This window comes from Megalops cyprinoides, chromosome 15, assembly GCF_013368585.1.
Source record: "Megalops cyprinoides isolate fMegCyp1 chromosome 15, fMegCyp1.pri, whole genome shotgun sequence".
NCBI classification, from domain to species: domain Eukaryota; kingdom Metazoa; phylum Chordata; class Actinopteri; order Elopiformes; family Megalopidae; genus Megalops; species Megalops cyprinoides.
Genome location: NC_050597.1, coordinates 33,844,121 through 33,988,299, shown reverse-complemented (window position 1 = coordinate 33,988,299; position 144,179 = coordinate 33,844,121). Strand labels below are relative to the sequence as shown.

The 144,179-nt window shown below is 42.5% G+C and overlaps 3 protein-coding genes across 5 annotated transcripts; 2 read left to right on the top strand and 1 right to left on the bottom strand.

Annotated features, from left to right (window-relative positions):
- Nucleotides 1-10,394: 10,394 nt before the first annotated feature.
- On the top strand, nucleotides 10,395-26,451 carry csgalnact2 (chondroitin sulfate N-acetylgalactosaminyltransferase 2). Of its 3 annotated transcripts, XM_036547097.1 has the most exons (9): nucleotides 10,395-10,479; nucleotides 11,068-11,150; nucleotides 14,307-15,456; nucleotides 22,312-22,528; nucleotides 22,868-22,969; nucleotides 24,314-24,492; nucleotides 25,060-25,154; nucleotides 25,347-25,428; nucleotides 26,138-26,451. In XM_036547097.1, the coding sequence occupies exons 3-9, from the start codon at nucleotides 14,805-14,807 to the stop codon at nucleotides 26,428-26,430; spliced, it is 1,620 nt and encodes a 539-aa protein (XP_036402990.1). In that variant the 5' UTR covers nucleotides 10,395-10,479; nucleotides 11,068-11,150; nucleotides 14,307-14,804; the 3' UTR covers nucleotides 26,431-26,451. The 3 variants fall into 3 exon arrangements, with proteins under 3 accessions (XP_036402990.1, XP_036402988.1, XP_036402989.1); XM_036547095.1 differs by lacking the exon at nucleotides 11,068-11,150; XM_036547096.1 differs by lacking the exon at nucleotides 10,395-10,479 and having other exon boundaries at nucleotides 10,664-11,150.
- Nucleotides 26,452-32,239: 5,788 nt separating this feature from the next.
- On the bottom strand, nucleotides 32,240-50,139 carry LOC118790210 (SEC23 interacting protein). Its single transcript, XM_036547091.1, is given in 22 exon segments — nucleotides 32,240-32,914; nucleotides 35,855-36,017; nucleotides 36,090-36,275; nucleotides 36,634-36,736; nucleotides 38,298-38,453; nucleotides 39,406-39,573; nucleotides 41,061-41,159; nucleotides 41,379-41,540; nucleotides 41,628-41,728; nucleotides 41,902-42,110; nucleotides 43,779-43,920; nucleotides 44,178-44,267; nucleotides 45,848-45,968; nucleotides 46,167-46,256; nucleotides 46,611-46,667; nucleotides 46,670-46,717; nucleotides 46,720-46,773; nucleotides 46,776-46,810; nucleotides 47,167-47,359; nucleotides 47,675-47,965; nucleotides 47,967-48,193; nucleotides 49,939-50,139. Coding segments are annotated over 22 exon segments (2,904 nt in total). The 5' UTR covers nucleotides 50,066-50,139; the 3' UTR covers nucleotides 32,240-32,832.
- Nucleotides 50,140-52,762: 2,623 nt separating this feature from the next.
- On the top strand, nucleotides 52,763-113,775 carry LOC118789752 (poly(ADP-ribose) glycohydrolase-like). The gene is given in 16 exon segments (XM_036546339.1): nucleotides 52,763-53,144; nucleotides 53,257-53,320; nucleotides 54,814-54,946; nucleotides 56,146-56,268; nucleotides 56,447-56,527; nucleotides 57,045-57,119; nucleotides 82,884-82,976; nucleotides 84,722-84,876; nucleotides 92,741-92,820; nucleotides 93,425-93,488; nucleotides 93,956-94,031; nucleotides 94,408-94,555; nucleotides 104,340-104,418; nucleotides 105,061-105,169; nucleotides 106,927-107,032; nucleotides 113,290-113,775. Coding segments are annotated over 16 exon segments (1,779 nt in total). The 3' UTR covers nucleotides 113,301-113,775.
- Nucleotides 113,776-144,179: the final 30,404 nt, after the last annotated feature.

The following is a 144,179-nucleotide window of genomic DNA, read 5'->3' as shown; positions in this document are numbered from 1 at the left end:
AAAACACGTGAAAAATGACACAGGGAATGACACGATACCATGCACGAGACAGGGATTTTTTTCTTCCAAAAATGGCTACTGTAGACAGAAGATAATATGCTCTGTAAGCAATATGGCCAAAATATCATCTCACAATATTTCTATCTTGACGGGGTACTGCTTTTAAAACATCAAAAAGGCATTGGTGCTCCTGTCAAAGTTCAACCAAAATTTCCTCCATTTCTTGGGTCCAATTAGACCGCGGAACTTTTGTTGTAGCTTGTTGATGTTGTACAACTCCTCCGGGTTTCCCCTCACCCCATGTCTTGCGCTCTCATTGGCTGTAGCTCGTTGCCGCACTCACTGCCAGTCACAACACCTTTCACACTACAGGATTTGGACTCCCCAACAGGTCCAGATATTTAGCATGCTAGATATCTGTCGGGCGTCTGCGAGGCATCGGTGAGTCTCTCGGATGGTGTCTTTGAACAATTCACACATAGCGATTGAGAGCCGATTTGCATTTCCCTGAGTAAATGTCAATTTGCCTCTGACCTGGGGCTTTTCTCGGCGATCTCCAAAAACTGTCCGCGAGTGGAAAATCAGGGCTAAAATCATGTAGTGTGAACATGGCCTTATCTAATTATTGTTACGTGCTGGGGGTAAGTGGGCGTTGCTTCCTAGCATGCCTTGAGGTGATGGACTGTTGCTTATCCCACCATCAATGTAACTGTGTTTGTCAATGATGTACTTCCCTCTTACCGTGTTAGTGTTAAGTGTTCCTTTTTGGTTTGCTTTATTGCAAAATAAAAGGTTTGTTGCTATAAGAGCAATAGCAGCTCAGCTTGCTCCATTAGCCCATTATTATTATGATTATTATCATAACTCATTCATTAAGGAGCTTATTTTATGTCAGAAGTGAAATAACTGTATAGATTTACTGCTTTTTTAAGTTAAGTTGTATGCAGCGACAAGGTCTTGGACCAAACTGAAGTAGCACCTGCTCACTCGGGGTTCAGGTATAAGGCCGAGTGTGTAGCAAAGGGTGTTTTATTGTCTGGATTGGCCCAATTCCTAAGGATGCGGTATACCACACTCATGCCGCATTCAAGCTGATTGTTCGGGCCGGACCTGGACCTCATTCAATGTCAGAGTTCGCCAAGTCGGATGGCCATAATTGAGCCGCATTTGGCCCGCATATTTTTTGCTACTTGGGGGGGGGGGGTTTCCAAGACCCCTTGATTGACACTCGAGACCCCCTGAAAGCCTCAACAGCAAACTTTTCGGGGGTCTCTGGTAAAATTTTTAAAAAATTGTTTGTCACTTGCAATTGTCACTAAAAATGTCAACCCTTAAAGCCCGATAGAAGCAGCCTGCATCCAAAGTTGGCATCCCAAGTATTTAAAAAGTTCGAAATGGTATTACTGTTCGTTTGTGCCGGTTTGTGCCGTAAAAATTTTCGTTTGTGCTGCTCTGGATTTGTAGATATAAACATTATATTTTTAGGCGATGACGTCACCCAGCACCCCAACCTTCTCCGAATTTCTCTAAAATGGTCCCATTCGTTTGTGCTGGTTTGTGCCGTAAAAAAAAAAAAAAAATGATGGAGCAATTCGGAGCAGGTTGGGGTGCTGGGTGATGTCACAGCACATACAATAAAATTTGTTGTATCTAAAAACCATAGCATCACAAATGAAATTTTCTACAGCACAAACCAGCACAAACGTGGCACAAATGAATGAGACCATTTTGGAGCAATTCTGAGAAGGTTGGGGTACTGGGTGACGTCATCGCCCAAAAATACAATGTTTATATCCAGAAACCCATAGGAGCACAAATAAAATTTTTTACGGCACAAACCAGCACAAACATTGCACAAACAAATGGGACCAGGCCCGGTTCTAGATTTCCCCAATTGGGAGGGCAATCATAGTTTTGGGGTGGGCAATTTTTATTCACCAATGCATAATTTTCTTTTTACAGCATATCAAAAAATGCATAGTACAGCCTATAGGCTACCAACAGCCTATAACTTGACAGAAATGTAAGATATAAGGGGTGGAAGTATCTCAGATAGGGAATTGAATGGTTTCTGGTTCAAATCCCGCTTCATGTTGCGTCCTACTGAGGGTGTTTAAACATGGCTTGTCTGCCAATGTTTGTTGATGATAGGTCATCTGCTACATCCGATCATTTAGATAGAAAAAATGTTGGAATGTCGATGTGTTATTATAGTTTTTCTCAATTACTTTGGCTTAACGTTCAAAAAGTGAGTTTTGCACTTGTTGTTTTGAAAATATTAAATATCATTAGCCAAAGCAATTGAGAAAAACTGTGAATACCAGGCTACCTGAAGTAATTATGAACTAACTATTTATACAAGAACTATGAACATCATGTGTCAATGCGGAGTGGGCACGGAAAATGCACTACTTGAACTTGGCACTTCATGCGAAGGCGCCGGACCCAGTGCCTTTGATTCTGGAGCAGCTGCCGCTGCATTAGCAGAAAGTTATTTAATAGGAACCAGAAATCGCTGCTTGGCTGTTCGACTGTAACTATGCAGGATACAGAAGTCCTCCATGTAATTTAGCCAGGTAAGAAATGATTTAAATCAGATTTATAAAGCTTCTGATTCCTAAAGCTACCACTCTTTCAAGACAGCAGTAGCTAACTAGCTAGGGGAACTGGCTAGCTAGCTAAGTAGCCTATCCTAAATCAGGATCAAGATCAAACCTTTAGGGGGGCTCAGCCCCTAATGAGAATGTGACATGCATACAGTGCCTTGCAAAAGTGTTCAACCCCCCTGCTAAATCACTCATTTCACTGGATAACTATTAATACATTAATATTTTTCTATATATGATATTTTAATTTACAACAATAATACATTTAATGAATTACTAGTAGCCTAAATAACATGAGTTTTACACCACAAAATATTTTTTTAAGAAAATGAAAAATGGAATATGCTGTTTGCAAAAGTATTCAACCCCTTCCACTTTGGCAACCCTCAATTCAATTAGGTACACAATGTTACCTTCAGAAGCAACCCAATTAGTTGGGTGCTCTATTGTAGTGTATAATAATAATGGTTCAAATGTACTGTAAATATACCATAAAGCCCAATTCTATCAGAATAAGAAACATGTGACTACTTTAACTAAAATAATAAAGTGCATCGGTTAGCTCCTTAGCTGGTAACTGTGAAAGCAGACTAGCTCAGAAAGCAAACATTAGGCAATATTCTCTAGTGAACTATGTCAGATAATGTTCTTTGACACTATTCACACCTTGGAATTATAACCAGACACTTTCTAAGTTAGGAATAAAGCACAACTGGTGGTGCAGTTCTATGGAAATAAACCACGACAGGGTGGTGTGATGCGGCCCCATGGCGAGGGCCAAGGGGCTGTTAACCACCCTGAAGTGAAATTATGGGGAAGGGAATAATGCACACCCCTCCACCCAATCAGCAACAAGCATTTAACCAAGCCGTGGTATAAATCTGTTTAAATAAAGCCATTTGAACCTGCAACTGTGTGTCCCGTCTCTACAGACAAGTTCACAAAATCTAACGTTAGAGGGCTAAAAATGATTTCAGTAAATAATAATAAGTTATTATTATTATCATTGTTGTTATTTAGGGGTGCTGTGATGAAATTTAGGTGTCCTAAATTAGGTGTCGCCAATGTCCTAAACCCCACCAGAAAAAAGTGATTCGTCTGCAGGATTCCAAATGAGCGTAACAACTCTGACAGATATAGCCTACACATGCTTCTGGCCAGAAAGTTTGGGTGGGCAATGCTAAAATTTGGGTGGGCAATGCCCACCTCTAGATCCGGCCATGAATTATGGGACCACTTTAGAGAAATTCGGAGAAGGGTGACGTCATCGCCTAAAAATATAATGTTTATATCTACAAATCCATATCAGCACAAACGAAATTTTTTATGGCACAAACCGGCACAAACGTAGCACAAACGAATGAGACAATTTTGAAGCAATTCGGAGGAGGTTGGGGTGCTGGGTGACGTCACAGCACATACAATATAATTTGTTATATCTAAAAAACCATAGCAGCATAAACGAAGATTTTTACAGCACAAACGTAGCACAAACGAACAGTAATACCATTTCGAACTTTTTAATTTTGAATTTACATCAAATTTAATCATAGTTACAATCTGCATACAGCTCTGCATCCATCTCCACACCCATTTTTTCCAGAGACCCACCCATCGGGCGTCTCTGGAAAAATCTTTAAAAAAATTATTTGTCACTTGCAATTGTCACTAAAAATTTCAACCCATAAAGCCCGATAGATGCAGCCTGCGTCCTAATTCACATCGCTTCTTCTCGGTTGAATTGCTCACGAAGCAGCCTATTCATCACTAACAATGCTAGTTGTTTTACCATGCGACGAAGTGTTGGCGAGAAAAATAATTTTGAATCTACATCAAATTTAATCATAGTTACAATCTGCATACAGCTCTGCGTCCATCTCCACACCCATTATTACTCTTGTTTGAATTACTCATGAACTCGCATTGCAACCAAAGTAATCATGTTATGAAGACAAATCAAACTTCTGCAAAGTAATATCTTTACTAATTTCTTCACCCATTTTCACACTCCTGCTATTCAGTTGAATAAGTCACGAAGTCCCTGTCGCTTCACAACGTACCACATATCAAAATAAACAGCAGACCTTACCCAATGATACTAGATGTTTCTCTGTGCGACCAAGTGTTGTCAAGTAATCCGGTTTTGAAATCACAGCAAATTTCTGCATTGTCTCCAACATAGGGCTGACCTTACATCCCACTTTGTATGAAAAATAAATACAAAATAATGTAATTGCTTTTCATTGCAACGATTCAAAAGTTGTGGTCAAAAGACGTGCGCAGGTGTTTCTCCCGGAAAGCTCCCGTAATTTATTATGAATAATCTAGGGCTGCCCCCGACCCCGTCGCACGTTTATGATGTTAATTTTATTATCTAAATATGTATATTTTTGAGGCATCATAAAATGGTTTGAGTTCCAGGGCTGAGAAAAAATAAGTCACATTGTTAACACTGTGCTACATTGCAGAGAAATACAAAACCGTAATAATGAGCCTTTAAAATATAAATTTTACAAGCGCATGCACGAAGAAAACCCTTTTGTGCCTATGGTCACACCGGTATGATTAGCCGTTTAGCAGGTATGCTAAAACCAGTGCGATTAGAACACTAGATAATAGCTAATTTTAGCGTTGAGGAAACAGTGATTTAACGTTAGAAAATGTAGCAAATGCTGACTGAATGTCATGTAATGGTACTCGTATTGCCAGACCTAATGTCATTGTGTATTTGTGCTTTACAACGTTACCACCAAGAAACCACTGGGGGGTGGGGGGGATCAATATCTCTCTCGCTCTCTCTCTCCAGGGATCGAACCAGCAACCTTTTGGTTACGACTTTTGCTCCTTAACCACTATGCTACATTGTGTGTAGATTGTGTTTCATAGACGACCTGGCAACTTGGGTAATGTCAGACAAATATACAAAACTTATGGATCTGTGCATGATGATTATTCATAATAAAGTTTGCCATGCAAATTACGGGAGTTTCCCGGGAGAAACAGCAAAAGGGGAGGGCGCTGGGAGATGGCCTTGAAATACGGGAGAAACCCGGGAAAAATGGGATTGTTGGCAGGTATGCCCCTACCTAGCGCTCCAGTGTTATGCTGAAGTCTTACACAGTCTCAATACGCAACATACAAGATTTCATGGATGCAAGCTAAGGCAATCACCTAGGCTATACATGCTTTGCACACACATCACCAAGGCTTATATCGTTAACATGACTTAGTAATTTGAAAAATATGTACTTAGTGCCTAAGGGAAATAAATATCATTGTTTTATTCTTATCATTGTTTTAAGTCTTGTCACTGAATCATTGAATGAAGAATGTGCTTTATTTTATGAAAACCTGTGCACGTCTTTTGACCACAACTTTTGAATCATTGTAATGAAAAGCAAATACATTATTTTGTGTTTATTTTTCATATAAAGTGGGATGTAATGTAAGCCCTATGTTGGAGACAATGCAGAAATTGACTGTGATTCAAAACCAGATTACTCGACAACACTTTGTCGCATAGAGAAACAACTAGTATCATCAGAAATGGTAAGTTCTGCTGTTTATTTTGATATGTACGTTGTGAAGCGACAGGGACTTTGTGACTTATTCAACTGAATAGCAGGAGTGTGAAAATGGGTGAAGAAATTAGTAAAGATATTACTTTGCAGAAGTTTGATTTGTCTTCATTACATGATTACTTTGATTGCAATGCGAGTTCATGAGTAATTCAAACAAGAGTAATAATGGGTGTGGAGATGGACGCAGAGTTGTATGCAGATTGTAACTATGATTAAATTTGATGTAGATTCAAAATTATTTTTCTCGCCAACACTTCGTCGCATGGAAAAGCAACTAGCATTGTTAGTGATGAATAGGCTGCTTCGTGAGCAATTCAACCGAGAAGAAAGGATGTGAATTAGAACGCAGGCTGCATCTATCGGGCTTTAAGGGTTGACATTTTTAGTGACAATTGCAAGTGACAAATAATTTTTTAAAGATTTTTCCAGAGACCCCCGAAAAGTTTGCTGTTGAGGCTTTCAGGGGGACTCACGTGTCAATCAAGGGGTCTCAGACCCCCCGAATTTCGAACCCTGCGGAGGACAGTTTGTGTGAGACCATCTGGGGCCCGTTATCAGTCGTGATTTTCTTGAGCAAACCTCAACGTGAGAACAGGGAGTCTAAAATATCAATTAACACCTCGGCTGTAACCGAGCCCACGGGTGTCACCTACGGCCACTTAGAGTAGAGGTCATAGGTCACAACAAGAAACTGCTGGTGGTGTGGTACCCCGTGCAGCTGTCAATGCTCCCAGGGTTGGGACAGCCAGTCCAGGGGCTGCATGGGCAGGGGCGGGGCTGGAGCTCTGGTCTTGCCACTAAGGAGACAGGCAGTGCAGTCCTTGACCAGGGTCTGGATGTCTCTGTCAATCCCTGGCCACCCTATGCCCAAGTGGCCCTCGTGTGCCGTACAAAGGGCGCTCGATACCACAGTGCAGAGCCCTCTGGCAACACAAGTTTCGTGCCAGCATGCCAACTCCTCATGGATCCTGAAGAAGGGGGACAGCTCATCCGACACCTTCTTAGGCCAGCCCTGCCTGATGTATGTTGAAACTGAGGAGAGGACAGGGCCAGCTGCTGAGGCATCCTGGAGCTCACTGTCTCCCAAAGGGCTGTGTGGAGATGCTGGACAAGGTCATGCTCTGCCTGGTCGTGCTTAGAGGCCGGAACCAGGGGTGTGGGTGGGTTGGGGATCGAACATGATAGCAGGTCAGCCATCACGTTGTCCCGGCCTGGTGTAAACTGCAGGTGATAGTTGTACTGCTGTAAGTGGTCAGCCCAACGGTTAAGGCGGAATGGTTTGTGGCCAGTGAACTGGGCAGTGAGCTCCTCTGTCGTTGGCAAGGGGTATCTATCAGGTCGTATGGCTTTGTTTACCGCTCTCAGGTCCACACAGATGCGCAGCCCCCTGTTCTTCTTCTTAGCCAAATTGGATATCAACCAAATTGGATATCCTAGGTGAAGCGTTCACCTGCTCAATAATGCTGTCATTAAGCATGCACTGTAGCTCAGAGGAGATGTCATTGCGCAGGGCCAGAGGAGAGCGACGGAGTGGCTGCATGTTAGGTGTTATTGTTGGGTCTAACAGGGGCTGGTGGGTGAAGGCAGTGAGACAGCCCAGCCCCTCAAACAGTGCAGGCCACTGTTGATGCCAGGGGTTGGTGACGGTGTGAATCTCTGAGTCAGTAGTGTCTAACAGGGCAACACTTAGGCCGCTGAAGAGGTCAAAGCCAAGGAGACTGGCCCTGTGGTGAGACACATGGAACATGAACGTCAGCAGAGTCTTTTACCCATACCTCACGGACAGCTGAAGAGAGCCCACAATGTCAATTTCAGCACTACCGTAGCTGCATAGGGTTGTGGACGGTGGTCCCAGTGGCTTGTGGGAGAAGAATTGTTTCTAAGTTGCCAAGTTCAGCAGTGATACTGTGGCCCCCATGTCGAGGAGGAGGGGTAGCGTGATGTCAACGATCAATGAACATGTTTTAAATAACACTCGTCCTGAGCGAACATTATGGATTACTGTTGCAGGAGCAGGCACGGCTGGGTGTTGTCGGTGGGCTCTGACTGGGGCAGACCTACAGACTTTGTGGAAGTGGTTGAGCTTTCCACAGTTGGAGCAGGTTTACCCATGAGCAGGACAGGTTTGTGCACTTGAATTGTGTGTGGGAGAGCCACAGTTTCCACATGGCTCCTGTAAGCGATCCGGGGGTTGTGAGGCTACTTGTACACTGTCGGGGCTGCTAATAGCACCGGCGAGGGGAGTCCGTGACTGTGGCCGGGTTGTACCCACTGGCTGATCATTCAGGGACAGCGAGGTGGGAGAGGACAGACTGGCCGCGCATTCCAATGCAGTCTTGACCTGCAGTGCTATCTTAAGAGCCTGGGCTAGGGTCAGGTCATCATTTTCGAGCAACAGTTTGTTCCTAATTCTGTCACAGCTGAACAGTGCACGCTTTCTCCCGTCTGACATGTCATCCAAACCGGCAGCAAGGAGATATGTCTCAAACGAGGATATCCAGCGATTCCATGGCATGGATGGTTCTCCAGGTAAAGCCAGGAAGGGGGAGGGTGGAGGCAGAGAACAGTCAGTCATCTCCCGTCACCAATGTTATGTTGCAATAACGGACATGACAGGCGAAGCTCTAGTCGGAGCGTACTCCATTTAATCAACAACTCAACTAAAACAGCTCACTGACGTGACTCACGTAAAACAGGATCAGAACACAGCATTGTAGCAGCAATGCCAGACGTAACACATCTCTACAAATATCCAATACAATTGTTATTTCCCCCTGCTTCTGCCCCATAGCCCTGGAGAACCTGTTTCACCACAAGGTACAGGTCTCAGCAGCTGACTAGCATGGGCATGCCCTGTTCACTACATATACAACACTTAAAGTAGACAGCAGGCCTCGACACAACAAACATATTGCTCATGTTAAAAAACTTAGGCTGGACAAGCATATTGTGGTAGATGACACAACTGAGCTCAAACCCCATGCTGTAGGGCTCAGTCTACACTGGTCTACACTAATTAACTAACTTGAAATTATAACAGTACAAATAATACAAATAATAACATTATCTTGTAGTAATACCATTCCATATTAATATTATTGGCCCAGTTGTTCAGAAGTAATCTGATCGGATTTCGACTATCGGATTGGATCAAATCTTGAAAATGGGTTGTTCAAAAGAAAAAAAAAAAAGGATTCTGAAATTGGATTAGATCACGTAATCCAGTCTTGGTTTTGATCTGGATCAAACCTTCAGCATGTGTTGTTCAAAACTTTTTAGTAGGATTGGGATACCTTTGATCCAAAAAATCAGGATTATCCCAGCAGAAGGGTGGATTTCAGGAACAAAATGTAATAAAACTTAAAAATTGGTCAAATAATACAACATTTGTATCATGCAATATATATACATTTATTTATATTTTGCACTTGATTTGTTTAACTGTTACAGTGGTAAAGCAGACATTAGGCTACCTATTAAGCCTTTCAGTACAGTAAAGTTAAAAAAAGGATTTTGTCCCCATAAAATAATCCCCCAAACAGTTGTCAATATCAAACAAAAATATTTAATTTTAACTGTCATTTATCACTGTATGTTATTTACAATGACACATCAGAGATGAACCAGTCAAAAGTAGTTAATAACAATTGCATCCGTTATTGCACATCAAGTCAGTCCCTCATTCTGAGAAAACACCGTGGGTTGGTCTGGGTCTTCAACAGGCTCAGGTGCATCATAAACATCATCACAGAGAGGGACATTGCGCCTGGTAGTGATGTTGTGCAGGACAATACAGGTAAGTATTATGTTGCACGCTCCCTGTGCTGTTTTCTGTCTCTTCAAATAAAAACACTTAAAGTGACCCCACCCTGGCTATTCTACCTGTTGTTCTTTACATAGCTAGTAGCCTACATTGGGATATGTAGTCCCATTTAGAGCACTGGTAATCCGGCTTTGGTAATCTTGAAAAATTTGTATCTGGATCAGGGTGATCCAACCCAATGTACAAAAGTAAAATGGATTACCTGATCCTGGATAGCAAAACATAACATAGTGATCCAGATTAAACTTTTTGAACAACTGGGCCCAGCTGATAATGCTCCTGCTGTACTGATCACCACATTCCAGTACAGTGGCTAGGTGGCGGTAAACACCTTTAGTTTACTGACGCCCGCTTCCATTCCACCGAAGAAGAAGTAGTACAGCCCCCATTTCCCCTTTGAAAACGGACCGTGTTCTTTCCGTATAGGCAAAATGGGTTGCTAAAAGAAGTGTCCTTGTGTTCATCCTGGGTAAGTGGGTGTAAAATATGTTTGTAAATGCATGTTCATAGATTTGTACGTTTCGGATTGCAGCATTGTGGCTAACTAATATTTAATGTTCTCCTTTTTTCAAGATAGCTAGACTAACTAACTAGTCCTGTTTGTGATTTGGAGTCGCCGATTAGCTCATCCTGCTTGTTAGCGAGGTAGCAAACTAACGTCACTTTGAGAAATTAATGAAGACCTCTGCCACAAGTATACAGTTATTCAGTTAGGTAGTTACATTTACAGCTAACGTGCTCACTGTGGATGGTTTGGCTGACTATAACTGGCTAGTTGGATGCTGAGTGCCGTTTCCTTCCTATTTTTTGTTAAATAAATGGGGGACAACCGTTCTGCCAGCAACAATAAGCAACACCCGCGACATGCAGTCTTCAATGTATAGCTCTTGTGAGTGAAAGTTGGTGACGATCATTTTAAAAGCTGCTCCCTACCGATGGCTATACGAAATGTAAACTAAAATGTGCTACGCATCCCTTATGTGCGGTGGCAATAAGGAGAGCTACTGCGCATGCGTGCACGACCGCGACACAATAGTAGCAGACATTTGGCTTACAGGCATGCTACCCCGCGAAGCTGTGTTGACGAAAGGGTATTCCATCCTATCCAGTAGGGGACAGGCGTGCGGATCCCCACCTTCCGTAAGTTTCTCATTCATGTTTTCTTACAGCAACCACATTGACAACTGACCATCCATCATCACTGCTTGTACACGTCAAGACTCACATTGACAAGCGCTTCATGACAGTGCTAGGAAGTACTATTTGGTAGTAGTGTAAGGGACCGTAGTTGATCCGTGATTCGTACGGATAGGGATCGATGAATAGGGAGCGATTTCGGACACGGACAGCAGAATCATATTGTACTTAAATTTAACAATTGAGTATTGAATATTTTATTTTAAGATTTTATTTAAACATTGGACATCTTGAATGTTGTTTTCATTTAAGACCAAGGGCAAAAGTTCCTTGTTTTAGGTGTTCTTTAAGTTCTTTAAGTAATAAATGGAAAGCAAAGTTATATTCGTCTCTCTTTTTTGCTGATCCGAAAAATGATCCGATCCGTGACTCAAAAACCGTGATACCTTCTGAACCGTGAGTTTTGTGATCCGTTGCACCCCTACAACTTGCACAAAGGTAGCCTCCATGTAGCCTGTATGAAACCGGTGTTACACGGTGCTAATAGCTTGCTTTCCAGCAAGAGAGAGAATCGCATCTTTAGATCTTTAGATTTTGAAAGTACCTCCAGGAAATCATGTTTAGACTATGTCCAGTGTGTAAATTTAAACACATATACACACACTTTCTTGGAGGTGGGGGGGTTCATATCAAAAACACAGATTTATTGAATGTGTAGGGAAAGCATCCACACACAAATGCTTAAACACGTACAGTATATAATAATCTGTGTCTGGATGCCTTCCCTATATGTTCAATGAATCTGTGTTTTTGATATGAATCCCCGCCCCCAAGAAAGTGTTCTGGTGTTACAAACAGGTACCTAGTGGATTTATATGGCATCATACTACTCTATATGGCATCAAATACTACTCTTCATCTTAGTGCCACTCCCCCAAACAAACTGTTGAGCTCCTGTCATGCTGGCTCAGTGCAAGTATTGAGAAAATATGCCAGGAAGAAAATGGCAACCATGGCAACTGTTGTATTTCTTCATTAATGCTGTTTTGCAGGCTAAAGTGCTGATATTATGCCAGCCATTGATATTTCATGAAGGAATTTCTTGTCCCATGATAACAGTAGCCACTGTGCCAACTGCAGCTGCCGTAAGTGAGCCATTGCAGGCTGCTTGCTTTCTGAGCCCTGTTAAACATATTGTTACTCCCCAGCCTAGGGGAAACTGAGCATAACGTAAAGGGATTCCCCTCTTTCCTCGCTCCCAAGGATGACCCGTGCTACAACGAATACAGCTAGGCACAAGTGATTTATTTACACAAGTGCGGTAGTGTTAGCATCGGGGTGAGAATGGCCAAAACAATAAACAAAACAATCTACTATGAACACCACTAACTAACAGAGGTGGAAAACTCCGGCTTCAGAAAGTAAAAGTCCTGCCACGTATTTGTTCCACCCATGCACTACACCACCTGAATTTAATTAGCACAACTCTTCGGCCAGGTAGAGGAGCTAATTAGTGAAATCACCTTGTTTAGTGAATGGTTAGAACAAATACGTGGAAGGACTTTTACTCTCTGAAGCCGGGGTTTTCCACCTCTGCTAACTAACCTGTTTACGAAAGAAAAGAAAATACAAGCGACTTACCTAACTTCCTAACGCAAGACAGCAGAAAAAGAGTGATCAACAAAAAAGGCTTCTCACCCCCACATCTACCCAGACTGTTCTCTTTTACGATATATACATACAACGATATATACAATGAATTCATGGAACGATATGTACAACGACACAGAGAAGTATCGATCACACAGCAGCATGCACGATCGGGTTGGGAGCCAGGAAAAGCAGGAGCCAGCCGGCATCGGAGAGACGTCAGTTTAAAAACGGCGCCAGCAATCCCCAGACCAATCTCCAGCCGCCACCTGCAACTCGACTGACAGACAGATAGGGCGAACAGCCCCACCCTCAAACAAGGGGAGGGGGGATCAGCAGCACACAATGAGACACTCTTATGAATCAGGGTCATAACAATATAGAACATGCCTCTGGGAGGCTTTTACATAGGTCAGCCAATTCTCTTAACAGTGCAAAAACACACAACAGAAGTTCACAACAGTGCTAACAGTGAATTGTTCTTTTTTTAAAACTTGTTTTTATGGCTCATGACTGCATAAAGCTGCAGTTATGTTTTCTCTGAGTAGATAAATTGTTTACCATTTGGCTTTATTTTTTTCACTGAATTGGATGTTGTTAATGAACAGGTGTATGCCTCAATTGTATCATTTAACTACCTGTGTTAAGGAGTCTGACTGTCTCATCATACTACTAACTAATAATACTAATGTGGCACCCACTAAATGTATGGTCACAATTTTGTGATATACTGAATTAATTTACTTTGTGAAACCTGTTGCAAGGAAAAGCCAATGTAATTATTTTTCTACAGTTGAGACTTTGTAAAGATACCAAAGTCAAATAAGAGAAAAAAGGATTTATTATTTAAATAAAAGATGCCGACGAGCAGAACTGAAGAACACAACAAACACTCTCCCCCCTCGTTATTGCTTTCTTTTCCCCTGTTCCTAACAGGCTATCCACAATTATTAACTGTTCATGGGATCCCAGCCCCCTGGGACCTGTAACACTAACAACAGAAACGGAAATAACAGCCACTTAGACACCAGCACCAAATGATACAGACACTGAAACAAATGTCATTCCGAGTCATTTTATGATGCATAGCTATGAATATGTTATACCAGAGAAGCACAGAGAGACATGTATGGAAAGTTCATACTGTTACAAAGTGAATAGCTCATTGTAGCTCATTTTTTTACCGTTGGTATCTGGCCAGGGAATGGTGAAAATCAAACCCATATCATTTAGCTTTGCAGAATCTAGCTGTAAAAAAGTGATTGTGATATGTAGGAACTGGATCAAACACCTCAAATATGATATGATTTACAGCAGATTGTAGAGTTCTTACAGTTTGAGTATTGCTTGACTGATACAAGGTCATTGTTTGAGGATACAAAGTAAATGTTTTTCCAGTTTGCCAGTTCACTAGGGGATATTTTGCAATGTAAAAGAAAAGCTGATTATTTTGTAAAAAATAAATAATAATTTAAAAAATAATGTAATGTAACTACTTCTCTTTTTCAGGTTTAACCATCCTTTGTTGACAGACAGCAGTGGGTTTCAAGCACAGCTTTTACTGCTTCAGAAAGGCCAGCACAGAATCCATCAGGAATTCAACACCACTGGGACAAAATGGTCACTTCTGAACTTTCTGAATGAAAAGGGAATTTCAGGGAGCAGCAAACAGATATGAATCAAGGTATGAGGGTAAGACAATGTGATGAATGGCAAGGATCTCTAAAACTGTTTGGAGTGGAAAAAAAAAATTCGATTTGAAGATTTGAAGAAATGTTTTTTTTTCTTCAGTTGAATTTTGCACTGATTTTACATGTGTCCCGGTAATGCTGGTGTGGATTTATTTCACTTCTGTCACGATGTCATTCGACTGACCCCTGACAGCATGAAATGTTGCACTTGGGCGGCCATCAAATTTAAGGGCTGCATCAGGTGGGTTGCTAGGCTGGCTGGGGCTTGTCTTGAGAGGATGGCAGCGTTAGGCCCGTGAGCTGGGGTGCACGTGCAATGGCTAGACGGGGCCTGCTACTGCAGGGCCGTGTGCGCTGGCTGCTCCTGGGCAGCTTCCTCCTGCTGGTCTTCCTGCTCTTTGCCTACCTGCTTGAGTGCACACCCCCGGCTGACGCTGGGCTGGCCCCTGGCGGCCTGGGCTCTGAGCCCTACGGGAAGGAGTACTACCAGGCCCTGCTGCAGGAGCAGGAGGAGCGCCACCTGAGCCGGGCAGCAAGCCTCAAGCGGCAGATTGCCCAGCTGAAGCAGGAGCTGCAGGACATGAGTGAGAAACTGAAGGCCCTGCAGGAGAAGAAGGAGCTGGAGGCCCGGGGCCATGCGGAACCCAGGAATCCAGAGCCTGGCGACCTTCTGGAGTATTTGCACTCCCAGATTGACAAAGCCGAGGTCAGCACGGGCGCGCGCCTGCCCAGTGAGTACGCTCTTGTGCCCTTTGAGAGCTTCACAGCCACCAAAGTGTACCAGCTGGAGATGGGGCTGACACGGCACCCTGAGGAAAAGCCGGTGCGCAAGGACCGGCGGGACGAACTGAGCGAGGTCATCGAGGCTGGCCTGGACATCATCAACAACCCCAGTGAGGACGACGGGCAGGAGGAAGATGGCCTGACTGCGCACAAGCAGATGTACACCGAGAACGACTTCATTGAAGGTAGGAGTGCAACCCGCTTCCCTTGACTGTAGCTGCTTTTTGCGGGCATTTTTAGTCATGTGGTTGTAGTGTGAATTCTTTTGTCCACTTGGGTGACTTGTATTCATGCTGTGACTTCAGCAGGATCTGGTTAGGTTCATGCCAGAAGCTATAAAACCAAACTCTGAAGCACATCTCTTCTCCTGTTGTACTCCTGAGCACAGAAACAAGTCATAGTGACATGCATATCCATGGTACAGTATCTGTACCTTTGTTGTGTAGGTTACTGAGATGGCAGGTGGAACAGTAGAAGTTTGTCCTTGAGGTTATAGTTAGTTTTATATTTGGTAGGAGGAAGGCATCATGATCCCCGCATGAACTACAATATTCACAAAATGAAAAATGTATAGCCAGCTGTAATTTGAATTTCTGCACAATTGCATATAACATTCTGCTATCTACTAGCTGAAGGCTAAACTAGCTACGTGGTTAAACATGAATGCAAAATGTGTATTTTTAGGTAAAACCAAATGATACCTAAATGTAGAGTGAACTATTGTTTCACTTGACAGTCACTGAAGTAGTAGCCAAAAACAACATTCCTGAGAAAATGATTCCAAACCAAAAAATGTCTCTTAGAATGCAGCTTTGAGTATGTGTCAGTGATCTATTATTTTTGTCCTTTTAAATATAGAATTGAAACCTCTCTTACTCCAGTGCAGAACTTCTGTTGAGCGCAGTCACGTTGGTTGCTTTGTTTTCTGTGGTCTGAGTATTTGTATAGGTAATCTTGTTTGAATGCATTTTGTTAGGCATAATATGGACAAACTCACACCATATTGTACAACAGCAACATTCTCACACAGAATCTTTCCATCACTGAGGTGAAACCCTGTTTCAGTAATTTATGTTCATAAAATGAAAATGAACAAGGCAATGAATGTTGTAGTCTGTATTTCATGTGGTTCATGTGTGTTTGAAGTCATGCAAGATTTACATTCCTTACATCTGCATTTCCATTGCCGCTGCAAAATTATTCCCGCTGCTGCTTCAGAATTTTATGAAATGTCATGAAGTTGCAATTACGCGACTCTGCAGAGGGCTTTTAATTTGAATTATACAACAGTTAGTTCCAGTCGATTAATTTGATTGGACAAGAGCATTCCAAAGAGTGCTGATAATAGAGTATGACAGCATTTGGATGTTTTACTATTATGTATCCACTTCGCTTTACAGATGTTCCAATGCAATTGTTGCCTACACCAATGCGAACTTAATTCACATTTACAGACAGCGCAAATGTGGATATGTTTCCGTGTATGATAAAAAAAGAACCTAGCTAGCCTGCAGTTGGGTATGATAAACAATAGTTAGCTAGCAAGCCTACCGTATATCTAGCCCATCCATGTATGCTAAAAAGTAGTTCGCTAGCTTGTAGTGGGGTATGATTAAAAGTGGCTTGCTTGCCTACCGTACTATAGCTAGCAGCCTTTACATGTATGATAAAAAGTAGCTGGCGAGCCTGCTGTCCAGGGATGGAAATCAACTTTTTTGTCCATCTGCCACTGTGGCTGGTGGATTCTAAAATCTACAAGCCACTCAACTTTTTTACCAGCCACTTTTTATATGTAAGCATTAGTGTGTACAATACAATGCCTATAAAAATATATAAGAAAAGTATTTTTCTTGTACAAGACATGCACATGATTTTCCCAATCAGTACTTGTTGTCAGAACTGATTATACAGTAATTAGGTGCTACCAATGAATGATCATAGGAGAAAAAAATCTCTTTTGGACATAGAAAGTACCCTGTCCAAGGGTCATCTGCCAGGTTGTGAAATAACAGGAAATGAAGTGATTCAAAATGATGGTTAGCAATATCTACCTGCAACTATAGGAATTTAAAGTACTTCAAGTTATTTCCTATGTTCAACTGAGCACTGGACCCACACAAAGAAAGTGGAAACTGCATCACACCATCCAAGGTGCTTTATAGAAAAGGATGTCCCCCAAAAAAGTCAGAGAGAAAACAGTATTAACTAAGGAGAGAAGTTACTACTGTTCAGCTGTTAAACCCCAAGTCCACACCACAGTACAGAACAATTATCTATCAACTCAATGTCCCAGTTCCAAATGTTACACTCTAACTGCATATGAAAAACAATACACAAGTATCTACCATGTTAAGTCATATTTATTTAAGTAAACATTTTATCATTTAACTTCATAAATTGTATATTTTAGCCTCACGGAAAATATTAACACTTTCTTATGTACACATAGTCACAGCCATACACACTTGCACACCAAACAAAACTATTCGACTTCTGAGCATCCGAAGCATATTGACGACACACCGAGCAGAACATCGTCTGACTCGTCTCCTCATATACAAGCCAGTCACGGTGTTCTCCACTGTCAGATTTTCGCCATCTGTCATTGAAATGCTTATTGGCCCTTGTTTCGTTGGCACGGTCCTTTCGCTCCTGCATACTCTCCTCAGCGGTTCTTTTTACTCCGGTGATGTAACGCCACATTTTAGGCTAGCACTACCTCAGTAAATTCTATCCAGACAGTAACTTCTGACAGAAGTGATGCTTGACGTAGTTGCCTGCAACCTTTATTATTCATTCTCCACAACAAATAGTTCCAACTTAGAGTCGATAGTTGCCAAGTAACGGGGTAGCTACGTAGAGCAGTTGAGAGAACAAATCTCTCTATGGCTCTGAGCCTACCGTGTCACTGCAGCCACTTTGTGTCAGATAAGTTGTCAGAGAGTCTATTTATTTGCATGAATTTATACATTTACATGTTGGGTTAATTTGCACATTCTCCCTGTTCACTTTCCTCACTTGCTCAACGCTAGTCGCAATGCTGATTCAAACGCGGAGTAATAATTATTAGCAGTGAGGAGTCCGAGTGAATGGTCGTTCTCACTCACAGAGTAGCCACTTCGGCCCAAGCAGAAACATATCGTTTGACCGGATCTAACTGTAGGGTTGTGGAAAGCGCATTGTTGTGCTTCTGACCAAGGTATTAGATAATTCGATCGGATCTGACTGGAATGGACCCGTAGCCGCCACAGTGGCTGGTAAATTGACAAAATTCACCCGCCAGCACACAAATGTATCCGCATTTGGCGGGTGGCTGGTGCTAATTTCCATCCCTGCTGCTGTCGGGTATGAAAGAAAGTAGCTAGCTAGCCTTTTTGTGTGTGATAAAAGCATGTAGCTAGCTAGCTAACTAACCTGCAGTCAAGAAATTGTTTATGTGTTGCTTGACAACACGTGCAAATGTAATCCTGAAGGAACTATTTTTGTCGGCAGAGCCGAATAAACGACACAAAACACAATTTCTTGTCTCAAATAATCGTTACTTGATAAACAGCCTTGTTTGCAGAACTGCTGTATAAAAGCAATATCATCGTGCTGTTATACTGTATGTCAGCATGGCTGTGATTATCTTTGGCCTCACAGTCTTGTGTGATATTGCTTAAACGACGGATACAGGAAGCGGAGACCCGTGGCGACACCTGGCCGAGGCGAGAGTCCCCTGGCAGGTCACAATTAAAACTTCCACTCAGTGACAGAACAACATTAAGCAAGCTAGATAATCTACAATAATAGATCACACACACACACACACACACCCCTTGTCAGCACCATGAGTATGTTAAACAACTTAAAAACATAGATATTTGCGTACCAAGCAAACGAAAATAATACATAGTCAAGCAAAAGGCATAGAATATAGTCAGTGATTGCAAAGTTGAGAAGCTTTTAGCAGATTTTTCAGTTTGACTTTAAAGCTGTTAATAGAACTACAACTCTTTATGTCATCTGGTAGGGCGTTCCACTGGGCAGTGGTTTAAACAGAGAAAGCTTTTACAGTTTTCTGAGCAAAAGTAAACAAATTCACGTAAAGAACCGGACCAAAACCATTTAAAATTTTATACACTAGACACAAATTTGAGAAAAGTCTAAAATTGTCAAAGCTCAGAAGATGATGTTTCTCTAATATCCTGATGATACTGAAATGGCTGAAATGGCTTTTTATCCAGAATTTTTAAGGTTTGTTTATACAAAGATTCTAGTGGTCTAGTGGTCTAATAACTGTTTCTCTGGCCTGTCTCTAACATGTAATACAATAGGACATATGGGAAACGATCATGATATGCATAAATATCTTGGCTGCATCCACAGGAAGAGAGTGTCTAATCTGTCTAAAATTTGCCAAGTTGTATTTAATAGTTTTTACCATTTTCTTACCATGTTTCTTAAAATTAAGATTTGGATCCAATATTACACCAAGATATTTAAGTTCATAACTATATCGACTTTTTCACCCTTAATAAAAATGTCAACATTAGGAGGCTGTACTTTGGGTTTTGAGAAGAAAATACCTTTTGTTTTACTAATGTTCAAGCTAAGACAGAATTGATTAAGCCAATCAGCGCTCCTTTCCATGGCAGTAGTTAGCTTCCTAGCTGCTGTTTTTGCATATGTATATACAACAGTGTCATCAGCATACGTTTGCAATTCTCTCCCATGACACTGTTGTGGAAGATCATTAATATACATACTAAACAATAAGGGGCCTAACACCGATCCTTGAGGTACACCCATTGTGCTCTTCATGTTGCTAGACCATGTATCATTAACTTTAACACATTGCATCCTATTGTATAAATATGAGGACATCCACGCCAGTGCTTTAGATGAAAAATGAAACTTTGAAAGTTTAAAAATAAGAACACTGATTAACTGTTTGACATGCTTTATGCAAATCTAAAAATACAGCACCAACTACTCCTCCTTTATCAAGCCTAGATTACATTTGCTCTATTAGGTGTAAGGTAGCTGTTTTAGTAGTTTTTGCATATGGTGTAAACCAAAATTGCTTGTATTGAGATAAGTTGTCAGTTGTTCAATGACAACTTTCTTGGCTACCTTTGAAAGTACTGGCAGTATGCTTATGGGTCTATAGTTACTGGCTTCATGGCGGTCTCCAGATTTAAAAATAGGAATAACAATGGCATGTTTCCAGTCAGTGGGGAAAAATACTGTGTTTAATTGACAGGTTAATTAAATGAGCAATAGGGGGAGTTGAAGTATTTTTGTGTTTTTTAATAAGCATGGTATCAAGTTGAAAAGCATCTCTGCATTTAGAGCTTCTTAAGGAGCTGATGACATTATTCACTTGTTATTTCATCGATCGTAACCAGATCAAAACCCTGACCTATAGAATCTATAACAGAAACTGTTAAAAATAGCAGCAATGGAAATATTGTCTTCAATTAATTTTCCCTGAGCTTTAATCTGAAAATCTCCTTAAAAATGTTCCCGCCTTGTGAGATTATTAATATTTTTCCAAATTCATTTACTATTACCTTGTGCCTTGTTCATTACATGAAGATAAAAATGCAATTTGGCTAATCTCAGTTCTTGAATAACTTTGTTCCTCAAGCCTTTATAAATCAGCATATCTGTGTCTTAGACTTAATAGCTTTCCTTAATGCTTAATCTCTATTCTTCCATCAGGTTCCACAAATTTTCATTAAACCAGGGTAGATTACCTTTGTTCTTGATTTTTTTCTGAACCCTTACAGTTAATCTTTCCCTTACAGAATTAATGTTAGAAGTAAATGAGTTACAATCATACTCCAAATTATCAGAGGATAGTGCATCATCCCAGTTCAAACCAATCATTTCATTGTCAAATGCAGCTTGCTTGCCTTTAGGTATGCAATGAAAAACATTTGTGTAATTTACTGTAGTATTTTTGAATCCATTTTTAGTCAATTTCCTTAAAACCAGAGTTAAATTATGATTGGATAAGCCAGTAATCAAATTGTAACTTTTAATTATTCTTTTGGGTTTCTTAGTGAATATTAGATCTAATTGTGTACGTTTTTGCAATTTTGCAATCATTGTTGGGCCTTTTATCAACTGATCTAAATGATATTTGTCTGTAATTATTTTTAATTGTTTAAATAAACATTTGCAATGTATTCTCTATTGATGTTCATGGCCAGCTAATTATTATTAATATTAACAGCTCTTCTTTAAAAAACCAAGAAAAAATTAAGTGCTCTCAGCCAGGCCGCAAACTTTGCCACTGAGGCTAATATATAGTGCCCCCTGTAAGTAGTGGGTCAAAGAGGCATTATGTGTGAATAAATAGATGTCAATAAATATGTTCTAAAGTTTGTTTTGCAGTCAAGTGTCACTTTATTTCATATTTTTTAATTACCTATTGATGTTCACTCCGACTGCCGGCGTAATACGCGCGTGCACCACCCAGGTACAACAAAACCCTTTCCCCCCCCACCTTCTGAAAAAAAAAATTGTAGAGGAAACACTGTACATACATCAAGCATTCTGACAATGTTAAGTGTGTTGGTTAAGTTTAAGAGAAAGCAGAACTTGCGTAAATAATTTCAGAACTAGCCAGCTGAGTGAGCACGTAATATCTTTGAAATGAAATTCTTTGTGTACACATTTTGTGTGATTGTTTACAGTAAACCAAGGATAATTTTTGCAAATTCACCTGGTTTGTAGACAGTGATTTCTACTTGTCTGAAGTTTGCATGATGCATCATGATGTAAATGGACAGCTCTGAAAACAGCTTTGAATTATTGGGAGTGATCTGAAAGTGGTGTAACTGGGAATGTTGATGTCATTAACACAATTTCTATGCTATTTCATATACATTTATCTTAATTTTCTTTATCTAACCTTACATTGTTACCTTTTTACATATACAAACATTTTACAAATATTATGTGGGGTCCAATATCGTCTTCAGGATCCAGGTTTAAAATCAAAGATTGTACTCTGCATTTGGTTTTCACCCAGAAACCTCTGTCTTCAGGGCTGTACAGAACAGAGCGAGACAAAGGCACGCTGTACGAGCTCTTCTATGCTAAAGAGGATTCTGGAGACTTCCAGCAGGTCACCTTGTTCCGTCCTTTTGGACCTCTGATGAAGGTCAGGAGCACCTTGGTGGAGACGTCCAGCACCATTGTTAACATCATTGTGCCTCTGTCTGGCAGAACGGACACCTTCTCACAGTTTCTGCTCAACTTCAGGTTAGACATTTTTGCAGTCTCCACTTAGTATATGTTGCTGGATTTTTTAAAGTATTTAAAGTGTATTGTTTAAAATAGTGCATAAGAAATAAAATCTGGGTTAATATGGTCCTGGTAATGTCATTTTGACTGGAAAGTTTGGTACCCTATGAAATGTTGGCAATTGTCTGACATTAATTGTTTGTGTTTAAATTGCCCTGTTTGGAGTTAATTTGCTTATATTGTTGTGTGAGAATGGATTGGAGGTGTGTGGGTCCTTTTTGGAGGTTATTTACTGGTTGTGTATGAATAGGTGCATGGGTCCTGTTTTAGCTTAACTGTGTGTTTCTGTGCTCACAGGGAGATATGTATTCAGCATGACAGGCAGGTGCATCTCACCGTGGTCTACTTTGGCCAGGAAGGTTTGAACGAGGTCAGATCTGCACTGGAGAGAATGTCCAGGTTGGTATTTTTAATCTTGACTGATTTTGATATCATTCAAAAATGGAACTTAAAAAATGCTGTCTCATTGGAAAAACACATTACGAGGCACTAAAATGACTGACATGGTTAATTTCGATGTTACCTGCAAATTGTAATAGTCATCATTTCCATTTAAATTGCAAACATTTACACTTTTGTAATATTCAGTTTATTTCTAGATGCTTTGCTTTGGATAGTTAAGGTGATGTCAGAATTGGAAGGGGCTACTGGGGTCCAGAGAGGAGGTCATCATTTTTTTAAATATAACATGAACACAACATTTCTGTCAGGAGTGTATTTCTGGATTCACACTCTGCTGGGATACAAGGTGTTTAGAGACATCGGACAGCAGATGAATCAGAAGTGACATAAAGTTGAAGTGGTCAAGTTAAATCTTTGCAGATCAGATAATTTTTCAGATGGTCAGCTGGCAAATCAGGTTTGTACATCACCAACTAATTCAACTATAGAGCCATTGAATGCTCATGTACAGCTTCCTAATTACTGGGATTGTGTGCCTCCACAAACTGTGCACTAAGAACCCAGATTTAGATATATGTATAGGCAATTTTTGCAGCAGTGTTTGCCTCTAATTGCAGTGAGGGAATTTTGATCAGTGAGGGATCAGAAGTGCTGAAGCTAAAGCATGATTTTTTCCCTGATGCAGGTCTTTGTCTTTGTGTTGTGACTTATTTTTGAATGTTACTTTCAACTTGCAGACAGAGTACAGTCAGGGTTGCCATACTGCAAGGCATTAATTTTCCAAATGTGAGAAAGTAAACTTTTTTGCAAAGCTTCTAGGATGAAGAAAGACTGCTGTGATTTGTTTTGACATGAAATTCCAGAGAGATATCAGTCCAGCAGTGCACCAAGCTCTTGAGCCTTTGCATTTTGGAATTACAGGAAAGGATGGATCCTGACCTCCCTTCACATAGCTAGCTTGGATGTTGAAATTCTTAGCTTATCTGAAATTTATAGTCATTCAAATTGGTTTCATTAATAATGGTAATGGTAATGGTATATCATCTGTATAACAGTGGAAACTACCATCATGTTCCTGAACAATATGCATTCTGCACCAACATGCAGTTTTACCTGATACAATGATAGTAGCTCTGATGAAAGGAACCTGGTGTATAGTGTGGAAACTGGAAACTTATCTGGAAGTTTAGTAATTTCACATATCGAAGCTGAACTGCAGGATTTTAATATGACTGAAATGGCACATAGAGACTGAACTGTACGTTTTTAATATGACTGAAATGGCACATAGAGGTTGAACAGCAGCATTTTAACATGACTAAAATGACACGTGCCTCCCAGGGAGGACAATTTCTCCAACTACACCCTGATTCCAGTGGATGAGGAGTTCTCCAGAGGGCGAGGCTTGGACATAGGAGCCCATGCGTGGAAGAAGGGCGACGTGCTGATGTTCTTCTGCGATGTGGACATCTACTTCACACTAGAATTTCTCAACACCTGCCGGCTGAACAGCACTCCCAGTAAGTGGCAGGTCCATTACCGGTTGTTACACTGCAAGCATGCAGGAGTTTGTCATCTTTATGTAGCACAAGCCAGTATCTAAACTGGGGTATTTCTTTAAGCTCTCAGTGAATGAGCAATTGGGCAAAGCAAAAAAACAGAAGGGAATGTTAGCTCTTTTCTCTGCAGCTCTTTTCTCTTAACTGATATTAAAACAGCAGCTACAATTACATTTAGTCATTAAATTTAAAGAAGGAACTGTTGCCTGAACTCATATTACAACCTAGGAAGTGAAGCTGTTGTGATAGAAACTGATTAAATAAATATTTTCTGGAAGAACTGATTCGCAAACACAGGAGTGTCTGGGATTGTGGGGATATATGAAAGTGCTCATGACCATAATGTCAAAAGCTGATATTAACACTGAACACATCACTGAATCTGCCCCTAATGGCCATTCCTGGATTTATCTTAGTCACTCATATCTCTACTTATATATTTGACTGATGCATTTTAATCACTCTTTTGTTTTAATAAAATGCTTGGGTATATTATTCATTATTGCATTGATACATTGTTTTTTCCAGATAAGAGAGTATTTTATCCAGTGGTGTTTAGTCTGTATAATCCTGCCATTGTGTATGGAAACTTGGAGCTGTCTCCCCCTATCGAGCATCAGCTGGTGAGTTGCATGAAAATCATTCACATGATTTAAATGTTTTTCTTAATTCCCATTTCAAATGTAATTCCATTTATATTCCACCCCAGTTGAACGGTATAACTGACAATGTCAGTAAAACTGGAAGGTTGACAGCAGGGTGTTTTTGGAATGTTTAATGAATACATTGTGTCTGGATTGTGTGTTTTATTGTAGATTCACAAGAAAGATGCTGGTTTCTGGAGAGATTTTGGCTTTGGAATGACCTGTCAATATCGCTCGGACTTTCTCAGCATTGGTAAGTCTGCCATAATTCAAAGGTCATCACCCAGGTATTCATGACATCCAAGAACAGAGTACTCAGAAAATTTAGAAATGAATGATGTTTGAATGATAAAGTGTAGTTAAATAAGTTAATTTAATTTTTATTTGAAGCATTTTTGTTGTTATTACTGGCAAGTGATAATTAATGTGATTAGTTTCCTCACTTGGAAAAGACATCAACAATAAATAGAACAGTCTTCTACTTTACAACAAACACTACAGAAGTAGCTAACAAGCTGCCTACATTACAGCATCTACCCATTGCAGCCCTGTGCAAAATTGCTATTGTCAGTGTACAGCTTTGTTGACCTCCATGGCTCATAACCCACAGCCCGGTGCTGGTTACCCAGCTATCAATGCCAGCTAGCTACATAGCAGGCCAGTCACAGCAAACTTAACCACTAACAAATATGGCAGAGAGGATCTGTTGTGTGAAATGGGACCACAGCATTAGACTTTAGACAGGATCTGTTGTGTGATGGGGACAGCGGCATTAAACCTTACAGGTGATCTGTTGTGTGAAGGGGATGGTCTATGAGGGCTGTCTCACATCCATCCCTCATGGTTTCACTGTGGTGAAACTAAAAAATAGTGTTATGTGCTGCAACTTAGAACATGCCTGGTTCCTGTTTTATTTTAAATTTCCTGCTGTTAAATGTGTGTTCTCTATTTTCCCTTCCCAGGGGGATTTGACCTTGAAGTGAAAGGCTGGGGTGTGGAGGATGTACACCTGTACAGGAAGTACCTGCGGAGCGAGCTCATTGTGATCCGCACCCCTGTCTCAGGGCTCTTCCACCTGTGGCACGAGAAGCAGTGCGCGGACGAGCTGACCCCAGAACAGTACCGCATGTGCATCCAGTCCAAGGCCATGAACGAGGCCTCCCACTCCCATCTGGGCATGCTGGTGTTTCGTGACGAGATCGAGGCCCATCTACGCAAGCAGGCCTACAAGACTCACACCAAGATGGATGACTAAACTGCAGCCTACCCTTACTGCTCAGCGCATAGAGCAAAGAATGGGGTCTCCGCTGCTTCGAGTGCTGATTCTTGGCACTTGAAAAGTGCGATTTGCTGAAAGGCAAAGAGGAAAAACTAAGACCAGCCTTAATGATGGAGGGTGATTTTTTTCATGGTCCTTTGTGGCATGGAGTTCGCAGTGTCGATTGTGCTCAATAATCCTTCAGGACTACAGCATGATAAGGACCTCATAAAGAGCACAAACCTGCAAACAGGAATAGTTCCTCCCCGTGTCTGTCTGTTTCCAGGTAGCAGTGACCTATGGGACACCCAAGATGTGCTGGAATTCCCTGCCCTCCCTCCCTTCACTAGTAGGATGCATAACTGTCACTTCATGCATACAGAGTTCCTGCCATTTCACTAATAGGATGCATACCTATTATGTCATACATACGGAGTTCCTGCCATTTCGGTAATAGGATGCATACCTGTCACTTCATGCATACAGAGTTCCTGCCATTTCACTAATAGGATGCATACCTATTACTTCATACATACGGAGTTCCTGTCATTTCAGTAACAGGATGGATAACTTACTTCCTATGTGTAAAATTATACTTTGATACTCTTTGAGTTTTATCAGCTGTGATTTGTTGCTGTTGCTCTCACATACTACCTACTGTCCTCATTGCAGCTGGAAGAAATTTAAATGATCCAGAATGGATAACATGTGAATCATGTAGAAACGGTAAGCCCCGTCAAGGAGTATCTGATAAGCAAAATGAAATGTAGAAGGAAGATGCCTGATATGCCAAATGCATTGAGGGAGAGTGTACCAGATGGTAACTTTCAGCTCTGTATCTGTGTCCTGATGGTTTCACTTTGAGCCCCATTAAAGCAAGTACACTGCGCTCCACAAAATAGCCCCACCTGCCCCCCCCCCCCCAAATCAACACCTGTCAGTATTGCACTACATGTGCTGAGAACAGGCCATTATGCTGTTTTTATCAACCAAGAACAACAAGGAGTGGTGAATGTCTTCTCCAGAGGTGGTCACCACCTGCAACAACAGATCTACATGTAGTTGCCAGTTTGCCTTCCTTAGAACACATAATACTGTCAAAAGACGAGTACTGAGCATTTTCATATTAATTTTATTTTTATTAATTTCAAGCATTGTATATATAGACTTGCGGTTTGCTAATATTTAGTTATTTTAATTTTAGTACATGATATTCAATATCAGTGGCAAAAAGGGATCTTTTTTATGATGTCAGGGTTAGTCAGAAGGGACAGTTGATTTCATTAATTCAGGAACTCAAGTTTGAGTCCTACAATCTGTGAAGAGTGCTGTATGTTGAATTGTCAAAAAAATCATATCGTATTGGACATACTTCACATTACTGTTAGAATGTAAGATGAACAGCACAGGTGGGTTGTGGTACTTCTTTCCAATGTCAGTCAGACCCAAAAATACCCAGGGAAATAAACTCTTAAAATAAATCACCTGAAGCATCTTAAATGTGTTGTTACTGTTCACTGGCTGTTCTCACAGACACCCCTTTCAATTCCAGGCACATTTGGCAACCAACAAACATCATACTTTCCTTTAGAGAACGAGAAGGTCCAGGCGACCTCAAGGGACCCCTGCAGAATTTGCCTGATTTATTGTTTGGGCAGGATGTGGTAAGGAGAAGGAATAATGATCACAAGGTTGCTGGTTTGATTTCCAACTGGGGTACTGCTTTTGTACCCTCAAGCAAGGTACTTAGCCCACAATTGCCTCAACAAAATACCCAGCTGCATAAATGGATAAAATTGTAACCTATATAAGTCACTCTGGATAAGAGTGCCTGCTGACCATAATGTAATGATCTGAGGTACTGCAGAGTGGAAAACCATGCCAAAACCATGGTGGTACTGTAACAGCCTTAGTCCTCAGGGAAGAGCTCATTTTCATGACATGGCCTCCCTTATGTAAGTCAGTAAGTCAGGAAAATAAACATATCTGGTGGTGTGTGCCAGGTCCATATATTATCAGCCTCATTTGCCATCTTTTTAGCAGCAGTGACATCATATGCTAGACAGCGAGTCATTTCCAGGAGAGTCTGGTCTCTTTCTTTGAAACATACACCAGGTTGCTGGGTGTTGATAGAATAAGTGTTGTCCTGTGGAAGGCAACATTGCAGAAATTATGAAGTTAGATCATTAGAGACCACCTGCATCTCCTACTGATTTGGATGTTCTGGGACAGAAGGTAGTCATGTTCTTCTGCTCTCCTGTGTGGCTGTTCAGTCAGGTGCACCTTTCTTAGCCGAGGTGTGCTCTGCATTCGGGCAATGTGTATGAGGGTCACTGACCTTGAACACAGGGTCCTCTGGCATGCTTTGTGATTCCCACAAAAATGGTTAGTGAGAATGTTCCTACTATCCTACACTCTTCAGACTGTGGGTAAGAGCGTTCCCTTGTGGCTGAATGTAGTATGCTAAATGTCAACTACCATAGGCTGTGGAGTGACATCAGATTTGAGAAATGTAAGATACTTTAAACTGGCAGCTGATTAGGTCCTGAGAAAAAACAGGATTTCAGTGCCCATACAAGCAATACCTAAACTGAAGCAGTTTGGACTTTAGAATAAAAACAAGACAGATGTGATATTTGGGCAAGTGTAGTCACAGGTGTATAGCTCATGCCCTTTCAAAGTGTACCTACAACTAACACTACACCACACACCTTACTCATCTAAAACCGTGCCTGAATGATTAGAAATGCATACTGTAACTCTTCAATAATTTACCTAATCAAACTCTGTCATAATCCAGATATTGCCTGCAACGTCAAAATTTTCTGCTCCTGACCACTTCACCGCACTGCAGGATGTTCATACTGTGTAAGTATTTGTACATTTACATATACTTACACGAAATACATCATAAATATTCATGGAATGCTAATGCTGTATAAATATTTGCACATACATAAGAACATAAGAACATATGATGACGAGAACAGGCCATTTTGCCCAACTAAGCTCGCCATTTCTTAATTAAAGAGTATCCAAAACTGCATCAAGTCTTGACTTGAACACAGCAAGGGTCTCTGCCTCAACTGGCAGACCTGGCAACCTATTCCATGTATTGATAACTCTCTGTGTAAAATAATATTTCCTTATATCAGTGCGGAACTTACTCTTAACTAGTTTCCATTTATGTCCTCTTGTTTTACAGACTGAACTCACCCTAAAGAATCTATTATAGTTAACCTTATTGATTCCTTTTATAAATTTAAATACCTCAATTAAATCACCCCTAAGCCTCCTCTCGCTTAGTCTAAATAGGTTAAGTAACTTGAGTCTTTCCTCGTAGCTTTTATATTTCATGCCAGGAACTAATTTAGTTGCCCTTCTTTGAACCTTTTCTAGAGCTTCGGTATCTTTTTTATAGTGCGGTGCCCAGAACTGCACACAGTATTCCAGGTGCGGTCTGACTAAGGCATTGTATAATTTCAATATAACCTCTTTAGATTTATACTCAATACTTTTGCCTATATATCCCAGCATCCTGTTGGCCTTTTTACTGATACAGCACACTGCCTAGATCCTGTTAAGCTTGGGTCAACCATTACTCCCAAGTCCTTTTCAAATTGAGCACATTCTAGTTTTTTTCTACCCATGAAGTAGTCTTGTCTAAGGTTCATTCATCTAAATTGAATGTCATCTGCCAGGTATCTGCCCACTTTTGGATGCTGTTTAGGTCTTCCTGTATTACCTTAGTTGATTCTATACTGTTGGCTAGACCCCCTAGTTTTGTGTCATCTGCAAATTTTACTATTTTACTACTAACCTCTGCATCAAGATAATTTATGTATATAAGAAATAGCAAAGGCCCCAACACCGATCCCTGCGGGACTCCACTTCGTACAGGACCCTGCTCTGATACAATTCCTCCCACAGTTACAGTCTGCTTTCTATTAGACAACCAACTTCGAACCCACTCAGTGATAGCTCCTGTAATTCCTGCAGATGTCATTTTCAATATGAGTCCCTCGTGCGGAACTTTGTCAAATGCCTTTTGAAAGTCCAAATAGATAATATCATAAGCTTGGTTTGAGTCCAGACATGCTGTAGCTTTCTCAAAGAAGTCCAGGAGGTTTGTTAAGCACGACCTCCCTCTGCGAAAACCGTGTTGGCTATCATTTATCATTGGGCGGCAGTGTAGCATAGTGGTAAAGGAGCAGGACTCCAGGACTCGGAGTGCCAGTTCGATCCCCGCTGGGACACTGCTGCTGTACCCTTGGGCAAGGTACTTAACCCACAATTGCCTCAGTAAATATCCAGCTGTATAAATGGATAACATTGTAAAGAACTGTAACCTATGTAAGTCGCTTTGGATAAAAGCGTCTGCTAAATGAATAAATGTAAATTTAGAACACCATTTCGTTCCAGGAATAATTCTAAATTATCCCTAATGATGGATTCCAGTATTTTGCATGCGATACAGGTTAAGCTGACAGGCCTATAATTTCCTGGTTCAGTCCGGTCTCCTTTCTTGTAGATAGGTACTACACTGCCATGTTTCCAGTCATCTGGTATTTCTCCAGTTTTAAGGGATTGCTTAAAAATAACTGTCAGAGGCTTGTAAACCACCTCTGCTAGTTCTCTGAGAACTCTTGGATATATTCCATCAGGGCCTGCTGCCTTATTTGTTTTAAGTTTTTGAAGTTTATCTAGTACTTCTGCATCATTTAAATCAATTTCCTCTATAAGTCTGAGGACTGACTGCACCTGAAGGCATATGTGAAAACACTTCACTAGTGAAACTCTCCACAAAGTAACTGTTTAGTGTATCAGCAATAGCTTTGTTATCATAAACCATAACCCCATCCTTATTTTTTATACCTCTTATTTCATCCTTAACTATCCTTTTTTGACCATAATATTGAAAAAAACGTTTAGAGTTGCTCTTTGCATCTAGTGCAATCTGTCTTTCAAAACAGCTTCCCTTATTTTTTTCTTAACTTGAGCTCGCATATTACTGTATTCAATCTTATTACTATCCAAGCTCTCCAACTTGTATTTTCTAAATAATTTCCTTTTTTGTTTCAAACTGTTCCATAGCGACTTATTCATCCACTGTGGATGCTTCTTTTTAAGCTTTCCTTTTCTCACTTGCGGAATGAATTTACGCTGTACATCCAGAATAATCGTTTTAAATATGCACCACATTTCTTTCACAGTTTTACCACCTAGAAGAGGTACCCAGTTTATATTCCTTGTATAATCACACATCTTAATAAAGTCAGCTTGCCTAAAGTTGAATACTCTAGCACTGGAGAATGCAGACTTAACTTGCCAAAAAAATTTAATTGAACTATGGTCACTTGTACCGAGTGGTTCCCCTACCTCAATACTGCCATCACAAATATTAGAAATGTGATGTGAATGCCATTCAGGAATGACAAGAATTCTAACTCCCCATTATCTCTCCCATTATCTCATTATCCTGTTAAGTCAGGACTTTGTGCGATAAAACAATTTATGGCAGCATTTTTACAAACGTTGTGAACAGAGACAGTTGTGCACAAGAAAATCATGAAATGGACTACCTATGACCTGTAATGTAACTGAATGTAAAGTTTTAATATTTATATTTCAAAGTTAATAAATGTGGAAAAAAGTTGATACTGAGTATTACATGCATTTAAGGCAAAAAGCCCTCCTGCAGTATGTCAACACTGCACATTTGATGAGGGGTTGCTTAGTAACTGCACATTTGTGTGTGAAGTTGCTTAGTAACTGCAAATTTGGGTGCGAGGTTGCTTGGACCTGATATAACTGCATATTCGAGATGTCATGCCCTTGATTTTGGAGCCCTTGAGGGCCCGTGTTGCATTGTGCACTTAAACCTCTTAATTGATCACTTCCCTCATATGGTGGAAATGTGCAGAACTTTCAACCCTAAATGGATAAAATTCACCGATACAGCGCATATGAAATACGTCTTTATTGCGCGACTCTGCTAGCAACCAAGCCAATGATATCCAAGAAGGTAACAAGTCCAGTGCAATGATTGGTCTACAATGAAGGCTGCCATTTCAAATCCATGATTTCAATACAAACTGATGGGTCAAGTACAAAGCAACATCCCAAAACTACAATATTATGGTTTATTTTACATGATCAAAATTCTATATCAAATTTAGAGTCTCGAACACACTATCTTTATTTGCTTTCTTAATTTAAGATGTGGAAAAATTACAGGTATATTCATCTTATTACATAAATTTAACAAAAATACAAAAAGAAGAAAATGTGTTATCAAATGAATCAACCTGACTCCACAGTGTTGTGAGGGTTAATGAAGCTATAGAAGTCCTATGCCTCTGTGTGAAGAAAAATGCTCCGACTCCCAGCCATGCTGCATCAGTGTGCCGCCTGCTCTGGCTGGATTCCCATGTTCTTGTAGATCTCTTTCAGAATTAAAAGGGCTGTGTCTTCAGATTCCCTGGGAAAACGGGACAACAGCAGTCACTACAGCAAAAACAACTCATCTGTTTATTTACTTTTCTGAAAGATATTTTAAAAGATTTGACTTTTTTTTAACCCATCTGAAATACTCCAGGCAATACCATAATCTGGGGCACTTAACCTGGATTACTTGAAGGGTTCAACTTATTTGAATGTCTAGATGTCCATTTTGACAAAAGCATTTGTGCATACAAAGACTGCATTTACACAGCATCTGATTTCTAAAGTTTTGCAACTGCATCACTTTTGCATGCCTATTAGACTTTAGACTGAAATGCACTGTTTCAGTGCTGACCATATATTTTTTTCTACAGAACACAGACAAAGTGTAGGGGGTATGGACACATATCTACAACCAAAATCAAGTTATTTACAATGCTTACTCCTGGCATCTTCGGAATGTATATGGCCCTGGCTATCTGGTAAGGAGAGGATTGGGCTCTGCATGACCCCTCACCCTATCAGGCCACAGAAGAACACCAAGCCATTTATTGTTGAGTGTTACGACCATGGTCGTTACTGTTTGTGGTTGTGTTTGTTCGTTTTCCCCGATGTATGTGTTTTGCTCCGGCTGCGTGTGTGCGTCGTTTTACGTTTTCCCCAGGTCCGTCTCATCCCTTCCCCGAGGTGTGTCCTTCGCTGGGTGTCTCCTCCCCTCGCCCGTGATTGGAGCCTTCCCTCATTTCCTGGCCGGCCCGCTCCCTTCAAAGAGGCTCAGTCCGCGCAAGGGAACAGACCACTTGTCGTTTCTGCATTTTGTTATTATTGATCGTTCATCGTTGTGCGTATGCTTTGGTTCTCGTCCTTATGTTTCTGTGAATATTGTTTTTGGTCTTCGTGACACTGTGGTTGGGTGTGGGAAGTAGGGAGTCGATGCCATTTTCTTTTCCATCCCTTTTTCACGTTGGTTTCGTTAGGAAGGGAGAAAGGGAAGTTTTTACTGTATCTTTTGTTTTGAGATTTATTTTGTTAGGTCAGTTAGTTTCCCTCTCTCGTTAGTTAGATTGTGTTTTGTTTGTTATTTTGGCTTGTCGACTCCTGAGTTTGTGTTCCCGGTTACCCACTTGATTTATGTTATATGTTTTATTTGTCTTTAAATGTTAAGTGTAATAAATTCTGTTACACTTTCCCCAGTGTTCGCGACCGTGGTCTCCCCTCTTTTCCCCTGTTACGGTCTGACCCTAGACCAGGCCGTAACATTGACTTCATGACACTGCTCTTGGTTTAAGATAAACACAAACATCCTGGCACAGCCATGCGTGCAATACCTCTGAGACACTTGACACCTGAAACATGAGCCCCTATAGGATCACACATAGTTCACTGGAGATTCTCAGGTCTTTGTCACGTAGCATCTACATGGGCTCCTCTCGTCCAATTAGAGGGCAATTAGAGGTGCGAGTTTTCTACCAGTGACCGAAATGTGTGCCCACATGGGCTATAGCGTTTGAAGTGGCTCTATATAAGTGCGGCAGTGTCCCTTGGCTCCCTTGCTCCCTAGGGTCTCCCCTGGCTCCCTGTTGCTGATAGCATCACACTTTATGTAGTTCTGCTACAGGACGCCTCCCTGCTCTTGGGGAGGGGGGAGGGGTGGAGTCCTGTCCCCCCAAACAAATGCACTTAATTTTTTGAAATCAGCAAGCTCTGAAAGAGGAAGATTCCTCGATCACTGATGCCTCCTGAAATCAAACCGATGCATCCTGAGCTCACCGCCAGTGCTTCGTGAACTCATCCTCAACTCTGGACGGCCAGGCTCTTTGCAGTACGCCCTGTTATGAATCCACAACTGGAAGCAAGTCCCTCGACGCAACCTCAGAGACCAAAATGCCCCGATGCGAAGTTGGAGGCTGTTGGAAAAGATGGCTGTCTCACTGAATGCGAAGATGACCGGATCTCTTCGTCATTCCTGTGTCGACATTTGTACCTGGCGAGGATGCCAGAAGACCTAGCTGCGGTTAATATGTAGCGCTTCTTTTATGTGTGTCTGGCAAGGAAAGCCAGAATAAGTGGACCTCCAGTGATGGACCTGGATGCCGCGTTCGTTCCCCAATGATGGTCAGGCAATGGATCTCTCCAGCACGTGTCTCTGTCTTTGGCAACAAACCCAGAAGCCTCTGGTGGAAAACGGACTGTGGCCTACAAAGTAGGCCTGCCACAAATGAGCTTTCATCCCCTCAAGTCTGATGGACTGGCCCTCCTCAATAGCTCGATGAGTATTATTATTTAATAACTGGCATTGTTTGTTGCGTAGCTGATTTGATCTTGTATGAGATGTAATTAGACATATCTGTGACACGTACAATGATAATTTTTCCCCTTTACCATTACGAGACTGGTTAGACTTGTCAAGTAAGGTAACTTGCATGGTTAGACACACATCTAATAATGTTTGCCAGTGCATGTCAAACTATGGTTATCACTTCATGATCTCCTGTAGATTGACTTAGCTGCTGATAACCACTCCGAAACACACAAATCTTTATCATCACATTTCCCCTTTTCGTGTTGTCCTGTCTCACAGTAACCTTCTCATGACTGATTCATTAATCCATTTTCTGTTCTGTTTGTTTAGATATTCTAGTTTATCTCGTTTCATCAGTGTTTGTCTGTATTGCGTTAATAAATGTGTTTTATTAATTACATCGTCACCTCGTCCAAATTTTGTATTGACAAACCGGGCTCTAATAGGCTTAAAAGACCTTTTTATGGTCTTTATGGTCTTTTTTAAATTATCATGTTTGTTGAGGAATGTTACCTATCCTTGCTAAATGGCTGGTGCCTCTGTGGGGATAGGCATGTCCCCTACATAATTGGTACCCTGTGTGAGGAAGGCTAACATCCCCCTACAAAAGAAACACATGTGTTGATGTTATAGCTCAGCATCATTAGGACAAGGGAAGTGCCAGCTTCCTCTTACCAGTAGCACAGGTGGCTTTGCAGTGCGAACAGGTACTCATTGAAACTCTCGATGGGTTTCTCCTGCAGGACGTAGTCGATGCGGTTCCCCCCGTTCAGCATCCCTATCTTCACCTGAGTATCCTCCTCCTTCGCTGAGTCCGGGCTCTCCACCAGCTTATTAGCTGGGACACACAGAGGAAAAACTTTTAACACCATATGCATCCCAAAGATGCAGATCCCAGAACAGGACTCACCTTCATCATTCTGCTTCTCTTCTTCCTCCTTGATCTGATTGGCCACCTTCTCCAACTCCGCCTGCAGCTGGGCTGAAGATGTGTGTGCGCGGGCGAAGTCATTCAGCGTCTGCCAGGCTGTCTTCAGGGAGCTGATAAAGCCCTGCTTAAGGTCTGAGCCCATTCGCGTCAGACTCTCCTTAAGCTCTGCCAAGAAAGTTCCAAAAACAATTACCCTTCTAATGACACCTCTAATACTGCTCCATCCAAGCCTGAAAACATTACCATAATACCTTTAATACTACTGTCCCTGATAACTTGACATGCATTTAGGAAGCTGGAAACCATGTCACAAGAATTACAAAGCTTACAATGTTTTCCAAATAGAGTATATAAAGTATAAAAGTATAAAATATAATAACTTTCCATCTTAAGAACTTAGCATCTGTTCAAAAGCCCAAAGAGACTGGCAGTAACACTCAGTCAGGGTGGGGTGGGGCTCAGTGCTCAGCATGGATGCAAAGGTAGGGTGTGACAATGCATGGTGAGGGGCGGGGCTCAGTACCAAGGTGCAGCCTCTTCCTGCCCTTGTGGTGAGGAATGAGTACAGGCTTCAGGTCCAGGTCAGGGATGATCAGGGGCTCAATCCTGTAGGCCACTGGGTCCAGCTGAAACAGTGTTTCACACTCAGCTCAGAGACAGAAACTTAAATTAGTGTTTCCCAAAGACTGGGTTGCGACCTACAGGTGGGTCGCAGGAGATTTTATTTAGGTCGCCAAATAAATTTGCAGAATTTCTTCCATGGCCCACACCCTTTCGCGTGTACGATCACACTGGTGTGATTAGCCCTTTAGCACGTATGCTAAAACTGGTGCGATTAGAAAACTAGATTGGAAAAATTCTAGCTAATTTTAGCTTTGAGGAAACAGTGATTTAACATTAAAAAATATTGCAAATGCAGCGATGAAAACTATGAGAAGCTTAATAACGCTAATGAAAACATAACAAACCATGTAACATAACACTCGTGCTACACAGCATAAGATAAGTTACGTGAGAAAGGGTTAGCCAGGTAAATAGCACATAATGTGCCTAATGAGATTTAATGTGGAATAGACCTGATGTGGTTAACAAATTAATTGTTGACTGTTCAAATTGATTGATTGTTTGATAACAATAGCTACACTTAAACACAAGCCTGCTTGTTCTGATAACAGGCATGAGCATTTCAAAAAAACTTTCAACAAGAAGCATGTTTTGATAGTACTGAATGTTCGTATTTTTCTGATAATTGTACTTATAACATTGAATCTAGTATGAAAGGCTAGCATACATTCGGTTTCTTTTACTGATGAGGGGAAAAAACGAGAGCCTGTTAACTCTAAACGCCTAAATGCACTTATTTTGTCTCATTTATAAAGAATAAAACTGTGTATATTGTTTTACTGATGAGAGGAAATAAAAACAATGAGATAGCCTGTTGACTCTGCCTAAATGCATTTATTTGGCCTCATTTATAAAGTATTTAACATGTGTATATGTTTTCAATAAGATGTGCATAAAACAAAGTTGTGATTTATCAAACGTATATGTCTTCGAAATGGCTGGTTTACCTATTCAAGATAATATAAGGTCATGCAGAAATGGCAGTAAAAATAGTCGGGAACGTTCATTTATGCACAAATCTGCTCTTCTCATGATTTATAGATAAGGCCTATTATGAATTGGGTCACAATGGTTTGTGTGTCCCCAGAAAAAAAGTTTGGGAAACACTGACTTAAATAACACAGGCACAGAAACAGGCGCAAGTACACATACCTGAGACCGACACCTAAAAATTCAGCTTCCACAGAAAGCACAGCAACATACAGACATGTACAGCTACTGGAGCTGGATGGTAAAACAGAACAAAACTCCCTCTAAATGAACTTTCCTCCATTAGAAACAGAGACCTTAGGCTTCCATCAGAAACCAACATTATCTGGTGTGGTTAATCTTCAAAAGTTTGATCCAGCTGTGACAGACAGCATGAAGAAATACGTATTAAAACATATTCAGACTTCTGCACCATCCCAGTGATTTGTTCATTTCTGCACACTGGCTTTCCAGCTGACAGCTTTATTAGTACCAGCACATGTTGGATGCTGCCTGGCCAGGGTGTAATCCTGAAGCAGACCTCTGCTAGGCCTGCTTTGGATAATGCAGACAGTGCGGCAAGGCAACACTCACTGGGTGGTAGATATTGAAGAAGCCCCTGCAGGTGGGCAGCTGGTAGCTCTCCTCGATTCTCTCCAGTCCTCGGACAGTCAGGAACATGCCGATCGGAGAGCCCAGGGCAAAGAAATTCACTGGCTCAAAGTCCAGGGCGTGGTATATCACTGACACCTGGGACAACAGTGTTACAATGTTCTCCAGAGTAATTTAGAAACCTCTATCTGCATGCCTCACATTCAGACAGGAAAAACAGTCTGGACAAGCTAGCTCCAACAGAGCCTCATCAGTCAATACATGAGAAATAAACAGAATCTGTGAAATCTGACTGCAGATCAAACAGCCCATGGGAAATTTGGTTGCAGATCAGACAGCCCCCTGGGACATCTAAAATGGTCGACTGATTCACAACTGAATGCTGAAAGCTAACACAAAACCGACCACTAATGTTCACATCATCATTCCCAGAAATGACAAGCACGGAATGTAAAATTAAATTCAATGAAATGTCTTCCTTGTTACTTTGAATTTGTGAACGTAATAAACAGTCACGAATGGAAATGACTGTTTGTCATCTTCGCAACCAAGCAATGAGTATATCCCTATGTAGCACAGACATGGCAGTGTATGCTATGCTTCATGCAGATTTCCTGCTTGCAGAAGGGCAATCTGTTTAGTGGTGTGCAGACTAATCATTACAGCAGCCAATATGGATGAGCTAACCCCATCCATCTCACCTCTAATTCTCACAGGAGATAGCCTGTCCACACAGAGCAAAGCATGGATTCATAGTGGAGACAGAGCCCCTTACAGTGTTCTACACCGACATCAGGCAACAGCGCATATTAATGTGAGAGAAACAGCCAATTATGTTAGACTTACTGCACCTGCTCTGAACTGTAAATAAACAGGATATATTATGGTATGCAATGTAGTTCCTTGCATTACAGCATAACAAACAATTGGCTGAGATCCAGAAGTATCCATCTCATTGATCATGGTGAAGGAGCACCAGGTTCTTTCCTTTTTAAGTGTATGGTTTTAATCACAACATCATCAACTGCTATACATAATCAGTTACTACACTACCCTCACTGAAGTTATGTTGTGACATAAGTAACTGTACCTGTCCTGTGCCAACTTCAAAGTAGTTGTAGTCGACGTGCATGGAGGAAACAGTACCCCCTACTGGGAGACTCCGGGGAGTAGCGGGAACTGAGTGGGAGTCAGGTAGCTGGGTGGGTGTGGCTATGGCAGAGACTGCCTGCTTCGAAGTAGACCTCTCTGTTGCTGCCTAAGAGACAGGAAATCCACATACAGAAAAGGGTTCTAAAGTCCACACACGCACAGACACACAGACCACATTCACATACACACATACAAACACAGACGAGCCCAGAAGTCCATACTTGAGGAGGGGTTAGGATGTTATTTGGGAGTGCATCTTATCTTAGATGCACCTTGTCAGTTACTGGACAAGAGCGTCTGCTAAACGACAAAAATGTGATGTACAGTAAATGAGTCACACTCCGCTGTCATCATTCCAGTGCAATGATAGACAACATGAGTGACTCCAAAAAAAATTACACCATGGAAACGGCAGACGCTGTGACATCTGGAAACCAGGCAAAATCTTAGCTAACAATACTGAAAAACATTACTAACCTGAAAGTGGGATTTAACACAACACAATTTTGATTATTTACACCACAGATTTAGAAATTAAGGGACAACACAGAGGGGAAATTTAATAAATCTGCAAGAAGTAACATTAGATGTGAAATATCAACATGGACAAATGTGTAAAACTTTGGGCAACTTTAAGGTGAGTCCCACTTCCATAAATCTTCCATATTCACATTATCAAGGTAAAAATTTAAATGTTACATACTTACATGTTACATACTTAAATGCTACATAAATGTTAAATGTTGGCCACAGTGTGCTATCTACATTGTAGTAAAGGTCAGTCACTTGTAAATCCAATTTTATTACAAAAAAAAGGCCAGACCAAAAAAAGTGGTATGAAACTACTGACAATCGTTGCTTGATACATATTGTGTTGACTCAGACTCGTTTGAGCCTTGATATCCAGAAATCTCCAAAACTCTTAGCTGTTGGATAAGAGTGTCTGGCAAATGAATAAAGGTAAACTGGTGGGCGGCAGTGTAGCATAGTGGTTAAGGAGCAGGACTCGTAACCGAAAGGTTGCCGGTTCAATCCCCGCTGGGATACTGCTGCTGTACCCTTGGGCAAGGTACTTAACCCACAGTTGCCTCAGTAAATATCCAGCTGTATAAATGGATAACATTGTAAAGAATTGTAACCTATGTAAGTCGCTTTGGATAAAAGCGTCTGCCAAATGAATAAATGTAAACGTAAAGTTCTCACAGTTTCTGTACAATAACTAAAATGCACCGTAATAATTCGGTTCGATGTTGAAAAACTGTCATTCATACAGTAACATTCAGTATTACCTGCTGTGACTCTATAGTATTGCAAGATTTGTAAAGAGTGGCTTGTGCAAACATGCAACCTGGAATGGCACATGAAAAGATCCTAGGATGCCAAACTAAATGTGAAGGGTACAAGCTTGTACACTTACTCGAAAGTATTTTTTGTGGACTGGGATACCCTCGACCATGTGAGACATTTTGAGGTGCGGGGGATATGCTTAGGGTAAACAAGCAAAAATGCGGACTGAGACGCAGCCTTAGAGACCAGCTCTGAATCTACATGCAAACGGTTCACATGGAATGACAATTTTAAAAAGGCACACACCTGCTTGTTGTTTGCCATTTCTTTTACAAATTTGGTGATCTTCTTCCGTGGCCCAAGTGGGATCCCCATCTCCTTCAAATCGTCATCTGTACACATCAGCTTCGGGTATGAGAGACATGGGGTTATAAGAGGAGCAAATGCAGCAAGGACTAAAGTGTGATCCACATTGAAATGCCAACACTGAAAGACTAATCAGTTCAAAGGCTTTTATTTAACATGGTTTAGGTTACTTCATATCATTTAAATCTAGTGTATCACATGAAATGTATTTGTTGCCAACTAAACAAATAAATAACATCACTATCCTGCTGTTCTTACAAGGGACTCCATGTCGATCTTCTCTTTCTCAAAGGTGCTCAGGTATTCAGAGAGGCTGAGATGCTCTAGCACAGCAGCCAAGTGGGCGAACTCCTCCTCTTCCTCCTCTGGCACTGTGGGCTGGCTAACTGTTCCGTTAGCCTGTGAGACTGAGCTAGGAACCTGCACACAGAGAGGGAAACAAGACTGTACTGTGAAATGCCTCAGCTGTGAGGCACATGACAAACATGCGAGCAGAGTATGGAGTACCTGTTTGATTTCCTGCTGGTCTTTGCCATTAGAAGCTGCAGGGGCTTGTGCTGGGGAGCCACTCTTTTGATTAGACAGTAAATCAAACAGAATAAGAGAACCTACACACCAAGATAAAAGGAGAAAACTATTTGTATTTCAATTCAACTTGATAAAATCAATCACAGCAACAGAAACAGCTGAAAGAGCTCCCCGAGCGCTTTTAGAACAGCGTAATTCCAGCAGTGCTAACGAGGCTAATGTAAATGCTTGACTCAAGAGAGGACCGACGCACCCAGGCTGTGGCCAGCCACTGAGATGCCCCCTTTGAAGTCGGGGTTCCTCTCCATGAACAGGGCGTACAGACGGTTGATCTCCAGGGCAACCTTGTCCACGATGGTCTGGCAATAGGTGGGGCTGTTGTAGAAAAGCACATCCAGGAGTGTCTCGTTGGTGAAGTGGCGCAGGCGCCCTGTGCTGGGCAGGGTGATCTTCTTTATCCTTCTGCAGTGGGCAGGGAAGAGACTCTCCTTACAGGGGGGTCTTGGAACGCATTTTGCCCGGGGGCGCCAGAGAACTGCAAGACAACTGCGCTCAGGAGAACCCATCAAAAGTCGAAAAACTGTGACCAAAACTGGACACAACACTTTTTTGCGAAACATGTATTAGTGCATCACAGTTTAGGGGTAGGCAACCCGTTGTGCACGTGTCTGTGTGTGTTACTATGTGCACAAAATCTATCTTTTGTTACGGACAGGCCATTTCCTGTGAGATCTAAAATGACCCTTGAGAGTGCCAGGAGATCTTATTAATAACAGGCTCATCTGGGGACTATTATTGATACATGTTTTGTCAGATTTATTTAAGTAAATTTCATTGTTAGTATTAGTGGGTCCCTAAAACACTTCGGCTTGCTTGCTACAATATGAAAAGAGGGTTGGCGTTGCTTAAGTGGTTTGTGGTGCTTAGTGGTTTGACCCTGTTTGACCCTGTGACCCGGGGCGATACGTGGAATGAGGCTATTTCCGGTGGGGTTGCGCATGCACCGGTGTGGCTGCCACTGTGGATCGATGTGGACTGCTGAAGCTGGCCTCCCGCGGGAAAACTGAATACCCTACTGCAGTTTATGACCGACCACTCTACTGCGACGTTGTTTTGCGCGATTTCCTTTTCTTTGTGTTAAGTCCTGGGAAGGCGACCAACCAAAGAGCGTCAACAAGCATAGCACAACAGAAGTGAACGGGGACCTTTTAGATATTAAAACTGAACGACGCAAACACAAGAAAGCCAGCGAACGCTACTCTCTCTTCGCTACGCCAAGGCCGGGCTGTCCGTCGCGGGGCGACTGGTGCGGGCTGACCACGGAAAGGGCGAAGCTTTGGCGTCCGTGTCCCGAAACTGTAGGTAACGTCAATCTTTCATTTCTTTCTGTTGTATTTAAGCAAGCCGAATGTGTACTAGCTGCACGCCTCCCTGAGAGGTTTCGGGGATAGCGCGATAACCCCTTAAGACAACGACATTGCCTGGCGTATCTGTAGGAAGGTAGACCGCTAAGGCTGACAGGCTTGCAATATCCCTGCTCAGGGAGGGCGTGACACTTTATACATATTGCCTTAAGGTGCTCCTGATGAATTTCATAACTTGTGCTGGGAGACCACATGTGTAAACCTACAGAAAAGCTCTCTGGTTTATTCACTCAAGTTAACCAACATTTTTCACTGAAGCTCTTAGTTTCAGCACAAGAAAAGATGGGAGAATGTTGCCAGGTGTAATCCACTGATTACGCAGTTTCTCTGCCAATCCTCTAATTCGAGTAACAAGACCAAATAAATAAAGAGCTTTGACAGCTCCTTCCAGCTGGAAGTTAAGTGTGTGCGTCAAAACCTTCCAATGACTTCCTGAATGTCCTGCAATGTCCTACAGCTTACTGCACTGGGTGAACATCGGGAATCACAACGTCAGTGCTACATTACCATACCTGTCCGCTCCAGCAGTAAGGTACCACACCTGAGCCCATACCTGTCCACTCCAGATCTAACATCACACACAGTCTTATCAGTCCACTAGGTTACCCCACCTGGGCTCGTACCTGTCCACTACAGAGCTAAGGTACGAAACCTGGGCTCGTACCTGTCCACTGTAGAGCTAAGGTTACCCCACCTGGGGTCGTACCTGTCCACTCCTGTGGCGTCCCCGTGCAGTGCCATGTGCCACTGGACTGGGAGGAACTCCACACGGCTGATCACCCTCTCCTCCTGAACCTTCTGGAAGTGGCTGTGCAGCAGCTTCAGAGACACGCTGCGGAAATCATCCACTGCACACACACACACACAGTTGTTTAAATTATATGTTTGTCAGCACTTTGTACTATGATATTGATACTTCAGTTCCAACTTAATTCATTTCCTTATCCAATATCACTGACAACAGTCAGAAATAGTATGCAGTTCTACAAAATGATACCCATTGGATGTGGTGTGTTTTAGGTTTAAAATTGTGCGCTGCTGGTGCAATGAGGGTCAGAATGAGGGACATTATGACGCATAGAGAGAAGAAGACTGAGACACGTACCACACTCCACCATACTTCTGAATCTAAGGTCACACACTGGTCCAATACCATGCACCATGAACACCAGGTGGTCCACCTGAGGGAGCTCACCTGGAGAGTATTACCAGTGAGGAATTGCCACATGTGAATGACATTGGTAAGAGCATTAGTATTCAAACAGCTTCAGCTGCAGAAGTACAGAGAAGGGCAACAACAGTGGTCCCAGGTATGAAGCATACATGTTCTGAAGAGAGACTTAATACTAGGGCTGGGTCGATATAGTTATCGCGATATATCGAATAGCAATTTTAGTGCAATAACAGCTATCGCCAGTATGTGGCGTTAGGTCTCTTCCCGTATCGTTTTCCCTTTAGTCATACCTGATGCAGGAGCACACCTCCAGTTATCCGAGGCCATGTGAAATGCTTCTGGCGGAAAAAAACGCCGCTCGTACCTATTCAATGTTGATATCAGCAACAGCACTATGCTGCTTCCATGTGGTAGATAGAAACACATGGCTACAATATTAAAAAGTGAAAACATATGCTATGTACTAACAGATAGTTTAACCAACATATAGATACAAGCAGTGGTGGCTGGTGAGCTGGAAACTACCTTTTGGGACCTACAAAATGCATCCCAAAAAGAGGACATGTCAAGGAAAAAGAGGACGTATGGTCACCCTATTTAAATCCATCATTACTTTCAACCTGTTCCCCTTCATCCTTCTTGATTAACAATAAAACAAATAATGCACAGAATAATCCACACCAATCGCGTAATTAGAATAAATGATTATGCTCATGAAACACTGCAGATTGTCTGAAATTTGTGTGCTATTGCGAAAGATATAGCATGAGATTGTTTAATTAACAAGGATAGCAATTTGAATAATTAAGTGGCAAGTAATCCCAAATCTTTCTCTTAGATGTTTCACACTGAATTTTGTAATACAAGAAAGCTATTTACAAAATGGACCTGAATTTAGTTAAATCAATTTATATTACTGAGAATAAACTTTTAGGTTAGGTTGAGTGCAATGAACAATAACGTTTAGAACACAGACCTCACAAAAGCTGTGATGTGTCATGAGCATTTAATGTGATTTAAATCCATAAATGCCATCCTTGTTAATTAAACAATCTCATGCTGTAACTTTCGTAATAGCACACAAACTAGACAATCTGCGTGTTTTGCGAGGCATAATCATTTACTCTATTTACACGACTGGTGTCGATTATTCTGTGAATTATAAAGTAATGATAGATTTAAAGGTAGTGTTTCTGCTTCCCCTGTTTCCAGCTCACCAGCCGCCACTGGATACAAGTGATATTTTTCTGCACCGGAAGCATTTCACTGAACTTTTGAGGTGTGCTCCCGCATCAGGTATGACTAAAGGGGGGGGAGGGGGGGGGGGGGGGGGGGGCACGGAAGAAACCTAACACCACATACCAGGGATTGCTGTTATTGCGCTAAAAATAGCTATTTGATATATCGCAACGGCTACATCGCCCAGCCCTACTTATACACTTAAAGTCAATTCATACTGGATGCATAAGCAACAAGTGTTGCTTGTCTACCTATTCACACATCAATCATATTCCACGGCATTAATGAGATCAGCTCTACATCATGGGCTATTCGTATTCGTGTTTCATTTTTAACATTTGCTGGAAAACAGACTGTTGTACCGTCAGGAACTTCATCATGGTCATCGTCAATGCCCCTCTTGACCACCCTGGGCCTGGTCTGCCCGTCCTGGGTGGTGCCCCACTCATCCGGCACAGCAGAGGGCTGGAACTGAACGATCACCTGCACAAAGAGCAGCTCTTCAAGTATGTGACAGCACTGCAGCTCTGTTTGAGGAACAAGCCCTACCTCACGGAACACTACCTATGCACACATGATGCTCCTATTTTTCACATCAGGAAAACTGAACTTCTACATGCTGAAAACTATAGAAGAGTTCATTTATTATAAATGATAAACTTCCAGAACAGTTCGTCTCACCTTTGGGTTGTGCATTACAATCGTTTCCCCAGTAGGAAATTCTAGCCTTCGGTGCCATTGGTTGGTAAATACAGCTTTTTTATATTCTCCCTGAGAAAAAGAGGTTGACAATATTTGTCCTTTTCAATTGTGAGAGAGAAGTATACCCCACACACACATTCAGACTGCCAAACTTAGACAGGAATGGTCACACACTGGTTACTCCAAAGGGCTCCGTTTCATGCTATAGTCTCATGCTAATTAGCAATCAGTACATGCACTCAAAGACGGTAGTGGTAGTCAGCATTAAACATAAAAAGAAGCACAAGGCATGAATTGTAGCATGAGAATTGAACTGCAGCCATCATTACGAGGTAATCAGAGGTCAAGGTGCCTGATGTGAGCTCCTGCTGTGGTCACAGCAGTAATAGCCATGCCGCAGAGGAATGTGCTCCATTTCCAAACCTCCAGCTTGTCGCTGAACTCCTCAGAGTAGGGGATGAAGCGGCTGTCCGTTGTCCCCCCTTGTAGAACCATGTGCAGCGGCGCACCTCCGAGGGCTCCTCCTCCCAGTTACCACCGCCGTCCTCAGGCGGTCGTACAGCTGCACATCATAGCGCCCCCCAGTCCTGTGCACACCACAACACTCTCGGGGTCTGGCTGAACTGGTGTGGACAGGCAGAAGCAGTCAGGCGCCATCACACTTCACACAATGCAGAGAGCTACAGTGACACACTGACAGTTTTTAGTCAACTCAGACAGGAGCAGTCAAACATCTACAGCTTTCCCACAAGGCAGACCAAAACAGTCAAACACTGACAGCTTTCACACCCTGGAGATGGAGTCTCTTCTCTTCCTGATACAATGTGACATTCCTACTATAGTTGTGTAGCCCATTAAAACTCAGCAGGCTCCAGACTTCACAAGAAACACACTATGAATCTATTTTCAGAGCACAGGAAACTCGCCTGAACTGGCAAAAGACACTATTGTACTGTGGAAAGGTTTATTTTATGCTCACTAGAGTTAAATGTCTCCTCCAGCTGCACTGAGTCCAGGATGCTGAAGGGCAGCCAGATTATCTTAGACTCCACTTGTTTGCAGTAGAACCAGTGGGGCTGGACTGGCTCATACACATTATATGCATATGGCATCATGGTCGTGGCTGGGACGAGGGGGCCTGCAGTGCTGGATGAAGTGGGCAGGGCCTGTCCCTAAGTGGGAGGAGACAACAGTCATGTCAATTTGAGGAAAAACAAATCTTTAATATCTATTTAAGAAATGGATGGTGGAGATGAGTGTGGTTTAGGACTGGATGAAGTTATGCAGATTTGATTACAAAAACACAGTAAAACTGATAATGCAGCACACTCATTATAAATGTTCCATAACAGTAAAAATAACATAAGCAGTCCTTTTTGCCAACCTGAGAATATAGATGGCAGCTATGCTGGAGTTCAGAGAGCATGCAGTACTAACATTTACTGTAAACAGTGGACACATTGCTGACAGTGGGGCAGCAGCCATACCTGTGTGAAGGTGGAGGCCGTGGTGTGGTAGGTCTGTGGGGGTGAATCTGCAGCCTGGGGCGGGGCATGGGGCAGGCTCTGGGGAAAAGGAGCCTGCTGCTGGACATGGCTCTGCTGCAGCTCGGGTGGGGTAAGATAAGGGTTCACCCGGCTGCTCAGGGGTGTGTGGCGGTATGGGTTGTAACCTTGCTGGTGGACGTGAGGGGCAGCAGTGTTTGGGGGAGGGGTGCATCCCACTGCTGGGCTCTGATTGGCTGCGTTTTCGATCTGGGAAACCGGGGGGGGACTGAGGCACAGAGACAACGGGGGGCAGAACCGGCCTGGGGGGGGCGTAGGCCGGTTCTGATAGTGAGGGCCCTGATGGAGGCGTGGGAGAGGGGCAAAGCGCCCCCCCGATTGAAGCGAACGGGTCACTGCTGTTTGCTGGACTGGAGAAATAGCTAAATGTGGAAGGCTGTGGGATGCTTCCAGACACCTGGCCCAGAAAACTGTCCTCTTCTCCAACATCTGCTGAATCATCTACAGCAAATGAACACAAACATAAAAGAACCGTTCCGACACACCTCAGGCTATTTGCACACTTAAGGAACACTTATCAGCATTAACTTGTGCAATTTATGAGTGTGTTCCAAGGAAGCTGTTTAAATCACACACTTCTTCAACTTGAGTGGCATGACTTATCTCACATTGAACAGGGATGGTGGGGACGAACATTCAAAGGTATGTTATAAGTGTACATGAGTGGTTAGCAGATACACTCAAGCTCCTTCAGCACACTTCATAGCAATTCAGGAGTGCAGTTCACTTGCATTCTCTTGAAAGCAGCCAATGGCTATTCCACACTACAAGTCCCACAGTGCACCAGGAGAGATGTCCAGTGGGGGATAGGCACGCCTCCATAAATTTAGCTGAGTGACCCTACGCCCACAATTCTGCAGGGTTCTGCGAGTGGTGAGATGAAGAGACCTTGTCGACGTACCATCTCCCCATAGTGCACTGAGGTGAGGCTGCTGGTGGTATGTCAGTCACAGATTCCAAAACTGGCCAATTCCTTTTTCCTATAACCCTTTTGCATGTGATGCAGATTATCAACAATAAATGCTTACATATATAGAGGGAAACCCTGGTGTGCTTTTGATGAATTGAAACCCAAAGCCCAATACACTTGCTGTGACCACATAAATACAGTTGTCACTCAGTCAACTGAGTTTTTAAAAAATTTAAAATATTAGGAATATTACTTAAATATTTTAAATAGAGTTGATTTGTGAATGTTAACTGTTTTTCATGTGCTCTGCTTGAAACATTTACTGCTAAAACAATTAACTTCAAGTAACAGTTAGTTATAGTGTATAACCATAAGCACAGAAACATTAAATACATTCATGATTCAGTGAACAAAATTTAGCTATAAACCACCTACCTCACTAGTCGAAAGAAGCAAAGATATTCAAAAAAAGCTGTCGTCATAGAGCTAAAATGCCAGATCTGGACTTGTAACATAGCTTAGTATCTAACACAGAGCGCAACACCACCACAAAGTAAAAGCTCGGGATATTGTAAGTGCGACTCCAAAAAATTACGTCCAGCTCCACAAACGAAACAGGGCATCGTCAAAACGTTGCATCGTGACGTCATCACTACTACCAGATCTTTCATTTTACTTTGACATAGCGTAAATACGCAATCTTAGACACAACAGAACTACGTGGCTACAACATAATGTATTTACCTAGCTAACTGCGAGTAAAGACGACAATGAGGGTGAATGACAAGGCTCCGTCAGCGTGCTAACTGACGTTACAGGAGTGTTTTCACACAGATGACCAAAGGAAATCCGTGATGGGGGAAGGGTGGGTGTCTACTTCATACATGGACAATAATAACGTTATCCTAGCTGCTATAATGCTGGTTGTTATAAAACCTAATTGGCAATCATTACGGCCTACACAGGGCATTGTCACTCAGCAAACAAGGAGGCCTTTTGACAAATCAGGGCAAATAAACCCTAAACTTTAACTAGCTAAATCTAACTAGCTATTGGAGACGATTTAAAGGTATCAACACAACCAGCTAACTTACTAGTCACGCTGAATTTGTACAAAAAAGCACTTACTTTGTCAGAGAATGTTCAATTTAAGTAGCTAATACTATTACAACCCGATATTGTCGAATTATAAATGCCAAAAATAACCGATCTACAGTAACAACAGGTTAGCTAGCTAACTACCGATTACCATTAATTTTCATTTCCCCTAACTTACCTCCTGACAGTACCGCTGGACTGCTGGCTTGGCTTACAGGAATGAAAGGGAGATTGAAGTTGAATTGCGGTGTTGTAGAAAAAAGTAAATTTGTATTGGAACTGGAATTCGTTTTTCTCTCAGCCATTTTCAATCAATCCAGAAAAAAATCCCACGTAAGCAGTTAGCGCACTAGCTCCACATAACCGGTCTCTTTCGCAGAGCCGCCAGAAGAATTACACTTCCGGTGAGTTCCCTGCCAACTTTCACAATAAAAGTACCATATACAACGCCCATTATTCTCATATATAACGTTCGAAACCCACGCTGCAAATACTACGTTCAGCAACGCTGATCTGGTATGTAAACATGTGGATTGGTAAAATCCCAACTCAATTGTTACGAAGGACAAATGATTGAAAGACTATGTTTTTAAAAAAAGAACCTTTGGATCTCATGTTTTGTTTTTAATAAGCTTGAGATAAAAAGCAATCGTTTGTTCCATTCATTTCAGAATGTCTAAAGCATCAAAGCTAAGCGTGTCACATGTAAAACAATAAGAACACTCACTGAGGGACTAGCCAGACCAGAACGTGTATTGTTAATCGAATAATTAAAGTATATTAGCTTGTGGTATTGATTTGAATAATATTATTTTGGATTTATTTTATATCATAATTAGGATTTTATTTTGCTAAATATACTTCCTTTAGTAATAGCAAATTGTTCATTCTTAGTGGGTTGACATTAAATTGCATTTGCTAGCAAGGGGTGCTACTTCTTGCCCTACATTGGAAGCAATGTCACTCAGCAGCTGACTTGCGGCCAGTAGCTTCAGCATTAAGTAATTAACTATTTAGAATGTACCATTACGTCATTATTTAAATATATTGGTGCAAGAAGGGCCCCGCCTTGAGCTGTATATTGTATGCATTGTTATACATGTTGCAATTTAAATGGGTCTGGGTACCACTAACCAAGCCTAGCTTGCCAGTGACATTACCATATAATAGTTAACTAGATCTCCATATTTACATACAAACACACGCGCGCGCACACACACATTACTGAGACACTAAATAAGTCAATGATTTTACACACACTGCGAACATAGATGATACATTTTACTGGTGAAATGGTACATCTGATGAATCAGTTTCAAAAGTAAAACTGTCTCCGGACTTCTTTAAAGTCGGACTCATCTCACCAAATCACGTCAATGGTCTCGCCGTCGAGCGGTGCACGACAATAAATTACTTTTCGACACCGTTGCTAAGAGATTTGTTTCTGAGCTCGCTATGCGATTGGTGATTTATTTGCCGGCAAGTTCCTTGTCACAGCTGCGGTGTGCAGAGTAGTGCTGAAATGAGACTAGTTTGTACACCTTAAGAAATTAAGATTTTACTTGAAGTAACCCTGGGATGTCGTCTAATTAGTGCAGTTACAGCCAGCTACCTACTCAAGTATTGCCAGTTAGTCAAACAGCTTCAAAACGCCGTTGTTGGCTAGCTAACAGGTTAGCTAACCGGCCTCTGTTTTGCTAAAGTCAGGTAGTATTACTAGCTAGCTGTTCGGTCTAGCCTGCGAATGTGCTAGCTAGCTATTTGACGTTAGCCCTCTAGAGAGCTAGCTACCGACGTTTAAAATGTACCAATTTAATTCGCTAGGAAAGTAATTACTACTAGCTACTTTACGTAAACTTTATAGAAATAACCGATAAATTGTATTAACTAGTCAAGCTAGCTAGCTGTAGTTATTAACGAAAACTAGCTACTTGACTAGCTAGCTACTCACAAAGAAGGAGCAAAGCGTCTATGCGGTCTAGCTGGAAAGTAGTAGCTAGCGGTCATTGTTAGTCGTTATCGGACATCAGGATACCTAGCAACTTGCTAGCTTCTCATCCCACTAAAATTCTCATTCTCGCTAAGAATGCCAGATAGTTCGCTACCTCACCCCTGTGGAGCGGTTAGTGATCTATATAGGCACGCCAGGGAGGGAGTTTACTCGATTATTAGGTAGGTAATCCATCCGTAAGACGAACGCTCAATATTTTGTTAGAGGTCAGCTGAAGTCAACCAGAAAACGACTGAGAATGATACACTTCTCTATTGATTCTTGAAAATATGATTTCACGACTTGAATATGAGCTTTTAGAAAACAAAGTGCGGTTGGATGTTGACATCAGCTCACTTGCTAGTGCAGCGACAAAGGACGGGAGGAGTCTACTTGTAATCAAAGGTCTGATTTTTCACTGCTTGTTTTCATAATTGCTATAGAAGTGTAGGACGTTCAGTTGGTTCTCTTAAGATAGTTATTATTAGATAAGTTGTGTGGGTTGCGAAAACTTATTTTCAACGTATTTTTAAAAGAAATGAGGTCTGTTTCTTTACACCGGATAACAAAAGAAGCGCCCCACCCTCACCGCCTCTGTGAAATTCGAAGAGATAGGCACAGCACAATAACGTTTTCTCAGTTACAGTTCCCTGTGATTTACATTTTAGTTATGAAAGTCATGTGATATTACAGGAGGTCATTCCAGCAGAGGAAGTAGGATCATTTCCTGCGTTTAGCTATAAATTGATTCAGATTTAATCTCCCCTGCGTTCCATTTTATTAATTTGAATCTTTTTTTTTTTTATTCCCAGTTCTGTGAAATCTACAGAGGCCAGTCTTGAAGGCAGGCAGTGTAACAGGTCTTTGGCTGAAGTTGGAAACATGAGTGAACAGCTCGCTGCTAAACCAAAAGAAAGCTTGTCTGATGTAGGAAAAAATGATGCCCAGGACTGGCCAGGCAAGGGGAAGGTAGATCACCAAAGAAACATTGCCTCAGTGGAAGAGTGCGCACATGGACTATGAGAGTGCCACAGAACCACAGGCTGAGGCGATGTCTCTCGGAGAAGTTTCGGGTGTGAGACTGAAAGTCGCAAATCAGAGAGGCTGTGAGAATGGGCCAAGGCCCAAGCGGCCCAACACGCTGGACATGATACCAGTAAAGCCTGCGAACAAGCCCATGCAGGAGGTGCGTGCCAACCTCAGCATGGCTGCTCTGCTGGACAGCAAGATGCTGAGCCCAGAGATCCCTGCCCATTGTGCCTGTCCATCTCCCGGTGCTGAAGAAGGGCACCCTCCCCTGGTGGACACCAGCTCCCCAGTAAGGCAGGAGATGGACGCCATGCCCACAGCTGACAGCAATGCGCAGTCCAAAGACTGCAGGGGTTACCAGGGCAGTGTGTTGTGTGTGAATGTGTGGAAAAAACAAAGAACAAACAAACCCAAGAGTGGCATGAGGCAGATCTCACAGTCCAAGATAGCCAAGGTGAATTTGCTGACTCACCTGACTCTTGGTATCCCTTCACCGGCCAGCTGTCTTCTGGACTATACAGCCACCAGAGCCACAGCAGTGGTTTGTTCAGTTTAGATGTATTTTTTATTATAAAACAATGGCGCAAAGATGATCCATTGCTTGGCTTCAGCGAACTGATGGCAGATAGGTCATTCTGAAATCACATTATTAGTCCCAGCAGAACAAACAGCATATCAAAATGGCCTAGTGCTAGAGTTGATGTAGGCCCCAAACAAGTGTTGTCTACTGGTGTCCCTGTGAATACAATGTGACAAAACAAATGAAATCATAGGAAGCCTCAATCAAATGCTGTCATCTGGTGTCTCCCCATCCAGACTGCATCTAAAACAGTAGCCATCAATATCTCCATCCTGTTTGAAACTGCCACTATGCTTACCTAGTAGGAGGCTGCCTCTATCTGTGTGGTTTTGTGCCAAATAAAATCCAAAACAACAATCTAAAACTCACACCTGTATTTAATTAAACTTCAATCAGACAGGCAGGGCTTATTATCCAATGGCTGGCTAGCTGACACAACCACACACAGAAAATTACAACTATATATATATATAATATATAATATATATATATATATATTCCAGGCATCTCCACGATTTCGGACACCCTTCTCCACACATCATTTTTTATTTATATCTCTGTACGTATCGAGAGACAAATGATAAGGTATGGGGAAACCCGATACTGCCACGATAAGCTTCTCCATGTTTGACTGGAACCAAAATGTTGGATCATTTGTTTCAGCAACGTGTGTCACGCTACCTTCACGATGTCGCATCGCTGAGTATTTGCATAAAACAGACCTCGAGTCTAGTCTATTTTAGCCCCACCTAGTTGGCTTTGCAGGTCGCATCACAGTAAAAAAAATGATGTAACAGGTTTTCCTCTATGTGTTCGCAGGTCGTTAAATGTTAAAAGTTAAACGAGAGAGCGACATCTAATGGCGGATAAAATGCATATTAGCCTAAAAGATCGATCCATAAATTTTACCGATCGATATCGAATCGGACGAATTTTAAAAAAACGATTAATCGAAAAAAAACTATATTTTTTCACACCCCTCATATTTATGCAGACATTTAACAGTTTAAATTACAACACACACATTACTAACAAACATTTCATTTCAGAACTTTTTGAGGGTGGCTGAAGGCTCTCTCACACTGTGGATCATGTGACATTATTAAAACATTCTAGCTTGCAGTGCAGCAGCCTTCAGTGCAGTTTGATGGACAGCAGCCCCCCCCTTTAATGATGGTGATGAATGGTTGTTGGTAGATGGACATGCTAGTGCTTTTCCATTTCTTTGCTAAGTGTAGTGACCTGGAAAAATGGCACCTCCTTTTGGGCCTGAAGAATGGCAGTTTCTCGACGGTTAAAAAGCAAAAACGGGGAAGAATAACACCACATCAGTGAAATGGAGGCAGACCAAGAGTTTAATGAGAAGTTTGACTTGTTTTGGTCTGTGGTATGAGTCTTTGTTTTTTGACCTTTGACTCCTTAGCTGATGTGTTTTTCACATCTGTCTCATGCAGCACACTTGGTTTAGGAGGGTGGAGAGATGAGAAGTGGATGGGCACGCCGATTGGAGAGCTGAGAAAGATGCCTCAACGTAGCCAGCTCCTGCCATCCCTGAAGACTGCACACAACCACACCATCACCGTAAGGGTGAGATCCATTCCCACAGGGCCTGTCCCTGTTGTTCAATAGGGTTGGGACCCGAAACTCAGTTCCAAATAAGAACCAAATCCAAAATGCCAAGTACCGGGTACCTGTAAAAAAAATTGAATTTCGGTTCTGCTTATTGGTTCCTAAACGCAATAACCCTTTATTATTGCAAACAAAGGCTACATATCTGCAAGGACGTACGTAGCTATCTGCCAGGACTTGTCTATGTGACTACGTCATGCATCAACGCAACTGTGTGTCCATCTCTTTAGCCCTTTCGTGCTTACGGTCACACCGGTGTGATTAGCTGTTGAACACGTATGCTAAAACCGGTGTGATTAGAACACTAGATTGGAAAAAATTCTAGCTAATTTTAGCTTTGAGGAAACAGCGATTTAAAATAAGCAAATGCTAACTGAAAACTATGGGAAGCTTAATAACACTGATGAAAACATAACGAACCATGTAATGTAGCATGCGCGCTTCATAGCATAAAAATAAGTTACGCGCGAAAGGGTTAAATTGGAACTAGCATGCATGGCTAACATCACAACAGTGTGAAAGATGGACCGCGGTAAATGGTCAAAAGTGTGGCTTCACTTTAGAAAAGAAAACGACGACAAGGCAAAGTGCAATGCATGTGGGAAGCTAATTAGCTGCAAGTCAGGTTGCACATCAAATCTGACCAAACATTTAAGACAGCACGGCATCGATCTGAAAGACTGTACAGTATTGCAATAAGCAGAATCGGAATCCATAAAATTCAAACGATACCCAACCCTAAGTATAATCCCTTTTACATTTGCTTGTTTTGACGAGGTTGTGCTTGTTTTTACCTCTGGACGAGGTGTTTATTTGTTGATGGGGGGATAGTGTGTGATGTACTTGACTAGTAAAATATGGATCATGTGGATCATATGTTTTTATTGTATGTATTTAGTAAAATACTAGTAAATACTAGTAAATAGTGAATATTATTTACTTTTTGAATGTTCAGTTAACGCTTAAAAGAATAAACATATTTTTGTTATCTAAACTTGACCTCTTTTTTTATCATTTTGGAATCGTAAACAGTGAATTGATAAGCAGAATCGGAATAGGAATCGATAAAATTCAAGTGATACCCAACCCTATTGTTCACCACTCCAGCGAGTGGAGGGTATCCCTAACCCCTCTCCCACTGCCTTTTGCCTCCTCAGAACGACCTCCTAAGAGATGGGCAGGCTCCTGTTCCATATCCCACCACGTTCAGAGATGCATGGGACGATATAACTGTAAAGATGCCTTGTTCTGAAAAGAACCTTTTTCCAGTTGAAAACCAGGTAACAGTCTGAAGGTGCCACTGAAAAGCAATCTTAAGGTGCCAGTGAGATGGAATATGTGAAACAAACATAATAAACCTGAGCATAACAGTATAAAGTAGGTTATGAGTACAGTATACATTGTCACTGATTAGTTGTAACGGCTGAGATGTGACTGCAGGGGCCGCTGTTTCCCCAGGATGGCAGCATGGTGCAGAGCCGATGGGAGTTGATCCAGACTGCATTGGGAGAGGGGTTTGACAGCTCCCTGGATGTACAGGCAAGGAAGTGTTCTGTGATGTTATCCACTTGTTCTTATAGTAGTGTAGTTGTAGTTATAGTAATGTTGTAATGGCTGCAGGCTGAGAAATTTCAACTGATAGTTGTATGCTGTGAAATAGGACACTCAGGTCATGCTGGTGTGAGGAAAAGACTCACAAGAAGTGCTATTTAAAAAAACAACCACAGGGTGGCAGTCCAGTCTGCAAAACAATGATGATGTTAAATCCTGATAGAAGTGCAAGGTGATGACAAGTGAACATACAAAGATTGATCCCGCATTACTATATAACTGTGGTTAGTTTTCTTAACTAAATTCATTTACAAGTTCCCAAAGGGGTTTTTGTACATCTGTTTTTTGATATTGTTTCTGTCTTGTTTGAGCTTACGGTTAAGTATGGATCAATTGGATAGTAAGTAAGTTCAATTGGATAAGTGTGTGTTTTATTATAACTGAAGTTTATGTTGACTACGTTGTGTGGTTATTTAAAATAATTATACTAAATGTTCCCTTTTAGGATGCAATATTATGATACAGTGCTGCTCATGCAAAAAGATGGGACTTCACTGCTTTGAATTACCTATGCACTCAGGTAAGCACGTCACTGCCATTACTCATTAATGGAAGGAAACAAGTACTTTCCATTCAGTACACAGTGTAGGTACATGCATTTACAATGCCAGACATGTTCTTCCTTTAGGGTTCCTGTGGTCGCAGTAGGTTCATGAAAATGAACATAGGCACAAATGACAGAAACCAGACGAAAGGCAGGAACTAGTGGGGGTCAGTTCTAAACACACGCTGATGGGGCTTGGTACTAAAGGGAGGCATTAGCTCAGTGCTAAAGGCAGGCATTAGTGGAGCTTGGCGCTAAAGGTTAGGAGCAAGCATCAGAAATCATTTGACAATGCTCAGGGTGTTTGTTCAGCAGTTCCAGACTGTGCCGCTGCATATGGTGTGCCCGGGGAATGGGCCTGACACGCTGAACTTGCCAGCTTTTTCTCCATTGGCTCAAACTCCCACACAGCCAGCACAGTCAAATCAGCACACCATCTACAGTAGCCCTAGAGGGTCAAGAGAGGCTGTGAGTTAATCGTAGAATTTGATGTCTACGTTTAGACATGAGCGTGTCAAAGGTTCACTTCAGCAGTTATGTTTTTATGTAAATGCTGAATTCAATTCAATTCAATTCAATTTTATTTGTATAGCGCTTTTTACAACACAAGTTGACACAAAGCAGCTTTACATTGTTCCCAGGCCTGAGACCCCCTGAGAGCAAGCCTAAGGCAACAGTGGCAAGGAAAAACTAATTTACAGGAAGCAACCTTGAGCAGAATCCAGCTCAGAGGGGGAGCCCATCTGATTCTGGCCGGCACTGAGCAGATAGAATTACATAGTTTTCATTACTTAAAATTGTACAATGTACTTTTAAGACATTTGAGTTTTGATAGACAGTAGTAAATAACAGAGTAATTATATAATCTATCCTAGAGAATGTCCGGTTCTTGCCACGCAGTTGGCTTGATAGGCAGGGCAGTGAAGTAGCAGGACTGGAGATTGGGGTATGATGCTTGGACTGCAGCTCCAGGCAGGAGCCCGGAGCAGGGACAGGAAACAAATTGAATGCACCAGTGCTTACACCAATGAGTAAGCATAATCATGTTAATTGATTTTGTATTATTAACTCTTAAGTTAAATATGGATCCTAAGTAAAGATAACTCATGTGATTCATTTGAAGTCTGCAGAGCACTCATAGAAATGCATAGATATGTGGGAGCTGCGCTGTTAAAATGCCTGTAAGCCGTCTTCAATTCCATGGCATCAGATACATTGACAAAATGTTCTAATGTCCTGTTTTCACCACACTCTCGATGTTGTCATGGGGCCTGTGAAGTCATGTGATTGTATTCTGTGTCTTTATAGCTATTGTTCATGAAGAATAGTCAGCAGAAGGCACCATTGGCCCAGGTGTATTGCAATCACTGTGTATTGGCCATTATCCAAATTGTCCCAATCATTAAATATACAGATGGTTCATTAACATCTGATAATGTTGTCGGTGCAAAATGAAAAGACTTCCTCTTTTCCCATAAGGACATGATAATCTGTAATTTGGTACATCTGAATGTTGCTGCTGTGGGATTAATAAACTGTGAAGGTTGACTTTTGGGGTGAGCTTGCAAGAGTGCTGCAGGGAATTGGGGCACTGGACCAAAATCTGTGAATCCCGGGCAGATTCCCTCACTGTCCTCTGTGAGGGAATCTTGTTTCTGCATCATTTTCACTGTTCTGATTAGCACGGGTGGTGCTACCAGTGCAGTCAAGACTGTGGCTGTTCACGTGTCTGGGCTGGCTGTTAGCACTGGCCCAGTGGCCCTAGCCCTTTTCTCACCATGTCATGAAATGCTCACATTATTCCTGTCTCCATGTTTCCCTCAGAGGCACATACATCTCTGGATGGCTCTAATGGTTTAGCATCTGTGCAGCTGGTTGCCTGACTCTACTGAATGCACTTTGGAAGTCGTTCTGGATAAGAGTGTCTACCTGTATAACTGTACTGTACCTGCAACTGTACCTTTAGGATGTAAATATAGCAGGAATGGAACACTTGTTAGAAAGAGTAAAGTTCACACAGAGCAATCCTTGCCTGCCTTTCTAGCATATTTGGAAGCCCTTAATTGGTTTCATTAGACACAGGATGTTATTAAAGGGCCCACATTTGCTATGCATATCTTATAACAGTTCAGAAATGAGCACATTTAGCTGCTCAAGTTATCTAAAATGTTGCAAGCTAGCTAGCTCATGAATCTCATACATTCCCACTCTCTCTTCTTTGCTAACTAGCAATTTGTTCAGTGTGTTCTATGTACCTTGTCATTGTTCTAAAAGATTTGTTTCTTTGAGTTACCAGTGAGGAAGGGCTGCATCCTTTTAGCAATGCCTTAGTCAGTCAATAGAAAAACACAAACTTCAACATGATAGAGGGGTGACAGGTGTTAACATTTAACCATTTAACATATGGTGAATATACAGTAGTTATTGAAAACCTTTTGGCTATTTTTAACTACTTAACCATGATTACAAATAAGTATCTCCTCCTCTTCCACGGATTAATGAAATTGCGGTCTGTTGCCACTAAACCTAGCCCATCTGCTAATGCTTTTTTGCAAGTAAGTATGTATAAAACATGAATGTTGTCATATCTACCTTATTAGCGTGCATTTTTACCCATGTCTGCATCAGCATGTCAGTGAAACTGCAGGAGTGCTTTGGCTCCAGTGTGTGTAAGCATGCGAAAATACAGCCTTCCAAATACAGTGAATGGGGGCAACGTGGTACCTGTACATTGCACCCCCCACCACCCCCGTTGGCCCCAGATTAACAGATGAACAGAGTAATACTGTATTCCAAAGCTGCTGCAGATACAGCTCTAACTTTAGAAAGCACGTTCTAGCAGACAGTGTCCCAGTGCTAGAATGCATTTGAGTCTGGTTGCACAGGAAAGGCAGTCGTGGTGGGTGGACACACTGTGAACGGCAATGAGGGGGTGGTTCTGCTCCAGCTGGCGCAGACTGTGAATAATGGGGTATTTTTTAGTCTGGGCTCCTCCATGCTGGAAAGAGTGTGGGGTGTTCTTGCAGTTGGATAGGCATATTCCCGCCAGCCAGGAGCCGCCTGGCTGCGTTCATATCTCAAGAGCTCCTCTCTGCAGCACAGCATCCAATTAAGAGGAAAACGGGCAGAATGCGTTACTTATACAGCTGCTTCTGAGGCTGGAGTGGCCCGGACTAATGAGATGCAAATATTGGATTTCAAGTAACAAACTTTGAGGGCCTTTTTCTGTATAGGAGCAGGATTCTCTTTTCCCTTTAAAAAATTGTATCCTTTTTCTATTAAATTACATGTCAATGCCCATTGAACACAACGTTCACTCAACTCTAACAATCTCTGCACCTGAGCAGGATTTCAGGACAAGGTATATGCAATCCTCAATACACATGCAAGTCAGTGGGACTGCTTTCAGTACTACAACTCCCACAGTGCAACAGGAGGCAGATACAAAGTATAGTATAGGTGGATAGATAGGCACAGGCAGCCGAGTGAGTCATGGGAAAGTAATGCTGTGATGAGTGAGCCCTGACCTACCTACCCCTACCCCTTACCCAAAGCCTGGGTACTGCCACTATGGGATCCTGCATGTGGTTTCGGTCCCCAAGCTTAGGCTTCAGTCTGTGCTGAGAGAGGGGAGCCCCAGGAGCAGGATTCTAAGTGCTGTTTTTTTTTTAATACACTGTGTACATTGTTACCATTGTGATAGCCAGTACAATAATTTAATATTTTATAAATTTGGAATACCCAATGCTTTTTTCTCCCATTTTCCTTCAATGTGGAATGCCCAAATTATGGCTATAACCCCCACTAGAACCTGGGCTTCCAGTCATTATCAGCTGATGACATGGCAGGGATTGAACCTAGGCCTTACAGCTCAGCTTTTATTCAAAGCAGACACGTTAACCATTGAGCTACTGAGGAGCCCAGTTCTGTAATTTCGTACAACATTTTCTGCTTAAAGGCTGCAAAACTGATCAACATGCTTTGTGTTTTTGGAAGACCAGTTAATTGCCATGTAGGACCCACAAAAATACACTGGATTTCCTGTGGAGCAGGAACCCATGTTTCAAAGTGGATGATTAAGCAGAGAGGAGCAGGTCATGCCAGAGAAGCGTTTCAGATGTTGAGTAAATGTGTGAGGTTGCTCTCCTTGCCTGCCATCCTTATTAGTCTGGACACAATGAACCGCAAGTCTCAAGGGTTTTATTTTCCTCTCCTGCAACCATTTTATTGGGTGAGAAGATCTTTCTGGATCAATAACTGCCTGTGTTGTTTTACAGCTCAATCTAATTTAATTAAAAAGGCCTATTAAATCTATAAGGGAGCTAATCAAAGTCATTAGCAAATCGCCGGTCCAGCTAGCCCGTGACAGGCCTGGTGGGGAGGGGGAGCTGATGATTAGGGGTTTAAGTGCAGAGGGTGTATCTAACCCTACTCATCGCAGACAGCATGTGAAGGCCTCAAGACGGTAAACATCCTGGACAATTTACTTAAGCAGTGTATGTAATACACCATGCACCATGGCCTCCCTCTGTGTGGATCTGCTCTGGCTGGACCTCCACCTTCATCACTAAGTTGGCCTGCTGACCCAGTGGTTCTCATCAGTAACGTGGCCCTCTGCGTGGCAGAGTACACAGTAACACAAGCAGGAAATGAAGATGCAGCAGTGATAAATGCTTATTTTTATTATTTTTTGCAGAAATATGTAGCATTTCGCCAGGAAAATTGCTGTTTTTACCTCCTTGAATGGGCCCAGGTAGTGCGGACACAGGTAGTACTGAAACAGTGTTGTTTTTGGGTTAATCCCTGTGTTCACATTCACTTGACATATAAACACAACAGCTTTTATTTTAAAATGTGATGATGCATGGCATTTCGCATTGTTAGTGAAATACTACATGTTGATTTTCATTTTTTATGAAAGGCAGATTGTTGTAAAATTGTAGTGATATTATATTATATTTGCTCTTGCTGGATTGCTCTTGTTCTTGCTCGATTGCTCTAGCCTGGACGAGTTCCTGCTGTGTTTGTGCTGTGTTTGTGGAGTGGTCTCTGTGCTATTACATTCAATAGGATAAAAATAAAAAATTGGGGCCATTTACCTAGCTATTAAATAATATAGGTCTGATCTGCTCCTAAAGTTGAATCTTTTGTTGCCATTAGGGGACAGAGGGAATTTTCCACTTTTTTCCTCCATCAAAGCGTTATCCAACGAGTTAGCTCATTGGCAAATGCAGCTAATTTGGCTCTAGCCAACGAGAGGTTTTTCTGTGGTTTTTCACCCTCTCAGGAGCAAATCTTTAAATATTTAAGCAGCATAATTTAGCTAGCTAGTTGGGTAGTTTAGCTAGCTAGCCGGTTCACTTGTTTAATTTTTTCTACTGTTCTTCAGTGTCAGATTTTAGGATATTCTGATTCCGGTTGTGTTAGCGCATCTGCTGAACTGTAAACGTAGTTTTATTGTATTTAGGCTAAGTGGCATTTCTTGTGCTTGATTTCTGCCTTTGACTGTTCTGAGCCACTTCGGTGCTTTTAGCACTTTTTAGCTGGTAATTCTGTCTCGGCAGTAAATCTTTATTTAGGGAAAACATGTTCAGTTAGGAGGAAAAAATGTGGCCAAAACTGTGCGAGAGTTGCCGGCTGATCGGATTTCTGGAGGGAGACCTCCAGGATGAGTTCATCTGCGACCGTTGCCGACTCGTTGAGTACTTGGAGAACAAGATTCTTGATCTCAAGGCCCAACTAGCTGGACTCCACAGTAATCCTGAATTGTTAGAGTTCCAGGAACTGATTAGTACGCCCTGTAGGGAGATAGTGTGCTCACCAAAACCGGGTAGGGTGGAAGATACAGACCAGATAGGGCGAGAGAGCTGGGTTACAGTAGGGCGTAGGTATAGAAAGGGGCGTACAATTCCAAGAGGGGTGGCATCTCCAGAGATTGTGGTGACCAACCGTTTCATGCCACTACAGGACGAGTTGGCCCATGATCTTGGGAGTGGGAGGACTGAAGAGCCCCAGGGCACCCAGGTGGCCTCATCCTCCAAGAAAAGGTGATAGTGGGGGACTCAACCATTAGAAGGGTAGATAGCATAGTGTGTTCGTGCAACAAGGAGTCTCGCATGGTCTGTTGCCTGCCTGGTGCCCAGGTTGGAGACCTCCTGGAGAGTGCAGACAAGCTCCTGGCCAGAGCGGGGGAAGATCCAGTGGTCATGGTCCATGTTGGAGCCAATGACATAGGAAAGGGTAGGTTCGGGGTTCTGCAAGAAAAATTTATTGAGCTAGCGGGGAAGATTAGGAGCAGAACCTCCACGGTAGTCTTCTCTGGAATTCCATCGGTACCACGTGAAAGCAAAGGGAAGCAAGCCTTTATATGGAGGTTTAACACGTGGCTACAAACCTGGTGTAGGAAAGAGGGGTACAGGTTTATGGGACACTGGGATCCTTTTGGAACAGGGGTGACCTGTACAAGTGGGACGGGTTACGCCTGAACCAGAGGGATTCAGCTGCACTGGGCCAGCGTATGCTTAGGGTAGCAGAAGGTTATTTAAACTAGGGTCTGGGGGGGCAGGGAAGTTATACAGTGAGATAGGTAGGGATAGACAGACTGCCGGAATATAACACATCATGGCTAAATATTTTATTAGTAGTGAGGAAACGATGCTTGTAAATCAGTCAGAGCAGCACTGTAATAGAGGTGGTTCTGAGCAGCTGGGGACGGGGGTGAAGGACAGGAAATGCACAGGTGGTACCCTGAAATTTCTCTGTTTAAATGCTAGAAGCATAAAAAATAAAATTTTGGATCTAGAAACCGTTATGAGTAATAGTAATTATGATGATGTTAGGATCACAGAGACGTGGCTTGGTGTAGGGGATGGGGATGAGTACAATGTAGAGGGATACAAGCTGCTAAGACAAAATAGAATCAACAGAAGAGGAGGAGGTGTACCTCTCTATGTAAAGGATAATCTTAATATTCAGGAAATTCCAAGAATGGAGCCCCTTGGGGTTAGTGAAGACATATGAATTAAAATATTAGGGGAAAATGAAAAAGGTCTGAATGTTGGAGTATGCTATAGGCCACCAGCCTCAGACAGCAGTGTCAACAGTATGCTCTTTGATAACGATAACATTAAACTAGCATGTCAGGAGGGTGAGACAATAGTAATGGGGGACCTCAATTACCCTTCAATTAATTGGGAAGCTGTGTCAGGTCAAGGTAAATGTGAGGAAGAGTTTTTGGATGTTGTAAATGACTGTTTTTTGATACAGCCTGTTACTCAACCCACGACAGAGAACACAATTCTAGATCTGATTCTCTGTAATAATCCTGATAGAATCGGCGGTATTGAGATAGAGGACCACTCGGAATTACATTTGAAGTTTTTTGGCAAGTTAAGTCTGCATTCTCCAATACTAGAGTATTCAACTTTAGATGAGCTGACTTTATTAAGATGCGTGATTATACAAGGAATATAAACTGGGTACCTCTTCTAGATGGTAAAACTGTGAAAGAAATGTGTTGCATATTTAAAACGACTATTCTGGATGTACATCTTAAATTCATTCCGCAAGTTAGAAAAGGGAAGCTGAAAAAGAAGCATCCACAGTGGATGAATAAGTTGTTACGGGACAGTTTGAAACAAAAATGGAAATTATTTAGAAAATACAAGTTGGAGAACTCAGATAGTAATAAGATTGAATAAGTAATATGCGAGCCCAAGTTAAGAAAAAAATAAGGGAGGCTAAAAGGTGTTTTGAAAGACATTGCACTACATGCAAAGAGCAACTCTAAACGTTTTTTTTCAATATTATGGTCAAAAAAGGATAGTTAACGATGAAATAAGAGGTATAAAAAATAAGGACGGAGTTATGGTTTATGATAACAAAGCTATTGCTGATACACTAAACAGTTACTTTGCCTTCAGGTGCAGATCTCAGAGACTTATGGTGGAAATTGATTTAAATGATGGAGAAATACTAGATAAACTTCAAAAACTTACACAAATAAGGCAGCAGGCCCTGATGGAATATATCCAAGAGTTCTCAGAGAACTAGCAGAGGTGGTTTACAAGCCTCTGACAGTTATTTTTAAGCAATCCCTTAAAACTGGTGAAATGCCCGATGACTGGAAACATGGCAGTGTAGTACCTATCTACAAGAAAGGAGACCGGACTGATCCAGGAAGTTATAGGCCTGTGTGATGGAGTGCTGTCACTATGGTTGAGTATGCGCTCTGACTGTCATACCAACAAGCCTGGCTCTTTGGTGTGGCCGTCAAAGTTGCATGGTTGGTACCCCGTAGACCCGGGTTCGAGGCTGGGTGGGGTGGCTGCTCTTCCCCTTCGCTACAGCCTGTCATCTTAACTTGTAATGCATGCAAAATACTGGAATCCATCATTAGGGATGATTTGGAATTATTCCTGGAACAAAATGGTGTCTTAAATGATAGCTGACATGGTTTTCTCAGAGGGAGGTCATGCTTAACAAACCTCCTAGACTTCTTTGAGGAAGCTACAGCATGTTTGGACTCAAACCAAGCTTATGATATTATCTATTTGGACTTTCAAAAGGCATTTGACAAAGTTGCGCACGAGAGACTCATATTGAAAATGAAATCTGCAGGAATTACAGGAGCTATCACTGAGTGGGTTCGAAGTTGGTTGTCTAATAGAAAGCAGACTGTAACTGTGGGAGGAATTGTGTCAGAGCAGGGTCCTGTACAAAGTGGAGTCCTGCAGGGATCGGTATTGGGGCCTTTGCTATTTCTTATATACATAAATGATCTTGATGCAGAGGTTAGTAGTAAAATAGTAAAATTTGCAGATGATACAAAACTAGCGGGTCTAGCCAACAGTATAGAATCAACTAAGGTTATACAGGAAGACCTAAACAGCATCCAAAAGTGGGCAGATACCTGGCAGATGACATTCAATTTAGATAAATGTAAAGTCTTGCATGTTGGAAATAAGAACCTTAGACAAGGCTACTTCATGGGTGGAAAAAAATTAGAATGTGCTCAACTTGAAAAAGACTTGGGAGTAATAATTGACCCAAGCTTAACAGGATCTAGGCAGTGTGCTGTAGCAGTAAAAAGGCCAACAGGATGCTGGGATATATAGCCAAAAGTATTTAGTATAAATCTAAGCAGGTTATATTGAAATTATACAATGCCTTAATCAGGCCTCACTTGGAATACTGTGTGCAGTTCTGGGCACCACACTATAAAAAAGATATTGAAGTTCTTGAAAAGGTTCAAAGAAGGGCAACTAAATTAGTTCCTGGCATGAAACATAAAAGCTACGAGGAAAGACTCAAGTTACTTAACCTATTTAGACTAAGCAAGAGAAGGCTTGGGGGTGATTTAATTGAGGTATTTAAATTTATAAAAGGACTCAATAAGGTTAACTATAATAGATTTTTTAGGGTGAGTTCAGTCTGTAAAACAAGAGGACATAAATGGAAACTAGTTAAGAATAAGTTCCGCACTGATATAAGGAAATATTATTTTACACAAAGAGTTATCAATACATGGAATAGGTTGCCAGGTCATGTAGTTGAGACAGAGACCCTTGCTGTGTTCAAGTTTAGACTTGATGCAGTTTTGGATACTCTTTAATTAAGAAATGGCGAGCTTAGTTGGGCCGAATGGCCTGTTCTCGTCATAATATGTTCTTATGTTCTTATATACTTCTAATATCATGTTTGATCACACATCAACAATTTTATCAGTGTCAGTACTTTGACTTTCAAACAACAGAAGGCAGTGCTAACTAAATGGTTACAATATAAAGACTTATTAGTGATGAGCTGGAAATCTTTATTTTATTTGCTACAAGGCATGGTCCAGTCAATACTATTTAAATTGATCACAGATTGTTTTTTTTAACCTGCCTCAATATAATAATGAAAATGCAGTTGTAACGTCTGTTTTCAGTCATGCTTTTTAGAAGTCAGAGTGGAAATGCATGGGTTTTGGCTTGTATTGGTCTTAAAGGCTTGTTTTCTAAAATACACATACTGAAACTGAAAATCACCACTAGACTGGCCCTAGAGCAGTGGCTCTTAAACTGGGGGGTGGGGCCCCCTGGGGGGGTGCGGTGACCTCACAAGTGGGGCATGTGGTCACGGACCTCTCACTCGCAAAATGCAAGGACCGTGGATTACAGTTACACCAACAAATCACAGACACCTTTGTCTGCAGCCTGGCCAATGAAAACTGAAAGTTATAATTTGATATCTCAATAACGAACTTTAGCAGACATCCATAAGTACATAAGACAGTTCAGACATTGGAAGCATACCACTTGCGTATCAATAGTTTCGTACTTTGATCAGTTTTGCAGTATTGCTTTCAATAATGTTAACAACAGCCTTTTTAAAGGCTATTCCGATCTCCTTGCTTCGGTTTCAAAACTGCTATTGCAGTACACTTTAAACAGCCTCATAATAGGCTCACAACAGATCAACCAAAATCATCACTTTCAATTTGGGAACTTGGGAAGCATAGGCTAGCACACTATGGATAAAATTTTAACTCACGAGAAAAGAGCTGCTCCGACTGATGCCTTGCTAGTTCCCAAAAAACAAAACTCCGCAAATACAATGAGAGTTATTTGCAGTTCAGTTTTTTGGGAACTGGCACATTTGAGCCACGTCCACTCTGTGTAATTTGTGCGGAGGTACTTGCTAATGACAGCATGAAGCCCTGCAAATTAAAGCGACACTTAGACACCAAGCACCCTGAAATAAAAGACAAACCCACTGACTTCTTTAAAAGAGAACGTGATGCCCTTGATCATCAAAGATCCACTATAACTAAACTCATAACCGTGTCCAGTCAGTGTCTCGAGGCTTTGTATGTCATCTACCAAGGTATGACAAAACTTGGAAAGCCACATACTATAGCCAAGACACAGATTTTGCCGCAAGATATGTGCAGCACAAGATATGTGCAGATATGCTTGGGGAAAGTGCTGCCACTAAACTCCATTCCCCTTTCGAATGACACTGAGGGTCACAGGTTTCAGATCTGGCAAATGATGTGAAAGAGCAATTGCTACAGTATGTTAGGCGGAGTCCATATTATGCACTGCAATTAGATGAGACCACTGATGTTGCTGGGCAAGCCCAGTTGCTTACCTACAGTGCCATGCAAAAGTTTGGACACCCCTGGTCAAAAATTCTGTTACTGTGAATAGCTAAGTGAGTAAAAGATGACCAGATTTCCAAAAGACATTAAGTTAAAGATGACACATTTCTTTAATATTTTAAGCAAGATTACTTTTTATTTCCATCTTTTACAGTTTCAAAATAACAAAAAAGGAAAAGGGCCCGAAGCAAAAATTTGGGCACCCTGCATGGTCAGTACTTAGTAACACCCCCTTTGGCAAGTATCACAGCTTGTAAACACTTTTTGTAGCTTTTGAGTCTTTCAATACTTGTTTGGGGGATTTTCGCCTATTCTTCCTTGCAAAGATTCTTGGGCTGTCTTGCATGCACTGCTTTTTTTTAGGTCTATCCACAAATTTTTGATAATTTTAGGTTGGGGGACTGTGAGAGCCATGGCAAAACCTGCAGCTTGCGTGACTGAGGTAGTCCATTGTGGATTTTGAGGTGTGTTTAGGATAATTATCCTGTTGTAGAAGCCATCCTCTTTTCATCTTCAGCTTTTTTACAGACGGTGTGATGTTTGCTTCCAGAATTTGCTGGTATTTAATTGAATCCATTCTTCCCTCTACCAGTGAAATGTTCCCCATGCCACTGGCTGCAACACAAGCCCAAAGCATGATCAATCCACCCCTGTGCTTAACAGTTAGAAACGTGTTCTTTTCATGAAATTCTGCACCCTTTTTCCTCCAAACATACCTTAGCTCACTGCGGCCAAAAAGTTCTATTTTAACTTCATCAGTCCACAGGACTTGCTTCCAAAATGCATCTGGCTTGTTTAGATGTTCCTTTGCAAACTTCTGACACTGAATTTTGTGGTGAGGTCGCAGGAAAGGTTTTCTTCTGATGATTCTTCCATGAAAGCCATTTTTGTGCAGGTGTCACTGCACAGTAGAACAGTGCGCAACCACTCCAGAGTCTTCTAAATCTTCCTGAAGGTCTTTTGCAGTCAAACGTGGTTTTGATTTGTCTTTCTAGCAATCCTACAAGCAGTTCTCTCTGAAAGTTTTCTCAGTCTTCCAGACCTCAACTTGCCCTCCACCATTCCTGTTAACTGCCATTTCTTAATTATATTACGAACTCAGGAAACGGCTACCTGAAAATGCTTTGCTATCTTCTCATAGCCTTCTACTGCTTTGTGGGCATCAATTATTTTAATTTTCAGAGTGCTAGGCAGCTGCTTAGAGGAGCCCATGGCTGCTGATTGTTGGGACAAGGTTTGAGGAGTCAGAGTATTTATAAAGCTTTGAAATTTGCATCACCTGGCCTTTCCTAGCAACGATTGTGAACAAGCCATAGCCCTAACAAGCTAATTAAGGTCTGAGACCTTGGTAAAAGTTATCTGAGAGCTCAAATCTCTTGGGGTGCCCAAACATTTGCATGGCGCTCCTTTCCTTTTTTCCACTCTAAAATTGTACAAAACAAAAATAATACACTAATCTTGCTTAAAGTGTTGAAAAGAATGTTTCATCTTTAACTTTATGCCTTTTGGAGATCAGTTCATCTTCTACTCACTTAACTATTCACAGTAACAGAAATTTTGACCCAAACTTTTGCATGGCACTGTATGTAAGATTTCTCAAAGACTTGATTGAAGATTGGATTGAAGAGGATGTTCTGTTTTGTCGTCCTCTTCAAACCCACACAACTGGTCAGGCGATTTTTGATTTTTGACACATATGTCAAAGATGCTGACTTGTGCTGGGACAAATGTGTAGGAATTTGTATCGATGGGGCGCGATGAATGACAGGCGTGTGAGTGGCCTGGCCACACGCGTCCAGCAGGTAGCTCCGCTGGCAAGATGGACTCATTGCATGATCCATTGTGAGGCACTGGCAGCAAAAAAAATGCCAAAGCCCTTAGAGCTGAGACTTAGCATAAATGCAGGCTTTGTAAGAATGATGATGATAATAATAAAGGATAATAATAATAATAATAGTCCTAAATGCCCTAACTATAACTATACTACTACTAATAATAATAATAATAATAATAATAAATATAGCTGCAAGCAGCAATTCCAGGGTCCAAGCACAAATAAGCTAATTGCCTGGGGGTGTTGAATTTCATGCAGTAAAAGTCTGTGATGAAGATTTTCACAGGTCAGTGTTAAGAAGAATTTGATGAAAGATAAAACTATTGGCTCATTTGTACGTACCAAGTTTCATGCCAGTCGGCCACACAGTTTAAGAAAAGTTGACATTTAAGAGTCTTACAGATAATTCAAGATGGTCACCAAATTATGTGACCTATGGCATTCTCCCTCATTGGGATGATTGTTGACAGAGGGAGAAACATACCTATTAAGTCTCAGGAGTTCTCAATGTTTTGTTTTGATAGGAGGACTAGGGTTTGGGTTTTTTCCGATACCGGTCCTAAAGCGATACTTTTAAAACGGTACTGGTGCCTAAACAGTGCCTGAACTGATACTTAAAAAAAGCACAAAAAGACGGTCGATGACATTAAAGAATGGATTTTTTTATTGCTTAAGCAAATTTAAACTTGAAATTGAGCAATATATTAACTCTTAACAGTTTAAAATATATACATATATAAATATAAATAAATACAGAACACTTAACAAATGTTTGCATTGTTAGCATATGTTTTCACTCTTTGTCTTTTGTAGCCATGTGTTTCTATCTACCACATGAAAGCAGCATAGTGCTGTTGCTGTGGTATCAACATCGAATAGATATGGGTGGCATTTTTTTCCCCCAGAAGCATTTCAAATGGCCTCAGAAAACTGGAGGTGTGCTCCCGCATCAGGTATGACTAAAGGGAAAACAATACGGGAAGAAATCTAGCACCTTCACAACCCTTTTGCATATAACTTATTTTTTATGCTATGTAACGCGCGTCTTACATTACATGGTTCATTATGTTTTCATCAGTGTTATTAAGCTTCTCATAGTTTTCAGTTAGCATTTGCTTGTTTATGTTAAATCGCTGTTTCCTCAAAGCTAAAATTAGCTAGAATTTTTCCAATCTAGCGTTCTAATCGCACCAGTTTTAGCATACGTGCTAAAGGGCTAATCACACCGGTGTAACAGTGCTTGCGAAAGGGTTAAGTGGCAATGAAATGAGGGACCAAAATCTGCGTTGCGATTCGGTCCGGTAGATACGGGAAGTATAGGAGCCGGTGCCATATTGGCACCGGGTTTCGGTACCCAACCCTAAGGAGGACAAACTGAATTTGTAACATAAAATCCAATGTGGCAGCCAAACCATGTCATCAGTGTTCAAAATTTTCATACTGAACAATCATCCTTTGGCGTTATAGAAGTAATGACACTTTTTAAGCAACTGTATAGAATTTATGCCCATTTGAACACCGTAATTTTTCAGCACTGATTTTGAGACCTTTGCAAATTGATTGGCACATAGCTCTGGTGTTATTTGATGTAGCAAGTATTCCTTCGCAATTTAGATTGCGAGTATATCCCAAAGGCCCTACAAGTGAAATGTTGCATCAATTGAAGTTACAGTTCATGAAAACAAGATTTTAAAGTGTATTATTCATAATTTAAAAATTGGGTTAAAAATGGGTGTGTTGAAGTGCTTGTAGAGTCCATGTTGTTTGACGGATTGCTTTCAAATTTGGAACATCATTTCAGCGAGGCCTTGTCATTGTGCACAAGAAATTTCAGAATGAAGAATCAGAAGTGAATGATATTGGCTTATTTGCATAACGATTAGTAAATGAAGCAAATTGATTGGCTTGTAGTGGCCATGTTCTTTGATATAGCAACTTTTCCTTCATAAATTAGACAGAGGTCAGTGTAAGGGTTTTACATAAGTTTTGTGCCGATCAGCATAGTGGTTCAAAAGCACATGAGTATTAAATGTCAGAAAACTCATTATGTCACCATTGCACGGTGTCTGGAGATTCTGTGTACCAAATTTTGTTCGAATTGGACAAACCGTCTAGGAGGAGACAGATTTTAAAGGTTTTACATAAAGTTCAAAATGGCGGAAAATCCAATTGGCGCATAATGTTGGTCCAAGAGGCTTTTTTTTTCATCTGAAGCCAGGGAATCAGGGGAAAAAAGAATTTTGATTCTACCCCAAACAGTTCAAGAGTTATAGCCAAAAATGCGTTGTGGCTAGCGCCACCATCTGTCCAATCGGGGTAATATTTTTTACCTGAGTAGGGGGTGACCATAGAAACGTATCTACCAAGTTTGGTAGCTCTAGCATCTATAGTTTTTGCTGTGCAAACACTTTTAGGGCAGAAAAATAATAAATAAAATAATAAAAATAAAAAAAATAATAATAAAAAATATAGCTGCATATTTGCAATATAATGCAATATGCAATATAACAGCAATGAAGGGGCCAAGCACCTCAGGGCCACCAGGTAGACAATTAATGAGAACAACCCCCGACCAAGACACCAATCCATCACAGGCTGAACAGACACATTGACACCCACTCTTACACTCACACCTATGGGCAATATAGCATGTCCAGTTGACATTACCTGAATGTGTTTGGACTGTGATAGAAAAACCAGAATACCCAGAGGAAAGCCACATGAACACAGGGACAAGGTACAAACTGAATGCAGACGCACCCCGAACTTGAAACCTCCATAATGTTAGGCAGTACTGCTACCCATTTGCACCACCGCACTGCCCCCCACTACATATATGTCAAGCTTAAACATAAGCAGTGCCATGAAATGCAGTGTGCCTTCTTGGGACATTACAATGAGAAGTGCCAACGCTGTTGGAGGAGTGCAATTTTTGGGTATTTGAAAAAATCCAAAATCATGGGAAAAATGGCAGAGAACATACCATATTAGCTGAATATAATAAAATGTCCCTGATTAGAAAAGGACCCCTCAATTTTTAACACATTTTTTTGGCAAAATACTTTTTGAAGATCAAATCTTATTTATTTAAAGAAATCATTTCATTTGATACCACCAGGCTTCTAAATAGCTTCATACCCCAGGCTGTGAATATCATGAACACTCTTGCCCCCCCCCCCCCCCCCCCCCTTTAATCCTCCCATAGGACCAGACAGACACTATTCTGCACTAGTGCATTCCATTTCATGCTGTACCTGGCACTTTTTGTACAGACAAAAAAAGATCATTTATTGACAGTACATGCTGCTATTGCCCTTCAACTATACCATAAAGACATGCTGCCATAGAGTCATGCTGCTATTCCCCTCCAGATGTTTACAAAACTGAGTGTATTGTTTATGGATATATGTTGTTTTAATTCTCTGTGTAATTTATATACACGGTTGACATAGGAGAAACCACATTTCATTCTTGATTGTATGCAAGTGCATGATAAAATGACAGTAAAGGAAATCTCAATCTGAAATCAATTTAATAAAATACACTGAATAAAACAAGGTACTTTGATATATTTTCTACATCTGTTAGATAAAATTACCACATTTAAATAAAAATAAACTAGTCTACTGGGATTTCTAATACCACTCACATAAAGATCTCAGATAAATCTGCTGTTCTTAACCATCTGCTGTTCTTAATGTATAATGACATTAAAAAGTCTAGTCCTCCCATGTAAGACAACCCCACTTTTCAGATGTAATAAAGTAGAAAAAAAATGCTGTCTAACACTCAGGCCAATATGGAAAGTCCAAGTGTTTCTTCAACGCTGTTTAGTGTATTAGTTGTGGCAGTAGGTCAAAGGTGCAGGAGATGTGCCTATTTTAAGTGCTACAAACTGATTGTATCTTAGCAGCCATGCCATTTGGACACTGAACTATGTGTTCATTTTCCAGTTAGGACCTGATATGTAATGATGTAATGACCTACAAAAAATTGGTCACAATATCTGTTTTTCTTTGTGTGGTCTGTGCCTTTTGATGTCCATTAGAACAAAATGTCATTAAAATCTAAGTACATGGACACATGGGTGTTTAAACCTGTTTTTCAGTATAGCACCCCAAAGTGGCCAAATTTCACTAAACTTGCTGTGTGGCACCCAGGCGTAATTGTAAGCATGTGTATCGACTTTTATGCCAATGAACAAAAGCATTGCAGAGATATGGCCACTCTTCCTTTATGGCGCCTTCACGGGTGAATTTGTGGGTACACTGCAGCCACAACCTGGCGACTAGGGCTGTGCGATATGACAAAAATCTCATATCCCGATATAGGTCATTTCATGTCTCGATAACGATACATATCACAATATAGCACATTTTCTGTAAATTCAATGAATAAATAGTTTATATAAAATGACCACATGGAAAGGCCTGTTTCTTATTACATTTTGAATTATATACTCGACAAATTAAATGTACTTACTCACATTTGATCATTTTTTCCTTTTATTTAGAACCTTTGTGCAAATTTTCAATTTACGCCTTATTTCCATATAGCTCTGTGTATGTATGCGAGTCAACCAGAAGTCCATTCATTCCTATGGGAACCTCCGTGATCTCCATTGTGTTTGCAAAACTCCTCCTTCCATTTTTTGAGGTCCAGAATTTGCCTTCGTGTGCATTGAAAAAAATAACTATTGCGGCGGATTTCGGAGAAACCGTATGCACTGTGTGCCAGGAAGTTAAAGGCATTGGAAAAACAAATTAGTTAATGGGCTATTTCCTTCAGTTCAGTTGCTTGACTAGTGATTGAAGTTAAATAAAAGCAAGGATTCATTAAAAATATTTTGAAGAAAGAATTTGCATAATCAGGCAACCTTTTGCATCGACATAAACACTGTGCTTTAACCAATAATCTTAAGACATTCAGATCATCTTTATCACTTCTATATGAAAATTTTATCTCCCTCCCATTCTACACCTATGATTTCCCTCCATTATATTGCCGCTTATTTGACATATAAATAGAGGTTGCTTCACCGTTGCATTCATTCCATGATGACACCAACACGAGTAAGAGTTACGTTTTGATCCATCTCCTTTTCCTTGAGTTGAACACTAGAGGGAATATTGCATATATTATACTGAATTACGGACACCAAACAAAACTGTATGGAAACAAGGCGTAACCCTTTCATGTGTATGGTCACACCGGTGTAATTTGCCGTTTAGTGTGTATGCTAAAACCGGTGCAATTAAAACACTAGACTGGAAAAATTCTAGCTAATTTTAGCTTTGAGGAAACAGCGATTTAATGTTAAAAAATATAGCAAATGCTAACTGAAAACTATGAGAAGCTTCATAACGCTAATGAAAACATAACAAACCATGTAATGTAACACTACATAGCATAAAAATAAGTTATGTGCGAAAGGGTTAAGCATGTAACAAAATACAAAATATTAATGTATAAAATATAAAAAGGTAAATAGAAAACACTTTTCAACTATAGTTCTATCACATTCACTCTCCTCCATGTTTGTTTGTGTTGCCTTCATGCAAATTTCCTGCCTGCATCCGTGCCGTGTGGAAGAACTCGAAGCATCGTCCAAATGAGGAAAAATATTGCTGTAAAGTGTGTGATTTGTGACACAATGAAATAAACGATAGAGCATAATATGAAACGACAGATGTTTTTCTACCGACACACGATATATATCATCATATCGCACAGCCCCACTGGCAACTATCCTTTAACTACTCTAAAAAAGTGTTTTAATTTCATAAAAATCCACCAAGGGGTTCTATGGGCTGCCATAGACCCCCAGAGGAGAAAGTATACTAATAGTGAAAAATTCTAACAATTACAATAGGTGCCTAGCACCTTCGGTGCTTGGCCCCTAATAATAGTGAAAAATTGTAACAATTACAATAGGTGCCTAGCACCTTCGGTGCTTGGCCACTAATAATAATCTGAGTAAGAACAAAAGGGTTCCAGCGCCTTCGGTGCTTGGACCTCTAATAATAATCCGAGTAAAAACAAGAGGGTTCCAAGCACCTTCGGTGCAGTATGTGCATTAGGCAGTTTCCCAGCCTGAATGCTTTTAGGTTCTCGCACAGTAAAAACGTGCAGGGATTTGTGCTGCAGAGCTGGAGTCAGTGCATTTTCAGTTCAGTCAATTCAACAAAAGAACCAAAACTCACTGCATTCATTGAAAAATCTTCAAAGGAAATGAACTGAACTGACCTATACCTGACTCTAACTCTGGTGTACTGAATCCTCTGCTTATATGAGACCAAAAGGGATGACACCACTTGGAAGTGATATCAAGGGTCCTTGTTAATCTGGAGCTGAGTATGCAAATCACATGAGTCAACCTTACAACCAGCAATGACTCAAAAACTGAGGCCAAAGTTCATTTTCATAGAAGTGTATTCATTTCAGGAGAGACTGTCCTTTGCTGCAGTTGTGTGGCTGACTTCATCTGGAATTCAACGTTGCTGGTGTTTCAGCAGCTTGAGTCTTTACTTTTAATGGCACATGCATCTATATTCTGTGTTAAATTGATAGATACATCAGGTGTACTATGTGAAATTTTGCTTGATACTTTAAGCAAACTGCCATCCTCTTTAAAGTATGGGGAAATGGGCCCATATTTAAAAGTGGCAGCCACTTCTGGTAAACTCCTTGGCCTTAATTAGATTTCCCAGCATTGCTGCTGTTCTGCAGCAACTGTCACAAGCTGAAGACTCTCAGTGCGGGCATGGGGACTTGACTGACAGCTGAGGTGTAATGGCTGCAAAAAAGGAAATGCGAATTAAGGCTTGTCTTGTAAACTGTCTTGGTGGTTCCTCCGAAATGAAGTGTCAGCCAGTGGTGTCTGATAAATGTCAGAACCATTCTTTCGGTGTAAAATATGGTCCCTGTGCAGCAGTGTGATTATATTATCTTCATATTTAAGGATTTTGGGACAGCTTTGACAGTTGAGGGCAAGTCCGGCCATTTGGTTACAGGAACTTAAAAGTGTGCATGTGTGAAATGTAGACACACGCTCTCTCTTTAGTTTTAGGGTGTTACAAGCGATAGCTACATTGTTAGATATAGACACACATACACACTCAAACACATATGCGCACCCTCTCTTCAGTTTAGGATGTTACAAGTAATGATTACACTTTTAAAAATAGAGACACGCTTTCTTTAGTTATAGGATGTTACAGGGAATTATTACATAATGTTAAATGTAGACACACACACACTCTAATGCACTGAAGCTGTTATCTGAAGCACCCGAAAACTAAACATAGACACACACTCTGTCTTTAGTTTTAGGGTGTTACAAGCACACACTCTGTTTTTAGTTTTAGGGTGTTGCAGGCATGCACTCTGTCTTTAGTTTTAGTGTGTTAAAGACATATACACTCTCCTTTTAGGTTTTAGAGTGTTACAGGCACTGGATAGTTCCTTTGTTTCTCTTCTTTTGTCCACCTCTGCAGAATGAATTAACTACACACTTACAGTCTGTCTGCGCTTTGTTCCTAATCTGCTCAACAATGATGCAGTCAGCATGCTATTTCACAAAAAATGCATGAAAAATGCACTGCTGACTTGCCTTGGAGAATGTGCTTGAAAGTTTAACTCCTTTTTAACTGTAGTTAGAGGAACTGTGTAGTTATTGCTGAGCGCATGTATGTGGACATTTCAAACCATTGTTGAGTTATCAATGTATGTTATTTAAATACATTTTGAAATTGGTGGGGTTTGGTTAAAAAGAAACAATACACTTGGAGTATGATGTAAGAAAAGAAAATATGATGAAAAAGTTTTTTAAAGAGATGCTTTTAAAGAGATGAAAAGCATACTTTTTGAAAACTGAAAAGTAGGGGCCATTGGGTTGCGGTGTTCATGGAATGGAGGGGTTGGACTGAGCTGTCTGTCACAGATTTGCATAATGAGTAGGGCTGGGTATTGGCAGAGATGCCCCAATCCGATTCGACTCCGATTCACCAGCTAACAGTTGGATTCAATCCAATTCGATTCGATAGGAATGAGATATGAAATACTATAGCAGCTTTCCATATTTGGAGAGATGTTTAAAAGCTCTAAAGGGAACACAAATTTACAAATGCAGAGTCACTGGAAACAAATTGTGAAAATCACTAAAGAAAAGGCCAAAGGCTTGTACAGTCATACGCCGCTTAACGTCCATTCGGACAACGTCTGTTCGCATATACGTTCGTAGTTCCATAAGGTTATAATAAAGTTTTAAAATCCCGATCGCAGAACGGGACGTAGCGGACGTAACCGAACGTAGTGAAGGCAACGCTTCCCGCACGCAACACATGTATCTCATGTCTCTTGGAAATAAAGCGATTGCGCTGCCAAGGCGTATAATGGTACAGAACATAGTATATCATATAATACGTCTTGACAGTCATAATAAACGCCTATGCTAATGTTTTATGTATGTACTGTACTTTCTATCGGTGTTTTAATGTGAACTTTGCATACTTACAATGAAAAAGTTTACCATATAACAGTGTATGTATGCTTCGACTCGTAAGCAGCAGCATCCAATCTCGTGCCTATTCCATATAGGTTTGCTAAGTGTATAGTATGGTGTGCGCACAAAGTCCAAATCACATAACGTCCTATTTCACAGAACGTATCGTGGACGTTAAGCGACGCGTGGCTGTATACCAAAATCTTTGTATTTGAGGAACACATGGGTATAGGTCCTTAAAAACAAAACCAACCTGTATCATTATGTACTTATTAATGACACGAATGTGTTTGCATTAGTTAGCTCAGGGAAAGCTGGTTTGTAAGGTAGCTACAAAGACTGACAAAACGTAGCTGACTGCCAGTAGCAACTCTGCAATTGTGAACGTTTTCTTGCTAGCTTTTCTTGCTATATGAACACCTAGCAAACGAACATGAATAACTACGTTTCTCTTGAATTGCGCTAAATTACATTGCATCTGTGAACAAGTGTTGCTGTTCAGTTTAGCGAACTAGTTAGGTAGCTAGGTTGTGCACTGTACACGCATTATTTTTTATTTATATCTCTGTAAGTATCAAGAGACAAATTATAAGGTATGGGGAAACCCGACATAAGCTTCTCCTCCATGTTTGACTGGAACCAAAATGTTGGATCATTTGTTTCAGCAACGTGTGTCACGCTGCCTTCGCCGTGTCGCATCGCTGAGTATTTGCATACCACAGACATTGAGTCTAGTCTATTTTAGCCCCACCTAGTTGGTTTTGCAACAGCCACTTGTCTCTTGTCGCTGTAAATCGCGAACTCTCATTGAAAATGAATGGCAGCCGGTCGCTTTGTCTCTCTCCTGTCATCCGTGTACCCGTAGGGTTAGCCACGGTGGTCGCATCACAGTAAAAAAAAAAATGATGTAACAGGTGTTCCTCTATGCCAGGGGTGTCAAACTCATTTTCACTGAGGGCCACATCACTAAATTTCTAGGTCATCGAGGGCCAAATAATCGTTGACCATCCATTCAAAAAGGGAAACCATGAAATCTGCATGGCAGTACGATTCGTTTTTTCAAGACAGTTTGAACACCGTTTCATTGGGAATCAGTAAAACAACTACTAGGCTAATTTCCCATTTATTTTATTTGATTCCATTTCAATACATTTCCAACTTTTTTGTTTCATATCTTTTAACATAAAAAATATTACAGATTGGCGGTGATTGAGCCCTTTGGCTCGAATGAAGTTGACAGTTCTGATGACAACAGCCATGACATTGTCCATTTTCAGTGTTTTACAACAGAGTGCCTCTCTGTGGAGTATACAATGAAAATTCCAAAACTCACCCCCTCCAAACTGCTACACTTCCTCTCGAAGTCTGGCCACAACTCCAGCTTTCACACCGATCATTGATGGTGCGCCATCAGTCGCAAGACTTACGTATGGCGTCAGATTTATGTCAAAAGTCGCGAGCGCAGAAAACATTCTCGCGAGCGCAAGAAACATGCTCGCTTGGCCAGCGCAAAGCAGAAATTCTCTCGCGCGTGGTGGCTGCTTTGTGCGTGAGAATGTTTTCTGCGCTCGCAGCATGTTTCGTGTGCTCGCAAGTATATTTTCTGCGCTCGCGACTTTTGACATAAATCTGACGCCATACTTACGGCACAGGCCCAGTCTACTCCCAATTTATCCAATGATGCAGCGAGACTACTGAAGATGTCGCTAGCCATAGTAGTGTCAGTCATGGGTACCAGTTCTACGAATTCCTCTGTGATGTTACAAGTAGAGTCAACACCTCTAATAAAAATCGCCGGCTGTGCCACATCCGTTATATCTGTACTTTCGTCAATTGCGACGGAAAAAGCAACAAATCCCTGAACTTTTTGAATGAGCTTTTGTGTCAGCTGTCCAGCGATGTCCTCAATCCATGCTAATGTAGCCACCAACTCCTTCACTTTCTCCTCCTGCAACTGGCCGGTGTAGCGATCATACTTCTCAGCGTGAGTAGTCTGGTAATGCCATCTAATATTATACTCCTTTGGAACAGCTACTTGCTGTGAGCAAACTAAACAGATACACTTACTGTTAACATCCCCAAAGAGGTGGGCGTTTGTCCAAAGGCCAGACACTCTTTATCAACTTTTCTTATCTTTGACACCATTTTCTTGCCAGCAAGTAGCTAGCTCGCGATCTTTCTTTAGTCATGAAAGATGACTAGCTGATCAGTTGAAATAGGTTGTTGCCACCTAGTGGATGGATGACGAATTACGTTTTGTGGTAATGGTAAAGAGTTGACGGAAATAGTAGGGCCTGTATTACATCCTCTGGTTGATGTGCGGGCCGTTTTGAATCTTTGTGCGGGCCGGATGTGGCCCGCGGGCCGTATGTTTGACACCCCTGCTCTATGCGTTCGCAGGTCGTTAAACGTTAAAAGTTAAACGAGAGAACAGCATCTAATGGGGGGAACTAGTAATTGCCTTTAATACGACAGTTAGGCGATGTCAGAGCCCGTCTTTTTAATTCTTTGGCTATGTTTAACCATTTCGGGAATGAACCTAGAAAACCGGAAAAAAAGCCTAAAAGATCGATCCATAAATTTTACAGATCCATATAGAATCGGGCGAATTTTAAAAGTCGATTAATTGAAAAACCGATATTTTTGCACACCCCTAATAATGAGTCAGATGATCCTGTCTATGACGTGTTTCTCAAGATGGGGATCATTTTCTCTCTTTCGTGGGTGCAAGCTCACAGGGGTTTGTGTAGACAGCTATGTTTCCACAGGGGTCCTGAACGCTGTGCTACAGAGAGGATGGGAAGCCTGATCACTTTTTCAGCTTGACCTGATGCATAGACCTGTTTCAAGTCATGCGCAAAGAGTTAGCTTAGCTGATTTGATGTGCTGTTGCTATGTGATTTAGAAACAGCGGGTTCTTGCTTCTTCAGCTATATCCTCCCCTTTAGAGAGGCTTTCACTCATTATGCCCAAAGGAACGCTTCATGATGTCAGTCAGGTCATTACTTATGATGGCATTTAGGCAGGCCTTCTTTGCAGTGATATAAATGTTGGATGTTAAATTGCCAGTCAGGGCTCCTTGTCCAGGAGCAGGCTCTCTGGCCACTCTCACTTGGCCATTTGCATGTGTTCCAGGAACCCATTTAATCAGCCAGCGTGTCCATCTATCTTGATGAAATTGCTCTGTGATTGATCAACCTGGCATTTGGAGCCAATACTGTTATAAATATATACGTGGTAAAGTGCACGTTTAGTTTAGATCACAGACCGTTTGTGCTGTTTCTCTCACTACTAAGATGTTAAATAACTGATGTCTGTTTGCCAGATATTGGGGTTTTGTTCAGAAAAAGAGAACATGGAATTTAGTATCCCCACCATCAGGTAAAAAATATGATTCCTTACTGACAGTTTTTAATCAAAAATATACTTCAGAAGGGTTTTCTCCCATGATTTGGGAGGATTGAATGAGCCATGATCTAACCCAGTGCCTGGATACCAGCTCCATTTTGAGCAAGAGAACCATCCTGAGGGCTACCAGGTGGGAGCACCTGTGATTATTGGCAGAGCATGTAATTTTAAATTATTTTATGGTGGGAAGAAAAAAGCTTTAGACAGAGAAATACATTTGTAAGATGAGGCTTTCAGAATCAAGGGCTTTGGGATGTGATCTCAACCAGGAAGTCAGCAGCTTGAGCATCTTAACAATATTGCATTTGAAGTTGCATGGGTGCAATATGAAGTTTTTTTCTGCAGTGCTATGTAAATGCTAGTGTTGGAAGGAAGCATAGTGAGCTCCACTGTCAGTCAGTAGGTGATTTGTTAATTTTTAACAGGGGGAATGGCAGATGCACACACAGCACTCTCTCTGCTACTAATTAGGTGATGGAGAGGGGGGATGGCAGGTTAACAAGGGGGATGCATTTTGGTCCTTTTGCTAACAAGGGGGATAGTATCCCCCCTCCTCATCCCCATCAAATCGCCTACTGCTGTCAGTGAAACAGTTTCTCCAAATACAGTTGGGCAGGTCTCGACTGAACATGGTAAGTACAAATGGCAGAAGGAATAATGTGACAGATTCATAGAAAATGTTCTGTAAAGCTCAGTGTCTTCTCAAAAGTCCAATAGCCTGGACCAAATCAAGTCCCCTCCCAGATGACCCAGTGTAGCTTTCTTTTGTGCCACAGTGTTCAGGTTACTGCTGTTAATAGATCAGGGAAGGCAAGCCTCTGAAAGTTGGCATCTCTCTCTCTTTCTCAGGGCCAGGAGGACTGTGAGGTAGAGCATCTTTTCCAGTCCATCTTGCCAGACATGGTGAAGTTAGCCATGAGTGCCCCCAGGCTGTGCACCCAGGTAAGAGTGGGAAACATGACATTATTTGCCACATCATTCCACAATGGTGGAGTGAAGCTCTCAAGAAAGCTGGGTTGTAGGGCTGAGCGTCTAGGTAAGGGCTTGTGGCCCTCGCGGTCGTTCTGAGACGTCTGCAGCGGGAGACATCTGCAGCGGGACCCAACTCATTAAGGAAACTGGACGTGTGGCTGGGCACCACAGCCCTGTGGAACCTGAGGTCAGCCGTCACACACTGATATGTGTGACTGGGATAGCATTGAATTTAAACCTTGGAGTCCGCTGTCACACACCACTGCCACTCAGAGTGCTATCAGACAGAGAGGACAACAACCCATCTTTGATCTCCTGCAGAGATCAGTGCTAACAAATAAAAAAAATCTTTGAATATTACATTATTCATGAGATCATTTATTAATTACTTAGATTATCTTATTTTGTCAACATTAAATTAAGAAAAATCCACTTTAACTTTTCATCAGTATTCTTGAGGGAGAGCTGCAGAAAGCTACATAAAATAATGTATGATTCATTTATATGAGTATTGCCTGTAAGGGAGTGTGAATGGAAGGCACTGCAGGAAGTGTGTGCGTTATCATGTTGCCTTGGGTAAAAAAAGTGTGGAATCTGATGATTTAAATATGCCGTCTTTGGACCAATACAATATTCAAACACAGTATTAGTTCCCCCCTTTCTGAGGTTGGTTGCTGTAGCCAGTCAGAGGAATAAAATGTCATTAGAACCAGCAAGCAGCGCCACAAATTGGGTCATGTTAAATGCCAGTGAGTGGACAGTGTTGGAGATGTGCCAGTCGAAGTGTATCTGTCCCCTGTGAAATGGAATCCATGTTGAAGTATTGGAGGGGTAAGGCTGTTGCCTGCCCCTGTGCTACACTAACCCGCAGTGTAATGGCAGGGGAATTTAGCGCAGGTGCTGAGATCAATGGAAATACCACCTACGCTCTTGAGTTTGTCGGGGGCTTCTGCAGAGATTAATGAAGTGCTGACCCACACTCCTGCAACCTCCCATTATCCCATTCCAAAGCAGCCTGCGGCCTTATCTATACAAATGACCAGTGCCATCGATCTGCTGAAGCAACTCCCATCCAAATGCCTGTCTTTATAGATATTAAATATATTTTTTCATCATCGACAGGATCAGTGCTTCTCATTTGTGTTAGTGTGTGCTATATAGTGGTGTGGCCCGTATTATTGAATCCTGATTTGCCCATTAACTTCCAGGAGCTCCTTGTTTAAAGGTGACACTATCTTGGTTCTAAAAGCAGACAGAATGATGAAAAGTGATGTTATGGAAGATCTGTCTTCGTCACTTGCATTTTTACCAGATGTGCAATTGTTGACAGAGTCACCAAAGTTAATTCTGTTTTGTAGCTGGTTAGTATATAATCAGATTCTGCTGCACCTATAATAAACAGGCAGCTGTGTAGTTGAAATAGGCTCCCTCCCTCACTGTTTGTCAATGATAGAGGCTCTGCTGGTATTTATGTGTTTGTTTCTAACTCTGTATTGATAAGTAATCTACAATTGCTTAAACAAGGTCCTTTACTCCAATCAGCCAAGATGGATGGCCCTTAGCGGTAATGGTGCTATGTGATTTAAGAATGTAGAGCTGGACCTAAATTACTGCCAGTAATTTGCTAAATGTGATTTTGTTTTGCCCCCATTTGGAAAATTGCTAAACTAATTATCTCTCTGTCTTGGCCTCTCTTCGTCCCTCCTGCCTCGTAGCCCATTCCACTGCTGAAGCAGCAGATGAACCACTCCATCACTATGTCCCAGGAACAGATTGCCTGCCTGCTGGCCAACGGCTTCTTCTGCACCTTCCCCCGATGCAACTCCAAGAAGTCTGAGTATTCAAATTACCCCGAAATCAATTTCTACAGGTACCGTCATTTCCGTCGCTTACTGGTGCTCTCTCCTTGGCCGGTTTCCTATATTTTACATTTCACTGATTAGAAGCTAGCTGAACACTTAGCCAAAGATGATATGAGCTCCTGCACCCTTTGTCCTGTTTTAGTTCCAGACGAATTTCACTCCCATAGTCTTGAGAAATGCTGTCTGTCAGGACTACAGTGAAGCAGGCTCTCACTGTGACTAAGGCATGCTAGTGGCTACCTCTGACACAAACCAAGAAGGGTGAATTTGCATAATTAGAAGGGGTGAAACTGTACTAGTATTAGTGAAAATTGCATTAATAGTGCTAATTAAATGCTAATCATTTTTGAGTGACCTGTGTCACCATGGTTTTATATGCAGAAGAGTGCAGAAACACTTGCTCATATTTCACAGTGGCAGTGCCCATTAGAATAGCAGTGTGGCCTGAATTTCAGAATGAACAAAGAGTCTACAGAGAGTAGCATGGTGATTTTTGTATTCAGCAGTTTTTAATTGGCTTTTTTCATGAGCAACATGCTGAACTGATCAATTCCTAGTTAGTGGTTTAGTGCACAATGTCAATGGCATTGCTAGTTTACTGATGGTACTGGCACTTGAAGCCAGCTTCTTTGTGGGGTTATGACACTCATGCATTTCAGTGCCTGTACAAAAGCTAAGGTTTGTCTTAGCTGAATCAATAAGATGTTACTGCATTCATACAGGATGAGAAGGAGTAAGAGAATCTGCCTCCATAAGGGGGCATTGCTATTGAAAACAAAACAAAACAGTTTTGTCTCCCATCTGGTAATGGGGAGAGAAATAGAAGTGATTTGTGTTTGAGCTTGCAGGCTATGGCCGTTGTGTTTCCAAAGTGGTTCTGTTTTCATTTACACCAACAATACAGACAGCAGAACCCTACAGTACCTACAGTCAGGTCAAGGTTACATAGGCTGTGCTGTATAAGCACATATATGCAAACTACACAACACAGGCTATGCTATACAGGCACTTACAACATATGCAAACTGCACAACACAGGCTATGCTAGACAGGCACGTATAATATATGCAAACTGCACAACACAGGCTATGCTAGACAGGCACGTACAGCATATGCAAACTGCACAATATAGGCTATGCTATACAGGCATGTATATACATGAGTGTGAGGATGTGTTTGCTGGGAGCTGTTGGTAGGTATGTTTGGAGACAGGGAGGTCATGGTATTTGTTGGGAATTGTTGTTATGTTAGTTTTATGGATTTGCCTGTCGCATTTGTGTGGCAGAGATGTGAGTGTGTGGGGAGTCTGTGTAGTGGTCTCTCTCTCTCCGCACAATAAATTCATACGGCTCTTAAATCAATCATTCAGTGTGTAATAGTAAAACAATTTCTAAAAGTGGTCATTAAAACAAATAAGGATTGTTCTATGCAAGTCAATCGCAAAGTGCAGATCCATCTGTCTTGTCACTGCCTCAGTTAATCTTCCTGTCAGTTCTGAAGCCTTTGATGAGAGCAGGGGGATTTTGCACAGGCTTTGGGTTGTAGGCATTTTCCACTGTAATCAGTTTGGTTATGGTCTTGTGGAGATGTAGATATGCCATGAGAATGTTGTGAATATGTTACAGAAATATTATGAATATGTTGTGGAAATGTAGTTATGCTGTGTATGTGGTCATGATGTAGAAATGTTGTGAATATGAAGTGAATGTAGAATGAAATGTAGATTCACTGTACGTGGCAGCATTTTTTGTAGATGAAACAAATACATAGTACAAATGTTGGGAACATGTAGAATTTGTAGAAATGTAGATCAGACTTTTATACCACCACACTCTTGTGTCTGTCCTTCTCACCTATACCTTGCAGTGTTTTTAAAGCCGTTTTTATTAACCAGTTCAGGCCTGTTCCAGTCTTGGCAGTTAATATTTGTGCTGCATTTTTTTCAGAGCCATCTATGCCACCATCTGATGTAGTCTGGGGTAAAATTACATTAGTTACATTTTGGGAAACAGTGCCAGTTCATTGGTGAGTGAAATGTCTGCTAAGCAAATCACAGACAGGAGTGTGCCAGGGCTGAAAATGAGGTTACCTACAGAGCAGACACATGCACCCCTCCCTGCCAAATGTAGCTAAAATCACTGGACACCATCCATATCCAGCCAGGCTTCAGCTCCATCTGCTCACTGTACTAGCTTTTATTCCCTAACTGCATTATGATAATGTTTGGGTGTCATACTGTACCAGCGTTCCCTAACTGCATTATGATAATGTTGGGGTGTTACACACTCACAACCAGAGCCTTCATTTAGGTTACATTAGCTGTTTCACTTGAAGCCCACTTACATTTACATTTTACATTTACATTTATTCATTTAGCAGATGCTTTTATCCAAAACGATGTACAAAAGTGCATATAGTGGGCAAACAGGCACAGGCACAAGGGCAAGATGTGTCATACAAAGCAGATAGTGCTGAAGCTGAGCACAAAGTCAGTGTAGCGAGACAGAACTAATCTGATCTAAGGGTACATATATTGAATACAATCACTGGGACAATAAAGTACTGCTATACCACCGAAGCAAAAACGTGCTACAAATACAAGGTAAGAGATAGAGCTACAAGTACAAGCCAAGAATCTTAGATCTACAAGGTCAAAATGGCAAGGGTATCAGTCCAGGTAGAGTTTGAAGAGGTGTGTCTTCAGCCCACGTGTGGAGGGTTGGATTGAAGGGGTTGTTCTCAGGGGGGTGGGGAGTGATGACGGAGAAGCGACGTTGTGAGGAGAGTGGGCCTTTTGTTCTGATGGTGGGAGGAGCGAGGCATCCGGTTGTAGCAGAGCAAAGTTGTTGAGCGGGTGTGTAAGGTTGGATGAGGTCCTGGAGGTAGGTCGGGGCAGTCTTTTTTGCAGCAGAAAAGGTGAGAGTCAAGGTTTTGAAGCGGATCCTGGCTGCAATGGGGAGCTAGTGGAGCAATCTCAGTAAGGGGGTGATGCGGGAGAACTTTGGGAGATTGTAGGTCAGTCTAGCAGCTACGTTTTGGATTACATTTACATTTACATTTATTCATTTGGCAGACGCTTTTATCCAAAGCGACTTACATAGGTTACAGTTCTTTACAATGTTATCCATTTATACAGCTGGATATTTACTGAGGCAACTGTGGGTTAAGTACCTTGCCCAAGGGTACAGCAGCAGTGCCCCAGTGGGGATCGAACCGGCAACCTTTCGGTTATGAGTCCTGCTCCTTAACCACTATGCTACACTACCGCTGCAGCGGCTGAATGCGAGGAAGGTGTTTCAGTCGTCCAAGCGGGAGAGCACGGTGGCCTGGATGAGCAGCTGGGTGGAGTAGGTGGTCAAAAAAGGGTGAGTCCTCCTGATGTTGAAGAAGAGGAATCGACAGGAACGTGTTGTCTGTGAGATGTAGTCAGTGAAGTCCAGCCTGTTGTCGAGGGTGACACCCAGACTCTTCACAGAAGTGGAGGAAGTTACTGTGGTGCCGTAGAGAGTAATTGAGAGCTCTTGAAGAGGAGAGGGCTTGGCTGGGATGAACAGTAGATCAGTCTTGTCTGGGTTAAGCTTGAAGTGGTTGGAGGCCATCCATCTGGAGAGGCAGGCAGAGATCTTTTCGTTGACCTGGGGGGTGGAGGGAGGAAAAGAGAAGATTAGTTGAATGTCATCAGCATATTTGTCATCAGCATAATTGTTCATGTCAGATGGGTCAGCGGTAGGTTTTTTTTAGTAGGGGGGTAACCAGAGCTTTTTTTTGGATCTGTGGGAACAAGACCAGTAGTTAGAGATGAGTTGATGATGGAGGAGAGATATGGGGCGATCTCATCAGACACAGACTGGAGAAGGGTGGAAGGAATGGGGTCAAGAGGGCAGGTTAGCATGGTGAGCTGTGATGACTTGAAGAACTTCTGCTTCGCTGCGTGTAGAGAAGGAGAACAGGTGGTGACTGGATGCCTTTCCGGTGGTTGATGTTGTAGCTGGAGGATGCTGGACACCTTCTTCTCAAAGTGAACCTTAAAGTCTTCTGCAGAAAGAAGAGAAGGGGAGGGGGGAGGAAGAGGTGAGAAGAGAGTGGAAAAGGTAGAGAAGAGATTGCGGGGGTTAGTGATGTTAGCATTGATTTTGTTTTGGAAAAATAAGGACTTAGCTGTTGTTGTAGCAGTCGTAAATGCTGTCAGCAGGGAGTTGTAGGACGCTAGATTGTCGGAGGATCTGGATTTTCTCCGCTTTCTCTCGGCTGCCTACAGCGCAGCTCTATCAGAGCGGAGGGAGTCGGTCAACCATGGGGAGGAGGGCGACGGCTGTGATGTCCTGAGGATAAGGGGGCAGAGAGTATCTAGGCATTGAGACAGACATGTGTTAAAAACAGTTGTAGCAGCATTAGGAGGCATGTTTCAGTAGGAGATGAGAGGAGGGAGGGTGGAGAGAACAGTGGAGGTGAATGTGGAGTGTGAAAGGGAGTGGAGGTTCCTCCTGAAGGTAGTAGTGGGGATATCAGAGGAGTTGAGAGTGGCAAGGAGGGGGAGAGAGGAAGATACAAAGTAGTGATCGGATACATGGAGGGGAGTCATCGCGAAGCGGGCCGTGGCACAGTTCTTTGTGAGCACAAGGTCAAGCTGGTTTCCGGCTTTGTGGATTGTAGGAGATGGGGAGAGGGTGAGGGAGAGGGAGTGCAGAGCACGCTGCACTCCTCCAAAGCACTTCTGAAAGCAGGTTTTTTGCCTCAGTTTGTGAACTTGTAAGAGCTTGTCTTCATGTTCTGCACTTTGTTTGGTACACTTACACTCTTATGCTTGGAAACCTTCAATGAGAATATCTGTTTGTTACGCACTTTGATGTGTTAAAATGAAATGGCTTTGAGGTTCGGTAGAACAGACATTCCTTATAATCCTATGTGTCCAATGAGTAGGAAAGCAAAGAGTATAGCAGATCCAGATGGTGTCTGTCAAACCTTGAGCATCCACCTGCAGTTGTAAATGATTTCTGACACACTAATGGTGCAGCCAGTGAAGGGTCCCCAGACAAGAAATTGGTAGTGGTACAACCTGTCATGCCCTGCAGCCAATCCACATTGATCTGAATGCAATTACTCTGTGACTGAATTACAAACAGTGTTTGGATTGGACATGGAAGGTCGTCACTGTGAGAAGGGGGTTAGACTGTCACTGAAGCCTTGTGTAAACCACCTGACACAAACTTTGACCAGTGGTCAACCCTTTGTTTATGATTATGACCACAATTCCTCTGGGCTGGTTCCACCCCAGCATGCCATTTATCACAATCACTGAGCGTTAGCAGCATTTCATTGGTCGACCTACCCTGGTTTTATCCTCAACCTGTCCAGTAGCACATTCTTTAGATACAATAGGACAGCTGAACATCAGTGTACCGTGACCAAATGGCAGCCTTAAGATTTTACAGAGCTTACAGGCACAGATGGTCAGTGCCTATCATCAATATTTGACCTTACTGTTAACATTCTGGTTTACATGAATCTGTAATTGGATATTGAGACGCATGTTCGTGCTTTCTGGAGACTAAAACTTTTTTGAAAATGAAACCCAGACCAAGTAGTTGTTTGGACACAACAAACTGATAAATCCTAGGTATGTCCAGTCAAGCTCTTTTCTTGGGTTTAGTTCATTTAGAACACAACCGTAGGGGGCCTTAAAGTCATACTAAACCAGAAGAGAACTAGTTATTTCCTAATCTTTCAGGTCATTGCTTGTTCATAGGCACCTGAATTAAGATCAGCAAGGCGTGTTGGATCCTTACTTGGTCTGATGTCCCAATGTTACCTTTTTTCTCCAGTGACATATGAATGAATGGAAATTAAATTTCAGTTTTTTGCAGTGTCAAAAGAGCCCTCTCAGCATGTTCAGGGGGGCGTATACAGGGGGCAGTTTACAGGGATATAAGTATTTCTTGAGGTTCCAGTTGATAAACTTCTTGCTTTGTTCAGTGCAGAGGGATGTTAGCATCCCTGTTAGCATCCCTCAGCAAACAGCTAGACCACATTCTCCTTAGCGCTGTCTTGAGGTGCTGTGACAGCCAACCCCAGAGGGAATGGCGTTCTCCTTAATGCCACCAGGGAAGGCTGTGACAGCCAAACCCCAGAGAGGAGCACCTGGCAGCACCACTCACCTTTCCCAGCAGAGCTCTGTTCAGGCTGCCAGCCAGAGTCAGAGGGAAATCACTTTACTGCACTTTTGTGAAAGCAGCCTGCTGATCCCTGCAGTGGAGCATTATGCTCAGCTGCATCTAATTGAGTTTGCCTCCATCACAGAGGCATCCTGCCTCGTGCTACGGTTATTGCCTGCTTGTTCACGTGGCTGTTTGGCATTGGCCCCTGGGATTACCTCTGAAGTGACAAAGTGCTGTGCTGGTGGCTATGCTGAAAGGGTACACAATGCTTAATTAAAAAAAAATTCATATCTAGTCCAAAGTTATTTTTCACTAAGTCCGGTTAGCGTGACTAAAGGACTAAATTGTATTAATGATTATCTCTTAAATAGCAGTGGGTTTTGCTACATGAGGGAAACCATGTATATTTGTTATGAATTAAGCCTGTTCATTAGGTTTGCCACATGAGGATCACCCCATTTCAGAAATGATTGACTGTTTTTTGAATGTTTAAATGAGGAACAGAAATATTATATATGAAAATTATGAGCTCTACAGCTGGTCAGGCATGCTAAAAGCCTAGTACATCTTCCTGTTTGTAGCAAAGGGCAGGGGGCAGGTCACCCCACCCGGCCTCGAACACGGGTCTAACGGGGTTACCAAACATGGCGACACCAAAGAGCCAAGCTCGTTGGTATGGCAGTCAGAGGCGCATACTCAACCGTAGTGACGGCACTCCGTCACACTGCCCTCCCCTTCAGGAAGTGCACCCATGCGCTTCACACACTATGGCGTCCCTCGCGCATCCCCCACCGTACATCTCCCATCCCAGGGTCCCCCACGCACTGGTGCTTCACCCATCTCTGGGGTCCCTCACAAAGTGCTTCACCCCATGCTCTGAGGTTCCCTCACAGGGGTCAACACCAAATCTGGGGGGTCCCACGTACAGCTCACACACTGGGCACGCCTCCAATGGCCTCGTGGCAAGCCATCCCACTCTGACAACATTTCTAGTGAAGGGGCAAGAGCAGTCACCCCACCCAGTAGTGGGGGTGATTGCTCATCGTCCTTCGCTACACTGTTGGAAAGCGTAAATGGCTTAACAGTATTTCATCCCAATGGAAAGCTGTAATGGAGTGCTGATATTACATCATTATTTGTTTTCCTCCTAAAGGGCAACACTGTTTCTTTCCTAAACAGCTCGCTCCCCGACTAATGGCTATCCCATGTGAAAACAGGTCACCCTCAGGGGTACATTGCACAAAATTGGCTCCACTGGCCAGGACGGAGGAAAAAAAGAGTCAGGACTCAACTTAAATAAATTAGTTTTTTATTCCCTCAAGGGTTCTCAAATGCATGGAGTGCTGGTCTGTGATTTGCTTTGTTTTGAAATGCCTCACTCAGAGCACTGAGGGAAGGGTGAAGAGATGTGCAGCCTGTTGAGAGACAGTCTCAGCCTGGTAGAGGAAGCCAAAGAAATTCTGGCTCTTTCTGTACTGCTGCCTCTCACTCATCATGTGCAGTCAGCCACTGTGTGGCTCCAAGCAGGGTTGAACTCCCATGTCTAGCCTGAAGCACTGCACTGTTGGAATGGTCAAAGGGCAGCATTTGTTTCCTGTTCCTCCACCTGAGAGAGAAGGTATTTCATTTAACCTCATGTAATAACACTATGCTGTCCACACATAATGCTGAACTCTGTCTTTAGATAACACTGAACCCTTTCTTTCTATGCTTTTAGGCTGTTTGAAGGTTCCTCTCACAGGAAGACTGAGAAGCTCAAAACACTTCTGTGCTACTTCAGACAAGTCACAGAGAAATGTAAGCCTCAGATATCTATGATATCATACTGCTATGAAGCATGTAACTCAAAAATAATCACACAGAAAAGAAAGACTTATATATCTGCTATCATGCCACTATGAAACATTTAACTTACAGATAATCACAGAGAAAAGTAAGCCTCGGGTGTGTATGGTATCATACTGCTATTAAGCATGTAATTCAAAGAGCAACTGAGAAGAGAAAGGCTCATATACCTGATATCATATCACTATGAAGTGTGTTACTCAGATAATCACAGAGAAAAGTAAGCCTCAGATGTCTGATATCATACCGCTATGAAACATATAACTCAGATAGTTAAAAGGCACATATATCTGATACATCACTATTAATTATATAGCTCAAACATAGGTCACTGAGAAAAAGTAGGCTGATATATCTGATATCATGCCACTGTGAAATGAGTAACTTGCACATAGTCCCTGAGATTTTTAAGCCTTGAATATTCCTATTGTACTGCTAATAAAATATCTCTGAGACTGATCCTTTTCAGAATGGTATAAGCATTGCATTTTTCCAGTTGGTGTCTTATTGTGTGCAGTGCCTTTTAGTAAATGTGTGTCCTCTTTCCTCCACTCAGGACCCACCGGCCTGGTAACATTCACTAGACAGTTGTCTGAGCAGATTTCCAAAATGTGGAGAGGGTTATATTCTTTCTTTGTCTGTATAATGAAGCAGATTTCAAGCTTGTACAGGGGCACAGCTGGCTGCTTAGGAGTAGAAAGACAGCTGTGCAGCATACTGCTTAGGAGCAGAGGTAGCAGGGCTGTGCACTAGACAGACAGAGCTGTACAGCTAGCTGCTTAGGAGCAGAGAGACAAGAGCTATACAGCAGAGAGAACAGAGCTGTACTTGGCTGTGACCCTCAGGTCACACATGTAATTATGTAAAGCAATCATACAACTGAGGCCTTTCCTTTTACATAAGTCAATCTGTTGAAAATGCATGCTTAGTCCTAGTGTTATGGAACAATAATTCAGGTGAATCAATATAGCCTTTTTTTGAGAAATCTATATCCTGTGCTCTATCATTTGTCCAGTTTACACAATGCACTGTTTGTATAACCAGTGGGGGAAGCAGAATTTTTAAAAATCTCATTTTCACATTTCAGTTCTAAAACTCAACTCACAAAGCTCCATATCACGTGTGAAGGCACCATTGAAGACCAGGGGTATGGAATGCTTCAGGTAGGGGCTGCTTTTCGATGAGTGACAGTTATTCAGAAATAAACTGTATTCCATTTGAAGGAATTATGAAAATTGTGTAAATGTAAAAGTTGCATGAGGTGGATGCAAAAGGAGAATGCTACCCCCTCCCCTTAACACAGCTATCCTTCCTGTGCTTGACAGATACATTTCCTCTCCCCACTACTGCTTAATACAGCTACCCCCATCAGCTCCTTAACACCGCGGCCGCTCCTTATCTTAACACAGAATACTGCCACAGTTTGTCTCAGCCCAGTTGTTCTTAGCTGTTTCAGGGCTTGGCAGGGCGGTGCCTTACTGTATTTTTTGCATGCTGGCCATCACTGAGCTGAACAGATGCTGGTTGCTTGGCCTGCAGGTGGACTTTGCAAACAGACTGGTTGGAGGGGGTGTGACAGGCCTGGGACTGGTGCAAGAGGAGATCCGCTTCCTGATCAACCCTGAGCTCATTGCCGTGCGCCTCTTCACAGAGGCCTTGGATCACAACGAGTGCCTGATCATCACTGGTGAGTCCCCAAGTCCATGCCCCACACCACAGCTGCTGACAGCTCACACAGCACAATCTCTGCTTGTTGTCCTGCTGCAGTCTGGAAGTAGTTTTGTCCCACTACAGCTGATCATTGGAGCCAGTGTTTTAAATGGCATAAACATTCTCCAGCACTCCTCTAGTCCTTCAAAGCTGTTAAATACTCCTCTGAAAATCAGTGGTAAAGGGTTGGATAGAAGTCTCTCTCCTTTTGCTTACTGATAGTTCAGGTTTAAAGGATTACACATCTCAAATGTGATCAGTTGTTCCTCGCCTTTAGTAGGTACACATATGTAAAAGCTCTTCACACATGCCGATTTGACGTCCTTTTGTGGTTTTAATGGTTCGTAGTTATAAATAGCATTGTTAATGCTCATTCTTTAAAATCCTGTCTTTATAGAAATACATGAAAGCAGACTATTTTTAGTGAGATCGCTCTTTAATGTGATAACATTGCTCGGGAGACAGCCCATGAAAGGAGTGTGTGCAGCTAGTCCTTTATCAACATTCCCTTCAATCCCAGACTGTTACCGTGCGTTACAAGACCCTCATCAAGACAGTGGTGCTCCAATTACTCTGCACAGAGCCTCACGCCACCCCCACCCACCTGGAAATCTCCCCACACTCCTGATTGATGGCACTTAGAGGTTGAGCGGCGTGATTGCACAGGCCAGGAGACCCAAAGCTGCTTGTCTCCAACAGTAAGCCCACCTGCAGGAACATCAGGGCATAAAGAGTGAGTCATGTTAGCCACCTCGCCCTCCCCGTAGGTCTAACCCTTTCGTACATGATTTATTTTATGCTACACTATATGGACAAAAGTATTTGGCCACACCTGTTTTTCAGGGTTTGGGCTAGGCCCCTTATCTCCAGTGAAGGGCTGAATCTTAATGCTTCAGCATACCAGACATTTTGGGACAATGCTATGCTTCCAACATTTTGGCAAAACAGTTTGGGGAAGGCCCTTTTCTATTCCAACATGACTGTGTTCCAGTGCACAAAGCAAGGACTATGAAGACATGTGTTTGATGAGTTCGGTGTGGAAGAACTTGACTGGCCCGCCACAGAGCCCTGACCTCAACCCCCATCGAGCACCTTTCAGATGAACTGGAATGGAGATTGCGAGGCAGGCCTTTTCCGTCCAACATCAGTGCCTGACCTCATAAAGCTCTACAGAATGAATGGCACAAATTTCCCACAGAAACACCCCAAAATCTTGTGGAAAACCTTCCAAGAAGAGTGGAAGCTGTTATAGCTGCAAAAGGGGGACCAACTCCATATTAAAGGATATGTATTTGAATACAATGTCATTACAATGTAATGGTCAGGCGTCCGAATAATTTTGTCCCATATAGTGTAATGTAGCGTGCTTGTTATATACATGGTTCGTTACGTTTTCATTTAACATTATTAAGCTCCTCATAGTTTTCACCGCCACATTTTGCTATACTTTGTAACATTAAATCACTGTTTCCTCAAAGATAACATTAGCTAGAATTTTTCCTTGGGTTAATTCACTGCCAATCAGCACTCTGCTAAATCCACTTTAAGCGTATTAAAGACCACTCTGTCCTTGCTCGTGTATAGCTTTAAACCACTGTACACTTGAGGAAATAATAAGGGCTGCCCTCTAAGAGTCGACCAAGTTTTCATTGGTCGGTTAGTCGCAGAAAGAAAACCCCCTCAAACTCCATTTGGAGCTGTGCCTTGTGGTTAAAAAGTTATTAGACTATGTTGGGCAGGAAATCATCCAAAGTGTGGGATCATTTCGAGCATGTAAAGGACGACCCCAAGAAGGTGACATGCAGATTCGCCCATCATTCGTCGACCTCAAACATGACTTATCATCTGAACCATGCAGGGGCCGGTACAAAAGTAACACGGGACGAAAGCAACACGGGGATTTTCTCTGAGCCCATACAAGTCTGATATGCCTGACTACGTCAGCATGTACAGCATGCAACACTTACCATCATTCATCAACACTTACAGTCATTCAGGCGCACGGCCTTCTTCCTACCACTGCTATGCCTATTACACCCAGCTATACTTCTCATTCCATCCTGATGACCCCACGGTCTCTGCTATGAATGTTCTGCCTGTCTCTTAGAAAACTCAGCCTGGGTGAAGGAACACCACCTTCAAATCAGAAAACCTAAGACAGAGCTCCTCATCATCCCAGCCAGCCTGTCCATTCAGCACGACATCACCGTTTAGCTTGGCTCAATGGCACAAACTCTGTCTAGGTCTGCAAGGAGACTGGAGGTAGTGTTTGATGACCAACTAAACTTTAAGGACCACATTGCAATGACAGCCAGATTGCAGATTTGCACTGTACAACATTAGGAAAATCATGCCCTACCTATCCGAGTATGCTGCACAACTCTTTGTCCAGGTTCTTGTCATCTCAAGACTGGACTACTACCAATGCCCTCTTGGCTGGCCTACCTGAATCCACTATTAAGCCTCTGCAGTTGATACAAAATGCAGCTTTGCATCTGGTTTTCATCCAGCCGAAGAGGGCTCACGTTACACCTCTCTTTGTCTCACTCCACTGGCTCTCTGTAGCTGCCTACATCAAGTTCAAGGCCTTGTTGTTCGCATTGCAGAACAACCAACAAAACTGCACCTACCTACCTGAATGCTCTACTACAGGTCTATGTTCCCTCCTGACCACTATGTCCTGCTCCCCAATGGCGTCTGGTGGTTCCATCACATCGGGGCACAAAATCTATCCAGGTCTTTCTCTGCTGTTGTCCCCCGATGGTGGAATGACCTTCCACACTTCATCCGTTCCACCAAGTCTCTCACTATTTTTAAGAAACAGCTGAAGACACAGCTCTTCCGGGCTCACATGAATCACTACCACCTAAACCAATTTCTTATGTCCTTAACTGTTTTTCTTAAAGAAAACTTCAGATTTAATCATTTAATGCATTTGTGTCTCTACCAGCTAGCTTGTGCTTTGTCTGGCCAACTACTGACACTTGGTCATGCACTTCAAATATTGTGACTCCTTGTATGGCTTTCACTTGTGTTAAACTCTGTCTCACTTGTAAATCGCTTTGGATAAAATTGTCTGCCAAATGAATAAATGTAATGTTAAAAAAGTCACTGAGGCCCTTACACTTTAACGGATGACAAGTGTGAATCATTTTTATTTTACATTTTATTGTTTTTTTTATGATTAACAAGCTAGATACCACTTCAGAGGAAATCCATTCAAGTTGTAACAGCAGTTGTGTTACATTGAATACTCTTGATGATCAAACAAAGGGGTTTAGATTTGGCTTCAATGGGAAACCAGTTCATGCAGTTCTCTTTATTACTGAGGTGATATAATGTGGAGTTTTCACAATTAACACTTTTACATCAGGTTAAAAGGAATCCACCCCTAATGGGTGAGTCCCCTTATAAGCTGGCAGGCTCATTAATCATACAGAGGCTGGTGATGATGATCAGATGAAGGTAAGTTCTGCGGCTTCCCCTCCCATCCCAGCCTCAGTGTTCCCCAGGACCTGCTCTTTCCCCCCATCCAATTTGAGTGTGGAGAGGTTGCATTGATTCACACCAGGCCACCCTTATTCCTCATTTCTGCCCCCAAATTGGCCTATTTTTCACCCTCTGTCTGATTGCGAGTATGAGCAGAATGTCAGCGGCTCTCCCTCAGTCTGAGCACTTCAACAGCGTTTTTTTTTTTTTTTGCGTTGTGCTTGATTGATCATGGCAGTGACAAATCACTGCTGTTCGCTTCGGGAGCAGAAGAATCCAGCTGCGTCTGCTGTCTGAGATGTGATTTTCTCTTACGACAGCAGGACCACATGCTCACTTATGATCCACCAAACCCTCTGACAGTATGTTTCTCTGCACAGCTATACATGGCTTCGTACAATCACTGCCTAAACACCTGAAAGGCATCCCGACTTCTTCCATCAATATCACACAAGCCCCTCCCCTCCAGTTCCTCTGCTGTCTAATATATGTTGTTCCTCCCTGCGTTCCACAGTGCCAAGCAGAAAACTGCACACACGTTTGGCAAAGTAGCTTTAACAGGAAGAGTAGTGTATTGTCAATCCAGATGCACTTTTCCCTCTGGTGTTTCCTCAGCATACACAGTGAGGTGTTGTGACTGAGTGCCGTCACTACGGTTGAGTATGTGCTCTGACTGCCATACCAACGAGCCTGGTTCTTTGGCGTCGCGGTCAAAGTCGCATAGACCCGGGTTCAAGGCTGGGCGGGGCGACTGCTCTCGCCCTTCGCTACAAATGGTGTCAGAAGTGGAATGGCTTGCCGCGAGGCCATCGGAGGCGTGCCCTGTGTGTGAGCCGTATGAGGGGACCCCCCAGGTTCAATTGACCCCGGTGTGTGAGGGACCCCAGAGATGGGTGAAGCACGGTGTGAGGGACCCCAGAGATGGGTGAAGCACTGGTGAGTGGGGCAGCCTGGGATGGGAGAAGTACAGCAAGAGAATGTGTGAGGGACGCCATGGTGCGTGAAGCGCATGGGCATGCTTCCCGAAGGGGAGGGCAGTGTGACGGAGTGCTGTCACTACGTTGAGTATGTGCTCCTGACGGTTGAGTATGTGGCTCTTTGGCGTCGCGGTCAAAGTTCCATGTTTGGTACCCCGTAGACCGGGTTCAAGGCTGGGCGGGGCGACTGCTCTCGCCCTTCGCTACAGGTGTATTAAGATCACACTAATAAAACAATGATGGCTTTCAAATGGCAGCTCTCACCTTGGAGTGAGGACAAACCCCAGTGCAAATGTGTGTTTGTGTTTGCTCTTTCCTCTCTTTGTTTTACCAATCATATGCCCTGCTGTGTTAGTGCTGTACTTCTCATTCCACCACACCAGTTTCCTCATTCCCATAAGCCTCAGCGCTGCAGCTAGTGTTAACGAACTGGACTGAACTGAGAAGCCGCAGGCATGCACAGCGGTACTGTGTCCTACTCACTGCTTGCCTTACTTTGAGCCCAAAGCATGAAACACCTCTAGGTCTCCATATGTCCTTCTTAAGCAAATATTTACCCAACGTGGTACCACTTAATAGTTTTTCCGGTGTTACAGTGTTTAAAATACAGAGAATAATTTTTCCTGGGAAAATATTTGTGGTTGTACTGTTTATCATAAGATAAGTCTTCAATACTTTATTTTTCCTGGCAAACCCTGATGAAAATTAAATAAAGAAGCTGGATTGTTTGTCATGATGCTATGTTTCATCTGGATATGACAACATTTTTTTCTGTAAATGCTGGCACAAGCAACATTATTTTAAAAGGGTTTAAATTCCAGCTGTCCTCATGTAACCTTCGTAGCATAAATTACGGTACTTGTCTGAGCAAATGCATGATACATCTTTAGTTGATTGATCTTGTTGCTCAAAGGATGTCTGAAAGGGTGCCAGAGAGAAAAGATGGATAGCCACAGTGTTAGAGAAAGTGGAGAATGGTTGCTGTGTTACAGTAAGTGGAGAATGCTCTCAGTTTTAGAGTAAGAGGAGCATGGAACAGTGTTAGAGTAAGAGGAGAGTGGAAGAGTGTTAGAGTAAGTGGAGAATGGAGCAGTGTTAATATAAGGGGGGCAGGTGTGGTCTAGGAAGTCCTTTTCTGCTCACGCTCCAGTTCATACAGCTGGCTGCTGTGATGATGTGGATAAGCTCCCAATCTCTGTACTACTGCCCATACCAGTGTCTCCATCAGACTTACCTCAGAACTCCTCCCATATGCCATGCCCACAAACACACCCACAACCTGCGGCACTCCATCTGCTCAGACCTTGAAGTTCACAGGGGGTTTGTTGCACCCGTTCTCTATCTGTCCTCTCACATGCTTAGGACAGCAGGTGGGTTACAGGTAGTGCTGACCGATAAATAGTATTTTCATCGTCATTGCGATATGAACATGCGCGATAAACACATCGCAAAAGACTGGCTGAAACGTGATGAATAAGAAAAATCATTTTATTTACATGCGCCATGCATTCACACTTAGCATGCGAACATTTGACCTATGACAGGGCCGCCCAATTAGGCCCACCTTTGTTTTGGCCTGCCATGAGCAATGCGCTCCCGCCGCCACGTTCTTCTTGGTAAGATGACGCACCCCTTAAAACTGATGTTCCACCAATGAGCGGAAAGGGGCAGGGGCGTAGCAAGCGCTGGTTGAAGCGTCTGAATAGGAATAAAATGCACTAAAGAAGCGTCTTTGTGATAAACTACAGTTACACGCTATCAAAACTGATTCCCGACAAGGTTCGCCAAGTGTTATTTAAAATAAACAGTTGACTGTGGAAACAAATCGTGGCTGTTTCTGTGCAGGAACGAGTGTTGAAATTGATGGCTAAAATGCATGTTTTATTTTGTTAAGTTGACGTGATCTCAGTAAGGAAACCGAACTATTGCCATTTCAGTCACACAAGTCAGTGTGAAATCACTACCAACTTGGCAGCCCGGGTTAGCGGATTCTGTTGTACACTATATGGACAAAAGTATTTGGCCATACCTGTTAATTATTGAATTCAGGTGTTTCAATCAGACCCGTTGCCACAGGTGTATAAAATCAAGCACCTAGCCACGCAGTCTCCATGTGCAAACATTTGTGATACAAAATGGGTTGTTCTGAAGAGCTCCGTGACTTCAAGCGTGGTACTATGATAGGATGCCACCTTTGCAATAAGACGGTTCGTGAAATTTCATCCCTATTGGATATTCCACGGTCAACTGTAAGTGATATTATTAGAAAGTGGAAGTGTTTAGGAACAACAGCAACTCAGCCATGAAGCGGAAGATCACATAAAATCACAGAGCGGGGTCAACGACTGCTAAGGCGCATAGTGCGTAAAAGTCGCCAACGCTCTGCTGATTCCATAGCTGAAGAGTTCCGAACTTCCACTGACATTAATGTAAGCACAAAAACTGTGCGGCGGGAGCTTCATGGAATGGGTTTCCATGGCCGAGCAGCTGCATGCAAGCCTCACATCACCAAGTCCAATGCCAAGCGTCGGATGGAGTGGTGTAAAGCACACCGACACTGGACTGTGGAGCAGTGGAAACGTGTTCTGTGGAGTGACAAATCACGCTTCTCTGTCTGGCAGTCAGATGGCCGAGTCTGGGTTTGATTAGCGTTTTAGTGTTCAGAGCAGGGGGTTGTCTCACCTTGTTATACACTATATGGACAAAAGTATTTGGCCACACCTGTTTTTCAGGGTTTGGGCTAGGCCCCTTATCTCCAGTGAAGGGCAGTCTTAATGCTTCAGCATACCAAGACATTTTGGACAATGCTATGCTTCCATCTTTGTGGCAACAGTTTGGGGAAGGCCCTTTTCTATTCCAACATGACTGTGCCCCAGTGCACAAAGCAAGGACTATGAAGACATGGTTTGATGAGTTCGATGTGGAAGAATTTGACTGGGGTGATTAGCCTTTTAGCGCGTATGCTAAAACCGGTGCAATTGGAAAAATTCTAGCTAATTTTAGCTTTGAGGAAACAGCAATTAAAAAAATATAGCAAATGCTAACTGAAAACTATGAGACACTTAATAACGCTAATAAAAACATAGCTAACCATGTGATGTAAGACGTGTGAAACAAAAATTATGTACGAAAGTAAGGAAACCCATTGATAGAAAAAAAGGGAAACCCCGTGAAAGGTCTGATGTTCGCAAGTTCTTACATCACATTTGTGTTCTCTACAGCTACAGAAAACGTGTTTTAGTCATTGTTTGAATTATTAAGAACGAGAAAAGTGTAAAAATATATACATTGTTGAAGATGTGCATGGCTGAGCGCCCCCTGATGACATAGAAGAGCGTATGTTTATGTGCTGGGGCTCAGCCCCGGACAGCCCCAGCCCAATTCAACCCCTGGTTATAATGTCTTATTTAAATTAATATTCTGTTTAATCGGTTGAGTATTCATGTGCAAATTGTTCAATAAAAGCATGTTTGAAATAATTTATTTCATTTCTTTATTCAGTAGGCATAGGCTATGTTTGGGGTCTGTGTTATAACGAACTGTATAGCTAATATGCACACTTAAATATTTGTTTATTTATCGCAAGTTATATCGTCATCACAATATTGAACAATGTTATCGCACGTCGCGGATTTTCCTCATATCATGCAGGCCTATTTACAGGTGATCGTTTAGAGAGTAGTATAAACAATCATTTGGAGAGCAGGTGGAGTATAGGTGATACTGAGGGAAGTGTGTTTGATTCGCATAGCTACAGTTCTCAATAGTGTGGCTAAGCCTGAAAACATTGTCACCACTGAGGAATATGTGTTGAAAATGTTGGGGATGCAGCGCTGTGTTTCTGGTAGCCATATTGAGCACAGCAGAGCACCTTCAAGCTGGCTGTAATCAGTATTCTAACCTGCTCATCAAGACACCTCTCTCGGTGCAGTGCCCCTACAATAAGCCCTTAAACATACTTATTCTTATGTGCTGTAACTACACCTATTAGGAACCTACTGAGTTAACCGAGTCAGGAATTCCATCATCCTTATTTAAACAGGAGTATTTGTTCATTCATTATCATCTCGGCCTTTGGCCACATTGCTGCTGTGTCCAGGCTGCATGGAGAATCCCAGTGCTTTCTGAGGAGCCTTGTCGCAGGGCCAGGCACACCTTGCTGAGCTGTGGAAATTAACAGGAGTGCTTGGGCATTTGGAAAGCGTTTCCTTCAATCTGCTGATTGCTCCTGCCATCTGGATGAGCTGTGGTGTAACATAGCAAATAAAGGACTGAGCCAGGAAGTAGAGGTTACAGGTTTCATTCCCAGGCTGGGCACTGCAGTTGTTCCTCTCTGATGGTCACATGTTAGTTTTTTACAGCGTGAAAGCAGTTTGTTTACAATATGAGTGACATTGAAAGTGGGAGTAAAGTGGGAGTAAAGTGGGCATTAGTCACCTACTCACGCCTTCACTTAAACCTCATTGGTTACTGGGTTTTGTTACTTGGGCATTTTAAAATGGTGATGTGGGTAAAAAGAATGTGGCTGACTAATTTGTAAATGCCTGATATGCTCTGATCCTCCCGTGTTTCTGCAGTAAATAAAACTACTTCTCTTAACATGCTCTTGGCTTTTTTTCACTTTGTATAGAAATTCCAGATGCATTTTACTGGCCATTGTTGTGTTGTGATAGCTTCCCATTGGCAGTGTAGCATAGTGGTTACGGAGTAGGCCTTGTAACCGAAAGGTTGCCAGTTCAAATCCCCACTAGGGCACTTCTGCCGTACCCTTGGGCAAGGTACTTAACCCACAACTGCCTCAGTAAATATCCATTTGTTTATACATTGTAAAAAACTGTAACCTATGTAAGTTGTTATGGACAACTCCTAAATGCCAATAATGTAATGAATGATTGTTTTAAATGCCTGAGAGGCCAGCTTTGAGAAATCACAGCTCTTTAATTAAATTATTATTTTTTAATGCCCCACCACTTGTGCCCTTGTTAGGGCCTGGTGGCCATCATTATGTTCAGGAAACTCCAAATGGTAGGTAGGGAAAGAGACAAAATGTTCAGACATCCCCTTATGAAGTCTACAGTTTGGTTAATGTGCTGTGCTCTCCCCTGCTTGGATCAGGGGTACTCAGTTCTGTCTGTGAGGGCAAACTGCAGTTATAAATACAGTCTGAATGGATTAAATGTTTGCTTTGGGATTTGTTAGCTTTATTTTTCTGATACTACATACATGCTTATAGTCCCAGGAAGTCTGTTTAAAGGCTTTGTTGTGAGATGTTGCTTTGTCTGTTTTCTTGTTCAGGTACGGAGCAGTACAGTAAGTATGCTGGCTATGCAGAGACCTACAAGTGGGTGGCCAGCCATAAGGACAAGACGCCCAGGTAGAGCACATACCTGCATATTGTTATTACTTTTATTATTATTCTTTTATTTATTATCTTCTTGTAGCGGAGCACTCATAGCTCTATGGCTGCCCTCTGCTTGACCTTTTCTGTACATCCAGGTCTTTGACAAGATCACAACTTTAATGATGAAACAGGCCTCTCAGCCCAGCTAGGCTTTTCACTCTCTCTATACTCCAGATTGTATTGTATAATCCAGTGTGTATAATCTAGGACTAATCTAGGCTACAAGCAAATTGTTGGGTTTTAATTTTGTCTTGAAGGTTCTACTATTGTAAAAACAGATACAATACAAAGTTCAACACACCAAAAACCCATTACAGCCTATCCTGGTGTGTAATATTTTTGTGTCCTAGGGTGTAATACTGAAGTGTCCCATTGTATAATATTGGGTGGTGTCCTCCTGTATGCTACTGGGTGATAGTACACCAAGATATACCCCTAGCTCTGGTGATGCACCAGTTTGACCTACCCCTCCCACATCCCTGTAGATGACTCTGCTTCAGGGCCTGCTCTATATCTTTGAGGCTTGAGAGGCTGGCAGCATCAAAAGGGATTGTGGGAACCGTAAGGTGTGGCCAGGCATGCTGTAATCATGTGCCTCCTCTTCTCCCTGCTCAGGGACAAGTGGCACAGGAAATGCACGGAGATTGTGGCCTTGGATGCACTGAAGTACCGACACTTGCTGGAGCAGTTTGAGCCAGAGAAAATGATCAGAGAACTCAACAAGGTGAGTGAGCTATCCACTTGAAAGGTGCAGCCATTGGCTCACCTTCTCTGCCTGTCACTGAATATTATGTCCCCACTGTGAGTTTTATTAGCACAGGTCGACAGATAGCGAGCAAGACGATTCAAAGAACTTCAGACGAAGTAAAGTTGAACTGATTTACTGTAGCCTTCAGTGCTAATGAATCTTTTTTGTAAAACTGAAAATAGACATGAAATTACAAATTAGGAAATATCCTTATTGTTTCCATTGCCTTTGATAACATGTGTATGTGACATAACTCACTTAATGAAAATAGCGAACATTAGCATAAGGCTAGCTACGTACCATTTACATCTGCATTCACTACCTCGGTAGCATAAGGCTAGCTAACAAACCTAACCAGCTCAGCAACCAAGTCTGCAGGAACAGCATACATTTCAACAACTTACATGTGCTATATATAGAAAAACCTACAAGCAAAGGCTCTTTAAGGCAAAATGTAGAGGGGAACATATGAGAACTGCCACATGTACAAAAGGCAAGACCGTTGAACTTCCCGGATCACCTATGACCCTGAGTCATGTGATCAGTGATGCTAACAAAACAGCAACTAGGCTAAAGTGCAACCTCACAGAAACTTAAGTCCGTTATCTGGAATTATAAATAATACCATAACACTCAAGATATACTGAAGGCTTTAAAGGACGGGATGCTACAGGAAGTGACACACTTAGTATGTATCTGAGTAAACCCGCAGGCTGGAGGAGCTTGCTGATGCAGATGGAAGGTATATGCTAAATACCCTCCACACATCATTCTGCTTTAACATCACAGTTCATGGAGTCACCTCATTTTCTTCGGGTCATAGCACTCCCTTATATCACAATTCACTTTCACTTTTAGTGGAATATGTGATTCTCACACACATGAAAAATTCCAACGATGGGTGATTTTCAAGAGTAAGGCAGTTTACCCTGGTTTTTCTGCTGTTTGGTCTTCCATAGATGACTTCCTTTGTAATTGCTATGCTGCAAAAGGCTTGGTGCATCAAATATTTGTATGCACCAGTGGAAATTTTAATTGGTATTTAAGTTCAAATAAAGCTCATGTAGATTTTAATTGCCTTAGTGTACGCCATTACATTCAGTCAAACAGTATAAAGCAGTCAAACGTTGTCTACATTGACTAACAAGTTTTCCTTGCTTGACATGAACCGTTCTGTGAGCATCCTGCACAAGTATGAAGAACTCATTAGTTGTGTGACAGCTGCCGCATATTCACATTCATTATTTTTTATGTTTCTTGAAGGAGGAGAGTTAGCAGTGCTATATCCCTGCAGTATTTCGATAATATGGTTATTATTCATCTTTTTGGATTTTGTTTAATTGTTCATTGCTGTTGCAATCATCATGATCAGTCAGATTGCTGGTGTATTATAGTTATTGCTTGTTTCACTGGTATGGCAGTGATCTTTTTCACCTGTTTGACTGTATTTCTTGCTTGAAAGTATTCTCTCTTTTTCCCTTTTTTAAGTGTCTGAGACACAGGTTTCGGAATGGTCTGTGGCTTGAGAATAATGAGGCTGTATTTAGTTCACACCACAATAAGTATGACTGCTTGTAGCTAAACCCTCTTCACCTGAATGCTGGTGTGTGATGCTATCACTTTGTGTATGTGTGTGTTTATCTTGCCATGGTGTGTGATGTCATTGCCCTCCGTCCAGATGGCCTGCTCAAACACCCCCACCAGCTGATGTCACGGCCTCTTGGTCTCCACAGGCCTACTGTGGCTTCTTCCGTCCGGAGGTGCCGCGGCAACACCTCACTGCCGTGGCAACGGGCAACTGGGGGTGTGGAGCGTTTGGGGGAGACACCAGGCTGAAAGGTAGAGTACCTACCATGAGTCTGTGCATTACCAGGTATAAGGAAATCCTGTATATTAGCAGGTCTGCAGCTACAGCACCTCTAACAGTAACCTGCTCAGTACCAGGTATAAGGAACACCTGTATGTTAGCAGGTATCCCTCTGCACCGAAAGCTACAGCACCCGTAACAGTAACTTGCTCAGTACCAGGGACACTATCTCAGCTGGTGGGCACAGTAGGAAGAACCTGTTTGTTATCTATGCTATGCTGCAGATCACTAAGTCACAAGAGTGGACATGCTTCCAGGTAAGGATGTGAAACTATCCGTATTATCCTGAGCTGTAACTGCTGGTTTTAGTTTAGATATTTGTCATGACTGTGTTAAATATTGTTGTGTTTGGAATATATGCGTTGCGTTTATAGTCTCCTGGAGATTCTTTCTTAGTGGCACCACTTGGTTATGACAGGGCCATAAGTGGATCTGAATAAATTTCTAGTTTATTTCTAAATCTAGTCTATTTCTAAGTTTCTAAGTTTATTGTTCCTGCCTCCCTTGTGTAGCTGAGCCTACACCAAACTCCTTTACCCCCTCCACTGTCTCTAGTGTAGCTGAGCCTACACCAAACTCCTGTACCCTCTCCGCTGTCCCTAGTGTAAATTCATTACGAAACCATATAACACCGTAACACCTTTTGTCCACAAAAAACACAAACGCGTTAGCATTGTGTCCACGACATATTGAAGAGAGCACATACTTCTGTGCACAGAAAACAAAACGGATAATTCCTTTCGTGCACTGAATTGACCGTTGTGCTTTTCATGTTGTGGACAAAAGGCGGAATGCACTTCGCACTATGTGGACAAAAGAAACTCATTTTGTTGACAAAAGTAATTCTGTCCACGTAACAGATATCCTAGGCCAGCATTTATGCTGTTGTGGCACGAAATGCAGAATGTGCTATAGTATCATCATTCCGTGCCATCGAATGTTCATTTCGTTCTCTTAACTGTTTTGCTATATTACTGAAAGTATGATGTGCACGAACGGGATTTAGCACAATACAGTCCGTGACTCCGCAGCTACAGAAGGCATTCTGTCCATGAAAGCAAAGGCTGCTTGAACTTTCGTAGACATTTCATAGACGTAGAAAATACAGTATGTGCTCTGTTCAATATTTCGTGATGGTTTCGTAATGAATTTATGCGTTTCATAGCACAGAAGGCATTCTGTCCACGAAAAAAGGTCTGTTACATTTGGCGCCCCATATATGTGCGCATAGCAATAGTAAAGTGGCCATTTCCATGGACACAGATGGATGCCTGTGTAGTCTCTCAAACATTCACACAACTACCTAACAACTATCTACGCAATGTGGGCATTCCCCTCATTGATCACCTGAAAGATGTTTATGCTTTCCATTAGAGGTTGAATAGATGGCCTGGCCCTGTGTACATGTCAGTCAGGCACATTGGCAGGTCCGTTGTCTCTCTCACAGAGTAGAAGCCATTCTGTTCAGCATGCAGAAACACAGCAACCAAAAGTTCTCTAACAGTCATTTTTAGGGGTGTGCAAAAATATCGTTTTTTCGATTAATTGTTTTTTAAAATTCGTCCGATTCGATATCGATCTGTAAAATTTATGGATCGATCTTTTAGGCTAATATGCATTTTTTCCGGTTTTCTAGGTTCATTTCCGCAATGGTTAAACATAGCCAGAGAATTAAATAGACTGAATCTGACATAGCCTAACTGTCGTATTAAAGGCAATTACTAGTCCCCCCCCATTAGATGTCGCTCTCTCGTTTAACTTTTACCGTTTAACGACCTGCGAATGCATAGAGGAAAACCTGTTACATAAATTTTTTTACTGTGATGCGACCTCTCAGTGTTCACCATGGCTAATGCAAGCTCCCTATTATCACCTTCCCACATGAAAGCTGACATGTGGAACCACTTTGGATTCCATAAGCTTGATACTGGCATTGCAGATAAAAGCAAAGCAATATGTAAGATTTGCAATGCTGAGGCGAGATACAGCGGTAACACAACAAACCTATGTAACCATTTAACAAGACATCACCCGGATGAGCTGGTGCTAACCCCACAATCAGACAGGCAGCGGACAATTGAGACAGTGTTTCCAAACAAAATTCCTCACAACTCACCTTGTGCACAAAATATCACCGAATCAATTGTGATTTTCATTTGCAAAGACATATGGTCCTATAGCGTTGTGGAAAACAAGGGATTCTGTAACATGCTCAATGTGCTGGAGCCATGCTATTCCATCCCAGGCCGCAAACAGATGAGTGAAGTCATAATCCCGCGGCTGTATGGGAAGCTAAAGAAAAGTGTTGCTCTGTCCAAACAATCAGCGGATAGGGTGGCTCTCACATGTGATGAAAAGCTGTATGTTGCGTCTGCCCTGGACCCTCATTTCAAGACCCTTCCTTTTGCCTCTGTTGAGGGCCGTGAGGACACATTTAATTCAATTCAATTCAATTCATTTTTGTTTGTATAGCGCTTTTTTACAACACAGGTTGTCACAAAGCAGCTTTACATTGTTCCCAGGCCTGAGACCCCCTGAGAGCAAGCCTAAGGCAACAGTGGCAAGGAAAAACTCCCTATCAAGAAGAAACCTTGAGCAGAACCGGGCTCATAGGGGGGGCCCATCTGCTTCTGGCCGGCACTGGGCAGATAGAGTTACAGACAAGTTATGCAATGTACTTTAAGACAGTGATTGACAGACAATAACAGCAGAGTTATTATAAGAATGTCTCCTAGGATGTCCAGTTCTTGGAATGCAGTTGGCTTTGATGAGCAGGGCAGCGAGGTAGCAGGACTGGAAAACGGGATGAGACGCTTGGGCTATAGCTCCGGACAGGAGCCCGGAGCAGGGATAGGAAGTAAACAGAAAACAGTGGTTAGTGGATGATAAGAATGGCAGGGATGTAGAACAGAGAGGCAGGAGAGGAGGGGCAGAGAAAGGTGTGCAACAAGGAAAGACCCCGGCAGGCTAACATTATGGCAGCATACCTAGGGGACGGGAGGCAAGGGACCGGCATAGTCATGAGGGCGACCCGAAGACAGTCAACACCAGATCACAGCACAGGGTCCATGAAAGTAATGACCACTTAGTCCACCAGAGACTCTATGATCCACGCCAGCACCAGGCCATGTCCCTCAGCTGAAGGATTTACTATATAGATATGTTTTGAGCCTAGACTTAAAGGTGGAGAGAGAGTCTGTTCCCCGAATCTCGGAGGGTAAGCTGTTCCACAGGAGAGGGGCTTGATAGGAGAAGGCTCTACCGCCTACAGTAGTTTTGCCCACTCTTGGAATGGTGAGAAGCCCGGCATTTTGGGAGCGAAGGGCTCTCTGCGGAAGATATGGGTGAAGAAGGTCCTTAAGATAGGGGGGCGCAAGCCCATTTAAAGCCTTAAATGTGAGTAAGAGTATTTTAAAAACGATCCGGTATTTAATAGGTAGCCAATGGAGAGAAGCCAGAACTGGGGTGATGTGCTCAAAGTGTTTAGTTTTAGTTAAGATTCGAGCAGTTGCATTTTGCACCAGCTGAAGGGGTTTTAATGAGACGTTTGCACATCCTGACGAGGGCATTACAGTAGTCTAATCTGGATGTTACAAAGGGGTGGATTAGTTTTTCAGCGTCGTTAATTGATACGATTTTCCTGATTTTAGCAATATTTCTCAGATGGAAGAAGGCAGTCCTAGAGGTGTTAGTTATGTGAGTTTCAAAGGAGAGCTCGGGATCAATAACAACACCAAGGTCTTTGATGGCTGCACTCGGGGCAAGGGAGACACCATCAAGGTCCAGTGTAAAATGAGTGAGTTTGCTCCTGATTGAATTTTGGCCTATGACCAATATTTCGGTTTTGTCCGGGTTGAGGAGGAGAAAGTTTCGGGCCATCCAATTCTTTACATCTGTTAGGCAGGCCTCCATGTTTGAAATATTCAGAGGGACATCGGGTTTGACTGATATGTATAACTGAGTGTCATCCGCGTAACAGTGGAAATTAATGTCATGTTTACGGATGATATCGCCAAGAGACAACATGTATAATGAGAAGAGCAGAGGTCCAAGCACAGATCCTTGAGGTATACCATATCTTACTCTGGAACGAGCGGAGGATTCGTTGTTAATGGAGACAAACTGATATCGTTCTGATAGATAAGACCTAAACCAAGATAGGGCCTGTCCACTTATGCCAACCAGGTTTTCGAGGCGGTCAAGGAGGATACAATGATCGATGGTATCAAAGGCTGCACTTAGGTCTAGCAGCACAAGAAGAGAGATACAGCCATTGTCACAGGAGAGTAGAAGGTCATTGAGCACTTTCAGGAGAGCGGTTTCCGTACTGTGGTGAGGCCTAAATCCAGACTGGAAAACTTCCAAAATGTTGTTAGAGTGTAAAAAGGCACAGAGTTGCTTTGATACTGCTTTTTCCAGAATTTTTGAGAGGAATGGAAGGTTCGAGATGGGCCTATAGTTTGACAGGTCATTGGGATCAAGATTAGGCTTTTTCAGAATAGGCTTGATAACTGCTACTTTGAAGGGCTGAGGTACGTGTCCAGACAGAAGAGAGGCGTTGATAAGATTTAATAGCGGTGTGCCAATTGCAGGCAGTAGCTGTTTTAGGAAGCCAGCTGGTATGGGGTCAAGTTGGCTGGTAGAGTTATTAGATGAATTGATAAAAGAAGAAAAGTCGCTAAATTCAATGGGTATAAAAGAGTCAAAGCGCGAGGCGGGCCTAATAGACACGCCTACATAATCTGGAATGGGACTGGCCAGGGAGGAGCCAGAAGTTGATGAGAATTTTTGTATTGTGTCTCTTATCTTTAAGATTTTACTATCAAAGAAGTTCATGAAGTCATTGCTACTATAAATTGCTGGTATGGTAGGGTTAACTGATGCAGGACTCTTGGTTAATCTGGCGATAGTGCTAAACAGGTACCTAGGATTGTCCTTGTTTCTCTCAATAAGGGTAGAGAAATATTTGGATCTGGTAGCTGTGAGGGCATGCTTGTAAGTTAGGAGACTTTCCTTCCACGCCAGGAGAAAAACCTGTAATTTGGTGGAACGCCATTTTCTTTCGAGTTTTCGCGTAGCTTGTTTGAGAGCAAGAGTATGGTCACCAAGGTGCTAGCTTCTTGTCTGTGATTTTCTTCCTTTTGAGGGGAGCAACGGCATCCAGAGTTTTACGCAAAGTAGAGTCGATACTGTCCGCGAGTAGATTAATTTCAGTTGAGCTAGGGTTTGAACATAAACTAGAGGAGATTTCGTTGTGCAGGTAGTATGATGTAGGGGGCCCGTCGATAAAGGCATTTGCTGTAAGAGAGCAAAACGTGCCCCTGGAAGAAAATCTAGGCTCCGAGTATGTGAAGCACGTTAGTAGTAAATTGAAAGAGATGAGATAGTGGTCGGATAACACAGGATTGTGTGGCATAATTTCCACCTGGTTAATGTCTGCTCCATATGTGAGGACCAAATCAAGAGTATGGTTGCGGTAATGTGTGGGTTTGTCCACAGCTTGATAGAGTCCAATGGATTCGATGATGGACAAAAATGCTGTTCTGAACGGGTCATGCTCATTATCCATATGCACATTAAAGTCGCCTACTATTACAGCTTTTTGTGTATTGACGACCAAGTCAGATAAAAAATTGGCAAATTCCGATAAGAAAACACTGTAAGGGCCAGGTGGCCTGTAAACTATTACAAGGGTAAATAGCTGAAATGCAGTCTTGTCGGGATGTGCAAAGCTAAGTACTAATAGTTCAAATGAATGGAAGTTGTGGCCAGGTTTAAGGGTGGCACAGAGTTTGGAGCTGTGTACAGCAGCAACGCCGCCACCTCTACCAGTAGGTCGAGGGACCTGGTGATTACAGTAACTGGGAGGAGTTGATTCGTTGAGAGCAACAAAGTCATTAGGTTTAAGCCATGTTTCAGTCAGGCAAAAGAGACTGCCTCTCTGGAGCAAGTTAGGACACAGCATGTAAATTATATATCATTTTAAAACTGAGCATCAAAAACACATAAAACAAAAAATAATAATTTGATAAAATAATAATTTTATTATTTTATTATTATTATTATATTCATAGTGTCAACTACAGAAAGTGCACATAAATATAGTAAATTAAAACATAATAGAGGACAAAAATGCATATAGTGTAGCTACCCATACTCACTATGGTAGAAATAGATAACACTATTGAATTCCATTGTGAGTAATTCATGTTTTCCCTTCTATCAACAGCAAGGGTCTGACTGTCCTGGCACTGGGGTCAGTGCACCTGTGCAGGATCAAAATTCCCCTGGCAATGACCCATCCCCACCAAAGTGGTCAAAGGGATCTTGTGCATTGTTGGATCTGTTTGAGGCAGTCTATGCACCAGTGGCTACAAGGTTGAACAATAGTGCTGCAGACAGAGCACATGAAGAAGTCAGCAAATACAGGGAAATAGCACCTGTACCTCTCTCAGAAACTTAAGAACTTAAGAACTTCAGAACTTAAGTGGTAGAGCATGCATGAGGGAGAGTACCCCCTTTTATCCCGCTAGGCAAAACACTACCTTTCTGTTCCAGGGACAAGTGTCCCAGCTGAAAGGGTTTTCTCCACAGCTGGGGACATTGTAACTGCGCAGAGAAGTTGCCTTCTGCCAGGGTATGTGGACCAACTTCTCTTATTGCAAAAAAATTACAAACTCTAATTTATGTTTTGGCCCATATCTTTAAGTTAAAGTCCTTGTGAAACATGGCATGTGACTTTTAGACTTGCCCATTTTTATTTTCAGCTATTCTTTTCAGTCAGAAGTCTTTTTTGTGCTTTGAAAGAGACAACTATATCCATGTGTTCCTCAAATAAAAAGATTTTGGTATACAAGCCTTTGGCCTTTTCTTTAGTGGTTTTCACAGTTTGTTTCCAGTGACTCATGCATTTGTGTTCCCTTTAGAGCTTTTTAAACATCTCTCCAAATATGGAAAGTTTCTATATAGTATTTCATATCTCATTCCTATTGAATAGATATTGAATCGGAATCGAATTAAATTGGATTGAATCGAATCGTTAGCTTGTGAATTGTAATCGAATCGAATCAGGGCATCTGTGCCAAAGCCCTAGTCATTTTCTACCACCTTTTGTAGCTGATATCTGTGTGTGAGTGTGTATGTGTGCGTGTGTGCGTGCGTGTTTGTGTGCGTCTGTGCGTACATGTGCGTATATATGTATGTATGTCTGTGTGTATATGTGTGTCTGTGTGCATGTATGATTATGTGTTTCTGTATTTGTGTGTGTGAAGGAGTGTGTTTGTGTGTACATGCCTGTATGCGAGCCTGTGTATGTATGTGTGTATGTGTGTATGTGCATGCCTGTGTTTCCTGAAGTTCTTCCTGCATTGTGACTTAATTATCCACTAAACCAAATCATTCAAGTACTAATCATTGCAGAAATATCTAGTGTCCTCTAATGGCCTACCTCCTGGGATGGACTCCAAAGCACTCTTTTCTTGCTTTACTAAAGTGCTGTATTTTTAGGCAGCACTCACATTACTGGAAGTTGCAATTACTGGGAGGGTTCAGGAACTGACAAAGCCACAAAAGGAAACACGAAGAAGCATTGGAGCTCATATGCTGATATTTATTCCTAACTTGTTAACGCTCTGTCTAAGTCCTCATTAATCAGCAGTCTGTTTCCAGCCTCCTTTAATACAGGATTAGGAGGGTTACTTTAAAAATGTATTCCGATACAATTACTAATTACCTGTTAAAAAATGTAGTCAGTAACCTAATCCAAGTATCACAATATTAAAGTAAGGTAACTTGATTACTTTCCGTTACTTTTGGATTGCTAACAGTACTAAAGTTGTCAGAACAGGTTGCTTGCACTGTCTGTGGTAAAATTAACTATTTGGTCAGAAGAGACGTGATGAGACTGTATTAGTTTGACAGCTAGCTGGATAGCTTGCTAGCTAATTTGGCTTTCATGCACTTTTCTCAACTGTCATTTTACTAATAGCTAACTAACTTTCTATGTTTTTTATTGTAGCTAGCCAGCTATGTGTTTGTTTGCAAGGTGTTATTTGTATTTGTCAGCGGACTATAATAGTACGTTTATTGTTTTGTCTGTATTGTAGCTAGCTAGCTAGCTAGATTTGTTTTTGTAAGGTGGTATTTGTACTTTTCAGTTGAATATGCAAGTAGCTAGTAGCAAGTAGTTTAACGCACTTTACTAGCTACAGTAGCAAAACAATACAGCTTCATCATGTCTCTTCTGAACAAATAGTTAATTTTAACATTCATACTGCAAGCCAAGATATTTATAAGAACATAAGAAGAACATATTATGACAAGAACAGGCCATTCGGCCCAACTAAGCTCGCCATTTCAATTAATTTGATATACCACTCAAAGTAAGATGTTTTCAAGACATTTTCACCAAACAAGATATTCAAGATGCACCGTCTAAAAACAAGTCCTTGTAGCTCAAGGAAATTTTGCTTGTTTGGTGACTGTGTCTTATATTAAGTGTAAAAAGATATTTTGACTTGAAAAGAGACAAATATGCTTGGTGAGATTTGGATTTTTTGCAGTGTAGCAGCAAAGTAGCTGTGGCATGTATAAGGTTTGAGAGACCCCATGCAGGGTCTCCTCCATTATCCCACAGACACAGAGGTGCCGACACTTTAGGTGTCAACACACCCACACACAGACACACACACCCACACACACACTCACACACAAAGACTGCCATAGACTGTTACCTGGCTAGGCCTCGGGTAAGGGCAGAGGGTCAGACCCCCTGCGGACCAGCAGGAGGCAGGTAACAGAGGTGATGGTCAGAGATAAGAATGCCAGACACAAGAATGTAGCTAGAATACACATTTGTTTCCCGCCTCTGAGGACAAAGAACTCAGAGAAGGTATATAAAGTGACTCAATGTATCAATCAGTGTTCAATTACTCTGCGAACCCAAAGAGACTGTTTTGACGCTTTGCCAATCATTGTAAAACATTGTAAAACCGTACCGACTTCCAAACTACATCGGACCAGTGCCTCTTCAATTCTTACACACGGTAAAACATTCTGGCATTGTACGCCGATGCCCAGCTTGCTGGCAAAATAACATGAGTTTGAAGACTGCTGGTACCATGTTGGATCTTTCGTGACCCTAGGATAACAGACTTGTGGAGTCAACTTGTAAACAAAACATTTTATTTGTTTAACAGGTGTCGACACGAGTGTAACAAGCCTCAGGAGCACGTCTGATGTAAGAGGGTGTGTCACACGTAAAATATTCCCACATAGCACATATTGTAGCCCCAACCAGGATCTGCAGATTCCTGTTATTCAAAATAAGGAAGATTAGACCCTACCTCTCTGAATACTCAGCTCAAGTGGTGATTCAGACCCTTATCCTGTTATGTCTGGACTACTGCAACTCGCTGCTTGCCAGCCTCCCAGCGTATGTCATCCGACCGCTGCAGCTAATCCAGAACACAGCAGTCCAATTGACATTCTACCTCCCCAAGCAGGCCCATGTGACACCTCTCTTTGAGTCCCTCCACTGGCTACCGGTTGCAGCGAGGATCAAATTCAAGACCTTGCTACTAACCTTTAAGGGACTTAACGGATCAGCCCCCCAATACATACAGGACATGATAAAAGCCTAAAAGCCTGCAGGAGCTGCTACCTCGGGTAGTCTCTGTGTCCTGAAATACAAGGGCAGCATCTCTCGAACCCGCCTCTTCTCAGTACTGGCTCCACACTGGTGGAATGAGCTTCCTGCCAAGATTCAGACAACAGACTCCCTGTGTGCCTTCAAGACAAAACTTAAAACTCAACTTTTCAAGCTGTATCTCTAGCCTACCTCCCTCCCTATCTATGTCTATCTATCCTATCAATTGCTATTCTCTATTGCTATTTGCTATTGGGTAAGAGCGTCTGCTAAATGAGGTAATGTAATTACCCCACAAACAAAGAACGAGTGTCAAACACACAAGGCTGAGAGCACAAATGCACACCTGGCCCAACACACAAGTGAAACCCAGAGTACAAGAGTACAATGCTGCAACACAGTATACCTTTTGCCGCCTTTACCCTGACGCTCATTGTGCCGTTTGAAGTTGTTGAAGTTTGCCGTTCGAAAGTGTATCGTACTAGTTGCCCTTTAGGCTGTAATTGTACAAATCTGATAGTACTGCGTCCTCAAACAGACCTTGCTCTCAGCTGAGAACTGTCTCATTGTGGAACTGTACACATCCTGTCCCCGTACTGTCGCTGTACCTACTGTATGCACTTTTGTAAGTCGCTTTGGATAAAAGCGTCTGCTAAATAAATAAATGTAAATGTAAATGTATACCTAAAAGGAGTGTACCATTACACATACACAGGGTCTCCCTGGGTTAATGTTAGTGTAATGGTGTGTTAATGTAGCAAATGGTAAAAAATATTCCCCTGGTGGCCTCCCTAGATAGACTCCCACAGGCTCTCTTGTCTTTGTATGACCAAGTCTTAGTATGATGAGGCTGAGAAAGAAGGTTGTTGCGTCATCACACTTTCCTGCTTGCTCAGATAATGAGTGGATGAACAGTCTGAGAGAGGGAAACAAAACTACTGACTGCCTAGAAATAGGATGTATTCTGGAAACTAACCAAGGCAAAAAACCCCACCTGATTTATAGCCTAACAAATAATAAACAGTAACAAATATGCGATTAGTTGCAGTGTTAATCAATACACCATAAGCAATAACAACATCTTCTAAAAAAGGTACTTAGCTAGTCCAGGGGAAATAACAAAGTTCATGTTACCCAAACTAGATGCATGCTGAACTATTTGGCCCGATAGAACAGTGACAGATAGAGACCATCTCTTGAGCCAGGCCTGTAGCTTTTACCATGCTAAGATTTTTCAAGCAAACTAAAACTTTTTCCTCAAAATTTCCTTTCTAGTCTATTATGCAGTCTGGTACAAAGCATTAGCAACCCTTTTATCTAGGAGAGTCTGCTTCTTTTAAAGGTTCTGATCAGAGTAAGCCTCAGTGACACTATTCTAAAGCATTTCATCGATTGCCATAATTTAGAAAAAAAAAAAAAGATCCGTACTGCTTATATAACCCTGAAAAATGCCTCTGGTCCTTCTTTCATGATTATAGTATACTTTGTGATACACTTTGTGTTATGTGAAATGTTTGTGTTGATTATCCCACTGCTTGCTGTTCTGTGTTTGTATACATGCATGGTACATATAAGTTATGTCCTGCAATTAGCCCCAAAATAAGGCCAAGTGCTAGCCTTTGCTGAGCGGAGTTCCTGCATTTAAGGATCTTTCCCAGGCCTTACGTGAGCCTATGACAATCTTTGTCTCTGTAGTCTCTGTGCAGCACATTTCCCTGAGGCTTGTGGAGGCTAATGAAGAAGCTAATGTCTGTCCGGAGGGCACCAGTGGCTTTCTGTGCTACTCTGTATGTCCCTCCCAGTGTTTCTGTGTCTGAGATGCAGTCTAGCACTCCCATGGACTGCCCTGGCACGCATAGCTCCCAGTGCAGGCTCAGTCCCTGCTGTCTGGCTCCTCCACAGCCTTCAGCTTTGCCAAACCTATGACTCTCTGTCCTCCAGACTACCCTTGGTTTCTCCTTACATTTAGCTAATACACATGTATGTTCATTGTAGCCGGTTGCAAGTCACAAATAAATAGATGACTTCTATCTTCTGTGCATGAAAGCTAACTAGCTATAGTAGATAGCTATGCGCATAACCAAAGACTAATAATGATACCAGTACAACAATATAACCTCAACAGGCAACCAAAAGCTTTCTGAAATGCATTCCGTGTCATTCCTGATGTAAAAACAGCTTGGTCTTGTATGTTATGTCAAAGGTTAAAAGGCCTTAACATCCCTGATCTCGATTTACTATTTCTGGCTAGCAGTAACCTGCTATCTCTGGGTTAACAAGGGGTTTAAACTCATTGTTGCCTGGCTAACTAATTGTATTTCTAGCCAGTTTAGCCTACATTATCTAGCTAATTCTATTTTCTGCCAGTTAGCTCAATAGCTAGGTGATTATCCAGTTGTACAATACCAGTCAAAAGTTTGGACACACCTACTCTTGGAACGGTTTTTCTTCATTTTTATTATTGTCCACATTTTAAAATAATAGCAAAGACTATGAAATAACAGAAGGAATGCTTTTCTGCATAGTACTGCTATAACGTGTGGTCATTTGGGTTACTGTGACTTTCCTGTCAGCTTGGACCAGTCTGGCCATTCTCCTCTGACCTCTGTCATTAACAAGATGTTTTCGCCCACAGAACTGCCGCTCACTGGATGTTTTTTTTTCCGCCCCATTCTCTATATACTCTAGAGACTGTTGTGCGTGAGATCAGCAGTTTCTGAGATACTCAAACCACCCCGTCTGGCACCAACAATCATTCCACGGTCACAGTCTCTTTAATCAGATTTCATACCCATTCTGATGTTTGGTCTGAACAGCAACTGAACCTCTTGACTATGTCTTCGTGATTTTATGCATTGAGTTGCTGCCAGATGATTGGCTGATTAGACATGTGCATCAACGAGCAGGTGTACAGGTGTACCTACAGTGTACATACCCTGCTCGCTGTTAACCACTGAATGCTTCTCCAGCACAGCATTTCACACTGGGCAGTCCCTTCTGGCCAGCATGACCCCCTCTCCCCCTACAGAGCCTGTGCATGAGTAAGGGCAGGACATTCTCTCCCCCAGCACATACCTCTAATTAGAATAGAAGTGCTCGTCCCTGGCCAGGTGCTATCGACTCAGTGAAACTTCACGCACTTTTGACATTTATCCTACATGGATTCCATAACTTTGCCTTTTAACAAGGTATGTGCCTCATTAAATGCAATCTGGGCATGGCTGGGGCATTCTGGGAGAATCCTCAGTTTAGCTCCTGTTGAATCAGATGTCTCCAGTCTCCATGGTCAAATCATGGTCTCCAGTTTCCAGCCTCCTCTAAGAAAGAAAGCTGCCATGTGGAGATTCATAAGGTGGTGCAGGACCACAAGCATCACTGAGACTATGCGGTATGATTCCATGTGCAATTTATCTTTTCAATATGTTGCCTGTTGAATGTGTCACGCAAACACAGCTGTGTTTTAATCAATTATGGTAATGTCAAGGGAGAGATTAAAAAATGTTTTCTGTGCAATGTCATGAATAAATTATTTATTTGTTTATTATTCATGGTCAATTTAAAGTACCAGAAGTTACAATTGGCTGAGGTATAAGAGGAATATATGAGAGGAATCATATTCACACATTGACATTTCCTTGTCAAGAAATGTGCCTGGCTATATTTAGAGTGTTGGTGTGCTGCTGTTGAACTCTGGTGTCTCACACCTGATTTCTCTCCACATTAGGTTAGTCAAAGTGACATAGCCAGTTCAAATTATATGTTTGGAGTCATGGCCTGACGTGTTGTATTTTTCACATGAAAGGAATGACAACAAATGTTGTGATGCAAGGTAAGAAATTACAATCCATTAGTCAACAATCCAACAAACCACAAAATCCATTTCTAATTTTTGGATACATTAAATATGTTTTGTCACGTAGATGTAAATTGAAATATATTTGTTATTAACTGATGAAAAGTCGTTCAAAAGTCTCTTCAAAAAGTCCTGCCAATCAGTTCTTTTCCTTAAACAATAGCGTTTCTGCTAAGTGTGCAAGATTGTCAGGATCACAATAATGTACGGATAGAAATCTGAACTGGGTAAATGGTCATTATGACTAGCTTGAATCATGTTCTGTATTCAGTCATACTATAATAGAGACACGAGGAGACTCTTTGGAAGCAGCATTATTCACCTATAGGGGGACTCCTGGAAATGGCCTTGTCTCCTGTTAGCTACTGCACCCACACATGGGCACAATTTACAATATTAGATGACAAGAGGCACTATTTTCCATGTATTTTCCACAAATAACACTGAAAAGTATTGGGAATGCAAAACTTGTAACTTTTCTTGTATCGTAACAGCTGAGAAAGGCTAAACATTTGCTAAACAGACTGTAATTATGATCATGGATGTGAAAAGCAGTGAAAAACCTTCACTCTAGAGGCAAAACTGAAAGGTTCAACAGAGTTGCGGATTTACAGAACCCACACATTTTGAAGCTGAAGTTGCCACATGTTCTCTGTCATGCTTACACACTGCTGACTTAGGTATAAATGCCAAAAGCGCCATAACTGCTCCACATTAACATGGGAAAGGCCATATATACACTGATGGCAGGAATATGACTCTCAGGTGGTCAGGCATTTTGGTGTGCAGGAGAATAATGTTTCGTGTCTCAAAATGCACCATAAATACCATAAAACCTTGACTTATCAGGGCCAAGGCCAGGCAGCAGACTTTCTGTCCCACACAGATGTCTGCTTTTTCCCTGGAACCACCACTTAAAAATCCCATAGAGACAGTGTCTGTTCCACGACCCTCCGTCCCAAACTTCTTAAAAACATCAAGTAGGGGCATTTGTGCTGATAATTTGATAAAAATTAAGTCCGACAAACCTGAAAGTACTACCTGTAGACAAATGGTCCTTAAGACTGGGTTAATAAATATCAGATCACTACAACCTAAAGCTTTATTAATAAACAAATTGATTACTGACCACCAGTTTGATATCTTATGCCTGACTGAAACATGGCTTAAACCTAATGACTTTGTTGCTCTCAACGAATCAACTCCTCCCAGTTACTGTAATCACCAGGTCCCTCGACCTACTGGTAGAGGTGGCGGCGTTGCTGCTGTACACAGCTCCAAACTCTGTGCCACCCTTAAACCTGGCTACAACTTCCATTCATTTGAACTATTAGTACTTAGCTTTGCACATCCCGACAAGACTGCATTTCAGCTATTTACCCTTGTAATAGTTTACAGGCCACCTGGCCCCTACAGTGTTTTCTTATCGGAATTTGCCAATTTTTTATCTGACCTGGTCGTCAATACACAAAAAGCTGTAATAGTAGGCGACTTTAATGTGCATATGGATAATGAGCATGACCCGTTCAGAACAGCATTTTTGTCCATCATCGAATCCATTGGACTCTATCAAGCTGTGGACAAACCCACACATTACCGCAACCATACTCTTGATTTGGTCCTCACATATGGAGCAGACATTAACCAGGTGGAAATTATGCCACACAATCCTGTGTTATCCGACCACTATCTCATCTCTTTAAATTTACCACTAACGTGCTTCACATACTCGGAGCCTAGATTTTCTTCCAGGCGCACGTTTTGCTCTCTTACAGCAAATGCCTTTATCGACGGGCTCCCTACATCATATTACCTGCACAACGAAATCTCCTCTAGTTTATGTTCAAACCCTAGCTCAACTGAAATTAATCTACTCGCGGACAGTATCGACTCTACTTTGCGTAAAACTCTGGATGCCGTTGCTCCCCTCAAAAGGAAGAAAATCACAGACAAGAAGCTAGCACCTTGGTGACCATACTCTTGCTCTCAAACAAGCTACGCGAAAACTCGAAAGAAAATGGTGTTCCACCAAATTACAGGTTTTTCTCCTGGCGTGGAAGGAAAGTCTCCTAACTTACAAGCATGCCCTCACAGCTACCAGATCCAAATATTTCTCTACCCTTATTGAGAGAAACAAGGACAATCCTAGGTACCTGTTTAGCACTATCGCCAGATTAACCAAGAGTCCTGCACCAGTTAACCCTACCATACCAGCAATTTATAGTAGCAATGACTTCATGAACTTCTTTGATAGTAAAATCTTAAAGATAAGAGACACAATACAAAAATTCTCATCAACTTCTGGCTCCTCCCTGGCCAGTCCCATTCCAGATTATGTAGGCGTGTCTATTAGGCCCGCCTCGCGCTTTGACTCTTTTATACCCATTGAATTTAGCGACTTTTCTTCTTTTATCAATTCATCTAATAACTCTACCAGCCAACTTGACCCCATACCAGATGGCTTCCTAAAACAGCTACTGCCTGCAATTGGCACACCGCTATTAAATCTTATCAACGCCTCTCTTCTGTCTGGACACGTACCTCAGCCCTTCAAAGTAGCAGTTATCAAGCCTATTCTGAAAAAGCCTAATCTTGATCCCAATGACCTGTCAAACTATAGGCCCATCTCGAACCTTCCATTCCTCTCAAAAATTCTGGAAAAAGCAGTATCAAAGCAACTCTGTGCCTTTTTACACTCTAACAACATTTTGGAAGTTTTCCAGTCTGGATTTAGGCCTCACCACAGTACGGAAACCGCTCTCCTGAAAGTGCTCAATGACCTTCTACTCTCCTGTGACAATGGCTGTATCTCTCTTCTTGTGCTGCTAGACCTAAGTGCAGCCTTTGATACCATCGATCATTGTATCCTCCTTGACCGCCTCGAAAACCTGGTTGGCATAAGTGGACAGGCCCTATCTTGGTTTAGGTCTTATCTATCAGAACGATATCAGTTTGTCTCCATTAACAACGAATCCTCCGCTCGTTCCAGAGTAAGATATGGTATACCTCAAGGATCTGTGCTTGGACCTCTGCTCTTCTCATTATACATGTTGCCTCTTGGCGATATCATCCGTAAACATGACATTAATTTCCACTGTTACGCGGATGACACTCAGTTATACGTATCAGTCAAACCCGATGTCCCTCTGAATATTTCAAACATGGAGGCCTGCCTAACAGATGTAAAGAATTGGATGGCCCGAAACTTTCTCCTCCTTAACCCGGACAAAACTGAAATATTGGTCATAGGCCAAAATTCAATCAGGAGCAAACTCACTCATTTTACACTGGACCTTGAAGGTGTCTCCCTTGCCCCGAGTGCAGCCATCAAAGACCTTGGTGTTGTTATTGATCCCGAGCTCTCCTTTGAAACTCACATAACTAACACCTCTAGGACTGCCTTCTTCCATCTGAGAAATATTGCTAAAATCAGGAAAATCGTATCAATTAACGACGCTGAAAAACTAATCCACGCCTTTGTAACATCCAGATTAGACTACTGTAATGCCCTCTTGTCAGGATGTGCAAACGTCTCATTAAAACCCCTTCAGCTGGTGCAAAATGCAGCTGCTCGAATCTTAACTAAAACTAAACGCTTTGAGCACATCACCCCAGTTCTGGCTTCTCTCCATTGGCTACCTATTAAATACCGGATCGTTTTTAATACTTTAAAATCTTACTCACATTTAAGGCTTTAAATGGGCTTGCGCCCCCCCTATCTTAAGGACCTTCTTCACCCATATCTTCCGCAGAGAGCCCTTCGCTCCCAAAATGCCGGGCTTCTCACCATTCCAAGAGTGGGCAAAACTACTGTAGGCAGTAGAGCCTTCTCCTGTCAAGCCCCTCTCCTGTGGAACAGCTTACCCTCCGAGATTCGGGGAACAGACTCTCTCTCCACCTTTAAGTCTAGGCTCAAAACATATCTATATAGTAAATCCTTCAGCTGAGGGACATGGCCTGGTGCTGGCGTGGATCATAGAGTCTCTGGTGGACTAAGTGGTCATTGCTTTCATGGACCCTGTGCCGTGATCTGGTGTTGACTGTCTTAGGGTCGCCCTCATGACTATGCCGGTCCCTTGCCTCCCGTCCCCTAGGTATGCTGCCATAATGTTAGCCTGCCGGGGTCTTTCCTTGTTGCACACCTTGCAGCCCCTCCTCTCCTGCCTCTCTGTTCTACATCCCTGCCATTCTTATCATCCACTAACCACTGTTTTCTGTTTGCTTCCTATCCCTGCTCCGGGCTCCTGTCCGGAGCTATAGCCCAAGCGTCTCATCCCGTTCTCCAGTCCTGCTACCTCGCTGCCCTGCCCATCATAGCCAACTGCGTTCCAAGAACTGGACATCCTAGGAGACATTCTTATAATAACTCTGCTGTTATTGTCTATCAATCATAAATGTCTTAAAGTACATTGCATAACTTGTCTGTAACTCTATCTGCCCAGTGCCGGCCAGAAGCAGATGGGCCCCCCCTATGAGCCCGGTTCTGCTCAAGGTTTCTTCCTGATAGGGAGTTTTTCCTTGCCACTGTTGCCTTAGGCTTGCTCTCAGGGGGTCTCAGGCCTGGGAACAATGTAAAGCTGCTTTGTGACAACTTGTGTTGTAAAAAAGCGCTATTCAAATAAAAATGAATTGAATTGAATTGAATAAATGCCCATAGATTAAACATGGACCACTGCGTATCGGGGAGTCTGCTGGAGGGAACCTGCATCTGAGACACATACACAAGTTTAATATGAAACATTCTACATCAGGGATTCCATTGGAGATTACCTGCATCTGAGACACATATACAAGTTCAGCATAGAACATTCTTGACCAGGGAGCCCACTGGGGACTTCAACCTGTATCTGTTAAACTGAATTCTGCTCTTTTCAAGAGGGGAACATGACTCTCTAGAGGCAAATCGACATCCATATGATACCTACACTAATGTCAGCATACGTGCAAGTCAATGGCACGGACACTAGCGTTGCATGTGTGGAAAAGGACTGAAAAAATTCAGGTACTATCATGACTGTGGAATTTACACACAGCCAAAATGAGCAGCCGTCTGAGAATTTTCCACATGATTTCTATAACCGTCCTATTTCCATCTCACACTTTTCATCATATCCATAACTTTTCAGAAGTTAAAAATGAAACACATGGAACTCATAATTATTTCCTAAAAATGTATTTGTGCTCACTTCTGGCAACCAACATGACTGAAAAGAGAGCTGTATGTCTCCTTGATACACAAACTATATTAGCTGAGCAATAAAACTAATTCTGCTCCAGAGCGTTCAGGTCATGGACGTCAAAAGTTCAAATCACAGTGCATTTCTGCATGTTTGTTAAGTTGCCTCATCACTGTAATAGGTCATGGTGCATTTATTCTAGAAAACTAAACTGTAAAATTCCTTCCCATTCCACATTTTTCAAATTTATCTGAAGTACCAGGGACACAAGTTTGAATGTCCAATGCAACATTTCAACAACACATTATATGCGTAATATTCATGATCTATATAACAAATATACTGTATTTAATATGGTAGTATACATTACTGTTTTAAAGCTTATTTATGATTAAAATTCATTTCACCACACCATCAATCCAAAACCATATGACGATAACCTGGGAGAGAGACTTTATACAGTATATGTAATACTATTAATACATATAAAAAAATTACGTTGTGTTTTATGATAAGTATATCTAATGTACACTATATGGCCAAAAGTATGTGTTCACAAGATTTTGGAGGGAATTTGTGCCCATTCAGCCAAAAGAGCATTTGTGAGGTCAGGCACTGATGTTGGACAAGAAGGCCTGGCTCACAATTGGCGTTCTAATTCATCCCAAAGGTGTTCAATGGGGTTGAGGTCAGGGCTCTGTGCAGGCCACTGGAGTTCCTCCCCACCAAAGTCGTCAAACCATGTCTTTATGGATGTTGCTTTGTGCACAGGGGCACAGTCATGCTGCAACAGGAAAAGGCCTTCCCCAAACCGTTGTCACAAAGTTGGAAGCATAGCATTGTCTAAAATGTCTTTGTATGCTGTAGCATTAATGTTACCCTTCACTGGAAACCAAGGGGCCTAGCCCAAACCCTGAAAAACAGCCCCCGACCATTATCCCTCCCCCCACCAAACTTTACAGTAGGCACTGTGCATTCCAGTAGGTAGCGCTCTCCTGGCATTCGCCAAACCCAGATTCGTCCATCAGACTGCCAGATAGTGAAGTGTGATACATCACTCCAGAGAACACGTTTCCACTAATCCAGAGTCCAGTGGTGGTGTGCTTTGCGCTATTCCAGCTGTCGCTTGGCATTGTGCATAGATGATGTTGGGCTTTTGTGCAGCTGCTCAGTAGTACTACTCTGTAGTGAGTGATTCAACAGAGGATAGGCAGTTTTTATGTGCTATGCGCTTCAGCACTTGGCAGTCTTGCTCTGTAAGTTTGCGTGGTCTACTGCTTTGTGGCTGAGCTGTTGTTGCTCCTAGATGCTTCCACTTGAAAATAATAGCACTTCCAGTTGACCAGGGCAGATCTAGCAGGGCAGAAATTTTGACTTGTGGCACAGATGGCATCCTATGACAGTGCCACGTTTAAAGTCACTGAGCTCTCCAGTATAACCCATTCTACTTCCAAGGTTTGTCTATGGAGATTTCATGGCTATGTGCTTGATTTTATGCACCTGTTAGCAATCGGTGGCTGAAACACCTGAACTCAATAATTAGGAGGGGTGTCCACATACTTTTGGCCATATAGTGTAGGTAATATGGTATAACATAATAACATCTCAGATATAGAAACAGTCAGGTGTTGGTGCAGGTCTACCAGGATCTCATCAGCTGCTTTATGGCCCACTGATTTCAGAAGGATTTGGCCTATGGCTTTAATAGATGGTTTTGCAGAAGAGAGAGACCTCCTTTAGCTGCATAGGAGACGCTATGCCTGCCCCTAAACGCCTGACCACTGGGTCGTTGAAACAGATAAGAAAAGTGATTTTGGGTAGAGACAGTGTTCATGTAAGCTCATGTACTTCATGCTAAAATAAATGAAATAAAGAAATAAATAAATAAAATAAAACTAAGCATATTGTGTTCAGACCATTAAAATACCAGCAACATGTTTTGCCATACACAGCAGTGTAACAGTCTGAAGCTGAGAAGCCCGTAGTGGGTAGGTGATTTTATATACGCTATAGGAAGACTTCACAGATGTGCAATTCATAGCAAGACACAAGGGGTAAAATCATCTATTTTTATGAATGGCACCTGAAGAAAAAGTGATTATATATGCAATCATATGCTAAGCTGACCATTCAGTCCTGCTTTGTTGTCATTTAAGATATCTGATTTTCTCTTGGTTTCACCTCAGAGATAACCTGAAGACAAGCGCATCAGTGTGGCAGCTCGATGTCCCTGAGTGGATTGTATTTCATTTGCATTGTTCCAGTGGGGAGTAAAACCATCACTGTCTCTTCAAACATCACTGACTGACTGCAGTTAGCTGCAGATCTGCTTTCCAAAGGCTAAAGGCTGAATTCCTAATATTTTGAAATTTCTCATGGAAAGGACATTGTCAGCAGGCATGGTCTACAGAAACAGTAGAAACATTAAATGTATGGAGAAACTTCAGATATAAAATGTATGCATGTTTACTGTGCGCTTGATTATGAAACCATTTATTTTTACTGGCATGTACATTATGACTCTCCTGGTGTGTGTTGGATTGTGTGTGGAAACTACGCAGGTTAGTTTGGTGTATCTTCGTATTTGAAAATGCCAATGTCGCCCACGACTGAACACATAATGGGAATTATAAATGTCAATGCAATTCATGAAAACTGGAGACTTGGTCTTGGTGTTTGTATTAAATCTAAGGGAGTGAGCGGGATATCTCCAAAGATGAGCTAACACTAGCTGTTTATCAATCCGCGTTTTTGTCCGTTCTTGCGTTCTTGTGAACTCGTTTGACGTTTTGCGTGTGAAACCCTTCACTAAAAGTAACTAGTATTTGCAGCTGTTATAGATTAATGTAGTGGAATAAAAAGTAGAATATTTGCTTTGAAATGTAGCGGAATAAAAGTACAAAGTCCCCTGAATTGGAAATACTCATGCCAAGTACAAGTACCTCAAAACTGTATGTAAAACAATTCACATTAAGTCACTTTTCATCCTTATACAGCCACCCCACCCCTGGTCAATCAACCACTTAGCTACCAAGATACTTTTTCATTTTAAAGGTAATTCACGCAACTGCTTTGCTTAGGGCAGGAGCATCATAACACTTGTGATGTTAAATAACATTTTAGTACTCATCCTACCACATGAGTGAAATGACAAACACGAGTTTTGAGTTCGTCTTTAACTTTATTATATGAACAAAAGTGGCAGCTTATACTATGGCAAAACACAAATGTAATACACAAGCACAATAAAACAAGTTTATCAAATGTTGCGCTGATACTGTCACTCGCTATTCACAGTCATACAGTAAGTTAATTTTCTGGATATAGTTTTATGTTTGCAAGTTCATTCGAACATTTGTACGAACATCTTTGTATCTAACTGCCAGCCAGCTAGCTAAGTTACTAGCTAGCAACTGATATTAACCTGCTAGCTAGATAATACCGCTACCAATCTAGCTATCACTAGCTAATTCAATGAAAGAACTAGCACCAGCTTCATCTGTTCAAATTAGTTGAAACTAACGTTACCTAGCTAGCTGGCAGTTAAGTCCAATGATCAAGTGTAAAATGTATGTATTGAGTTCTTTAAGTAATACGTGGAAAGTAAAGTGATATTTGTTTCCCCTTTTTTGCTGATACGAAAAATAATCCGATCCGTGACACAAAACCGTGACACGATCCAAACCGTGAGTTTTGTGATCCGTTGCAACCCTAGCTGTGTCCCACTTTGTTCGGCATCATCCAAATTTAACTGCATACTAAATTTCCATGGCTTTCCGACCCATCCTGACGTGAGAAGACAATGGCTGGTAAACATACGGGGATAATTTCATCATCTCCTCTCACACTAAGGTCTGCAGCAGACACTTGATCAGCTCATAGAGCCAACAACCCTTGATGGTCGAAATTAGAAATATAACCTCTGCTTCATGGAAAAGAGTTAGTAGGTTATTATGAGAACAGCATGTTATTATTGAACCATGCTCATAGAAGAAGCCTACCCTCCTGAATGCTTAGCGTTACCTTCTCTCCCTACTAAAACAAACTTGATTAACCGTCCTATAATGCCTTAGATGGTATATATTAGCAGTGTTAACGTAATGTAAATTTGTTTCTGATCACCCAAACACACACGTTTCCATCTTATCCTTATTAACTTGTTCAAATTATGTGACCAGTCAAATTAGGTGTGATAAAGCAGGGAGACACGGAAAACATCCAAGTTGGTGGGCCTTTAGGAATAGGCCTGCACGATATGAGGAAAATCTGCGATGTGCGATAACATTATTCAGTATTGCGATGACGATATGACTTGTGGTAAATAAACAAATACTGAAGTGTGCATATTAGCTATACAGTCCCTATGTCCTTCTGCTTACATAGGTACACTGCTAACATAGTTAATGTTAGCGAACTTGTACAACGAAAGCTAGTATTTTGACGTTAGCTAGTGTTAGTTATTAGTTGTTTTCTTATCTTCGTAGCTGTGTTTATATGACGCAGCATATAATTTAAATCCTTTGTCTAATTTGCTGGTTGGGGCTTTAGTCATCCTGCAAATCTGATGAACATTGGTTATGTTCAACTTTGGTAGCTCTTTGTAGACAGCGGACGTAGAACATCGCCATTGTTGAACCGGAAACAACCCAGCAGTAATAAGTAGAATGCGGAAGTGTTTGTGCAACCAGCGGATTATGACAAAAGGATGTAATTTCCCAAATCTATGGGAACGCTATTAATAGGAACGCTATTAATAAGATGCCAGAAACAAGAAGCTCTCACTCCATCTCTGTCACCCTCTGGAGTCAGACAAAAATGGCATTTTCACACATTATTGCCTGACCCTGCCTGTTGTGGACCACGAAACGAGCAAGTTTTTTAATTTTTAAAATTTTTGTTCTTCAAACGGACGTAGAAAAACCCTGCTGAGTAGGCTGTTGTCTTTTGGGCAAGGAATTTATGAAAGTACTTATGCAAGGACTACTGAAACTGAGGGGGCAGTTTCACCCCTAAACTAGGTTCAGGTTAATGCTGCTGTCACAGTGGGGTGTTGGTCAGGACACAGGAGTCAGGTTCCGGGTTCAGGATTTTATTTTGAGAATTTTGATTTTTATTTTTTTTATTTGAGAATTTTGAGATTTGTGGATGTGTGTGTGTGTCATTTGAGAGTGTGGTTTCCTGCAAGGAATAAACAGGGAGAATAAATCAGGACTGATGAATCATATTTGGAATGTGCAGTATACAATGCCACATAGTAGTGCAATTATAGCATTTATAAAATATACACTTAAGATCTATATGCAATATATACAGGCAGGCATTCAGGCGATATTGCAACGTACATTGCACTGGGATGGCTATACTTTGTATCCAATTATCAACATACAGACTCCTAGCTGCGTTAATGGTTATGGCAATGGAAACATACATGAAGGACAAACATGATCTTAATTAATGTGCACACATAATATACATTAAATGACAATGCATATCACACCTCTCTCTCTACAGACAATTGCAGTACAACCAGTTGAACGGAAGTATGCTACTTACTTTGGCACAGATGCACACAACAACAACACAATGCTTGGTCCCCAAGGGCTTGGTCTCCCCAGTTCTTCATTCTGCGGGCATTGGTGTGGTACTGAGGTGGGGGAGGTCACCACCATCTTTACATTGTACCATATCCTTGGCCCTATTGAGGTTCTTATTGGTGGCCTAAAGATACGGACAGGTCAGAGGGCAAATGGTGACCTGGGGGCCGTCCTTGGGGGTGCGCCTGTGCCTCGGGTTACCTGCAGGGGTCTTGCTGATAAGGGGAGTAGCAGGACCGGTTTGGACAGGTTTCAAATGGGTTGTAAACAAACTGCCTGTGAGAGGTGGGGGTGGTGCGCAAACAGGACAGAGACATGTGGCCCTTTTCTACAACTACAACCTTGACTCTCACCTTTTCTAATGCAAAAAAGACCACCTCGACCTACCTCCAGGACCTCATCCAAACTTACGCACCCGCTCCACAACTTCGCTCTGCTACATCCGGACGCCTCACTCCTCCCACCATCAGAATGAAAGGCCCATGCTCCTCACAACGTCATTTTTCTGTCATCGCCCCCCAATGGTGGCATGAACTCCCCACCCCCCTGAGAACAATCCCTTCAATCCAACCCTTCAGACACACCTCTTCAGACTCTACCTGGACTGACACCCTTGCCATTTTGACCTTGTAGATCTAAGATTCTTGGCATGTACTTGTAGCTCTATCTCTTACCTTGTATTTGTAGCACGTTTTTCCTAGGTAGCATAGCGGTACCTTATTGTCCCAATGATTGTATTTGATATATGTACCCCTAGATCATATTAGCTCTGTCTCACTACACTGACCTTCAACACTCAGCCTCAACACTATCTGCTTTGTATGACATGTACACATCTTGCCCTTTTGCCTGTGTCTGTTTGCCCACTATATGCACTTTTGCACATCGCTTTGCATAAAAGCGTCTGCTAAATGAATAAATGTAAATGTAAAATGTAAATGTAAACTACCTTTTATTAATTTATTAGGTATATATTAGGTATAAATGCATTATTAGTAACATTTTAGCTGCCTGACTTGCTCTGGATAGGGGTGTCTGCTGAATAAAATAATATTGAACTACATGATCTTTGTCAAAAAAAATAAATGACTGTGAGAGCTTCAGAGAACTTTACAATAATCCTGGCCCTGGCCTTTTAAAAGGGGAATTTTAAAAATGCACTTTGCTAAATTTGTCAAATATGGAACAAGTTTCTCCCAGATTTTGTACTGTACACTGTAAAGCACATCCTGTTACAGGTACCTTGTTCCTCTTCTGTTTCCTGTGTTCTCTGTGAGGTTGTGTGGTTTAGAAGCTGTGTGGGTTAGAAGACAATATAGACTACAGAATGCTCAGACCATCATTAGAATTAAGAAGGCACTATTCTAGCATTCTAGGTCAGCTCTCTCCCAGGTCATTAGCTTCTCAGCTATTTGATGTACTAGTGTTACAGTTATTAGTGTGAGATAAAAGATTCACTGTATTAAAATTCTGAACAGCTTTTTCCTCTAATGATGTGTACAATTCCTTTCCATTGTCTTTCATGCTACATATTGTGAGTAAGTCCAAAATGTTCCTTATAAGCAGGTTACTGTGTTCCTAAAGGCACAGTAATTATACAGATTTAGTGCAGGACTGATTTTGATCCTGTCAGGGACTTGCACCCCACCCTCTTTCACAGTTAAGAGCTCTCCAATGATGACCAGATGGGGCAGACTTGAAATTATATTGCAGGAACAGAAGCAAGAGAGGGCCCTTTATAAAGCATAGCTGCATAAAGCCCTCTCCCATGGTACACCCACCCTTGTTGTTGGTGTGGAATTTTTTGGTCAAGTGTCCACCTGGCATTCATAGTCTCAGGAAACATTTTTTTCTAGTAGAGTGGCCAGAACCCAGCTTCAGCCCTGTTAAGCACCCACCCTGGCTTCATTAGGCGTTTTTAATCAAGAGTGCAACAGTCTGATGCTTACCCTTAGGAGCAGTATGCGAGTCAGCCAGTCTGGGAAGACCTTGTCAGTCCCCTTCTTTGGGAAATTTCACAAATAAACATTCATCTAAGAGTAGATGAGTCACTGTGCTAACAATGACCTGAGCCCCTTCGGCAGATTCATACATCTCCTCTCAAAGTTTGATGGACTGCAGACAGGACGAGATCCAGAAGCATGCTGAGTAATTCCTCAATGCGCAGTGATTTCGTTGTTTATAATTGGTATTGACCGCCACCAGCCTCTTCCATACCTGCACTTTTCTTCCAAGGGAGACGGATAGCGCAGAACAATGTGGATCACCTGTCAGTCCACTTCCCACTCCAGTCAAAACCCCACAGATGATGGACACAATGAATTGTCAGGCATCACAGGGCTCAATCATTTATAAAAGGAGAGGGAGTGCCATCAGAAAAATCCACTGAAAACACATCGCTGCAGCTGCTGTACTAATCAGCAAGCAAAGGCCTGTCCTGTCCACTCACAGCCACAATCAAGACATTTTAATTATAGTTTTCACTTGGATGGAGAAGACAGCCAGCTGCTTACCAAGTCAACTTGCTAGCTAAGTTGAATATCTAGCATGCCTCCTACTTTAAATGTTTAAGCTAACAACATCTAGCAGCAGCATACCCCCACTTTCTAAAAAAAATTTCTCCCCTTTTATATCCAGCTTCTCATGACTGCCAATTGAACATCAAGCTCGCCCCTCTAACAACCTCTGCACCTGAACAGTAGTGCAGGACAAGGTGTATGCATTCCCCGATACACATGCAAGCCTGTGGGACTGGTTTCAGAGTCCCCTGACTCTATCTGAGTACAGCCCCTTTCAGACATGCACTGAAAGCCGGAACTTAATCTAGCCCTTAGCCGGAGGAGCTGTATGTGAGAACGCAAATGTCCGAATCAGTCGGACCGGACATGTGACGGATTTCGTTCTGCCAGCTCCCTAGTACAAAGTCCGCCTCATGTCGGAATGAGCCCATGTGTGAATAGAGCAGGCAGCGTCCCGGAGAATCCACCGTTGATGACGTTTCTATCTTTCTATCACGCAACTGGCGCGACACCACTGCGATTTCTGCAGCGTACTTTTTGCGTCATGTCCTGCCTCCTGCACGCTCTACCCAGGCGCCGCCCCTCAGTATTTCCTGTAGGGTGAGAACGCGTCTGTCACGGTGTGAAAGGGCAATTGTGGTGGTCTTTTCACGCTGCACTTAGCCCAGGGCTAAAAGCATTCTTAGAACCCTCTTAGCCCCAGGCTAAGAAAGCTCTCATACTTAGGCTTTTCACACTGCACTTAGTCCAGGGCTAAAAGCATTCTTAGAACCTTCTTAGCCCCAGGCTAAGAAAGCTTTCACACTGGCACAATCCTGGCACATTCAAAAGTGGGCTAACCCCGACTTTAGCCTAGGGCTTGCTGGCCCTGCTCCGGAGCAGGGTTAGCCCCGAGTTTGTGCGGTTATCCCCTGAAAATCGACTAAACACGTGGCTAAAAGGTGCCAGTGTGAAACGGGGCTAAAGTGAACAATGGACTTTGCGTCAAGTATTTGCTGTCCATTCACACGACTTCTTCCTCATGTCATTACAGTACGCGTGTGCTTTATGTTTATGTTGTAACTACTACTAACAGAGACCGACAATATTCAGATGTTAAAGGTACCTAGCAAGCTAGCTAACACTGATAACACCCCCCCCCCACCCACCACAACTGGAATAGTATTTCCATACAATCTGTATATAATGTGCAATAATGTTTATAAGTGCAATAATACTGGTACAGTTGTACTTTTTGCCACAGTGCAATAATATTTCCTCATGGTGCAATAGCATAAGTACAATATAAAACTGTAGCTTTTGATATGCCACTTCTTTTTTTATTCTATTTATTTATTTTTTTATCATATTTTTATATATTTCTTTTCTTTTGTATATATATTTTTTTTCTATTGTGGGTTTGTGTGTGTGTACATGTGAGAATGTTAATGTTGCCTACCGTCTCAGGGGCTGCACAGCAAATTTCGTTGTACAAACAATATGCAATGACAATAAAGGCATTCTATTCTATTCTAACTTAAAACAATAATATGTCCAGAAAAGACTTAAACAGATCAAATTGGTCACAGGCTGAAACGACATTGTTCCTGGGTTTGTGGTCGGAAAAGTCCGTTCAAGACAAACTAGATGGAACATACCGCAACAGAAAGGTTTTCCACCATCTGTCAGAAAGCTAGCAGAGGCAGGTTTCAATAGGATGCTGTCAGACCAACTAAAAAAATTATCCCAGGGTCAGTTCTTATGTAGTGTGAAAAGCCTAACAAAGAACTAACACCCAGCTTCATCTGTTCAAATTAGCTGAAACTAACGTCAGCTAGCTAGCTGGCAGTTAAGTCCAACGATCAAGTGTAAAATATGAGTACTGAATATTTTATTTTAAGATTTTATTGGACATCTTGAATTTTGTTTTCATTTAAGACCATGGGCAAAAGTTCCTTGCTTTAAGTGTTCTTTAAGTAATAAATGAAAAGCAAAGTTATATTTGTCTCCTTTTTTGCTGATCCGAAAAATGATCCGATCCGTGACTCAGAAACCATGATACGTGAGTTTTGTGATCCGCTGCAACCCTTATAATTAATAATAAATTATGTGTACCGGTAGCACCATTTGGATGGCTATGTGTGATATTTTTTATAGGCTACCCAAAAGTACAATAGCTCTGTTCGCCTTCTCCTCCTCTGTGCCATTATTAAGTGCCTGTACCACCGAAAGGTAAGACATTGAAAAGAAAACACCTGAAAATACTTCAACTCTAGAATACTTTTCCTGAACTCGTCAATACTTTTCACTCATGAGAATGCAAGTGGCGTCTAACTGAAAAATACCACGAGGAAATCTAAATCTGGAAGTTTCTAAACCCGCAATGATTTCACGCGACAATGTAACATACTACAATTGTAATCATTAATGGTCGCACACTTGATACTACACTGAAAAATAGCATGCAGTATACAGTGTATACTTGTGTTGTACGCAGTACCCAGTATGCAGTAGGCGGTTTCGAATACAGCCACTGCGATTTCTGCATCGCACTTTTTGCGTTATGTCCTGTCTCCTGTACGCTCTACCCAGGCACAGCCCCGCGCCTAAACCAACTGGAATATTTCCAGTATGTGAGAACGCGTCTGTGACGGACAATCTCCTGTTGTGTGCTACATGCGTGAAAGGGCAATTCCGGCCAATTTCCGGACCCGATTCTCCAGACATTTGTCCGGAGTTCATGTGCGAAAACAGCTTATGTATCATGGCTAGCCTAGCCTTCAAAGATGACACAAGCTATTCATATAATATTGTGATCTAGTAATAGGTTTTTCATGAGGTACTGTACACACATAAGATAGTGATCAAACCTCAGCAAGAGAGAAGCTAATGATTCAACATACAGCTCAACTCAAATGAATCAGCACAGACTCATTTCACCTGAATTGCCCTTTGATTGATTACTGACTTTCAGTCATGCCCTTGTCTGGACCCCTGATGTAGTCAAGGGAGTTCAAGGGTAGAAATATGAGGAAATTTAGCCGTTGCCATTAAACTATGGCTGAGAAAGGTTATCACAGATAAGCAATGGCCTGGGGCTGAACCCATGAATATCTTATATAAGATATCAAACTGAAACAGGGAGACCCTTTCCAGACTGAGGGCGAGTGTCTTAATCTAGCAACCTGTCTGCTGGACAGGTCAGATGCTCTTCTAAAAGCCTTCCAGCCCTGTACCAAATAACTTACAACAGCCCATCAGCCAATAGTATCACAGAACTCAGAACACATCCTTTCTTACAGACTTTGTGAAAGGGAAGAATAAGAGAGTGGAACACAGCAGTGAACACGGCAGTGTTGTTCACTGATTGAAGGTGAACATGTGATGTGAGATGTGTGTTCCTGATAGGTGAGCATGTGGGCAAGCGTGTGAAGCATCTGCACTGTATGGCTGCTGCACTCAGGATGATCCCACCCTCATTACTGTCATTACAGCCTTCGGGATTATTCTGAGCCTCTGCCCCACTTGACTGCCACACATAGCGACCATCAACCTCCAATATGCTGATTTATGATTGGTTGAAAAAAAAATTTGACCAAGTTCCTTCAATCAGTGAACAACACTGCCATGTTCACTGCCGTGTTCCACTCTCTTATTCTTCCCTTTCACAAAGTCTGTAAGAAAGGATGTGTTCTGTTGTAATAGGTGGCACTGTGTCCTGAGTGCCTCTAATCCCCATCCTGTGACCCAGTGAGGACAGTGTCACTTTCAGCAACCACCAGGAGATTATAGCACTCATTTGGGAGATGCAAAGCAGCTCTTTCTCACCAGAGGTGACTTGTACTTGTTACATTACATTACATTCATTTAGCAGATGCTCTTATCCATTATTGTTGTTATTGTTGATGGGGAGGGATGAGCATTCCATGAAAACTGTAGTTTGGTTACTGGTCTTAACAGGTGTCCTCCTGAAGATCATGATGAAGCCTTTTCTTACAAACCTCTTTTCATCTGGATTTCAGATGTGGCCATGAGGTTTTGTCTGTTTTCCAACACTGGAAGGGTTGTTAATGTTGTTACTGAGTATTGACGCCTCAGGGACATGTGGCAAAATGGTTGAATCAGTTCTTCTTCCATAACCGCTCCAATACTGTGGGTGTCCCAAGTAATGAGATTAACTCCAGAGAAGGAGTGAGTAGTCAGGGTGGGTGACCTCTAGCCATCAGACCTACTTTCATCTGCTGGTAGCCTTGCTTAAAGCCTCTGGGCTTGCCTCCCTTGTCAGGAGATGAATTATCAGCCTGCATTTGGCCGAAGAAAGGCATATAATGTTAACACAAATCTGTTAATCACAAATGAAAGATCATTGTTAAATAGGACAGAGAGCATGCGGGTTGTTATTGCTCTTACTGGACTTCTTTTACTCATGGCTGGTACTGAGGTTATGAGTCTTCTTTCTGAGGGAAAGAGCAGCACCTCCTGTGATCATTGCTTGTTTGTGTGTGTGTGCGTGCGATGATTGATGTCAGTGGTGCCAATGAGTTATGAGTGATAACGGGAGGGGGAGATGGGAAGGGAAAGCATTTATCAGACACTAAAGGCTCATCAAGCTACACATGAACTACTGTATATGTAGCCCATCCAAAGCAATAAAGAAATACACAAACACACCAATATTAAAATAAAAATATTAAAAGGTTAGGTTTATCATAGAGTTACATGCTATCCAGTACAATGGAAAACAATTATATTTGTCTTTACCATGAATTTATCCATACACATACACATTCATACATTATATATAAACACAAGCATCAGGTTCTAACATCAACCATTGAGAATATTTTCTCTTCCTCGGACATTTATTCGGAATTTAATATTTGCTTGCTACTTTACAAGGGTGCGTCGTATTTAACTGAAGCAGCGTGACATATCTGTCCAGACATGTTATGACAGTCACTTAGTGCTCGGTGTCGCACCGGAGGGAGGAATACACGCTGCGCCGCGTCTGCACCTGCCACTTCAGCACCTGACGAACGCGTCATGGGCGTTCTCGTTCACCAGCCCTCGGCGTCAGGCGTCTGTGATTATCCCTGTGTTCTGTCGTCACCTGCCTCTTTCGGACAGCACCTCTTCATACACTTTAATGTCTTCTCGTTCTCTGGTAACTCACACGTTTAATGTAAACTACACTTCTGGGTTTCATTCAAGAGGTGAATGTACCTGCAAGTACGTGCCTTTGCAGCTTCCGGCATGCAGCGCATTTTGCCAGAAGGAGATTAGTGAGATGTGAGGTTGAGTGGAGATTAGCTGCACAGGGCGGAAAGTAGAATGAGATCCAGAGGCAATGTTTCTGGATTTGCTGTGCAGTGAGGGGACCATTTTCAACGCACCATTCAAGGTGAAATGCTTTGGTTACGAAACCGAATGCAGTAGCTAGTGGGGTGTAGCTAGACTAGATCGATTCGCGCTGAGTAGGATGCGTAGCACGTCGGTCGTACATCTTAAACTATGTATGATGAAGGCTTTTTATAACAAAACCGTTAAAGCCTGAGGTAGCCTGCTTTTAATATTGCTCCCCTTTCCTTACATTAGAATTTGGTCTCACAGTATCATACTGCAAAGCGCTTAGCGACGGCTGTAACCAGAACTATTAAATATTAATCAAGGGTTACTGAATATTAAATATTAATATTAAATATTAATCAAGTTGAAATGAACCACATACTGTTTCACTTTAGGTGAAAGGCTATGTGGATCTGAAAACTAATGGGAAAAGAAAGACGTTCGAAACTAAATCGAAATATACATTGGGTAGAAAAAGCGTACAGCTCTAATTTAATTATTAATTATTACTATTATAACACAATCTGAGACCAATGCTTACCACCGTCTTTCGTGATTTCTTTCGTCATTTCATGCACTGCATAGGACAAAGACAACAAACTCATTGCAAAACGATGTTTTTATATATTTTGTTAACTTGTTGACCTTCATATTCTGACAATAAAACCTTTGATGTCATTAGAAAGCTGCAACGAATAGAGCGTAATTAACGTATTTAAATAAAGTTGGTTAGGAACAACACGTCTATCACACAGTGAACCAGTTAATTTGTTGTAATGCATTTTATCATGACGAGTTTGACTTTGACCGTCACATTCCGTTGTTTCAAAACTTTATTCCAGTCTCAAATATGATTAAAGTCATATTTGATTTTAAAACATTTTAACAGCTACAGTTGTTAAAGCCAACAGATATGCGTCCATGTGCTTGAACCATAAAATGACACGACTCACCTTGCACAAGTGGGAAAGACACGCTTGCTAGCTAGCAGGCAGTGATGAAGTAAATGATGAAGAAATTCTGATCTCCGTTGGGTGACTGAGGTACTCATTATGCCTGTATCTTACAGAACACAACACATAACATTGAACAGAATAACAGTTCAATAACATTTCAAAAGAGCTGTTATGCTCGATGCATTATCAATGAGCATTACTAAGCACACACGTTCGAGTGTGTAAGTATTCATTTTGACTGGCATAAACAGGTTTTGAACTTCCTTTTCCGTGGCATCAAAATCGCACCTAACTGCTTTTTATATGTTCTAATAGAACAACGGTAGGCTAATGGAAAACAGTTCCCCAATTTGTCGAAAGAGCAAAAGTAGATGTTGAGTCCAGTTTTGTCAGGGCTCCGCCCCCCTAGCTGTGGTGTTTTTTGTTTTTCCCTGTCCATGTGCTTTTTGTTTTCCTTGTGTTCCAGCCCCGCCCCGCTCCCCGCCTGGTCCCCGCCCACCTGATTGCCCCATTACCTTCACCTGCCTGCCTGCTCACCTGCATCCCATCTCCTCATCAGCCCAGCCCTATTTCTACCCTGCTTGTTCCTGTCTTGTTTGCCAGTTCGTTGCAGTGTGTTTCGTACCTGTTTCGTTCCCGCAGTTTTTTGGATGTTTGATTTCTCCGTGTTTGACTCTGCCTGCCCTTCGTCTTTGTTTTCTGCCTGCCGTTTTGTCCCGTTGCCTGATCGTTTGCCTGCCCGGTTCCTGACCCTGCCTGCTTCTGTTACCGACCCTGCTTTTGTCCACGGACTGCCTTCCGGTTTTCGACCCTGCCTGCTTTTGTTGTGCAACTTGCCTGCCGTCATTAATAAACTCGCCTGGAACCTGAAGCTCTCTTGGTCTGCGACTGAGTCCTTGCCTGAGCCCTTACAGTACGAACTGGCCACGATGGACTCAGCAGACCTACCCCAGCTGAAGACTGCGCTGGAGCTGCAAGGCGCATTACTGGGGGACCATCAAAGCCAGCTGGAAGCCATAGGCCGGTCCTTTGAGAGTTTCGCCACCAACCTTGCCGGCGTCACGTCCCAGCTGCTGCAACTGCAGCAGCTGAGCCAGGAGAACCGCCCCGTACCGCCTGTGGCAGCTCCCCCGTCTGCCCCGCCAGCTCTCCCGAGCCGGGAACCCCGATTGCCACCTCCCGAATGTTACGCGGGGAATCCCAGAACCTGTCGGTCGTTCCTCTCCCAGTGCTCCCTGGTTTTCGAACTCCAACCCTCCACGTTTCCCACGGACCGGGCGAGGATCGCCTACGTTATTACCCTGTTGACGGGACGTGCCAGGGAGTGGGGCACTGCGGTCTGGGATGCCGACGCCCCTTTCTGCCACTCCTTCGCCACCTTCGCCGAGGAGATGAGGAGGGTCTTCGACCGCTCCAAACACGGTCGTGAAGCCGCGAGGGAGATGCTCCTGATCCGCCAGGGGCGCCAGTCGGTGTCTGATTATGCAATCGATTTCCGCACCCTCGCTGCCTCCAGTGGGTGGAACACGGAGGCGCAGTATGACACCTTTCTCCAAGGCCTTTCGGAGACCATCAAGGATGAGCTGGCCACTCGGGAGTTGCCGGTCAGCTTTGACGCCTTGGTGGATCTGGCTATCCGCGTTGACCAGCGCCTGTCACAGCGGCACCGGGAGAGAGGAGCCAGTGAACTGCGGAGTCCCTCCCGTGAGCCCCTACCCACACCAGCAACGCATAGCCCTGCTACACCGCCGCCTGTTTTCCCGGGGCCAATGCAAGTCGACCGCACTCGCCTGACTCGCCTGTCCCCGGCTGAGCGTCAGAGGAGGATCAGCGCCGGGGCCTGCCTGTTCTGCGGTCAACCTGGGCATTTCGTGGCAACCTGCCCAGCAAAAAGCCAGCGCTCACCTGTAGCAAGGGGACTACAGGTGAGCGTCACCCCCTTAAGCCAGTCCTCTGAAGTCCGTCCTCTGTTTTCTGCCACGTTGCTCGTCGAGGATCAGCCTCACCCGGTCTCCGTCCTGATTGACTCGGGGGCCGATGGGAGCTTCATCGATGCCAACCTGGCGGCCCAGCTGCAACTGCCCCGGGTCCCGCTGCACTCGCCTCTGGAGGCCCATGCCATCACCGGGGCCCCGCTGGTCCGCATCACCCACGCCACTCCCCCCGTGAGCTTCCTCATATCCGGCAACCATCGCGAGGAGATAGTGTTGCACGTCATTGACACTCCGCAAGCTTCCATAGTCCTGGGTCATCCCTGGCTGGCACGGCATAACCCCCACATCGACTGGCAGGGCAACAAGATCCTGGGCTGGAGTCCGTTCTGCCACTCCCACTGTCTGCATGAGGCCCTAGCTCCTGTGTCACCTGTTGTTCACGCACCATAGGAGTTTCCGGACCTTTCGGCAGTGCCGCCGGAGTATCTGGACCTGAAGCCCGTGTTCAGCAAGTCCCGTGCAGCCTCGCTTCCCCCGCATCGTCCTTATGACTGTGCGATTGATCTCCTGCCCGGCTCATCACCACCTAGGGGGCGTCTGTACTCCCTATCCCCACCAGAGACTGAGGCCATGAATCGCTACATCCGGGAGTCCCTAGCAGCTGGAATTATTCGCCCGTCCTCCTCGCCTGCTGGGGCCGGCTTCTTCTTTGTTGGGAAGAAGGACGGCTCTCTTCGTCCATGTATCGATTACCGGGGTCTCAATGCCATTACTGTGAAGAACCGCTACCCCCTCCCGCTCCTGTCCTCTGCTTTTGAGTCGCTGCAGGGGGCCACCATCTTCACTAAACTCGACCTCCGAAACGCCTACCACCTGGTCCGTATCCGGGAGGGAGATGAGTGGAAGACAGCCTTCAACACCTCCACCGGTCACTATGAATATCTGGTTATGCCATTCGGGTTAACTAATGCCCCTGCCGTGTTTCAGTCACTGGTGAATGATGTCCTACGGGATATGCTGAACCGGTTTGTTTTTGTATACCTGGACGATATTCTCATTTTTTCTCGTTCCCTGCCTGAACACGTCCAGCATGTCCGTCGCGTTCTCCAGCGCCTGCTGGAGAATCACCTCTATGTCAAGGCCGAGAAGAGCGAATTCCACCGAGACACCATCTCCTTCCTGGGTTTCGTTATCACAGCAGGAAGCATACATATGGACCGGCGGAAGGTCCGTGCGGTGGAGGAGTGGCCCCACCCCACCTCCCGTCGGGAACTGCAGCGCTTCCTCGGTTTTGCTAACTTTTACCGCCGCTTCATCCGTGACTACAGCACAGTAGCAGCTCCCCTCACGGCCCTGACGTCTACCAACAGGGCATTCTCCTGGTCTCCGGCAGCCGAGGCGGCATTTTGCAACCTGAAAGGCCGTTTCACTTCTGCGCCCATTCTGACACAGCCTGATCCTGCCCGTCAGTTCATCGTGGAAGTGGACGCTTCAGACATAGGAGTGGGGGCCGTCCTGTCGCAACGGTCGGCTGCCGATAACAAGCTCCATCCCTGTGCGTTCTACTCTCACCGCCTCACGCCCACCGAGCGCAATTACGACATCGGCGACCGGGAGCTGCTAGCGGTGAAGCTTGCTCTGGAGGAGTGGAGGCATTGGCTGGAGGGGGCAAAGACGCCGTTCCTGGTGTGGACTGACCATAAAAACCTGGAGTACATCAGGTCGGCTAAGCGTCTGAACCCCCGACAGGCCCGCTGGTCCCTGTTCTTTTCCCGGTTCGACTTTGCCCTGTCCTACCGACCAGGAACCAAGAACGGGAAACCTGACGCCCTCTCTCGCCAGCAGGCGAGACCCCAGAACCCAGCACCATCCTGCCTACCCGGTGCATGGTTGCGGCGGCGCAGTGGGACATCGAGACCACCGTCCGTGCCGCCCTCCGGACCGAGCCGGGTCCTAGCTCCTGCCCCCTTAACCGCCTCTTTGTTCCTCAGTCTGTCCGATCCCAGGTCCTGCAGTGGGGGCACTCGTCTAGACTTGCCTGCCACCCTGGCGCCCGACGTACTGTGGCATTCATCGGTCAGCGGTTCTGGTGGCCCACCATGAGGGAGGACATCT

What these genes read in the sequence shown, in the direction of transcription:
- csgalnact2 (XM_036547095.1), top strand. Translation starts at nt 14,805, where the DNA reads ATGGCTAGACGGGGCCTGCTACTGCAGGGCCGTGTGCGCTGGCTGCTC. An exon ending in CCGGCTGAACAGCACTCCCA is followed by an intron (nt 24,493 to 25,059) that starts GTAAGTGGCAGG and finishes TGTTTTTTCCAG; the next exon opens with ATAAGAGAGTATTTTATCCA. An exon ending in CTCGGACTTTCTCAGCATTG is followed by an intron (nt 25,429 to 26,137) that starts GTAAGTCTGCCA and finishes TTCCCTTCCCAG; the next exon opens with GGGGATTTGACCTTGAAGTG.